The sequence below is a fragment of the Neomonachus schauinslandi genome, chromosome 11 (genome assembly GCF_002201575.2).
Source record: "Neomonachus schauinslandi chromosome 11, ASM220157v2, whole genome shotgun sequence".
NCBI lineage: Eukaryota > Metazoa > Chordata > Mammalia > Carnivora > Phocidae > Neomonachus > Neomonachus schauinslandi.
This window is the reverse complement of record NC_058413.1, coordinates 96,453,487-96,595,322: the sequence shown is the minus strand read 5'-3', so window position 1 is coordinate 96,595,322 and position 141,836 is coordinate 96,453,487. Positions and strand designations below refer to the sequence as shown.

General features: G+C 43.0%; 7 protein-coding genes across 11 annotated transcripts in view; 4 read left to right on the top strand and 3 right to left on the bottom strand.

The window, feature by feature from the left end:
- The window catches only part of MPZL3 (myelin protein zero like 3), a 23,008-nt gene extending 11,963 nt beyond the window's left edge, over positions 1–11,045 (bottom strand). For 2 of the 3 annotated variants that reach the window (XM_021696489.1, XM_021696490.1), the window contains exons 1-3: positions 10,899–11,045; positions 3,197–3,363; positions 22–232 (exon numbers count right to left, since the gene is read on the bottom strand). In XM_021696489.1, the coding sequence (XP_021552164.1) occupies positions 22–232; positions 3,197–3,363; positions 10,899–10,971 (451 nt within the window). In that variant the 5' untranslated portion in view covers positions 10,972–11,045. The remainder of the gene's footprint in view (positions 1–21; positions 233–3,196; positions 3,364–10,898) is intronic. The other variant, XM_044919594.1, reaches the window with a different exon arrangement.
- A 1,066-nt stretch (positions 11,046–12,111) lies between these two features.
- Positions 12,112–23,166, bottom strand: MPZL2 (myelin protein zero like 2). Its single transcript, XM_021696326.1, has 6 exons — positions 22,975–23,166; positions 21,811–21,977; positions 21,326–21,536; positions 18,437–18,584; positions 15,529–15,604; positions 12,112–13,992 (listed from the first exon to the last, which is right to left on the bottom strand). Exons 1-5 carry the CDS (start codon positions 23,030–23,032, stop codon positions 15,541–15,543), a joined length of 648 nt encoding a protein of 215 aa, XP_021552001.1. The 5' UTR covers positions 23,033–23,166; the 3' UTR covers positions 12,112–13,992; positions 15,529–15,540.
- A 27,419-nt stretch (positions 23,167–50,585) lies between these two features.
- CD3E (CD3e molecule) lies at positions 50,586–62,072 on the top strand. The gene is made up of 9 exons (XM_021696448.1): positions 50,586–50,664; positions 50,776–50,887; positions 53,050–53,070; positions 54,726–54,743; positions 57,741–57,770; positions 58,188–58,403; positions 59,791–59,958; positions 60,483–60,529; positions 61,416–62,072. Exons 2-9 carry the CDS (start codon positions 50,839–50,841, stop codon positions 61,470–61,472), a joined length of 606 nt encoding a protein of 201 aa, XP_021552123.1. The 5' UTR covers positions 50,586–50,664; positions 50,776–50,838; the 3' UTR covers positions 61,473–62,072.
- Positions 62,073–68,131: 6,059 nt separating this feature from the next.
- Positions 68,132–71,635, bottom strand: CD3D (CD3d molecule). 2 transcript variants are annotated; one of them, XM_021696484.2, is made up of 5 exons: positions 71,462–71,635; positions 69,401–69,619; positions 68,811–68,942; positions 68,474–68,517; positions 68,132–68,270 (listed from the first exon to the last, which is right to left on the bottom strand). In XM_021696484.2, the coding sequence occupies exons 1-5, from the start codon at positions 71,514–71,516 to the stop codon at positions 68,205–68,207; spliced, it is 516 nt and encodes a 171-aa protein (XP_021552159.1). In that variant the 5' UTR covers positions 71,517–71,635; the 3' UTR covers positions 68,132–68,204. The 2 variants fall into 2 exon arrangements, with proteins under 2 accessions (XP_021552159.1, XP_044775505.1); XM_044919570.1 differs by lacking the exon at positions 68,811–68,942 and having other exon boundaries at positions 68,180–68,270; positions 71,462–71,576.
- Positions 71,636–73,359: 1,724 nt separating this feature from the next.
- Positions 73,360–81,552, top strand: CD3G (CD3g molecule). Of its 2 annotated transcripts, none has more exons than XM_021696444.1 (7): positions 73,360–73,441; positions 77,843–77,866; positions 78,344–78,571; positions 79,168–79,299; positions 80,139–80,182; positions 80,571–80,654; positions 81,298–81,552. In XM_021696444.1, the coding sequence occupies exons 1-6, from the start codon at positions 73,387–73,389 to the stop codon at positions 80,634–80,636; spliced, it is 549 nt and encodes a 182-aa protein (XP_021552119.1). In that variant the 5' UTR covers positions 73,360–73,386; the 3' UTR covers positions 80,637–80,654; positions 81,298–81,552. The 2 variants fall into 2 exon arrangements, with proteins under 2 accessions (XP_021552119.1, XP_021552120.1); XM_021696445.2 differs by having other exon boundaries at positions 73,373–73,441; positions 80,571–80,650.
- A 4,501-nt stretch (positions 81,553–86,053) lies between these two features.
- On the top strand, positions 86,054–121,581 carry UBE4A (ubiquitination factor E4A). The gene is made up of 20 exons (XM_021696304.2): positions 86,054–86,137; positions 91,214–91,376; positions 95,669–95,842; positions 96,432–96,544; positions 97,550–97,702; positions 98,434–98,593; positions 99,253–99,455; positions 99,651–99,842; positions 100,741–101,074; positions 102,024–102,144; positions 104,365–104,669; positions 105,973–106,105; positions 107,130–107,317; positions 109,162–109,262; positions 109,377–109,490; positions 112,001–112,175; positions 115,424–115,604; positions 116,046–116,193; positions 117,668–117,825; positions 118,997–121,581. Exons 2-20 carry the CDS (start codon positions 91,256–91,258, stop codon positions 119,124–119,126), a joined length of 3,204 nt encoding a protein of 1,067 aa, XP_021551979.1. The 5' UTR covers positions 86,054–86,137; positions 91,214–91,255; the 3' UTR covers positions 119,127–121,581.
- Positions 121,582–124,157: 2,576 nt separating this feature from the next.
- On the top strand, positions 124,158–131,388 carry ATP5MG (ATP synthase membrane subunit g). The gene is made up of 3 exons (XM_021696285.1): positions 124,158–124,400; positions 129,735–129,895; positions 131,182–131,388. Exons 1-3 carry the CDS (start codon positions 124,349–124,351, stop codon positions 131,278–131,280), a joined length of 312 nt encoding a protein of 103 aa, XP_021551960.1. The 5' UTR covers positions 124,158–124,348; the 3' UTR covers positions 131,281–131,388.
- Positions 131,389–141,836: the final 10,448 nt, after the last annotated feature.

The window sequence follows — 141,836 nt, the reverse complement described above, 5'->3', positions numbered from 1 at the left end:
GGTTGGTGGCAGTTAGCTTACCCCTTTCTGTGACTGTTAGCTCCGTCACAGGAATATTATGGTGCACATCTGGGGGATTCTTCACAGCACAGCTGAATGTCCCATTGTCCTTTAGGGTAGGGCTGCTTATGCTTATAGATGCATCCCCTTTGTATACATCTCCAACCCAGGAAATTCGATCCCGAAATGTACCTGCTGTGGTTGGGTACTGGAAGGACTGATAATGAAAAATCTAAAAAAGCAACACCATAACAAACGAAAAAAAAGAAGTTAATTTGCAAAATGCAATGAAAATGTAAAACTAAGTAAGTCCAAAATAAAACACAAATGCATAATGGGTTTTCTCAGTTGGACTTTTTTTTTTTAATGTTTTGTTCACCTCCTTCCTATAGGTTAAAAGACAAGTTAATACAACTTATCAGGAAAAGGCCTGACCTAAGAGTCCTAGGATCCTAACTCTTGAAGATCTTCTAAATTCTCCCTGAAGTCCTAAAGCAGTAGTTCTCAATTGGGGGCAATGTGGGCCTCCAGGAGACATCTGGCAGTATCTGGAGACAGTTCTGGTTATCACAGTTGGGGAGAGTGGTACTGGCATCTAGCAGGTAGAGGTTAGGGATACTGATAAAAATCCTACAGTGCATAGGATAGACCCCTCACAACAAAGAATTCTCCAGCTCAAAATGTCAACAGTGCCAAAGCTGAGAAAACCTATTCTAAAGTAGCATCTGTTATTTGTGTAGTCCTTTCTGGTTTGCAAATGATTCCCACAGGTTTACTCAGTTGAGCCACATAACAACACTGAACGATACATGGGGCAGGTATGATTATTCCAAATTTATAGAAAGAGAAACAAGGCCAGAAACTAAGTGAGTTATTCAAAGGCACACAGGTAGTAAGTGGGCAGGGGAAGCTTTTGCTTAATCTCAAAATAAATAAAAGTAGGTACAATATAATCAAGCCTCTCTTGAGTTATCTATCTATCTTGGCAATTAATAAAAACCCCAAGCCAAATGCATGATCAGGACTCAGTGAATGTATGTTGAATTAAAACGGTGCTACTTCAGATTGATGATCAGACACTTTGTCACCAAAAGCACCTCATTATGTCTGGTGGTAGGCCAGGCAGGTACTACAAGACAACATGATCTTTCTCTCTTATGCAAAGTTCAAGGCTTTCTTTCCTCTTTCCTCTTTCTTTCCTTTCTTTCTTTCAAGGCTTGGTACCTCCCCATGTACAACCACTAAATTGCCCAATTTTGAAGAGCAACTTCCCAGAGAAGATGTTGAATCACTTATTAGTTCATTTGTTCGTACATTCATTCAACAAATATTTAGGGCTCACCTACTATGTGCTAGGCACTGTGTTAAGCAAAAGGACATAGTGGGAGCCAAACAGGCACAGTCCCTGCTCTCACAGATTTTACAGTCTAATGGGAAATACGGACATTAAGAAATAATAACATGTGTGATGAGTGTTCCAAAGAGGGAGGTAAGGGGTCTCTGCCTGGCTCTGTCAGTGGAGCAGCGACTCTTGATCTCAGGGTTGTGAGTTCAAGCCCCATGCTAGGTGTAGAGACTACTTAAAAATAAAATCTTTAAAAACACACACACACACACACACACACAAAGAGGGAGGTAAAGAATGCCTACCGCTGATTATCAGCATCTATATAAAAGGGTTTGAAACTCCTTACTGACCAAAAAAGGCCTGCTGTGTATCTTCAAGATGAATACAACCTGTAAGTTCCGAGTTAAATTGGTGATACCCAAATCCTTGCCAACCGATTAGCCTGACAGAATCCTGACTGACTTGACCTGGACTGTGACAATCACGTAACGTGACTTCAAAGGTCCACTGATTCCAACTTGCATGAGCTTGCTTTCTGACCAGCCTCCCAGAAAACAGCACCATACAGGAACTGCTGTTTGCAATTATGGTTTCTGACCGAAGAAGATCCCCCACTGCTTGCTCTGTCCTACTTTTGGCCAAGGAGGCAAAGTCAAATAAGGCCAGCCATAGTTTTCTGACCACTCGAAATAAAGTGAACTATTTTAAATCTAAAGAAAAGGCAACCATGAATACAGCCTAGCTGCCTTCGCTGGAGCCCCCTAGCTGGCTCCTAGCTATGTGGCATTCGATAATGGGTCCTAAAACAAAACTCAAAGCTTATATATTAAAATCAAAGAGGGCGCCTGGGTGGCTCAGTTGGTTAAGCGACTGCCTTCGGCTCAGGTCATGATCCTGGAGTCCCGGGATCGAGTCCCGCATCGGGCTCCCTGCTCGGCAGGGAGTCTGCTTCTCCCTCTGACCCTCCTCCCTCTCATGCTCTCTGTCTCTCATTCTCTCTCTCTCAAATAAATAAAATCTTTAAAAAAAAAAAATCAAAGAGAAAGTTCTCCAATGAAGGAAACAGGATAAAAGAATTAAGGATACTTTCAAAAATACAATCTTACATACAGCTACAACATTCACATTCTTGATAGCATCTATCCTGAACTAAGGATATTGCTGGAAGCATAAAGAGAAAGGGCTTTTTATAGCACTGTAATCTTCAATTAGACATCCACAATGGGATATGAACCATAAATGTGTTTTATATGTGTGTACAAAGTATACTGTTTCTAATACTGCAAGACCATCTGTCACCAACAGCATCTGTCATCCACACAAGGTGCCACCATCTCCTTCAAAAGGAACCATATAAATCAATGCAGATGTTTATACACTAGGAGACGAGGCCAAGATAAATCTACAGAGTACACATATACCAACAGATACACCCATTAAGACAACCTCATACCACAGGAAATGAGCAACTTTATGAGAAAAGATGTCTATGACTGGGACCTATAGAATTTTTCTATCCAACAGTCCTGGAGGTACTCTTTTTAGTACCTTGAATCTGAAAACACGCAGAAGGAAACAACAAAGGGGAAACAAAATTAAACCACATTTCCTCTGAGTTTCTGACAATTTTTTTCCTATAGCTTATTTACATGATTCTCATATGGAAGAATAAAAAAAAAAGCCCTACGTGACCAAATGAATGCCTTTATCTTCTTCTATTTATACAGAAGCTCATGTTTGATTCTAAGATGAGAAGGCCTGAGGTATGCCTGGGACCTGGAAAAAAAAGATTCCAGAGCTGTTGACCACTTTAGACTCAAAGACATTTCCTTAATAGGAAACACTCACTGATTCTGTACGACTGCTGCTGGGGGGTCGGTAGGTCCAGTCTATGGTGAGTTTGTCAGTGACAGATGAAGTCGACTTGAAGGTGCATTTCAACTTGATCTTCTCTCCTACATAACCCCGGACGTGGGCATCTGCTTTAATCTCCAAGGAAAGGACAACTTGAACACCTAATCAAAGCAAGCCCAAACATTTAAAAGGTATGCATTTAGGTGGGATAGATAGATGTGAGTGAGCAATACAGAGATACTATCGTTTTTCGGGCTCTCAGAGGAATAAATGAATATCTTCTCAGGCAGGCCCAGAAGGTCAAGGAGCAGGTATCTGCATGAATCAAGGGTAGTATTTTTGTCATTTTACAATATTAAATCGCAGAATGAATGCTTGGGTAAAAATCTAAAACCTGATCACACCAGCATTTTTCCAAATACAGACTTGTGGTTAAATGCAGTACAAACAAGTGGGTCCGCCCACAGCAGCTAAAAGGCGATGCTGTGCACCCCCTGACACACTGACACCCCAGGAATTATAGCAGCTGCTGTGGTCTAAGGGACTTACCCCCGAGGACAGCCTGGCTATAACCTGAAGCTACCACTTTCTCAACCACCAGCAAAATGAGAACAGGAAATAAGAAGAGGAAATTTTTTCAAAGAATTTTAGAAAACTGCCCCCAGGTTCTATCTAGTCGTGTTTTATCTTTTCCTCTCTTAAAGCTGGTTAATGAGGGCGCCTGGGTGGCTCAGTTGGTTAAGCGACTGCCTTCAGCTCAGGTCATGATCCTGGAGTCCCTGGATCGAGTCCCGCATCGGGCTCTCTGCTCGGCAGGGAGTCTGCTTCGTCCTCTGACCCTATCCCCTCTCATGTGTTCTCTCTCTCTCATTCTCTCTCTCTCAAATAAATAAATAAAATCTTAAAAAAAAAAAAAAAAAAAAAGCTGGTTAATGAATCCTGCATCCATTAAAAGTAAATCATGGGGTGGAAAACAGAACAATTTAATGCACTCTAAAATGTAAAAATATCATTTTTAAATGCTCTAGAGATTTAACTCTTGTCAAAACAGGCTCATATATCCAACTTTGGCATTCCAGCTCCCCCAAAAAGAGCTCCCACTTTCTTCTGACCAATCCCCTTTCAAAAAACACTGAGTAGAAATTTATCTTCCACAAGGGAGCCAATTTTTAGGAAAGTCACCAGCACTTTGTTTTTACTGCTTTCTTCTCCACTGCGACAAGCCCTGATTCTTTTGGCAGGCCAAAGGCACACAGAGCGGCAAGGATTTAGAAGAGGGCAAACCCACACACAGTCCACACACCCGCAGTCCCCCTAGTCGAGGCAGCAGGATGCAAATCCCAGCACTATGGCTTGCTGGCTCTGTGGTCTCAGCAAGTTAACTTTACTCTTCAGTTTCTCACTCTGGTGAGAATGATAATAACAGCACTTACCTTAGAAGGTCAGTGTGAGGAATAAATGAGTTAAAACAGGTGTAACACTGGAAAGCCTGCCTACCCCAGAGTAAGTGCTCAGTGCACTTCTTCAGTTCTGCCTACATTCTCTCAACCTTCCCCATCACAGACACAGTTATGAGTCATCAACACCTTTACCTCTGTCTGCTTTGAATCGTTTTTCTTGCTCATCTCAAGACAATCTAGTCTGTTCACATTCTTCTTATAAGGAGGAGACCAAGACTGAGCTCAAAACTCTAATAAGCATCTGACCGATCCCAAAGATGAGGCTTACCTCTGTTTCCTCCATACCATCCACTCTGACTTTGCCACGCTAAACTTGTCGTTCCTTCTATGACTTGGCAAATGCTGTTCCCCTGCCTGGAAAGCCTTCATCCTTCAGCCCCTACTACCCCCTTCAGCCCACTCCCGACCCACCCTACACACAACTCAAGCTCCAGCTCTAAAAACTGGAAGCTGGAAATGGATGGATAATCCACACTCTCCCCATACTATTCCTTTATCCTAAAATTCAAGTGCAGTGGAGAGATTTGAAAGCATGGATTTAGAATTAGATAGACCTGGACTTGCGTTATAGCCCAGCTACTTTCTAGCCGTAAGATTTTAATCACAGTCACCTAACCTGTTCAAGTTTCAATTTCCTTACTCAATAAATGGGAAGAATGACAAGACCTACTTCACTGGATCACTGTAAGGATCCAATAAGATTAAATAAGATAATACATAAAATGCTTAGCACAGCATCTGAAAGAGAACCTTTCAATAAATGTTAGCTGTTATTATTAAAATGAACACCACAAACATTCAAAAACCTTCAGTAATTCCTTCTTGGGCTATAGAATAAAATCCACATAGAGACAACCTGGCCCCAAACTTCTGCCACTCCACCCACCTACTCATCCCATCCCTTTCACCATGCCCAGAATGTCTGCCATTTCCCAAATTTAAACTTTCATGCCACTGTGCCTCTCCCTGAATATGGCTTTGTCTGGAAGGCTCTCCCCATTTCTACCAATCCTACCTGTTCCTACCATACCACAACGCCCCAATGCTCACACACCTTCAAAACCCTGTTTCAAACAGCAGCCCCTTCTGTAATGCCTTCCCAAATTCCCTGGTGCAGTTCACTGCTCTTTCTTCTCTGTTCTCATAACAGTTAGCACATAATGCCATTCAAGCACATGTACTGTTGATTGCCCTCAGTTTGTAAAGACTATTTCCCCTGTTACACACAAGCACCTAGAGGGCAAAAATTCAGAGGGAAGGGAGCAGACAGAGACTGAGAGAAAGAGGTGGACAGGGTCACCAAAAATTCTAGTATAGGAACAAAGTGTGCTCATCTGTCACCCACTCTCCTCTTTTACAGTATTTCCAACATTCTTAAGTCCTCTACACTCCTCTCTTTCCAGTGCACCCATTCAGGAAAAGCTTAACCCTAGATGACCACTCCTAGCCTGTGGCTGATATACATTGAAGGAGAAAAATCACCCAAATGTACAGATAGTTACCATAAGAAATTCATGGATTCCATCTATAGCTGAGCCCTTAAAGAGGCATGATGACCCTTTAACCAGCCTCGGTCAGCTCCTCTTTCTGATTCCTCCAACCTCTGCCATTCTCACCAACCTCCAAATCCCTCATTCTCAGAAGAAAATATCTCCTCTTACTTTTTCAAGAAATGTAAGGCTATACAAACTGCCCAGCCATGCACTCTCCTGTGTCTACACCCATCCATACTTCCAATCTGAAAGTGTGTGGTATCCCTTTTCCTATGCTAGGCCAACCCCTTATGTTCTGCCCTGGATCCCTCCCCTCCAAGCCCTGCTTCAGCAGAAAAACCCTCTCTACTATCTTCAAACTCTTCCTTTGCAGAGGGGCTCTCTTCCCCTTCAGCCTCTAAACACAAAGAAGTCTCTCCCATCCTTAAAAAAAACAAAAAACAATAAAACAAAATAATGATGATCTTTCCTTAACCCTGCAAAACTACGTGTTACCAACTACTGCCCTCTCTTTCCTTTCTAAGCCAATTTTGTGAAAGAGCAGTGTACACCTGGCATTTCCATTTCCTCCCTTCCCATTCACTTCTGGACCCCTATAGTACAATACAGACTCAACTAACATTTCTGATAAAAGGCATCATGTCTTAAAAGTACAAAATCCAAGGGATAAAAACTCCAATAGGTACTTTTCTATCCTGATTTTACTGGCTCTCTCTGATGCAGTGACTCCTTGCTCTTCTCAATCCTTCTCTATCCCAAAGCTTCCATGACAATACTCATTCATTCACTCACTCTTCAAACATATAGTTATTGAGGACCTGTTTTGTGCCACCCTCTGAGCCTGGAATTAAATGTGAGCAATATAAATACACTCCCTATTCTGGAGCTTAAAATACAGCAAAAGTTCAACACATTAATCAAATAATCATAAAGACAAATGTATAATTACAAAATCTGATAAGTACTATGAAGCAAAGACAGAGAGTGACTATGAGAACTGCACCAGTTATGGTAGAGGAGTAGGGAGTGGTTAATGAAAGCTTCCCTGAAGAAGTTACTTTTTGAGTTGAGCTCTGAAGGAAGGGTAACAAGGTGAGGAAAGGGAGAGTATTCCAGGCAGAAAATATGGCATATACAAAGGTCCTGTGACAGAAAGGAGCACAGTCAGCCATGGAACCAAAAGTAAGGCAGTATGGCTCCAACACAAAAAGCATGAGAAAAAGAAAGATGTGGCTAGGAGGTAAGCAGGAAGCAGATCATGCAGAACCTCAGAGATTTGGGTCCTTATTCTTAGAGTAATGGGAAGCCATGAAAAATACTTAAATGTGGGACTGAGGGAGAAGAGACAAGATGAAGTTTTCATTTTTTAAAAGATCACTCTAGGGAAGACACTTAGGAGGAGCTGAGTAAATATAAGGAGATTACTTAGAAGGCTACTACAATAGTCAAATGAGAAATAAAGAAGGCTTTGAATAGTCAAATAAGTTGGTGGTAGGAGACATGGAAAGAATTAAGAAGACAATACTTACACAGTAAAATCAGCAAGAATTGGTGGTAGATTGGATGTGGAATGTTAGGGAAACAGAGGTGGCAAGGATGACTCCCAGGTTTCTGACTTGGTAATACCATTCATTGACATAAGAAAGACTAAAACATACCCATCATGGCAGGGAAGAACATGAGCTTGATTTTGGATAAGTTTAATGTGCCTCTGAGATGGCCAAGAGATAATGTCAATGGATGGCTGACGTAGGGCAAAGGTCAGCAAACTATGGCCTGTGAGCCAAATCTAGCCTACAATGTCTCTTTGTAAATCAAGTTTTATTAGAATACAGCCATATTTATTCATTTATATATTGTCTCTGGCTGCTTTTAAGTAGTTGCAACAGAGACCATATGGCCCACAAAGCCTAAAATATTTATTCTCTAGCCTTTTACAAAAGTTTGCCAACCGCCAACCCTGGTTTAGAGTAAATAAGAAATACATGGGTTACAGTTATAAGTCAGAATCTCATTAATGTCCCTCCAGCTAACTCTGCACACTGATTGTCACATACACACAAACAAACTCCACATATGATTTAAGTTAACCCAATCAAAGTATACGTTTCAGAAAATTTGCTTGGAAAGTTATTTAATGTCTCTATGTCTTGTTCATGTTCCTCTCTATGTTGGAATTTTACTCATTCCCTATCTCTAACTTTTCTTTCAAGATTTAACTTTGGTGGCACATCCAGGAAGTCTTCCCTGTCTCCTCATGGCAGATTAAGGGCACCTCTTCTGTGCTCCCACATTTCTTAGTACCAGATTCTAAAATTATCTGTTGACTTGTCTGTCTTCTCCAATAGACCCTGAGCTCATCAAAACAGAAACTAGCACATTGTCGATGCTCAGTAATATTAAACTGAGCCAAACCAACAGTTTCCTTTTTATGAAACAAAAATTATTGCAAAATAAGCATAAAAACTACAAGTTCTCAGCAAAATTTGGTAAGTACACCATTAATAAATCTACCTACCAACCAACTTCTTGTTAATATGTTTGAATTCCATATTCATGAGCATGATTTTGCCACAAAGTTATCAATAAGTAAAGTCATTTTGCTTAAATCTAAACACTGGAGAAGTGGGTCTTAAATGTATAGAGAAAAGCAAGATCCATGGATGAACTAATCTACATGTCAGGATGTTGGTTCCCCTTGGGAGAGAAAGGATAATGACTGGAAGGAAGTATAAGGAAGGCTCCTGGAATACCAGTAACATTCTATATCCTGATTTCAGTGCTGGTTACCCAGGTGTGTTCAGTTTCTAAAAATGCATTAAGCGGTACAATTACCGTATGTTCATTTTCTCTCTATATATATTATACTGAAATTAAAAGTGTTTTACAATCAACAGATGTAAAATCATTTGTCTACTCCACTCAAAAAATAAAATAAGAAAAAAATTACTAATCCACTGTTACATTCATCTAGAAATTTTCAGCCTAGGCCTAATGTGCTTAGGGTTATTTATCTTTTCTCCTGAGTAAAAAAACATTCTTGCCAGGTCAAAATAGCCAACAATAGAAATACTCATAAAAATTAACAATTTGTTTAATTTGGGAGGAAAACAAGAAAATCACATTTAAATATATGTAATTTTATACACAGAAGGAATGAAAAAAATATGATAAAACAAAACTCCCAGCTTTGTACACCCAATTTTCCAAAATACAAATCTGTCAACATTTAGTTCATAAAAGTGCACACTTAAATGGAGATAAGTGTAAGAACCCTAGGCTGTCTAATCTATTGTTTCCATGTACTATGACAACTGATATAACAGGACCATGTTTATAACTTGGAGAATTCAAACAAGCTAATCACTTAATGGGTGCTATCTTTGAAGAGGAAAAGCAAATAAACACTGGTATGAAACCAAAGTCTACTGCCTAACATTAAAAAAAAAATGGGTGAACCTTGAAAACATGCCAAGTGTAAGAAACAAGTACATACGGGTCGTAAGATAAATTTTTAAGTTTGAATTAGTTGGTCTGCTGTCTTTGGTGGACGCTTTTCAATGTGAAATGACATCAAGTTTAAGAAACCACCCATCATTTCTAGAATTTTTTTTCTCAATAGGACAATATTTGAATATTTGTGAGAGGGAGAGAGAGATGAAACCGGGATTATTTGGAATGATAGGTCAGCCTAAATATTATATTGCAAAAGAATTTAGCTGAAAAACTGGACACTTGTGATGACAGAGTGCTGGGAGGGATCAGGGAGTGTGTCGGCAACATGAATATTAGTCATCAAATAAATAACTTCCTGGCCTTACCTGCTAAGATTTAGAACAACTTAAAGTTCTTTACATCAAAGGCCCCCTTCAGAAATTCCCACTTCCCCACAGGGAAATTTTATGAAGTTAACAATTCACTCTGATCCTAGCTCTATTAACACATAATTTCCTGAGAAGACACACACATACACACACACAAATCCGTAATTGCACCCTAAAATGAAGGTAATTAGGTTGGGCTGAAATTTATGCAATTTGAAAACTGCATGAAAGCAAAACTTATCCAAATCCTAAGACTATGCCATAGTGTGAATACTGTACTTATGATATTAGTTAATAGATTAAAAATTTTAAGAGTTTATATGCTCTCTTGTATTTTAAAAATGTTATTAAAATGCTACAGCAGTTGCGTTTTCCTCAACAAAATGCGTCTCTCCTGTAACGAAATCACAGCACATCCTTTCAGTGACATATAAAATAAACATTTTACTTCCAAGGCCCTGACAATCACCTACAAAAAAGTACCAACAGTCATGATTTTCTTTCCCAAAATTACTGAGACAAACTCCTGAACACTAGAACTACCCCTTCCTAATCAGGACATACAGGCCACAAAACCACAGCGGAGTTAACCGCTGGTAACTCATCACAAGATAGCACGGGGTGACCACAAAGCCAGCGCCCTCCGTGGTTCTAGCATGTTGTGCCATCACCAGAATACAAAGCAGTCACGCAAGGTGGTCGAGCTCCCCAGGGCTCAGGAAAGCACTGACAAGCTGCCAACGGCCCTCAAGTGGGTGGTGAATACAAGAAGAGAAAACGCTCCCCACACGGTCCCACTTCTTGCACGGCCAGAAGCCGTGTGGGGGCTTTCCTGAGACACCCCCCACCGGAACCGGAAAACTGACCATCTTCCGTAACCCCCCGACCGGAAGTTGGGGGACCCAGCCGGCGCTCTCACCCTGGAAGAACAAGACGCCCAGCAGTGGGAACAGAGCGCAGCCACGGCCTCCAGCAGCTCCACTCTGCTGCATCCCGACAGCTCTCCGGATGCTTGCACACCTTGTTTACGGCTCCCGGTAACTACACAGGTGATACCGGAAGTGACGTCAGGGCGGGAGGCCGCGAGAACACTTTAAAATGGCGATTTGAAGTTGCCATAGGAACGTGGCATCTTTCCAGAGCCACACCTGAACCTACTCGGACCCGCGATTTTTTTAAGTCTCGAGTGAGAATTAATTATTCTCTTTTGCTTGACAATGAAGCCACAGACTTTGGAAGAATTACAATTTATTTTTATGGAATTCTGTCGTACTAGTCTTGATCCTCCGATTCTCTTCAGAAGTCATTTTTTACTCCCTACAGATTATTTTATTTGAACTATCTCAAAATAGGTTTCTTTTTTTTTTTTTAAAGATTTTATTTATTTATTTGAGACAGAGAGAATGAGAGAGAGAGCGAGCACATGAGAGGGGGGAGGGTCAGAGGGAGAAGCAGGCTCCCTGCTGAGCAGGGAGCCCGATGCGGGACTCGATCCAGGGACTCCAGGATCATGACCTGAGCCGAAGGCAGTCGCTTAACCAACTGAGCCACCCAGGCGCCCTCAAAATAGGTTTCTATAAATTTAGAGTTAGAAGAGACCTAGGAGATTATACAGGATCAGTCAATAAATATGTATTAGGCCTTCGTGATGAATGTGTACCTCAAGTGTCTTTGGTTCCTGTTTTGTGGGTAGCTATCACAGCGCCCAGCTCAGTACCCACATAAATTGAGTATTTATTAAACTGATGTTTACAGTGGCAATGATGAAATGACTACAACATATAATACAGGGAAAAAAGGAACTCCTTTGGTGGGAAAAGAGAGCAAGTAAGCTTAATAAGCTTAATAAGCTTTCATTTTTCAATTCCCATTCCGTTACCAGACGTGAAAGCTAGTGATTTTCTCTATTGAGAAGGTAATGTAAGAGTACCGAACAGAAGAGATGATACCCTTCCTTCAGAAGCGTTCCCAAACTAAGTAGTTTGTCGTGCCCAATTCCCAGTTGTCCAAAGCAATGTGGAAATCCATATACATTTATCCAGTATAAACTAATTTTATCCATTGTTGGCTTCCAGACTCCCTCCTTCTAAGGAAACTCCTCAGTAAAGATAAAATATATAACCATCTGTTTTTTGGTACTTGCTGTGTAAAATGTTTAGATTTGTATATAAGCAAATTATATAATTGATAATTCTTTATTACTAAAGGTTATTTACAAATGTATTTAAGGCACAATAAAAAATAAATTACAATACAAAAGTTATCTTTAGGAAGAAGACACTGAACAACAGGGTCATATTAACCCCTGAATATTTAGCCAAGACACAAGCTACAAGTTTTACTGGAAAAGACTTTCCATGAGTTTTTAACCACTTGTTCATTACACTTATGGAACATCATCCAGGCCATCTGTTTGAAAAAATATTATGTTATTTTCAAAGGCTGAATTATGGAGAAAAATAGAAAATGTGAGTTAAAGGTAATATAGACCCTAAATCTAACTTTTAGTTTCAAAACTAAGTATTAAGACTACTTTTTTAGTGTAAAAGACAAAATGAGACAGGTATGGAATGAATCAGAATCAAGGTTCATATGTAAATTGTACCAACTATTTTAAAATACCCCCAAAAAAAAATCAAAGTTCAGCATCTTTAACTACAGGTAACTATTTGAAAATTCCAGTTTGTTAAAAAAAGAACATCTTTGGCCCAGTCAGTAAAAACTGAAAATATTAGACTATAAAGATGGGGGAGAGGGAACAATTAAACTTTCAGATGTTTTGTACATTTTGAACAAATGCTGCTATAGCTTAAGTTTGGAAAGACAATGGGAGATTAAACACTTTAAAAAGCACTCTTCTTTCCATAGCCCACTTATAAAGTTTGCTTTCTCTACTAGTATAAGGGAAAAAATGAATAAAGTTGGTTTCATATTATTAGTTTTGGTATTTCTTTGCCCCATACCAAATCCTCCCTCCCACAAAGTAAGCAAGTAAATTAAAGCAAAAATAAGATAAAGAAAAGGAAAAAAAATATCATCATCCAGTTCTCAGAGCTTTATATAACACTGTATAAAATTATCATCATATAGGGTTGATTTTTTTCACCAGCCCTAAATTTTTACAGTTGTAATGTACTATTTCAGAATCCTTCCATGTAACTGCTTAATGATTCCAGTCTGCAAGTGAACTTAGATTTTGTTCTGTTGTTATAGATAACTGAATAGTAAGCTAAACAGTATTCATCGCTCATGAAAAACCTGCACTTTTGGTTGTTTTTCACAACACAGAAAAAAAAGGGTGACAAGTGATTCATCCTGGGGTGGCATTTGTCAATCTATAAGCATTTATAAACTTTTCTAGCTACTCTGTGATTTAGATTTGTGCTATTATAAAACTCGGATCAACAAAACAAAAAACATTATTTAGGATACTGAAAAAAATTCAATAAAACAAGATGTGTCCCATACTTAAGGACAGCAAGGAAAAAATCAAACTGTTCTTTTAACAGTTTGAACTTAAGATTTACTGTTAATCAATCAAAAACAGCTGGGAGAATTAGCTCACTTTTAATTAAGAGTGAGAAGGAAAGAGTAAACACATTAACTTAAGTAGCAAAAGTGCTACTCTAAAGAAACTAGTATGTTAAAGGAAACGTCATGACAGACAAATTGGCTCTCATCTCATTTGATACCAATGTATGTGTGTACAATTAAGAATCCACAAGGAGTGTTTAAGGGCAAAAATGTAGCTTCTTAGTATAAAAGGCTAATAATGGGCATTTGAAAAATATTTGCACTTTGAAATTAAATAAAACCTTAGTAATAGACTGTGTGTGAGTTTGTTGGTATCTGCTCAAGAGGGCCTTTGCCAGCTCCAGAGAGATGTTGCTCATCTAGATGGTTATGTACTGCAGAGCTGCTTGGAAGACAGGTCACAACTGGAAAAGCCAAAGAAAAGCTTCCATCAACTTCAGCTTATCCTAAATTTCTTGTTCTTGGGAATCTTCAGCTTTCTGAAATACAAAAGTTTAAATGGATAATGCATTTGGGAAGAGTGCATAGAGATACCTGGAATTATGAATTACATATATATTATAAGATATGTTCGCCACTGTGAAGGAAAATATTCTTAATGTACTTGTTCTCCTAATTCAACTTTTAAAAGATGTTTCCTGATCCTTGTTACATAGTTCTCAGTGTCAATTTCCTTAATTCATAGCCTCTGCCTTGCATGGACACTTGGATGATCCATAGCTCACTGACACACATGCATGCCTTCTCTCTCTTTCTGTTTCTCTCTCTCTCTCTCTCCCCTTTTATTATAAACAAATCAAGCACACAGAAAAGTAGAAAAGACAGTGTATAGAATTCACCCATTACCTAATTTTAAAGCATTTTTTGTATTATTTGCCATATATTTATTTGGTTTTTAATTTGTTATATATAAATACATATATAAATTTATATGTAATAAATGTGTATTATATATAAATGTATATTTAAGATAGGGACATTCTCTTCTATTACCACAAAATCTTTATTATACCTAATAAAAATTAACAATAATTCCCTAATATTATCCATTTTCCAAATTTTCATATTCAAGACTCCCAACTGCCCTCCCCACCAAAATCTTCTTACAACTAGTTTGTTAAAACTAGTATCCATCCAGTGAGGACATCCAGTCACATTGCACTCGATTGTGTTAGCTCTTTAAATTTCTTTTCATTTCCATCTTTATTGTCCATGACCCTGACTTGTTAGAGAATCTGCTTGGCTTTAAAAAGACAATAGCCCTTGGTAAAAGCTCTCTCTGATACTAGATTCTTCTGGGTTTACAATAGAATCATTTCTCTCCGTATTCTATTTTATAAATCCTTGAGGGCTTTCCCTGAAGCTTTAGTTTACAAAAATGTGACTCTTTTTGCAAATAATAATAGTGGACCTGCTTCGGAGAATAGGAAAAATTCTGATCATATGAAAAATAAATCATCTTACCCTTTAAGCATAATAAACCTGAAAACTAGAAAAATAAAACTACACACTACTAAAATTAGATTCATAGTCCCAATAACTAGATGAAAGGAGTTGAAATCAATTCCAAGTAGTATAAAAGTTCCGCCAAAATGTCAGACATACCCATTGAGTTATTCTCTTGATGCCACAATTGGTTTACAATAAAATAAAACAAGCAGATATTGCTTCTTTCATTTAAAAAAATAAAGATTTATTTACATGTTGAAAGTGAATTTATTATTCTTGGTCATGGTAAACATAACCACCAAGCCTCAAATAATCTTAGAATTCTCCCATCTTCCATGGCAGTAGGGTCTCACTGCCTCATCCTTTGCACAAAACACACTCAAAGAGGAAGCTGTACATGACACTAATAGAAGACTTTTATCTCCCCGACCCAGTTCCTCTAATTTCATGTAGAAAACACCTAACATCTAATTTCATGTAGAAGTCCTAAAATCTGGGAGATCCACATTAGAGATGGGCCAGACAAGAAAACTAAGGAAAGAAATCAACTCATTTATGAGCCTCACCATCTAAGAATGTTAGTCTGTGTCTTCTAAATAAATGGAGACCTTTTTTTCTTGGTTGAGCCTTTCCTCTTCTTTTCTGTAACAAAGAAGTAGAAACCAAAATCAGGTGAAAATGACAAGAAGCAAGGGAGGTAAATCTTAGAAAGAAAGCTTTGGGCGATGTATTTTCTCCCATATTTTGGGAAGCATTAAATGCATCTGGGAATAGATCCAAGCTTACAGAGAGCTAAACCACCAGTGCCATCTATCTAATAATACACATGCCTCCACATGACCCTGGGTCTCTGAACTTCTACATGCTTCAGAATACTTTTAGATGGGGATACAATTTGGGAACCTGAAGGAGTTAAAGCAGACACCTTAGTTTATCATTAGTTCCAGCCTCTAATCCCACTCCTTATTCGGAAAAGAAAAAAGAAAAAAATCTGTGTTGACCTAGAAGCCATCTTTATTGCTTTGTAGTCAAACCCTAACGTCAGAATTGGGTTCATTGGGCTTCTTAAAATCAATTCTATTTACTTCAGTAAATATTTCTTGAGGAAAGGAAACAAATGGTGCTGGGACAACTGAAAAACTGCAATTGCAAAAGAATGAATTTGGACTCCTACTTCACTCCATATACAAAAATTAACTCAAAATCAATCAAAGACCTACTGGAAGAGTCAGAACTGTAAATCTCTTAGAAGAAAACAAGCATAAATCTTCACGACCTTGAGTTAGGCAGTGGTTTCTTAGATATGACACCAATAGCAGAAGCAACAAAAGAAAAAAATCGATGAATTGGACTTCATCAAAATTAAAAAGTTCTGTGCTTCAAAGGACATGAAGAAGAAAGTGAAAGGCAACCCACAAAAGACAACCCAACTTGTAAATGGGCAAAATATTTGAATAGATAGGTCTCCAAATAAGATATGCAAATGGCCGGGACACCTGGGTGGCTCAGTCAGTTAAGCGTCTGCCTTCAGCTCAGGTCGTGATCCCAGAGTCCTGGGATCGAGTCCCACATCAGGCTCCCTGCTCAGCAGGAAGCCTGCTTCTCTCTCTCCCACTCCCCCTGCTTGTGCTCTCTCTGACAAATAAATAAAAATATTTAAAAAAAAAGATATGCAAATGGCCAATAAACACATGGAAGGATGCTGAACATCATTAGTCATTAGGAAAAGGCAAATCAAAACCTCAGTGAGATGCCACTCCATGCCCACTAGGTGGCTATAATCAAAAGGTCAGACAACAAGTGTTGTCAAGGATATGGACAAATTAGAAGCTCATATGTTGCTGGTGGGAGTATACAATGGTGTAGCTATTTTGGAAAACAGTCTGGCAATTCCTCAAAAAGGTAAACATAGAGTAACCATATGTTCCAATAATTCCACTCCTAGGTATATACCCAGGAGAGTTGAAAACATATGTCTACACAAAAATTTATAAATAAATGTTCATAGCAGCATTAGTCATATTGGCCAAAAAGTAGAGAAAATCTAAACGTCCATCAATTGAATGGATAAACAAAATGTGGTATGTACATGCAATGGAATATTATACAGCCATAAAAAGGAATGAAGTACTACTACTATACGCTCTACATGGATGAACTTCGAAAATACTATACTAAGTCAAAGAAGCAGACATAAAAGGCCACACTGGGGCGCCTGGGTGGCTCAGTTGGTTAAGCGACTGCCTTCGCTCAGGTCATGATCCTGGAGTCCCGGGATCGAGTCCCACGTCAGGCTCCCTGCTCGGCAGGGAGTCTGCTTCTCCCTCTGACCCTCCCCTCTCTCATGCTCTCTCTCTCTGTCTCATTCTCTCTCTCAAATAAATAAAAATCTTAAAAAAAATAAAGATAAAAATAAAAGGCCACACTGTATGATTATCCATTTATATGAAATGTCCAGAATAGGTGTAGAAATGCTGGCCATACTGACTCCATCTTTGACCCACCATCTTATTGTAGTCTGCTTGATGACCTCTTCAGGGTCCCTGCTCGGCAGGGAGCCTGCTTCTCCCTCTGACCCTCCCCCCTCTCATGTGCTCGCTCTCATTCTCTCTCAAATAAATAAATAAAATCTTTAAAAAAAAAATTTTCATCTCAAAATATATACATATTTATTGAGCACCTTCTATCAGCATGGCTGACTTTCCTAGGCACTGATTGGTGGCGCCCCTGCTGACTGCCCAGTGGTCCTTACAAACGTACACTTTACATTAAAAGTAAAGGCATGTCCGGGGCGCCTGGGTGGCTTAGTTGGTTGAGCGACTGCCTTCGGCTCAGGTCATGATCCTGGAGTCCCGGGATCGAGTCCCGCATCGGGCTCCCTGCTTGGCGGGAAGTCTGCTTCTCCCTCTGACCATCCCCCCTCTCATGCTCTCTCTCTAATAAGTAAATAAAAATTTTTTTTTTTAAGATTTTATTTATTTATTAGAGAGCGAGTGAGAGAGAAACAGCACGAGAGAGGAGAGAGTCAGAGGGAGAAGCAGGCTCCCCGCCGAGCCAGGAGCCCGATGTGGGACTCGATCCCAGGACCCTGGGATCATGACCTGAGCCGAAGGCAGTCGCTTAACCGACTGAGCCACCTAGGCGCCCCATAAGTAAATAAAATTTTAAAAAATCAAAAAAATAAATAAAAGTAAAGGAATGTCCTAGAAAAGTTTTATATAAGCAGATTCTGATAATATCAAATCCTCCATAATAAAGCCTATAATGAAATCTTCTGTGAAATTAATTAAGAAAGCTTTTCTAAAGTTACTAAATCACACCCTAATTTATCCATCCTGTGAATTTGAATTCTTTCACAAGACTTACTCAGAGTGAAGAACATCTGTTCAACAATCATTTAGCCCAAGTGTAAAATACCAAGAATCATGATAAAAGAGTGTTAGAAGAAGACTTCCCAGAACTGCCCAGCCTTACGGTTTTATTTCCACCACTTTATGAGCTCTCTCAGCCCAGCGCTTCTTCCGGAAATGCTGGACAAGGACCACCACAATTACTATGATGACCATCAGTGCACAAGCAGAGCCAATGGCCAGGGCCAGGAAGTAGATCTCAGAGAAGCGGACTGTAAGGAAAAAAAATGGATCTCATGTTTCTAAAAAGAGAAGGGACGTGATGAAATCTAAAGCGAGAAGAAGGATGTATTTTCATCATTAAATGCAATCTTCCTTTCTCCTACCGTATTACCTTGTGAACTCCAGGAGCAATAAGAAAGCTACACAGACTACTTTAGTGGTTCTCAAACTACGGTCCCAGGAGTAGCAGCAACACTCTTAAGAACTCTGAAATGCAAATTATCAGGCACCTCCAGAATGGCAGGGGCCAGGCCATCTGTTTTAACCTGTCCTCCAGGTGATTCTGATGCAGGCTGAAACTTTGAGAATTACTGAGCCAGTTGAACCACCTCGTGGGGTAAGGTTATTGCTGACCTCATCAAACCCAGTGCCCAAACTGTTTCTCCTCAATTCCCTCTCACCTCTGGCATTCAGTCAGTCATTTATTCCAATTTATTAAGGGCCTACTATGTTCAGACATTGCAGTGGAAATACAAAGCCAAAAAAGATATTACCTTCAAGGAACTCATGCCCACCGGGAAGATAGGCAAGTAAATCAGTAACTATAGTCTAGTAGATAAAATGAAACAAGAGGGAACCTAGAGGGAAAGGTCCCTAAACCAGGCAGAATCTGTGAAGCCTGGGTCCCGTGTCTTTTAGTCAAATTTCTGATTTAAACTTAAGTAAACCCAGGGCTCCTGAGTGGTTCTGTCGGTTAAGCATTTGCCTTCGGCTCAGGTCATCTCAGGGGTCCTGGGATCGAGCCCCGAGTCCCTGCTCAGCGGAGAGTCTGCTTCTCCCTCTCCCTCTGTGCTCTCTCTCAAATAAATAAATAAAATCATTTTTTAAAAAAATTAAATAAAGGGACGCCTGGGTGGCTCAGTCGGTTAAGCATCTGCCTTCGGCTCAGGTCATAATCCCAGGGTCCTGGGTTCGAGTCCTGCATTGGGCTCCTTGCTTGGTGGAGAGCCTGCTTCTCCCTCTCCCTCTGCCTGCCGCTCCCCCTGCTTGTGCTCTCTCTGACAAAAAAATAAATAAAATCTTTAAAAAAAGAAAAATGAAATAAACAAACTTCAGTAAACCCTCAGAGCCAGAAAAGACTAATTAGAGAAATGTCTAGCCCAGGAGTTCCCAGCCTGGAGTCTGTGAAGGAGGACAGGGATAGAGGGGAGCCATAAGCCCACAAACTCCATGTCATTTTGTGTGTATGTGTACATTTTTGTGGGAAGCAGAGACATGGCTTTCACTAGATTCTCAGGGTAGTGATCACAGTATGTGTAAGAACCATGTGTTCTTGTCTAACCTGTTCATGCAGGTTAGCTGCAGATGAATTCAGAAACTGAGGTCCCAGGACATTCCAATACGTCTTTTCGGTACTCAAATGACTTCTCCAAGGTCACACAGCCCTATTGATGGGGCCCCCGAAGGATGATACTAGGAATGAAAGGAGGAAATCCTACCACTTTACAGGCTTATACATTTTGGGTAGTAATATTATGTGTTGGTTAAGAGCACGCACCAGAGAGAGTTAGATCAAAATATTAGCTCCACCATTTACTAGCTGTGTGATTTGGGGTAACTAATTTATTTGAGCCTCAGATTCTTCAGGGTATTAAATAGGGGTAACAATATCCATTTCTTGAGTTCTTATTTAAAAAATTCTATTCCTAGGGGCACCTGGCTGGCTCAGTCAGAAGAGCACACAACTCTTGATCTCAGGGTTGTGAGTTCGAGCCCCACATTGGGCGTAGAGATCACTAAAAATAATAAAGTAAAAAAAAAAAATTTCGTGTAAATTTTCCATGCTGTGCCAGCACATAATAAACACTTAATATGTGGTAGCTATTATAATTTTCAATGCAAACAAATATTTTTTTCAGTGCAAGTCAAGAGTTTGGGGAATTTTTACATCTATTATCTCATTTTATCTTCACCATAATCCTTGCTATATTATTCTCACTGTAAGGAGAGAAAAAAAGATTTATTGACAGTTGGTAAATGATAACAGTGGCTCAAACCCAGATTTACAACTCAGAAGTTTTATGGTCTTTGCTTTTCGTTATCTGGCAGTTTCCAGGTTTGCCTTTACAGGATTGCAAGCAATACAGTACATTCGTTTAGAGTACAGCTTTGGAGCCAAAGATGCTTGGGTTTGAGTTCTAAATGATTCCATGTATCAGCTGCATGAATTTGGACAAGTGACTTAATCTCTGTGAGCCTCGGTTTCCTCATTAGTAAAATGTGGAGCACTAAGAGCACAAGAAGCTGATGTGATATATAAAGATTAACGTATGCAAAGCCCCTGGCATGTGGGAGTACTTAATAAAGGAGAGCTGTTGCTATTGGTATCTGCCGCCTAGGGTAGTTGTGTGAGTTAAATGAGCTAGTACGGGTCAAGTGCGGGACACTGCCTGACACAGAGTAGGTACTCAATAAGTACCTGGTGAATAAATGAGTGAATGAATGGATCTATTGTTAGTCTTTTATCAGAGAATCGCTTCCTCTCTCTTTTCCAATCTCAATGCCATTTCTGTAACAGATTCCCTGGTCCGTTTGCTTAACTTCGTGTTTCTTCCCACAGCCAAACAGAGCCTTTCTCTTTTTACCCCGCCACTCTTCAGCCTCCCTCTGCGGACTGCAGATCTGAAGGGCTAGCCCTGCTCTCTACCCTCTCAGCCATCACAAAAGATTACCCCTGTCTTTTCCACAAGCTCTTACGCTTGTAGAAACCGTTTTCCCCTGCCCGACCTACCAGTGTGCACGACGCTGAGCTGAATCTCCCCTATCAGCCCATCAACGTCAGGTGGGTTCTTCACCTGGCAGGTGTATGTTCCATTGTCACTAAACTGCAGCTTCCACAGGATGATGGAGACATCGTACCGCTCAGGGTTCCCGTCCCAGACCACCCGATCCTTGAAACGCCCACTCATGGGTTTGAAGGGATCCACATGGTAGTAGAATACCTAGAAGGGAGAAGGGGCCAAAGGTCTTCAGTACGTGGGCAAGGAGGCTGAGATGGAGGGAGCCAGCCTCACTGCCCCATCTGCAGCTCTCCCCCAAGCACCTCGTGCTCTCCCGTTGATGGACCTCTCAGTTCTGTCTGTCTCTGTCCCAAGAATTGTTCCTCAGCTTTGCCCTGCACTTGTTGCTAAGAAAAGCACAGGAAGGGCAAAGAGAAACAGACTGGCCTATTCTCCCAGCCAAGGGTCTCCCGGCCAATGACAGCAATCTACTTACAAACTGCTCAGGCCCCCCATCTCGAGGCCGGAAGTTCCAGGTCACTGTCAGAGCATCACCCACAGGGGCAAAGCTGGAGAAAGTGCATTTTAGCCGAACATCTGTCCCATTGACAGCCTCTAGCACTTGGGAGGTGTAAATTTCCACTGCAGCTATCGGCTCAAGGGCTGCCGCAAAGAAAAGGAAAAGGGAAGATGTGGATTAAGACAATTTCTGCGGACACCCTGCCAAAAGAAATGTCTGAGTGCGGCACGAAACCGAATTGAGATGCCCCAGCTCTCAGCCTTACTTCATCCTGAGTCTGCATACTCCCACCTACATGCACCTGTGGCCTTCCCATGCCACAGAACTAAAAATACCACCCAGCGAGCCTTCTTAGTGCTCACTTTCGCCACGGTACCGTACCCCAGCCTCACGGTACCCACTGCAAACTGTTCTAGCAAACTACAGACGTCGGCAAATAAAATTGAAAGCAGAAACAAGCAAATCAAAACTAATCATAACATGAATTAGACATGTATTCAGATTAAGCGTTATGTATTGTGTGTATCGTGGTCCCCTCTAAGTTGTCCAGAAAGGGTCCTTGTTAGGTCATGATTTCACACTGTTCCTAGTCTTCTGCAGAAATTGAATTCGTCAACCCAGGCCAGCTTCTGCTTGCACGCCTGGAACCTCTATACCACGTGGCATTTTTTTTACCGTGATATTTACACTGAGAACTTGCACGTTGGGCCAGTTTCAAAATTATGGAGGGGGGGGGTGTGTGCTCTCTCCTGAAATTCTCAGCTTTTCCAGGGCTACTGCAAGTCCCAGACAAGACCCACACACAGAAATCCCAGTGCCAAGTCCTGCCTGCAGTGGGAGGTTGAGAGTAGCCACACGGAAAAAGAAACAAACAAAAAAGGGTTTGTAATCTGAGATTAGAAAGCCCTCTCTGTGCCCGAATCACTAGCAGCTGAAACACACCTAAACCTGTTTGTCCGAAATCAGTTCTCCAAAAACAACCCACCAACTTCAGTTTCAAAGTGAAGTCCAAACCAGAAGGGACTGTCACTGTGGCTCAGGCTCCCCAACAGAACGCTGGCGACTTGGGAGACACTTAGCTAACTCTGGGGGGGTAGGCAGGGAAGGAGCGAATGCTGAGAGAAGCCCGCCAGCCCTTACCTGTGAGCTGTATGCCAAGGAGAAGCAGCCCAGCACACGAAGGGCTCTTGCCATACATGAGGGAACCCAGCCCTGGCCCCGGAGACCAGACCGGGCAGACCGAGGGCTCCAGCTCCCAGCCAAGGCCACGCCGGTAAGGACGAGCGCCGCGTTTTCCCCCGAGAGAAGAGCCAGTCCCTCACCTATTGGGAAGCTGAGCGCCAGTGCCTGTGACTCATCCCGGCTCTGCTGGTGCACTTCGCTGGAATGAAAGGTGGGGCCAGCTGCCTACTGCCCTCCTCCCTTTCCTCCCTCCCGCCCTCTATGCTACAAGCAGTTTGCACTTAGTTCCAAGCCCTGCGGTCTGCTCTCTAGGTCCCAGTCCGTCTGACGGGGCTCTGGCCTCTGGATGGCCTCAGAGACAGCCAGAGGAGCTGGTACCAGCCTGGAACGGCCCAGCAGCTTTGGGTTTGGCCCCCCGCACACACTGTTGTTTTCTAAGCAGGCTTCTCGCTGGCCTGGGAAGTGAATGTTGAAATCTCCTCGCAGTGACTCTGCTTCCCAAAGCACCTCCCTGGGGCCACAGGAGCCTAGACCGGATTCACACGACTCCAAAACAATCCGAATGTCTCAAGACCCGCTCCGGACAAAAAGTCCTACAGCTTATACCCTCAGTTTTTAGTTAAATGTTACCCACATGCATCTCTGCGCCTTTCCTAGCTTGTAGCTTTCTCCTGACACACCCCTGAAATAAACGGACCCAAACAAATCTTGATGTTTAATGACCCCTTCACTTTGAAGAACTTTAAGAAGCAGGACATCGTCCCTGCTCATTTAGCCTACTATCTCAATCCAGTTCACCTCCCCAATATTCCCATGAAGCGTTCCCATTTTTCCAGAGAGGATACTAAGAGCCCAGAGAAGATAAGTGATTTGCCCAAGGTTGCACAGCCAACAGGTCGTAAAACTGGAACTTTTCTGACTCTTAAGTCTAATGCTCTTGCCGCAAAACTACACCCAAAGTGAACCATGGACCCAGAGGGCTCTCAAGGAAAAGGTTTTCATAATAACTTTTCTGTGCCTCAGATTTCATCTGCCATTTTTAGGGCGGCCATCTGTCCAGAAAAATCTGAAGAGCTGAGGAATTTAAATGAGAAAAGGTGCCTCCTTGTCTGGAAAGAGGGTGGCTAATTGTGCGAGATTAACAAAGCAGCGTTGAGAAGCAGCAGAAGACAAAGGAAGATTACACCTGAAGTTAAGAAGTAGGCTTGAGCAGGAGTCTAACCCTCAACAGAAACGAATTGCCCTAATCCCCAGATTAGCAACCTAGAAACTCTGGTGATTCCTGACATCTCCTCATTAAACCCTGGAATGGAGAAGTGGCCAGAAAAGGGAGGAAGGGTCAGGCTGACTGGAAAAGGTAAAACCTCATAAAGACGGAAGAAAATTCCACCAAGGGAGAGGCAGATTACAGAAGTGGAAAAGAAAAGCCAAAAAGAAAAAAGCATTAGGAGAAAGATGTCATGATCATGTGGGGAAAAGAAAAGAAAAGAGAGGAGGGAGGGAGGGAGAAAGAAAGAAAGAATGAATGAAAGAAAGAAAGAAAGAAAGAAAGAAAGAGAAGAGGAAAGAAAAGAAAAAGGGAGGAGGGAGGGAGAAAGAAAAAGAAAAAGAAGGAAGGAAAGAAAGAAAGAAAGAAAGAAAAAGAAAAGGAAGGAAGAGGAAAGAAAAGAAAAAGGGAGGAGGAGGGAGGGAGAGAGAAAGAAGGAAGGAAAGAAAGAAAGAAAGAGAAAAAGAAAAACGGTAAACAACAAAAAACAGTTGTTAGAACAGAGAAACCCAGGTGCCACCCCAAATGAAGACCAGCAGTGTCCTAGCAAGAATGTTTTCTTAAGGTGAGTGTTCCTGAAAACAGAGTGGCTCCTTTGTCAGTGTCTAGGTCAGAGATCCACCTAAACTTCAGCAGGCTGGGGGAAATCTTCAAAATGGTGACGGGATAAAATAGAGGCTCTCTGGTATGTAGGTCTGCATCGTGCAGCTGCAGGAGCCTGAAAGAAAAGGAGTGAAGGAAACTTGATCCTCTTTGCTGGCTTCCAACTTGCAGAGAAATGCAGCTCTAAAGGAAAGGGAGGAGCCTGAGGTTTTGACGTCTAGAGCAAACTGCAAAATTTGGTGAGAGGTAGAGTTACCAAAGAGGTCAAGGACACAGAAAAGCAGCAGGAGAGGAATCAGGGCAGGCAGCCTGAACAAACTGCCTGTTGTCAGGAGCAGAAGAATCTTACCCCCCCCACCCTACCCCCCAGGTAGCCAGATGCCCTGCGAGCTGGCCTCCAGCCCTGCTCTGAGGGTCAGCAGCCGCCCAGATCCCATTCTTCAGCAGAGTTCAAGTTCCTGGCTTGGTGCCCAGCAATGCCCAATTCCTTCCTTCCTGTTAACAGGAGTGGCTCCAGAGTCACCCAGTTCCCCTCCCAGCGAGGGGAGGGAGGAGACCAATGGCTAGACTCCTTAAGTTGAGAAAACACTGAATAAAAAGGATATGTGCCCCTGAGTCCCCAGGGAGCCAGTCAGCAGGACTGTGATCAAAACTGGAGGCTTCTAGGTAAGGTCTAAAGTGCACTTAGTGCCTAGGCAAATGGGAGAAAAAGAAGGAGAGTGAAGTTCTCAGAAACATCACTTTTTTTCCTAAACTTTTCCAGAGAAAAATCCTGATTATCATTAAAATGGATGGCGTACCAATAGTTTTGAAGGCACCTCATCTGTCCCAACCACCTACACGTTTCCCAAAAATATTTCTAATGGGGTACCAAGAAACTCACTGGCGAGGAGGAAACTCACCAAGAGCTCAAAAGACATAAAGGATAACTAGTCTGTATCAATATTTGTAAAAATCGTCATGTTAACATCTAAGGCAAAAGTGTGTTTTTTTTTTTTTCACAAGATGAAATCGGCATTGTACAAAGCAAGAGAAACAAATGATTTAGCTCTTGGGGTGGTTCAAATAAAGTGTTTGTTTACTCAAAACTTTTCTGTCCATATGTTTTCTTATTAGGAAAGATTATATTTAATTTTTATTCTATGCCAGGCAAGACATAAAAAGTAGAATAAGAGGGGCGCCTGGGTGGCTCAGTTGTTAGGCGTCTGCCTTCGGCTCGGGTCATGGTCCCAGGGTCCTGGGATTGAGCCCCGCATCAGGCTCCCTGCTCCGTGGGAAGCCTGCTTCTCCCTCTCCCACTCCCCCTGCTTGTGTTCCTTCTCTCGCTGTGTTTCTCTCTGTCAAATAAATAAATAAAATCTTTAAGAAAAATAAAAAGTAGAATAAGAGATTTCTGCCTGGGGAGAAAAATCGGAGTTCCAAAGAAGATTGGGAGGTGCAGTGTGTATGTTAACAAATAATTACCATATTTGTGACTTGAGAGAGAGAGAGTCAGGAGGGAGGGGCAGAGAGAATCCCAAGCAGGCTCCACACCCAGCATGGAGCCCAATGTGGGGCTCAATCTCATGACCCTGAGATCATGACCTGAGCCGAAATCAAGAGTCAGACCTTAACTGACTGAGCCACCCAGGCCCCCCTGAAATGGGTCCTTAAAGGATAAATGGGAATTCTGGAGAGAGAGGAGAAACAGAGGCACTCCTGTTGGGACAAACGGGAGGGGGTGGGCAGGAAATGTGGTCTCCATGGGACCCACAAATAATTTCTCAACCCAGTGCTCAGGGAAGAGTGGCAGGCCAGGAGGCTGGAGAGAGACTGGGCCCAGATGTCCAGGGTCCTCATTCTCCATCCTAAGGAGTATGAATTTGATCCTGACAACTACACCATTTGGAAGTAGCTAAGACATGACCTGAAAAGAGTGGAATTACTTTGGTATTTACCAGACCATTAAAAATAATGAGGAAAAGCCTTGGGACCTCAACCACCACATAATCTACCGACTTTCTCATATGCCCCCTGGCCTAGGAGCCAGATTGAAAAGTCCAAACTTAATACCCATTTTCAGAAGACTCAGAGACTCCCAGCCACCCCTACCAACAGCAGTGCCAATCGATAGCTCCTTTCTTTCCTTCCTTTTTTTTTTTTTTAACTTCTGGTGAGCTTCTCAAAGATGAGAGAGGGAGGCTAGGGTGTCAGAGTCCTAGATGAGAGGTGGGCTCTCAGCCCAAAAGAAGTGGTGTGTTCCCCTTGGTCCTCCTCTTTGCCTTGCATTCCCTAGAGATATTCCAAAGCCAAGTCTGGATCTGAGACTGAGCTCTAATAGCTTAGAAAAACCATGTGAGGGAACGCCTTCCTATCTCCCCACCTGACTGCAGCTTGGATGCCTCCCCAGTAAAGCCCTGGGCTCCTTTCTTAATTACAGAGGAGGGGCATCATGCTCTTATTAACAGGCCCACAAAAGTGACTCTGAGGTTTAACCCTTCCCTTACTCTAAAGAGCAGCTAGATGGATTTGCACAGGGCTGGAGAGATGGGTATCTTTGAAGATAACCGAAGGATCTCCCTGTCCACCATAGGTTCCACATCGAAATAATGGGTGAGAATTTATATTTATATCATGTTTATTGATGAACATAGCATCTTTTGGTTACCATGACCAATATCCATTCTTAGGAAATTAATTCATTTCCCAAGAAAAGACCCAGCCCTTCTTTTTTGACTACTACATATTGGGAGGCAGGAGGCAGAAACTGGAATCCCACCTGCTTGGATCCAAATGCACACTTGGCCACTGACTAGCTGTGAGGCCTTGGGCAGAGATTTCATTCTCTGTGCCTCGATTATGGCATATGTAAAATGAGAATAGTAATATCTGCCCCGTAGGCTGGGTGTAAGAATCTGATGAAATACTGTATTTAAATACAGCTCTATGCTTGGTGCCCATCGAAAACACTCAGTAAATTTGGTTGTTTGTGATTATATTTAATTAAGATATTGAAAACTGATCCTGTGACCACTTTGGGAGGAGATCTGAGAGTTTCTTATCAGGCCAAGTTTCATATAAAGCTAACCACCTTAGCAATTCCACTCCCAGGTATTTATCCAAGAGAAATGAAGTTATATGTCCACAAAAAGACTTGTATGAGAATATCCATAGGCGTTTTATTCATAATAGTCCTGAACTGAAAACAGCCCAGGGGTCCATCAACAGAAAAACAGGTACTTCTGTAGAATACTCATACAATGGGATACTACTCAGGGGAAAAAAGGAACAAGCTTCTGATACATTCAACCACATGGATGCATCTCAAAAATACAATGTTGAACAAAATTAGTCAGATATAAAGTAGCACATACTCTTTGGTTCCATTGATATGAAGTTCTAGAACAGGCAAAACTAATCTTTGGTGGAAAAATCCTAACAGTGTTTACCCTTGGGAAAGTGGGGACGGGCTAACAGGAGGGGCACAAGGGAAATTTCTAGAGTGATATTAATGTTCTGCATTTTGATAGGGACTTGGGTTACACAGGCTTGTGCATTTGAAAAAACTCTTTGAATGGTATACATTTAACATTTTGTGTGTTTCATTGTATGAAAATTTTATTTCAGTATTTTTTAAAAAGAATTATAAATAAATATTGGACTCGTTAATGTTGAAGTGTGTAGCAGAATGTGTCCTGATGCCTGCAATTTAATTTTTTTTAAGATTTTATTTATTTATTTATTTAGAGAGAGAGAGAGAGCACAAGCATGGGGAGGGGCAGAGGGAGAGGGACAAGCAGACTCCCACTGAGCAGGGAGCCCAAAGCAGGGTTTGATCCCAGGACCCCGAGATCATGACCTGAGCTGAAGTCAGACACCCCACTGACTGAACCACCCAGGCGCCCCTGCAATTTAATTTTAAAATGCATGAGAAAAGTAAGATGCATTGATGGATAAGTAGATAAAGGGATGGATAAGGAATGAGCAGATGCGTGACAAAACATGTATAATAAAATGTTACTTGAAGAACCTAGGTGGGGTATACAGGTGTCCAGTGTAAAATTCTTCCCACTTCTCTGCATGTTTGAAAATGTTCATAATAAGGCGTTGGCAAAATCTATTCCCTCTTTCACCAAGTTTCCTTAGCATTAAGTAAATGTTTATAAAGTGTTTGAGATTCATTATTTTACATTATGCTAGTTTAGACATCATTCCTTAGAATACTGGTAGTTTTTAACAAAGAAAAATTACCACTAATGGGGCGCCTGGGTGGCTCTGTCAGTTAAGCGTCTGCCTTCAGGTCCTGATCCCAGAGTCCTGGGATTGAGCCTCGGCAGGGAGCCTGCTTCTCCATCTGCCTGCCGGTCCCCCTGCTTGTGCTCTCTCCCTTTCTCTCTCTCTGACAAATAAATAAATAAAATCTTTAAAAAAAAAAAATTAAGGCTAGGTTGTAACAGTATATATCTGGTGTGACCATGATTCTCTTTACTTTTATATTATACACATACACATAATATATCTAAATATATGGAATGGTTGCCTCAGAGGAGTGAGACCTGGGGAATTAGAATGGGCAACTTTTACTTTCTGTACTATTTCACTTTATTTCCATGAGTTGATACTATTATAAATTTTTTAAAGAGTTAATTCAGGGATGCCTGGGTGGCTCAGTTGGTTAAGCATCTGCCTTTGGCTCAGGTCATGATCCCAGGGTCCTGGGATGGAGCCCCACATCAGGCTCCCTGTTCAGTGGAGAGCCTGCTTCTCCCTCTCCCTCTGCCTCTCCTCCCACCCTCCCACCCCCGCTCGTATTCTCTGACTCTCTCTCTCTCTCAAATAAACAAATAAAATATTTAAAAAGAGGGGCGCCTGGGTGGCTCAGTCGTTGAGCGTCTGCCTTCGGCTCGGGTTCCTGGGATCGAGCCCCGCATCGGGCTCCCTGCTCGGCGGGAAGCCTGCTTCTCCCTCTCCCACTCCCCCTGCTTGTGTTCCCTCTCTCGCTGTGTCTCTCTGTCAAATAAATAAAATAAAATCTTAAAAAAAAAAAATTTAAAAAGAATATTTCCATTTATCAAGTGCCTACCTGGAGTGTCTGGCTGGCTCAGTCGGTGGAGTGTGCATCTCTTGATCTCGGGGTTGCAAGTTCAAGCCCCACTTTGGGTGTAGAGATTATTTAAAAATAAAAACTTAAAAAAAAAAAGGTGCCTACTATGTAACCAGCACTGTGGTAGGCATGTTACATATATTATTTCTGATTTCCATAACTGCAAGATAAGCAGATGTCTCCATTTTATAGATGAGGAAATTGAGGCTCAGAGAGATTTGTTCATTCTTGTATCTACTGAGCCCTATTGTAGGTACAGAGAAAAGGGTAAAAAGAATGATTAACCAGAGGTGAGGCTGAAAATCTAATCAGAGGCCAGACCCTAACAGTTCTTGATAAGGGTTAAGGTGGTTTGGACTTTATCTTGAAGACGGTAGAAAGACTGAAAACTTCTAAGCAAAAAGTGACCTGATCCGATTTGTGTATTAAAAAGAATCACTGGGGCGGCTGGGTGGCTCAGTCATTAAGCGTCTGCATTCGGCGCGGGTCATGATCCCAGGGTCCTGGGATCGGGTCCCACATCGGGCTCCCTGCTCCTAGGGAAACCTCCCTCTCCCCCTCCCACTCCCCCTGCTTGTGTTTCCTCTCACTGTGTCTCTCTCTGTCAAATAAATAAAATCTTTAAAAAAAAAATCACTCAGTGGGCGCCTGGGTGGCTCTGTCCATTAAGCATCCGACTCTATTTTGGCTCAAGTCATGGTCTCAGGGTCGTGAGACTGAGCCCTGCACCGGGCTCCACAATGAGTGGGAAGTCTGCCTGAGATTCTCTCCCTCTCCCTCTGCCCCTCTCGCCCCACTCCTGCTCTCTCTCTCTCTTTCTTTCTCAGATAAATAAAATCTTTCTAAAAATTTAAAAAATTTTTAAAAAGAATGTTCTGGTTGTTCAGGAGTGTCCTGGTTTATACCTGCTATCCTGCTGTAATGATTAATAGCACCCCTTTTATATTCTGGTGTTATGGTTTGGAAGATAATTTCTACGGTCAGCCTAGATATAAGGGGAACCCCAGAATGAGCCCAGATAAGGCTAACTTTGAAGGTAAAAGGGTCGGGAACAAAAACTGAAGTAGTTTTCCTCTGTGTCTGTGTGTGTGTGTGTGTAAAGTTCTCTCTCCTCTTGAGGGAGTTCTCCCCTAATGGCTTCTCCTTTATGTGTTTCCTAGGAAAGACAGGTCACTCCCCCAGAGTGAGACAGGAGATAGGGGAGCAGACGTCTGAAAGAGAAAGGAAGAGGTCTGCCATAGTTGGTGACAGGAATGAGAGAGGAAATTTGCCCAAGTCTGAGACTTAGAGGTCAGGCACACACCCAAGGTTTCCCACCTAGTGACATGACCAGAATCCAGAACCAGGTCTGGCCAACTTCCAGGCCATCGCCAGAGCCAAACTACTAAGCGTCAGGTGCTGTTCTTAGGAATTCAAAGGTTAAAGAAAAGATACGATCTTAGCCCTCAAGGAGTGATCAGGCTTTTAACAAGTAGTCACAATATGGAGTGCATCGCAATGATGAAGGACACGCCAGGTGCAAGTGATAGCACAAGAATTAGGACGACTCTGCCTGGGAGCACTAGGGAAGCTGCTTGAGAAGGTTAAACAATACCTGGCATCCACTTGACAAAAAGGCAGGGCTGGGCCAAAGTCTTGGCGTTAGGACTGAAACAGCATGGAACTCTACATCGGAAACTAATGATGTACTGTAAGTTGCCTAATTGAATTTAAATTAAAAAAGGGGGGAACAGGGCGCCTGGGTGGCTCAGTTGGTTAAGCGACTGCCTTCGGCTCAGGTCATGATCCTGGAGTCCCGGGATCGAGTCCCACATCGGGCTCCCTGCTCAGCGGGGAGTCTGCTTCTCCCTCTGATCTTCCTCCTTCTCATGCTCTCTGTCTCTCATTCTCTCTCTCTCAAATAAATAAATAAAATCTTTAAAAAAAAAAGGGGGGGAACACCTGGGTGGCTCAGGCATTAAGCATCTGCCTTTGGCTCAGGTCATGATCCCAGGGTCCTAGGATCGAGCCCCGCATCGGGCTCCCTGCTCCACGGGAAGCCTGCTTCTCCCTCTCCCTCCCCCTGCTTGTGTTCCCTCTCTCATGTTCTTTCTCTGTCAAATAAATAAAATATTTTTAAAAATTTTTTAAAAAGGATTGAAACAGGATGGCCTATGTAGGAACTTCAAGTAGGAGCTGGAGCATGGTAATAGTAAGAACCATCACTTGTCACATAGCTTACTTTTCATATCTTTACATCTCACACTTAGAAAATACTTGATTAATATTTCTATTTCTTTTTTCTTTTTTTTAACTAGGATCCATGTCCAACATGGAGCCCAATGCAGAGCTTGAACTCACAACCCTGAGATCAAGACCTGAGCTGAGATCAAGAGTCAGACGCTTGATCGACTGAGCCACCCAGGTCCCCTTAATATCCCCATTTCACAGCTGAGGAAATGAGCCTGGAAGATTTAGTAACTTGCCCAAGACCACGTAGCTGGGAGACAGCGTAGCTGGGTTTTTTTTTTTCCTTTTAAGATTTACTCATTTATTTGAGAGAGAGCGCGCAAGCTCACACATCCAAGTGGGGGGAGGGGCAGAGGGAGAGAGAGAATCCTGAGCAGACTCCCCGCTGAGCTCAGAGCCTTGAGAGCATAACCGGAGCCGAAACCAGGAGTCAAATGCTTGACCAATTTAAACCACTCAGGCGCCCCAGGTGCAACTGGGTTTTAATTCCAAACCCTCTGGTCCTTCTACAAAGCAAGCTTAGGACAAGAGCAGAACAGCAAGACAGGAGCTATGGAAGGTGAAATTCTTTTCTCTCCATTGTGTTACAAGGGTTCTCAGTTAAATTCTGAAAATGTAGGGGGAATTCTAAGAAGTCATGGAAATTTGATGTGATTTTTTTTAAGATTTTCTTTTTAAGCAATCCCTACACCCAACGTGGGGCTCGAACTCACATCCCTGAGATCAAGAGTCACACGCTCCACCGACTGAGCCAGCCAGGTGCCCCAGTAATGGAAATTTTAAATACGAGTAAAAGAGAAAGGCAATAAAGACTCCTCAGTAACACTAAGGAGGCTTTACTTTTCCTAAAGGTAATAGACATTATTAATGGGTTTTACACCCACTTGAAGATTTAAGGACAGATAATCAAAAGTGGTTGCATCAAGCACCCACTGAGTTACAACAGTAAGAGGGTGGAAAATAATCTGTTGGTTAATTAAAAGACGGAGTCTCCACGTGAGCCACACCGTGCCAGGCAGAGTGGGAAAAAGCTTCACCTTTTCCAACATCTTCAAATATTTTGCTCCATAAACATCACAGAGACAGCATGCTTTACCTTTGAAAACAGACCTAATCTTCGCAGAAGAAAGCTGAACTTGCAATTAGCCTGCTTACGGAATAACTGCGAGTGGAGACTTCCCAAACAAGCTTGCCGCCAAGTCTTGACTTGAAATGTGACTCAGCAATTCTGGTCTTCCCGGACCTCAGCCTAAGCACTGTTCTGCCCTGGGTCCTGCCCAGAGGTCCCCACCTCTCATTCTTTACTATCTTCAGCAATCGTCTCGGGGGGGGAAAGGGAGTTGAAGACACACTGGATTTAAGATGACACCCAGGCGTCACCATTCTGTATATATTAGGCTAGATCTAGGGGAGCCTGGGTGGCTCAGTCGGTTAAGCATCTGCCTTCAGCTCAGGTCATGATCTCAGGGTCCTGGGATCGAGCCCCACATTGGGCTCCCTGCTCAGCAGGGAGTCTACTTCTCCCTCTCCCTCTGCCCCTCCACTCATGCTCTCACTTTCTCAAATAAATTAAAAAAAAAAAAAAGCGAGCGGGGACTGGGGCAAACCAGAAAAAACACATGCCCATCCACAAGCACAGCTGCTCCCCAGCTCCAGCCACTTGTTGCCATGAGAAAGGCAGGCTTAGCACTGTCACATTGTTCTTTTAAAATTATTCTTAATCTGAGTATTATGTAAGACTGATGAATCACAGACCTGTTAATTGAATTTAAATTTTAAAATGTTTAAAAAAATAAATAAAATAAAATAAAATAATTTTTAATATGTTTTTTTTTTAAAGACTTTATTTTGACAGAGAGAGAGAGCACAAGCAGGGGGAGCGGCAGGCAGAGGGAGAGGGAGAAGCAGGCTCCCCGCCAAGGAGGGAGCCCAATGCGGGGCTTGATCCCAGAACCCTGGGATCATGACCTGAGCCGAAGGCAGACGGTTAACTGTCTGAGCCACCCAGGCGCCCCCTTAATATGTTTTTTAATTAAACTTTTTATGCTGAGATGCTCATAGACTCACATCAGCTGTAAGAAATAAAGACAGTGTGACTCAGTTTCCTCTAATGGTAACATACTGCAAAACTCTAGAACAACGTCACAACTAGGACCTTGACATCGGTTCAGTCAAAATGCAGAACATTTCCATCACCACAAGGATCCTGTCACATTTAAAAAAAAAATCTGAGGGGTGCCTGGGTGGCTCCCTGCCCGGCAGGGGGCCTGCTTCTCCCTCTCCCACTCCCCCTACTTGTGTTCCCTCTCTCACTGTGTGTCTCTCTCTGTCAAATAAATAAATAAAATCTTCACAAAAAAAATCTGGGTTTGGGGCTAAATAACCCACTCTGTAAAAATGGACAATGAACGTACATGTTTTTTAAAACCCTATGAATATTCTCTATATGATTTCATTTATATTGAGTTCAACAACTGGCAAAATTAATCTATGGGGGTAAAAGGTAGGATGGGGGTTAGCCTTGGTATGAGGACAGTGACCGGAAGGGAGCATGAGTATAGCTCCTGAGGTCCTTGACCTACCGTTTCTCCATCCTGGTGCTCATTCTGTGGATATAGCCACTCTGTGAAAATTCATCAGGCTGCACACTTCTGGTTATATACTTTTCTACAGCTATGTCAATAAAATCTGACTTTAAAAAAAATTCTCTACACCAATGACCTTACATTTTAATGAAGGTACAATAGAACAAAGAGAATTCTAAGCCATAAGACAGATGTGACATTCTTTTTTTTTCAACAATTTTTTTTTAAGATTTTATTTATTTATTTGACAGAGAGAGACACAGCGAGAGAGGGAACACAAGCAGGGGGAGTGGGAGAGGGAGAAGCAGGCTTCCCGTGGAGCAGGGAGCCCAATGCGGGGCTCGATCCCAGGACCCTGGGATCATGACCTAAGCCGAAGGCAGACGCTCAACCGACTGAGCCACCCAGATGCCCCCAGATGTGACATTCTTATAGAATATCTGTAATCTTCATTGCAACACACGGTCATTAAAAGTTTACCAGCTTCCTGAAAAGAAGTGCTCCATCTCAGTGATCCAACACAGCACGTTCACGCAGGGTAGGCATTCCCTACGCATTGGTGAGCAAACTGATCTTGCCTTAAGCTGAAGCGAGTTCTTTTAAGGATAATGGCGGAAGCATAAGTTTTGAGTAAAAATTCTTTCTTCCTGAACAGAAACAAAGCCACGTTGTTTTTTTTACCAAAAAAGCCACTCCCAGGGGCGCCTGGGTGGCTCAGATGGTTAAGCATCTGCCTTCGGCTCGGGTCATGATCCCAGGGTCCTGGGATGGAGCCCCATGTCCAGCTCCTGGCTCAGCGGGGAGCCTGCTTCTCCCTCTGCCTCTCCCCCTGCTCGTGCTCTCTCTCTCTCTCTCTGTATCTCTGTGTCTCCAATGAATAAATAAAATCTTTAAAAAACAAAACAAAACAAAACAAAAAAGCCACTCCCATTTTGAGTTTTTTGCCTAGTTTGTTTCTTTGGTATTCCTATATGAAAGATTTGTAGCAATTTGCTTGTAACAGCCAAATTCAACCATAGTCCTAGTAATAAGAAACTCCAAATTAGCTAAAAAAAAAAAAAATTTAAGATTTATTTATTTATTTTAGAGAGAGCTAGCTCGAGGGAGAGCGTGAGCAGGGGGAGGGGCAGAGGGAGAGGAAGAGAATCTCAAGCAGACTCCCTGCTGAGCACAGAGCCCCAGGAGCTTGCCTGGGGCCTCAACATGGTTGGGGGGCCTCAACACCGGGCTTGATCCTACCACCCTGAGATCATGACCTGAGCTGAAGTCAGATGCTTTAACCGACTGAGCCACACCTAGGCACCCCAAATTAGCTAAAATTTTTAAATTTATATTTATTATTTTTAAAAGATGTTATTTATTTATTTTAGAGAAAGAGAAAGAGTGAGCAGGGGGAGGGGTAGAGGGAAAGGGGCAGAGGGAGAAGCAGACTCTCCATGGAGCAGGGAGCCCTAGGTGGGACCCTGAGATCATGACCTTAACCAGCTGAGCCACGGAGGCGCCCTTATATTTATTATTATCTCTTTTACCTGAGAAGCAACATCTCATGAAAAAAAATGTAATTTAGCAACGGAAACAATGAAAAAGAGATCAGACATGCTAAATTCATTCTTACTTTCATCCCTACCCCCCTTTTTTTAAAAGATTTTATTTATTTAGAGAGAGCACGCCCGCACCCCCCAGCACAAGTGGGGGAGGGGCAGAGGGAGAAGCAGGCTCCCCACTGAGCAGGGAGCCCCATGTGGGAATCGATCCCAGGAACCCAGGATCATGACCTGAGCCAAAGGCAGACACTTAACCATCTGAGCCACCCAGATGCCCAACCCCCCCCCTTTTTTTTAAAGTAAAGTCTATGCCCAACACAGAGATTGAACTCAGGACCCTGAGACCAAGAGTCGGGGTCCACTGACAGAGCCAGCCACATGCACCTCCATCCCTTTTTCATACTGTCTCTTTCTAACCTTTCTTCCTCTGCTCCCCACCTATTCATAGCCTTTCTTTTCTTTTAAGTCAGGGTGTGTGGGTGGCCACATAATTTATCGTCCAAACTAGGACACTTCTGAGAGTACAAGTGGCATTACTGTTACTTACGTGGGAAAACCGGCAGACAGCAGGACGGGGGCAGGGACACTGGGAGGTAGGGTCACCCTATTTTAAACACTTGGGTCCACAGTTGCCACATTTATAAGATGAGGGGAGTAACCAGGTGACTTCCAAGAACCTTCCAGCCCCTTCCATTCGAAGAGTCTACTGTTCTGATTTAAAGTGCTTCAGCCTTCGAGCTCAGTCGTACTCAGAAACAAAATTAAAGTCAGGTTGCGAACCATGAGAGACGATGGACTCTGAAAAACAAACTGAGGGTTCTAGAGGGGAGGGGGGTGGGAGGATGGGTTAGCCTGGTGGTGGGTATTGAGGAGGGCACGTTCTGCATGGAGCACTGGGTGTTATGCACAAACAATGAATCATGGAACACTACATCTAAAACTAATGATGTAATGTATGGGGATTAACATAAGAATAAAAAAAAAAGAAAAGAAAAAACAAAATTAAAGTCAGGTTGTTCTTTCACTGATAAGCTGCCCCAGGCCTCAGGACCACTGTTTTCTATCACGGACCTGTTGAATGCAGAGAAGCAGCAAAGGTGCTGAGTTAGCTAAGGCATTTTAGCCTCTGCCCTCCCCTCCTCTTCCCACTGAGGCCTGATGCCTTGAAGGGAAGAAACAGGTTGGACTTGTCGGTTCAGGATGTTTCTGGGTGGAAAGGGCAGCCAGCCACTTGCCCTGGCAAACAGGATGTGAGTCTTCTCAGGTGAGTCAGAGAGAGAGACGGAGAGCACTCCTGCCCCTCTCGTTGGGGGTCTGCCCCCAGCTTCAGAACAGGGAAGGCTGAGGGAAAAGTCTGTTCCAGTGTGCTAGACCCCAGTATCAGCTAGTAAGTAACCAGAGGAAGGGTATTTCTTTTAAAGAAAGAGCAAAAATTTTCATTTAAAGCTGTCACCTTGACATTGGGTATCAGCTATACTTGAATTAAAAAAACTAAATAGGGGTGCCTGGATGGCTCAGTCGTTAAGCGTCTGCCTTCGGCTCAGGTCATGGTCCCAGGGTCCTGGGATCGAACCCCCGCATTGGGCTCCCTGCTCGGCAGAGAGCCTGCTTCTCCCTCTCCCACTCCCCCTGCTTATGTTCCTGCTCTCGATATCTCTCTGTCAAATAAATAAAATCTTTTTTAAAAACTAACTAAATAAATAAAATAAAGTAATAAAACATTTGAAACAAATGTAACATCATATATCAACTATACTTCAATTTTCAAAATAAAATTCATTCATTCATTAAAGCTGTCACCTTCAGTGCAAGCTTTTATTCTAATGATGCTGATATCATCCCAAACATTTCTAGAATGACTCTTCTGGAATTGTCTTAGAAGGTTGAACCACAGTTTTTTTTGAGATCCTTAAATCATGGCAAATCTTCGTGCTTTTGAGAGCGAGTTTGATGTTTGGACACATTTAAGTCACACAGATCAAATCTTAAGAAAGGACGGGAAAGTGAGTGACCAAATGGGGCATTGATTATAAAATCATGAGAATGATGATCTTGTGAAGTTTATAAATGGTCCCTGAGAACCCTTAAGAAACAAAAATCTAGGGGCGCCTGGCTGGCTCAGTAGGAGGAGCATGGGACTCTTTTTTTTTCTTTTTAAGATTTTATTTATTTATTTGAGGGATGGAGAGAGAGAGAGAGAGAGAGAGCACAAGCAGGGGGAGGGGCAGAGGGAGAAGCGGACTCCCCACTGAGCAGGGAGTGTGGGGCTCGATCCCAGGACCCTGGGATCATGACCTGAGCCGAAGGCAGACGCCCAATGACTGAGCCACCCAGGTGCCCCAGAGCATGCGACTCTTGATCCTGAGGTCATAAGTTTGAGCCCCACGTTGGGTGTAGAGATTACTTAAAAATAATTTTAAAATTTTGAATAAACAATTATTTTGTGCATTAAGTATGATAAGGGTGTAATCTCTCATACAGCTTAAGATCTCTCATACAGTTATTGAGTTGATGTGCACATTAAGTGGCTCTTCTCTGTTCATGGATTAAAACCTTTGATGAGGGGCGCCTGGGTGGCTCAGTCGTTAAGCGTCTGCCTTCGGCTCAGGTCATGATCCCAGGGTCCTGGGATCGAGCCCCGCATCGGGCTCCCTGCTGGGCAGGAAGCCTGCTTCTCCCTCTCCCACTCCCCCTGCTTGTGTTCCCTCTCTCGCTGTGTCTCTCTCTGTCAAATAAATAAATAAAATCTTTAAAAAAATAAAACCTTTGATGTCTGGCCCCCACCAACCATCCAGCCCCACTTCCCCTTTTTCCAGTCTCCTTGAACCTTATTCTTAGCCATGCCAAACTAATCCCATGCTTGTTCTTACCTCCGCATGTGTATCCATCCATTCTGTGCCCACCTGATGAGCCCTGATTTGCCTTTCAAAATTCAGCTCACATTCTATGAAGACTTCCCTGCCCCCTGCAGTCAGAGTTAATAGTTCTCTTGACACCTTGTGACACTTTTATTATAACCCTTGCTACACTTGGCCATGATTACTTGTTTATACATCTGCCTCTGCTTTTTTTTGAAGATTTTTTTGAGAGAGAATGAGCTCACGAGTTGGGGGAGGAGCAGAGGGAGAGGGAGAATCCTCAAGCAGACTCCTCACTGAGCACAGAGCCCAACATCCCAGGACCCTGAGATCACGACCTGAGCCAAAAATCAAGAGCCAGACGCTTAACCGACTGAGCCACCCAGGCGTCCCCTGTCTCTACTTCCTTGAGGGCAGAGTCCAGGTCTTACTCACCTGGGCAACCCCAGCACCTAAAACTGCTATAGGCACGCAGTAGGCAATACTAAACAGTCTCATCTGAAGCTAAGCGGTATGGAGCGCCCTCTGGTGGAACCCAAGGAACCTGCAAGAGTAAAAACCTAATCTCAGTCCCAGCTTAAACTTTGCTTATTTTTCTGAAGATCATCGCCAAGACAGAAAAATCTACACTGCACAAGAACTTCCCATCTCCCACTGTTTTCAGCCTAGGAGCCATCATGAAATAAGAAGAGCAAATATAATCTATAATACATATAGTAGATTTTATTTGAATGTGTGTAATGTAACATTAATTAAAAGTCAGAAGGTGTCTCCTACTTTCATTCATCCATTAAAAATCTTAATTATTGAATGAGTGATCAAAAATTATTAAATAAATAAATAAATAAAAATTATTAAATAAATAAATAATTAAATAAATTAATAAATTATTAAATAAATAAAATATAAATAAATAAATAAGTGATCAGACACTTAACCGACTAAGTCACCCAGGAGCCCCAAGTCTTTTTTAATATATAGATTCCCCTTCATCTGTTTTCATTTCCATACAATTTAAATGTAAAGGGGTCTGAAACCTAGAATTTGGAATGGACCTATATATTCATTCATTTAATAATGATTTAATTGAATAAGAATACTGAAGCTAAACACTTAGAAAGCACCTGTTACATGATGAACAGTGCTGAAAAAAAAAAAATGGTAGACGATGCCATAGCTTCAAAGAACTCAGTCAGTGAATACTAGAACCTTCCCAAAGCTCTTTGCAAAGCATTTGAACACACTGTACCATGTAATTCTCACTACTCTATTTTACAAATAAAGAAAATGAGGATAACAGACAGGAAAGGATTCACCCAGCTGCCCAGCCCACTCTTGCTACAAAATAAATGGTAGAACTAGGGCTCATTCTGGGGATTCTGTATCTAAATCCAAAGTTCTTCCCACGGGTTCACACAAAGACTGACAAAGTCAAAGGCAATTCTTTCCTTAAGTTTTTACGATGTAAATTTTCAAACATATACAAATTTAGACAAAATAGTATAATGAACCCTAGGTACCTATCACCTGGGCCCACTTATCATCAACCCATGGTCAACCTTTTTCCATGTATACCTTCCCCCACCCAGCCAATATTATTTTGAACAAATTGAAGGCATCATTTCACCCATAAATATAACTTCAATACCATCATCAGGCCTGAAAAGAATTAACATTTCCTAAATATCAAATATCCAGTGTTAAAATTTTGAATTATCTCATAAATGTTATTTAAAAACTTACAGTTTGGGGGTGCCTGGGTGGCTCACTTGGTTAAGCATCTGCCTTCGGCTCAGGTCATGATCCCAGGGTCCTGGGATTGAGCCCCACATAGGGCTCCCTTCTCTGGGGGGAGCCTGCTTCTCCCTCTCCCTCTGCCTTCCTCCTCTCTCTCTCTCTCTGTCGAATAAATAAAATCTTTTTTAAAAAATTTACAGTTTATTTGAATTAGGGTCCAAATCAGGTCCAAAATTTGCCATTGGTTCACATGTTCCCCAAGTCTCTCTCTTTTTTTTTAAGATTTTATTTATTTATTTGACAGAGAGAGAGAGCGCGTACAAACAGGGGGAGCGGCAGGCAGAGGGAGAAGCCGGCTCCCCACCGAGCAGGGAGCCCAATGTGGGGCTTCATCCCAGGACCCCAGAATCATGACCTGAGCCGAAGTCAGACACTTAACCGACTAAGTCACCCAGGAGCCCCCAAGTCTTTTTTAATATATAGATTCCCCTTCATCTGTTTTCATTTCCATACAGTTTAAATGTAAAGGAACTGGGTCATTTGTCTGATAGAGTTTTCCACAGTCTGGATTTTTTTGCCCCTATCAGCATGATGTTGTGTGATATGTTCCTTTGTATTTCCTATAAATCAGTATTGTATTTAAAGCAGTGATTCTCAGTCCTTCCCAAGAGTATCAGAGTCATCTGAATGGCTTGTTAAAACAGATTGTTGGGCCCCACCTTCAGTTTCTGATTTTGGTCTGGGGCAGTCCTGAAAATTTGCATTTCAGGTGATGTTGACCACACCCAAGAACCGATGATGTAAACTACACTGGGGCTCATTCAGATTCAGAGTTAACTTTTTCTCTGGGAGACTACCTCACCTGGCACTGTGTTCTTCCATCAAGGGGTACATAATGCCTTGGGTGTTATAGACAACTGATGAATCACTGAACTCTACCTCTGAAGCTAATAATACATTATATGTTAATTAATTTTCAATTTTAAAAAAGAGGTACATAATGTGTAGTTGCCTTTTTTTGTGATATTAACAGTCTTTGATGCTCAGCGCGTGGATCTATTCATTCATTTGGTATTGCAAAATGGTGATATTCAATCATTCCTGTTTCATTTACTAGCTAGACTACTTCCAGGAAGAGAAACTTCCTCATCTACTAGTTACCCAGTGGGATAGTTCATATAGGAAAGACCCATTTTGAGCATAATGAGTTGGTTCACTAGCATCAGCTACAGATTTGTTTTTGTTTGTGTTTATCTGTAGGGTCATTATAAACTCATGTCATTATACGTGTTTGATGCATTTCAAACATTATAATTATTATCCTTATTGATTCTTAAATTATCCCATCTTTGACCAGTGGGACCCTCTTCAAATTGGCTTCTGAATCCTTGTGTTGAAGGAGCTGAAGGCAAGCTGAGGAGTACCTGGGTGACTGTCGGTTAAGCGTCTGCCTTCAGCTCAGGTCATGATCTCAGGGTCCTGGGATCGAGTCCCACATGGGGCTCCCTGCTCAGTGGGGAGCCTGCTTCTCCCTCTGCCCCTCCCCCAACGTGTGTGTGCGCGCACGTGCACCCTCTCTCTCTCTCAAAAATAAATAAATAAAATTAAAAAAAAAAAAGGCAAGCTGAGGGCAAAGCACAGGCTGACACCCCGCAAACCCCCGCCCCCCAGGTGGGATATGGGTGACATTCCTCAGGCACTCCCGGCTGCCCTAAAGCTAAGGGAAGGAAAAACAAATGGCTAACTTACAGAGATTAGAGTCCTGCAGGACAGGAGTCTCCCTCAGTTTACAAATGTCTTAGTGATTTACAAGAAAAAAGCATTCTTCTGAATAACCTGACTTCCAAAAGGAAACTGCCAACTGTCTTAATGTTAATGCTAGAAAGAAAACCACCTTAACATGACACTGACAAGGCCTCCAATATCTTGTATGTCCTCTTTAGCATAGGAAAGTTCTTTTGAAAACCTCCCTTTCTCCTTACCTCCTTCAACTCCCAAGTATAAAATCAGTCACGCCTCACAGCCCCAGTGCAGCTACTCTTCCTGCCCACGGGTCCTGTCCCTGTGCTTTAATAAAAACATCTTTTTGCACCAAAGACATCTCAAGAATTCCTTCTTGGCTGTCGGCTCCAGACCCCACCAACATTCAAAAACTACATCACTTGTAATATGTGTTTGCCGTTATTACTTAAGAATGTTGAGAATATTCAAGTCTGTTATAGAAAATAAGAGAATGAGACAAATAAAGAGGGTAGGTGACATTAAGTGGAGAAGCAGATAGCTTCTGAAACAAGTTAGACCTTGATGAGTAGAACAGGTGTCTGCTGATATGGGAAGAGATGGACAAACGAGGTCAGCACTGAATATTCACGAGGCACACGAAACACCAAATATTTATGAGACACTCAATATTTATAAGTGCTCCTCTTCTGGCACTCTGCATCCTCTGCCTAAGATTTACAGCTAAAACCCATAGCTGCCCATCATGGTAATTTGCAAGCTCCAGCTATCGCCTGGAATTCTCACCCTTGTGCACCTACAAGAGAGTGTAGGTGAGGGAATGCTTCCCCCGACCCTCTCAGAGTCCCTAGCTGAGTCTGAAAATTAAACTGGCAAAAACAGATCAACAGGAGAAAATCCTACAGATTTATGTAATGTAAGTTTTATGTGACATAGGAGCCTTCACAAGGAAATGAAAACTCAAAGAAACAGACCTGAGTATTTTATGCAACATTTGATGAAGAGTGGGCAGTTGTGGGGGAATAAGTTGAGGAGTCTGAGGTCACTGTAGTGAACTGGGGGAATCCAGCAAGGACTCTTGGTTCAGATTCTTCTTTGGGCTTAGATAAGGATGCTCCTTTCCTCCAGGCATAGGGAGAGCACCCCTTCCATGAGGATTTTATGACCTATTTCAGGGGAAAAGGGCAGAGAAAGATCAGAGTGACCGTCTTGCTTTTGCCATTTTCTCAAATTCCTTCAGCTTGAAGTATTCAAAATGCCAAGGTGTCGTAGCTGGGGTAGTGTGTCCCGAACCCCATCAAGAGCAAGAGCATTTAGGGCCCAGCCATCATCAATCTGCCGAGTCCCCTGGCTCACCCACAACTCCCTCCTTGTAAGAGGCTGGTGCAGCAGAAAGATGGGATTGATGAACATTACATAACACAGGTTCACATGGGCTGGTTCTTCCACAAATTGGCAGCCTGTCCTGAGGGGGTTGACCTTCCCATTCTCTTTTCCACTGCTTTTCACTGCATGTTTTTCATTGGTTTAATAAACCAAATAATTCACAGATCTTAATTTTGCCTGTGAGCCATTCTGTTCTGTGATCTGTGGGATTGCTTGTTCTATAGTACATTAAGAGGCTGCCATAGCATCAAGGTAATTTCTCACATGATAATCCTTTTGACACATGACAAAATGTTCCAGGCTCATCTTGTACACTTCTTGCCCTAGACCTGAAATCATCCACAATTCTTCAGTGATTCCAGACTACTTTTAGTGGGAAATAGTATTTGAGGCTACAGTCTGGATACTGGGGGTGCTCACTGCTCCTGGGTTGGCAAAGTATCTTTTTTTCAAAGATTTTATTTATTTATTTGACAGAGAGTGAGCGCACAAGCAGGGAGAGCAGAAGGCAGAGGGAGAAGCAGGCTCCCCACTGGGCAAGGAGCCCGATGCGGGGCTCGATCCCAGGACCCTGGGATTATGACCTGAGCCGAACCAACCAACTGAGCCACCCAGGTGTCCCAGGAAAGTATCTTTTGAATTATATATTGTTATATGGGCTTTTCAGGTCTTCCATTAAAATGAATAATTTAAAGTTAAATATGTAGGGGGCGCCTGGGTAGCTCAGTCGGTTAAGCATCCAGACTCTTGATTTCAGCTCAGGTCATGATCTCAGGGTCATGAGATCAAGGCCAGTGTCGGGCTCCGAGGGGAGTCTGCTTGAGATTCTCTCTCTCCCTCTCCCTCTGCCCCTCATCATCTCCCACCCTCTCTAAATAAATAAATAAAGTTAAATATACAGGCTCAGACCTGAACCTACTCCTTAATATAATCAACCCTCAATTAGTCAGACTGTACAGATAAATGCATAAATGAGAGAGGAAATAGAGATACCAGATTTGAGGTTAAACGTGACAAACTGAACAAACATTTATCTCCAACTTCTAAAGCCCACTAAAATGGCATATACCCGTAAAAGACAAGGAAAACAAGAGGATAACAGCAGATAGTAAATGCAACAAAACTTTAGGAGCCGAAAAACAAGTGAATGATTGCTAAACAAATTCACATGCTAAAAAAAGCTAAATTCTCCTAGAACGTTGAAGAAATAAAATACTATTCAACTCATTCACTGAGACCAGCATAACCTGATATATAAGATGAAGACACTATAACACAGAAATATCAAGCTTATTTCACTCATGAAACAGGAGGCAAAAATCGTACACAAAATATTAGCAAATTGAATCCAACCAGGTGAAAGAAAGGAAGAAAGAAAGAAAGAAACCCCACCGCTACAAAGTAGGATTTATCCAGTTATGCAACAATGTTTAATATTTAAAAATGTATAAATGTAATTGACCACATAAACAGATTAAGAGAAAAACCATAGGAACATCTCAATAGAAACAGAAAAAGCCTTGGATAAAGTCCCATGCTGATTAAGGATAAAAAACTCTTTGTAAATTGGAACTAGAGGGTGTTCCTTAACCTAATAAACAGTAACTATTAAAATCTTACAGCAAATATTATCCTAAATGGGAAAATAGCAGATTCACTCCCAAATTAAGAATTGAGAAAAATGCTTGATGTCCTCAATTTACTTGGTGTTGTGTGGGAGGACCTAAATAGATCTGTACAACAAGAATAATAAATTAGGGGCTCCCGGGTGGCTCAGTTGTTAAGCGTCTGCCTTCGGTTCGGGTCATGGTCCCAGGGTCCTGGGATCGAGCCCCATACTGGGCTCCCTGCTCTATAGGAAGCCTGCTTCTCCCTCTCCCACTCCCCCTGCTTGTGCTCCCTCACGCTCTCTCTCTGTGTCAAATAAATTTTAAAAATATTAAAAAAAAAAGAATAATAAATTAGAGGCTTACAGAACAAAAAGAGGAAATAAAGCTATAATTGTTTGCAGATAACATGATTTTTTTTACATTACCAAACAAAAAATTAAGAATAATAGAATTTAACAATGAAAGTGGATATAAAATTAATACATATCTATACCAAAAAACAACCAACTAAAAACATAGCTAAAACAAAAAAATATACCACTTAGTATAGTATGAAGGTATATCCAACAAAAATCTAACAAAAAATATATGTGACCTAGATGGAGGAAATAATAAAACATTTGTAAGAGACATTTTTAATTACCTAAGTAAATGAAGAGCCATACCATGTTCATGTAGTCGAAGACTTAACATCATAAAGATATCAATTCTCCCCAAATTGATCTATAAGTCTATTCCATTTTCTATCAAAATGTCAACAAAAACAGAGGGTTTTTTTTGTTTTTGTTTGTTTTGTTTATTTTGGAGAGAGAGCACACTCTCGCATGCGAGCAACACAGAGAAAGGGCAGAGGGAGAGAGAGAATCTCAAAATCTCAAGCAGGCTCCACACTCAGCATGGAACCAGACCCTGGGCTCGATCTCATGACCCTGAAATCATGACCTGAGCAGAAATCAAGAGTCAGACACTCAACCAAGGCATCCAGGCACCCCTCAGCAGAGTTTTTAATGAAACTGTTAAGATGATTCTAAAATATATATGGAGAAGTAAGAACAAGAATAGCCATGACACTTCCAGAAAGATCAGGGCAGAGAACTTACTCTACCAAATACCAGAATTTGTTATAAAGCTATAAAAATTAAGATGGTATGGTACTGATGTAGGGATGGAAAAATTAACTGACAAAATAATGCATAGTCCATTAGCTTTACATATATAAAACTCTGGTATATAATACCGATGTCAAAATAATAATAATTAATAGTAATAATAATAATACAGGTGGCCTGTCAAAAGAGTGGGGAAAGGAAAGATGAAATATGGAGGTTGGAAAAACACCACATGGAAAAAAATGAAACTGAATTTCTAGTTTACACCATATACAAAAATCAACTCCAAATGGTTTAAGAAGTGGTGGAAGAGGCAGGCAGGAGATTATTGGTTTTCATTATAAGCCTGGCAGTACTAATTTAACTGTTGTGTTATTTAGATTAAAATATAGATTCATTTTTAAAATATAAATAAAATTTTTAAGAGAGAAAAAGTCCAAGCATTAACAAAGATATAATGAAAAATAACATTCATACACTTTTTGGGAGGGCAATTTGAAAATATCTGTCAAAATCTAGCTGCACATAGTCTTTGATCCAGCAATCTCTCTTCTTGGAGCCTATCCTACAGTTATACTTGCTGAGAGATATATGTACATGAATTTTGTTGCAGCATTATTTGAAATAACAACAATAAAAGGTATATACAACCTAAATGACCATCAGTAGAGGATTGGTCAAATAAATAACGGTACCTCTAGTCAACGAAATATTTTGCTAACAGTACAAAGAAAAAAATAAAAAGCTCAAATTTTGAGATTTCAGATGTGGAGAAATCCCAGGTGAAGACAAACTCAAAAGTGTGTCTTGGGGAGTATGTAAGATGGGGTGGAGATAGAGGCCATCGAAGCTAAAGAAGTCAATAATGTGCAAAGCCAGAGTGGTAAGGATGGCTCCTTGGGCATTACTCAAATGTTGAGGGCAGAGAGAAAAGGTGCAAACCAGGAGCATAAGTCACTAGTGAATGTGAAGGAATGCTGGAGAAGTAAGTTGACAAAATCTCAAAAGAGGAGGGGGAGAAAGCCAGAGGCAGGACTTAAGAACTGGCAGTTTATTACGGAATTGATCCAATCAAGTCAAAATGAGGCTGCAGGGAGAGGAAGACAAGAAAGGAGACAGCAGATGAAGAGTGTTTCTGTAAGCTAATTACTACTCCGGGTACCTGCGGGGCAAGTCTCTTAGGAGACCCCCTGAGGAACCATGTATTTCAGAAATGAATCAATCTTCTAACTGATAGAAGACTGGGGCATGATCCACTACCTCCTCTCCCATTAGTTCAGGGCTGCCTCTGAGGGCAGTAAGTCCCGACCCTCTCCTGCCCATTCAGAATTGTGCCTGCCTGCACAGGCTTTCGGGATGGGACATCAGTGTGCATCAGAAGTGACCACAGAGCTGCAGCTGAAGTCATAGGTGGGCTAAGGGGACGTGGCATAGGACACCAACAGCATCTCCACAAGGGTTTTGTGTTTGTACAGGAGAGGAAATAGAATGCACTGGAAGAGACAATGAAGAACAAGGAGCCAAACTTTGGATTATTGTCCTCTAGGAGATAAGGGCATTTGGAGAAAGAGCAAGAAAAGAAGTGTCTTGAGGAGGGAAGGAGAAGAGGAGGCAAGCTTTCTGCAAGATAGGAGGTATGGGGAAAAGCATTGTGTGAAGAGGTTGAGGATTTCAGGCACTCTCTTTACTGTGGAATTCTAATGGCACAAGGGAAACAGCTAAAAGAGGAACAGTGGGGTAGGGCAGATGTCAGCTCCGTATGGGGATGTAAGCCCACATCAATTGTTGCAGCCCTGAATGCCTACTCAGAAGTGGCCTTGAGAGACAGTAGTAAGGGGAAATCCTCCCCCAAAGCAGAACATCTGGCACTGTACATGGTCATCCACATCAGTGGAAAGAGAAGTGGCCTGGTGTTAAAATATATAGAGATTCATGAACAGCGGTGAATGGCTTATTTATTGGTCAGGGGCCTTGAATGAGTAAGATTAGAAGCTTGGGGGCAGGGAAGTATGGAGAAGAGGTGTGTGTATACGGACCTATGGGAATCATAAAACGTGAAGGTCTTTGTGTCATAGAACACCCACCAGAGAACATCCATCATGGAAGAGGCACTGTAACACAAAGTGGAGGACAATGACTAAGCCAGCCAGGGCCAACTAGCCTCCATCCTTGGCCATCCCCAAACAGGGACAACGAGGTTCTAAATGTGTGGTGGAGGCTATATCTGGCCACAACAGTGTGGGCTCCCACCCACCAACGCTGATCAGCTATGGTTGCTGCCCAAACAGTCCAGTGCTGAGGCTCTAATTTGGGACCATCCCTAGAGGAAACCAATCAGCCACATCTTGGCAAGTTAATTACAACTGGGTCCTCTCCAAACCAAATCTGGAAAGGGCTTAATTCATTTCGTAGGAATTGATACATATTCTGGGTGTGGGTTTGACTTTCTTGCCAGCAAAGCCTACTATCCAAGAGTTCACATACTGTCTGATCCATTGGCATTGGATCTTGCATGGCATCACTAGGGACCATGGAACCCACTTTATAAAAAAAGCATATGGACATGTGACCATGGGATCCACTGGTACTATCATATACCACACCATCCTGAAGGCGCCAGCTGATGGATCAATGGAAAAGCCTTTTGAAGACATAGCTAAGCTTTCAACTCAGAGATGACACCCTGCGGCCTAGGGCAATGCTTCTACATTTTAAGTCAATAACTAGCGTATGGTACTGTGTCCCCAAGAGGTAGAACACATGCATCCAGGAACTAAAGGTTGGAAATAGGAGTATCCATGCTTACCATTACTCCCAGTGAACTATTCAGGAAATTCGTGCTTCCTGTCCCCGTAACTCTAGACTCCGAGTTTCTAGAGGTCATGGTTTCCAGATGCAGAATGTTTCCACCACAGTACACAGCAAGAGTTCTATTTTTTTTTTTAAGATTTTATTTATTTATTTATTGGAGAGCGAGCGAGAGAGAAACAGCATGAGAGAGCAGAGAGTCAGAGGGAGAAGCAGGCTCCCCGCTGAGCCGGGAGCCTGATGTGGGACTCGATTCCAGGACCCTGGGATCATGACCTGAGCCAAAGGCAGTCGCTTAACCAACTGAGCCACCCAGGTGCCCCACAGCAAGAGTTCTATTAAACTAAGCTACACTTGCTCCTCACCATGGAGACCTGAAGACAAAAGAAAAAAATGATTCACTTCAGGGCACCTGACTGGCTCAGTCTGTAGAGCATGTGACTCTTGATCTCTGGGTTGTGGTTGTGAGTCCAAGCCCCATGTTGGGTGTAGAGCTTACTTTAAAAAAGGAGGGGGGGGTGTGCCTGGGTGGTTCAGTCGGTTAAGCATCTGCTTTCGGCTCAGGTCATGATCTGACGTCCTGGTTTAGAGCCCAGAGGTGGGCTCCCTGCTCAGCGAGGAGTCTGCTTCTCCCTCTCCCTCTGCCCCTTTCCCCTGCCATGCTCTCCCTCTCACGCTCTCTCACTCTCTCAAATAAATAAATAAAGCCTCTAAAAATAAATAAATAAAATAAAATCTTATTTAAAAAAAAGCAAATATTCAGTGCTCCCCTCCTTGTCACAGCTTATTTGGGGGGACGGGGTATTTGAGAAGGGAGTCCCAACCATGGCATTATTACCGTGCAAGGCCCCGCGCAGTGAAATTGCAGGTATTTCTCATCTTCCCTTCAGGTTTTGCCACAGCCCTGTTGCTTGTGCTATGGGAAGATAGGGGGCCCATCTCTCCCCAGCCAACCCAGGTGGCTGCCTCTGCCTCCAACGTTTCCAAGTGACGTAGAACCCTACAGGCCCAGAGGCCCCTCCACACTTCCTGTGTGGGGTTCAGAAACTCGCCTCCCCTCCCAGCCTTAGGTGCCTGCTTCGGAAAATGGTGAGTCTCCCTCTCACGGGTCCCCTTTTTCATCCCGGCATTGGGAACAATGACCTCAGGGTCCTCACCTTCAGCAGGGGTTTTGGGAAAGTCCTCTGGTTTCTTTTTCAGAAGTAATAAGCCACCGGCCTCCGCCATCTTAGGTAGAATAAGGGTCCATCCAGTGAGAGAAGGATGCAGTCGGGGAACCTCTGGAGAATTCTGGGACTCTGTCTCTTATCAGGTAAGTAGGATGAAATGAGAAAGGGTGGTATTTCTCCAGACTATGGGAAGGCTCCCAGCCTACCTTGGTGCTGCCCAGTGGTCCCAAGGAGCCTCATTTACCAGAAGATGGAAGGAATGTTTTGTGCTACATTAAGGTAGGGATCTAAGACTGCAAGCTAGTGGGAAAGAATACGCTCCATGCATGGGAGAATTTTCAGGGAACAGCCAAAGAAAAGCATTTGGGATCATTGCTTTTGAAAGCAGAGAACTTTCTCTGCCTCCAAGAACAAAAGCTGGTTCATCAGTAAACTACCCAGCCTCGAAGAAGAACGAACACGAAAGAGATTAGAACTAATCTCCACCCCTCCTCCAGCCAGGAATCTCAAAATTAATCCCCAAGACAATACACGCTGATGACCAAGAGCTTTCAATTAATTTAGTCCTTTTTGAAGCAAGGGAGAATATAAATTGATAAATAACCAAAAGCAATTCCACATCCCAAAGGAGATAAGATAAAAAAAATAAAATAAAGGTTGCCGTTTAAGTGCCAGACACTGTATAAAGAAAAAATTCTTTACACGTGTTACCTAATTTAATTCCTACCTCCATTTTGGAAGGTAAACGTTACATCCTCTATTTTACAGACAAAGAAACTGATACGCAAAGGTAGTAAATAACTTGTTTAAAGCCACGCAGCTAGTAAGTGCAAAAGCAGACCTGGGGAACGCGACTGTCTGCCTACAAGGCCTATGCACTTAGTGGCTACATGGTGTAAAATGGCTCTGGATGGCTTTATTTCAGCGGCCTAGAAAAGGCTGGGGCTCCTCAGAGCCAGAGCAATGATGTCTCCACTTCCTGCTTCGCTGTGAGGGTCTCAGGCTTTTTTTTTAAGATTTTATTTATTTATTTGACAGAGAGAGACACAGCGAGAGAGGGAACACAAGCAGGGGGAGTGGGAGAGGGAGAAGCAGGCTTCCCGCCGAGCAGGGAGCCAGATGCGGGGTTCGATGGGGGCTCGATGCAGGCTCCATGCGGGGCTCCATGGGAGGCTCCATGGGGTGCTCGATGGGGGCTGGGTGCGGGGCTCGATCCCAGAACCCTGGGCTCATGACCTGAGCCGAAGGCAGACGCTTAACGACTGAGCCCCCCAGGCGCCCCAGAGTTTCTCAGGCTTGAAGGCTCACACAAATCACCTGGTATTCTGCAGCTTCTGCTTCGGCGGGACTGGAGTAGCGATTGCCATTCTGCATTGCTAATAAGCTCTTGGGCTTTTAAATCTGCGACTGGTCCAAGGAAAACATTTTGAGGTTGTCAAGGGGCAGGGTGTGACTCCTGCAAGGAGGGATCAGGCATTTTCTTAGAGGCTTATAATATCAACTATGTTTTCCCAGGGCGGAGGGGGCAGGGGGGATGGAGAGAGAGAGAGAGAGACTGGATATCAATGTCCCAAGCACCCCTCAAGATTTGACATCATGAGACTGTGCCCCATCTGCTCTGGAAATGGATGGGCGGTGGGCAGGTGGAGGGGGTCTCACTCCATGTAGAGGCTGTTGGTAAAAGAGAGGTCCAGGTATACGGAAAACTTTCAGGCAACATCAGGGAAACTGGTCATCCATAATGAGTCCAAGTTAGTGCTAAGTGAGGAGCCCATTGGAAATGTGACCAGGCTGGTCAGCACACCGGCTCTACGTGATGAGTAAGGGGAGTGTCAAATATCTCCATCTCAAGCAGAAAACAAATGGAAAAACTGAACAGACAAGCCAGAGCCAGAGACAGAACAAGATTCTCAACATTTGTACCTAACCGAGAGCTTGCTTTTCTTCCACAGTCTGATTTTCAAAATGGAGGCTTGGTGGCAAAATTCTTTTGCTATTTCTCCAGTGGCCCAAAAAGTTGCCTGAACTTTTTCTACCTCCTGTTTGTCAAATACTGAGTGTTCATGTTCAATGCTAGACGCTTCTTTGCTTTGTTTCATCCAAACTGATTAGGAACCCCTGGTCCATACCCAGCAATACACATCACTTACCTGGGGTACAGCAATGAGTATGACCCAGGGGTGGTTGGGAAAGACTTTAGATGTTCAGAAATGGTCAGACCAGACCACATTACTTTCTCGGCTTGGAATTTCAGGGACTCACAACATTTACTAACTCTTTTTTTTTTTATTATTTTATTTTCTAGTTGGCGCTTGGGGGCAGGAAGGTAAGATATGCTTTCTTTCCTTGTTATGAAATCAACCTGGCATTCTTTGTTTTTGTGAATGGAGCTTTCTCTAGACTCCCCCCCCCCCCACCCCCACCAACAGAGCTTCCCCAGAGACCCATAAAAGAGGTTTCTACCACCTTCTCCTTTGCCTTTTCCTGGTCAGTCTAGAGATAGTTCCAGCCCAGAAGAGGAAAAGCAATGGACATCATAGGAAATACAAGTCTTAACCATTCAAAAGAAAAAAATTGAGACTGTTGAGTTGAATGTGCCAAAAGTTTTCATTTGTTTGCATTTCATATTTGGTGTGGGATTTTGTAGAAGGTATGAATGTATGCACAGGGATGTGGTGAATAAGCCTCTGGAGCATCATGTGGGTGCACCTTAGAGTCACATGTCCAAATACTCTGAATGTGTGTGCATTGCATTCATGTGTGCACACGAATGTGAGTACACCTGGCCTGGACTTACTTCCCGATCACAGTGGCAGAGTCAGGAGTGTCCCTGTATTGGAAGGCTTTCTATTCAATCAGCTTCTCTGTGCTGAGTGACCCATTTTGTGTTTTAAGGCGGCCACTGGGCCCATCTACATTCTGTGACACTGCCCCCTTTGCAATGTTTTTAGAATCCTTTCTTTTTTTTTTCTTTTTTACCCTGCAGCATGCTTTAATATTACCTTATTGACAGATGGAATATGTCGAAAGCACTCATGTGCTTCAGGGTAACTAATCTCTTCTGCAAGCTACTGCCAGTTAGAGTTGATTTTTCTTCATCGTTGATTTATGTGCAATACCTATCTTCTTTTTTCCCCAGCTTTATTGAGATATAATTAATGTATAACACAATGTAAGTTTAAGGTGTATAATGTGGTAATTGATATTGCAAAATCACTACTTAGGATCCATGTTTGTAAATTGCCATCAGGTGTTAATGTAGGATGTAGGGCCCCAAACAGCTTTTCCTATACAGTCATGAGGAATTTGAAGATCCATTGTTGTCTTCTTTTTAATTTAGAAAATTATATTTTATTTTTTTAAGATTTAAAAAAAATCTCCACACCCAATGTGGGGCTCAAACTTACAACTCCAAGGTCAAGAGTCGCACATTCTATCAACCGAGCCAGCCAGGCGCCCCAGAAAATCACATTTTAATACTGTAGAGAAGTGGAAAGATAAATATAAACTTGTCCATAATTATTTCACCAGTCATAAACATTGCTGACAGGCTGATGCAATTCCATGATGCAGTCTTTTTTTTCCTTTTCTTTTTCTTTTTTTCTTGGAATTGAGTTGACATACAATGTTACATTAGTTTCAGAAGGTCCTGACCCAGGGGAGCAGGGTCTGTTCTGAGTAGCTGATAGAAGTATAGCTAATAGGGGCGCCTGGGTGGCTCAGTCGTTAAGCGTCTGCCTTCGGCTCAGGTGGTGATCCCAGGGTCCTGGGATCGAGCCCCGCATCGAGCCCCGCATCGGGCTCCCCGCATCGGGCTCCCCGCATCGGGCTCCCCGCTCGGCAGGAAGCCTGCTTCTCCCTCTCCCACTCCCCCTGCTTGTGTTCCCTCTCTCGCTGGGTCTCTCTCTTCAAATAAATAAATAAAATCTTTAAAAAAAAAAAGAAGTATAGCTAATAGTTGCTTTATCATTTCCTTTTCAGAGACTGAGGAACCTACGGGTAAGAGGATTTTCACTCTATGTGGAACAAAATGGTATTAAGGACAATCGTAGTAATAAACACTGAGAACCAGAACTACCAGAGGAAAAATATAATGGTCCATCGGTAGGATTTGTAAGAAATGCGCCTACGTCTGTGGCTGACATGTATCCCTGAGCATGCGTTCAGGGAAGCATACACATGTGGGTGTGGGTGGGAGCCACCACTGAATTTTTATGTAAATCACAAGTTCTTTGAAGGCACAGATGGCGTCTTATTCACCTGGCCCAGTGCCTGGCACATAGTAGGTGCCCAGCAAATATTTTTTAAATGAGTAAATGATCACTAATTCCCTTTCTCCAAGAAGCTGATGGTTTTCTGTAAAAGATAAATAACTGATAGTACAGTGTGTTGTGTGCTGTGATATGGGTAAGTACCAGCTAAAATGAACTATAAAAACAGTAGTGGTCAACTCTACAGAAGATAGTGGGGAAGCTTCCCCAGAGGTGATTCTTGAGCTGAGTTTTAAAGGATGAGCTTTGGGACGCTGGGATGGTTCAGTCAGTTAAATGTCTGACTCGTGATTTTGGCTCAGGTCATGATTTCAGGGTCATGAGATCGAGCCCTGTATCAGGGTTTGTGCTGAGCATGGAGCCTGCTTAAGATTCTGTCTCTCTCTTTCTCTCTCTGCCCCTCCCGCTCACATGCACTCTCTCTCTCTCTTTTAAAAAAAAAAAAGTAATAAAATAAAAGATGACTTTGTATTTTTTTTTTTAGATTTTATTTATTTATTTGACAGAGAGAGACACAGGGAGAGAGGGAACACAAGCAGAGGGAGTGAGAGAGGGAGAAACAGGCTTCCCGCGGAGCAGGGAGCCCGATGCAGGGCTGGTTCCCAGGACCCTGAGATCATGACCTGAGCCAAAGGAAGACACTTAACGACTGAGCCACTCAGGCGCCCCAATGACCTTGTATTTTAGGAAGAAGAATATTTTAGTCAGAGGAGTTAAGGCTGTGTAGTGTGAGGTTAAGAAGCTTAGAGTGCCATATTTGAACCCTGGATCAACTTCTTATTCGTTGAGTGTCTGAATAATTTACTTCACTCTTCTATGCTATAGCATCATCGTGTATAAAATGGAAATAATAATGATACCTAGCTTGTAAGTTTGTTTTAAGGATGGAATAAGTGATTCACTTAGAACATTATCTGACATATAGAAGCAATGGGTGAATTTTAGTTATTATTCTATGGGAAACATGCAGACTAGATAATAAGCATTAGAGTTTATTGAGCATGCGTATTCTAGGTATTGCCCTAAATATTTTACCTGAATTTCTCATTTAATTCTTCTAATCTCCCTATTCTACAGATAAGGAAACCAAGGTTTAGAAAATAAATAGCCCAAACACTGAGATAAATAGAAATGCAGATTTAGTTGATACTGATGCTCATTTTCTTAACCATCATGAAACACTGTCTCTGGATGGATGTGTATTAAATCTTTGTGAGCATTCTAACTATTTCTAGGCACAGACGTCCAGGCCCTTGTATGAGCATGTATGTCTAAGCTCTGCTACCAAATCTGCGCTGATAAAACTCCTGAGCAATTTTCTTTACATTCTTTACATTTCTTTTCAAACAAACACACCACACAGAGTGAAGTGTCTATTTACTTTTAAATGGTTTTATTTATGATTTCTAGCTTATTTAACATTGCTAAGAAATAGCAGTATTGAAAAATTATTTCTAAGTCAAAATAACATCAACTACCTACATCATTATACTCAACCCCCAATTATTAGCAGATAGATAAATCTGGAGAATGACTTGTTTACCATTCCGTATGATCTCAGCCAGAGAGGTGCCTGAGCAACTGGGTCAGAACTCAGTTCTGTTCTCCATTGTAGCAGGACTCCAAGAAGGAAAGGAAGAAAGTAACTAATATTTTTCTTTAAGCATCCGCTATGTACCATTCATTTTAACCAGCACAATCCATTTAATACTCACAAATACCCTGTGAGGTGGGTGTTTCATCTCCATTTCCCAGATGAGTAAACTGAGGCTCAGAGAAATTCAATGATTTGTCCTCAAGCACACAGCCTAAGGCAGATCTGGGATCCAAACACAGGGCTGATGCAGTCCAGTGCTCTTTCCCCAACAGCATACTGTAGCAAAAAGCCCCCAACAGGGAGAGGGCTGTCTCTGAGCACCACCACCTCTCCTGTATTCCAGCTGCCACATCCAGGCTTGAGCATAACCTAGTGCCGCCCTGTGTCCCAGCCACAAGTCTTCCAAAAAGCAAGGATGCACCCCAGCCGCACCTCCCAGGATAACATTGCCTGCTGTGGGGAATGTGCCTGGGCCCCTAAATTATCTTAGCGGATTTCAGTTGTCCACACCAAGAGTGCCTCCCTCTAACAAAAATTATTGAGAGTTGATTATATTCAGGAGATGGTTCAACATAAAGCCACTTTTTATTGGAAGAACCATTCCTTTAAAATGAGTACAGTCCTTTACATAATTTAAGGGCAATGAAAGAAAAGTGGTATGAAATAAGGAGAAGGACGCTTGATCTCTACTATGAGGGATTCTGTTCATTATAAGAGAGAACTTCTGAATGGGGAAAAATAGGTAAGACCAAGAATCAGTGGCTCAAAGATCTTGTGAAGATGAGTGCAGGTCTTTATCTCTGAGAAGACCCTTTCATGTCTATCCAGAATACAGTTCGTGCTAATGTAGGAGGCTGAGCTTGAAGACTTCTAGAATTTTTCAGGTTTAGGGTTTTAAGACTTTCTGAGCTTCAGTGGATCTGGATCTAGGGGCACATGCTGGTATAGTCTCAATGTGATGCATCTGAGCTGCATCAACAAGCATACCTCACCTTCCAGGCTTGGGGCTCCCTAAAGGATGGGCCTTCTTTGGAGGTTCTTGTCTAGTCCCACTTGAAAATTTTTGTCTACAATTTAAACTTAATCCAAGGTTATTTTCTTACAGTGCTTTCCTTTTCTCATGTTCAGGTGAATCAACAGGTTCACCTCCAGAGAAAGGTAAGTTTCTCTGTCTTTCATGGATGCCTTGAGGATGCAGGTGGGTGGTTAGAGGAGAGGGAATTGGTTGGGAGAGATTATCCCCAAGAACTGAAGTCATTCCAACTCCTGTTTTGGAAATATTCCCAAAGGGACTTTTCTAGGCTTTCCTTTACTTCCCTCCTCCCCTTCCCAAGCCCCCATGTCCATGCCTAAACTCTGAAGTCATGCTCAAAACGTTCTCCAGTTCCCCTTCTCCATCAGATCCTCTCTTTCATGCCCTCTAGCCAGTAGAGCTCCCCTTTGATGAGAAAATCCAAGACCTGGATGACGGGTGACCTTCTGCATCTGGTTGGTTCTTCTATTCCTAATTTACCTTTGCCAAAATCTTAATGGTTTCTCCCTCCAATTTCTCTTCTCTTCTCTCCCGTTTCCCAGGGTATAAAGTTTCCATCTCTGGAACCACGGTAGTGCTGACATGCCCTGAGGAAGTTGAAGGTGAAAATCTACAATGGGAAATGAATGGTGAAAAAATACCAGAGGCTAATGAAAAGCAGCTATCTCTGGCTGAGTTTTCAGAAGTGGAGAACAGTGGTTATTATGCCTGCTATGGAGACGCCTCGAAGAAGAACTCTCTCTACCTGAAGGCAAGAGGTAATACAGGTCCCCAGAGCAGACACCATGGGACACCTTAGAAAGGGCCATTCCAAGAGCGCATTTTCAATCATTTCTTCTAACGCACCTCACGGTCCCCCGGTATCTTTGTGCTTCTCTTCTACTCAATCCTGAGACTCTCAGGGGCCACACAGCATCAGTGTTTTCTGAAATATGGATTAAACACCAATATGGGGTTATCTGGGAAAGCTCAGTCAGCACTTAGATCTAAAATAACAACTTTCCAAGAGACAGGATCACGTCATTTGCGTTATATCGAATCTGGAATTATGGCACATAGATAGGGGTTTATCTGGTGCTTTATCCAGAGATCAATTCTTCAGAAGAATTTGCAAAGCTGCTATAATAAAGTGTCATAAACTAAGGCATAATAATGATAGCTAACATTAGTTTCAAGCACTTGCATGGATTTTTTTTCATATAATCCTCTCAACAACCATGAGTTAAGTACTATTTAGTTCCCATTTTTTATTTTTATTTATTTTTTTAAAGATTTTTTACTTATTTATTTGACAGAGAGACAGACAGCGAGAGAGGGAACACAAGCAGGGGGAGTGGGAGAGGGAGAATCAGACTTCCTGCTGAGGAGGGAGCCCGATGCGGGGCTGGATCCCAGGACCCTGGGATCATGACCAGAACAGAAGGCAGGTGCTCAACCATCTGAGCCACCCAGGTGCCCCTTAGTTCCCATTTTTAAAAAAGATTTTATTTATCGGGCGCCTGGGTGGCTCAGTTGGTTAAGCGACTGCCTTCGGCTCAGGTCATGATCCTGGAGTCCCGGGATCGAGTCCCACGTCGGGCTCCCTGCTCGGCGGGGAGTCTGCTTCTCCCTCTGACCCTCCCCCCTCTCATGTGCTCTCTCTCTCCTCTCATCCTCTCTCTCAAATAAATAAATAAAATCTTTAAAAAAAAAAAAAGATTTTATTTATTTATTTATTTATTTGAGAGAGAGAGAGCACAAGCACAGGGCAGGGAGAGGGGGAAGCAGGCTCGATCGCAGGACCCCGGGATCATGCCCTGAGCCAAAGGCAGATGCTTAACCACCCAGGCACCCCTGTTTTATTCCCATTTTATACAAGGGGAAACAGGGACTTTGTGAGTTGAAAACACTTCTCACAATTCTCACAGCTAGTGAGTAAAGGAGCTGGGACTTGAACCCAGGACTCTCTGACTCCAGAGCCTCTACCCATAACCTTCACTCTTTGCTTGCTGTTACATACATTGAAAGGTCTGGCTCTGGCCATGGCAAGCATGTGAGTAGTAAAGGGAGAATCGCCTTTATTTGTTCCTTGGTGGTCTCTACTGTCCTTGTGTCTTCTTTTCTTGGTAATTTCTCTTCCCCTCCCCATATCTCTGTCCCCCACAGTGTGTAGGAACTGCATGGAGGTGGATGTGATGGCAGTGGTTGCAATCATCATAGTTGACATCTGCATCACTCTGGGCTTGCTGCTGCTGGTGTATTACTACAGCAAGAACAAAAAGGCCAATGCCATGCCTGTGATGAGAGCAAGAGGTACCGGCGGCAAGACTAGGGGTAAGACCATGGAGTTACATTGGAAGAGAGTCCCACCAAGGGGGGGGATGTCCAGCCTGGGCCAGGATGGGTGGCAAGTCCACAGCCAGCTCAAGACAGCTTCTATAGAACATTCCCCGTGTGGCCAACATCTGGACAGAGGGTATCACGTCTCAGATTGCTTCTCTCTGTCCTGCCCTAGAGAAATACAAAAAGTATATTAACAGGATGGCTGTGGAGTATTCTGGAGTAACCAGATTCCACACCTCCTCCCTCCAATCTGTGGGATCTTCGTTCCTGCCTTTTCCCTTCCCTTACCCACAGAAAAGGAGACATGGAAGGACTTTGAGCTGAGGAAAATCATAAAGTGATACGAAGAGTATGGAGGTCATTAGGGATGGGATTAAAGGAAACAGGAGACAGATTGGCCAAGATGGAGAAAGGGAGGCCTAGAGGAGAAAAAGAAGGGGTTTGCCGTTCCTCCCGGATCTCGGTCTCATGGCCTCCTCGTGGGAGCTAACCCTTTCCCCCTCCCTCCTCTGCAGGACAAAACAAGGAGAGGCCACCACCTGTTCCCAATCCGGACTACGAGGTACCAAGGGATGGAGTGGGGGAGGGGAGCTTTCTAGGGGAGAAGGGGACAGGTGGGACTGTCCATCCGGCCTGCCAGACACTTTGAAGCCCCTCACTCAGGCTTGCCAGACAGCCCGCCTTGTGCCGGCCTCTGCCGAGCTGGGCTGTTTCCAAGGCTGCATGGCTTCTACAACCATGGCGTGGGGTGGGGGGGTGGGGGGGAGGTGACACCCTCTTTCGGTGGCTTATTCACTAGCTGGGATACAGCATGGGGAATACCATATCCACACACGCCCACATGACAAATTCAGCACTGAGGTTCCACCTGCATGCACTGTGCAGCCACATCGGCTGTTGAAATATTAAAGTACTTCATTGGTAAATAGCCGCCAGCTTCCTGCCCCGCTCTCCCAGCGCACACACTGCCAGACATCACAGCCTCTCCCCCCACTAGACTGCCTCTCGATTTGACAACTGAAGAGGTAATGCCTGGCATGGCAGAGAACCGCCAGGATTGTTTCGATTGCTTGGTGTGCGTGTCCTACCAGTTGTTCAGTATCGGGAATATCACACCTGAACAAGGGCCACAGGTATTTCTCGAGCACCAGGCGAGCAGGTGGTATTCACTTCCATGTAAGTGACTCCATTTAATCCTGACAAATGCCCTGAGAGGTGGGTCTTTAGATTCCCATTTTGGAGATGGGAAGGCTGAGGCTCCCAGAAGGTGACAGGTTCAAATCTGTTACCAGTGGGCACCAGGTTAGGATTGGAGCCTGTCTCCTGGTTCCTAGTGCAAGGTTCTTTCCGTGGCACTAAAGCTAGATCTTCAGGGGCCCTTCTTTGTTAGGAACTACTTCCTCCCATCCTGCCAACCACAACCTCTCTATTCACCCCCCGCCCCCCAGCCCATCCGGAAAGGCCAGCAGGACCTGTATTCTGGCCTGAATCAGAGAGGCATCTGACGGCTCCTGAGGACGCTGCCTCCTCCAGGCCCAGCTCTGGCTTCTCCAAGGCCTGCTACTCCCTGTACCCTGGGTAAATCCTGGACTCCAGAAGAGAATTGTTCCTCTGCCTGCTGGAGAACTCACACCCTGCAGCCTTGTCCCCAGCTCCCTCCATTCTGCCTTCTCTGCTGGCCCTCAGCCCTAGACTATCTCTGCCTCATTATCTTGTGAAACATCACAGCTCCTCACGCCCTCACGCCCTCACGCCCGGGCTGCCCTCTGGTCAGGCTATTTATTTCTGTTATTCACCCCCACCATCACCAGTTCCTTCCTACCCTGCAGGAGATGTCCCTGCTCCCTTCCCTTCCCCCCTTTCCTGGGAAGAACTTGCCCCCATCCCTAACTATTGCATCTGTCTACCTTTCTTTTCTTCCAGCTCTCTCTTTGGCAACGCTTTGTGGGGATGGACTGGGTAACTCCAGCAGGGGGCCTGCCCCATGCACAGACCCTGGCCCAGAGCCAGCCCGTTACTCCCTACCCCAGGTCTTCCCTGCAGGCCCCTCCATGAATATGCTAGGCTCCCTGACAGCTGAGAGAGAAAGAAATAAAGTGTATTTGGCCGAAAGAATTGCTGTCCCTCTTTTCTGGGAGGCCCTCAGAGGCTGCCTTGTTTCCTCATGTCCTCCCTACCTTTGCCTCAATGCCGCCCCCCCCCACTATGATCCCCAAAACAGGTGCTGCCGCTGTCTTTGGAGAGGGTGTTAGGGAATAAATAAAAAAGAGACAGAGAAAGAAGTAAACAAATAGTCCTCTGACTCACTTCTCTTGGAGAAAAGCACCAAGGATGTCAGAGAGTGACTGATGGGTCCCCGGTGGAGTGGTCAGTTGAGAAAACAGAGGCACAGAAGCAGAAGCCTTCAAAGGCAGGTGGGGGCGGCGGATGGGGAGCTTGGACGCTTCGGGGCGGGGCCCAGATTTCCACAAGCTGCTGGGAGAGGAAGCCAGGGCTGAGCCCCCGGCGGGGCCGTGGAGAAGGAGGTGCTGCCGAGCAGCACCCTCCCGCCCCCTGCGAGGCAGCCAGAAGGTGGCTGAGGTTTGGCAGGCCCGGATGTGGGCTGCGGGGGCCGGTAGGAGGGCCTGGCCCCCACCCGGCTCCCTGTGCTCCTCCAGCACAGAGCGGAGGCCGGAGCTGTGAGAAGCCCCAGCAGGCCCCCTTCACCCTCACTGCACCCAGAAACCTCCCCGGCTGACCACAGGGCTATTTATGCGTGTGGCCACCACGAAAAGGCCATTCGTGGTTAGCAGCCTGCCACGTGCCATGCACACTCAGCCTCAGGCTTGCGGCTACAGGTTTGTTGGCCCCTGTCGGTGCTTCTTGCCCTCTGTGCACAACACCGGAGGCTCACTCACTAGCTGCTGACCAGCAGGCTGGCGCTCTTGTCCCAGGTGCACCTGATCATGTTCCAGGAAGGGGACGTATGGCTCAGGGTGAGAAAAGCAGTAACAGCTAAGGGCTAGTGAGAACTGACTAGGCTCTAGAAATCACCCTCAGCACTTTCCATGCCTTATCTCATTTAATCCTTAGCGCAACAAAGCAGACAAGATGGATGGTGTCCTCCTTTTACAGATGAGGCTACAGAGACTCAGAGAGGTTAAGTTATTTGCCCAAGTTGCACAGCTAGTGAGTGAGGGAGCAGGAATGAACAGGCAGGACTGTCCAACTCCAACGCTCTGAACAGCTACCCAGTGCCGGTGCTGACAGTGATCATAAAGAATGCCCTCGGGTTTCCTGGCTTTCAAGTTCTGTATTTAATCACTTAGGCACTCCTGCAGCGAGTGCTTTTCTCATCACTCATGTCGCAGACCAGCACTGTGCTAAGTGCTCAGGGGAGACAAAAATAAAATAAAATAAAACTCTCTCTCTCTCTCCTCTCTTCCCTCCCTTCCTTCTCTCTCTTCCATCTCCTACATACACATTGTGTTGGTTCTGTTTCTCTAGAGAACCCTAATGACAAACCCTGATGTCAAAACCAGGCAAAAACAGGGGTGCCTGGATGGCTCAGTTGTTAAGCGTCTGCCTTCAGCTCAGGTCATGATCCCAGGGTCCTGGGATCGAGCCCCGCATCAGGCTCCCTGCTCCGCGGGGAAACCTGCTTCTCCCCCTCCCACTCTCCCTGCTTGTGTTCCCTCTCTTGCTGTGTCTCTCTCTGTCAAATAAATAAAATTTAAAAAGTAAAATAAAACAGGCAAAAACATTACAAGAAAAAAAAAACTGCAGACAAATATTCCTTATGAATAGATGCAAAAATTCTTCACTAAATTTTAACTAATTTAATCTAATAATATATAAAAAGAAAAAAAAAGAATAGGGCCACCCGGCTGGCTCGGTCAGTGGAGCATGCAACTCTTGATCTTGGGGTCGTGAGTTCCAGCCCCACGTTGGGGGTAGACTTTACTTAAGAAAGGGGGTGGTGCGCCTGGGTGGCTCAGTCATTAAGCCTTTGCCTTCGACTCAGGTCCTGGGATCGAGCCCCGCATCAGGCTCCCTGCTCAGCAGGTAGCCTGCTTCTCCGTCTCCCACTCCCCCTCCTTGTGTTCCCTCTCTCGTTCTCTCTCTCTGTCAAATAAATAAATAAATCTTTTAAAATATATATATATATATATATATATATATATATATAATAAAGAATAATACATAATGACCAAGAACAGTTTATTTCAGGAATGTAGGTTCGGTGCAACAAATCATGCCCCCAATGTAATTTATCATATTAACCGACTAAAGAAGTAAAACCATATAATCATCTCAGCGGATGCAGAAAAAGCATTTGACAATACTCAACTATTTTTACTAAAAATCCCCAGCAAACTAGAAAGAGAACGGAATATCCTCAATCTGTTAAAGAGCATCTAAGAAAAACCTATGGCGAATATCATCCTTAATGATGAAAGACAATGTTTCCCCCTAAGATCACAAATAAGGCAAAAACATCCTCACTTCTCTTCTATTCAACATTGTACTGGAGGTTTCTAGCCACTGCAATAAGCCAAGGAACAGAAGTAAAATACATCCAGACTGGAAATGGAAAAGTTAAACTGTCTTTATTCACAAGCAACATGATCATTATGTAGAAATTCTGATGGGCTTTACAAAAAAAAAAAAGTGGTACTATAATTAATATGTGAATTTAGGAAGTTTTCAGGGTACAGGATCAATATACAAAACAACTATATTTCTATACTATCAATGAACAATTGGAGATTGAAAGTTTAGAAATACCATATAAAAGAGCATAAAAAAATATAAAATACTTAAGGGATAAATCTGACAAAAGATGTGTTTGTGGATTGGCAGAGTCAATATCATTAAGATGTTGAGTCTCCCCAAGCAGATCTATAAATTCAACACAGTCCTGATCAAAATCCCAGCAGGCATTTTGTAGTAACTGAGAAGCTAATTCACATGGAATTACAAAAGACCTAGAATAGCCAAACTGCTTTCTTTTGAAGTTGCATCTCAGCCTATCCACTCCTGAGTATTTATCCAACAGAAATAAAAATATATGTCCACACAATAACTTATATGTGAATGTTCATGACAGCTTTATTTGTAATAGCCCAAACCAGGAAATAATCCAAAAGAATATCAACAAGTGAATAGATAAATATCCTGTGGTATATCCATACAATGGAGTACTACTGGACAGTATAAAGGAATAAAATATTGTAGATGTACCAAGATGTATGAATCTCAAAATAATTATGCTGAGGTGTAAGAAGCCAGACCAAAAAAGGGTACATGTTACATTAGTATACTTATGTAAATAAAAATCTAGAAAAACAAAAACTAATCTATAATGACAGAGCAGATCAGTGGTTGCCTGGAGGGTAGAGGGATAAGGGAGGGATTGCAGGCAAAGGGGCACAAGGAAACTGTTCAGGGTGTTGGATATCTTCACTACCTTTATTGTGGTGATGTCTCACGAGTGTATACATATGACAAAACATCACATTTTATTTTATTTTTTTTTTAAGATTTTATTTATTTATTTGACAGAGAGAGAATGAGAGAGAGAACACATGAGAGGGGATAGGGTCAGAAGACAAAGCAGACTCCCCGCCGAGCAGGGAGTCCAACGCGGGACTCGATCCGGGGACTCCGGGATCATGACCCTAGCCGAAGGCAGTCGCCCAACCAACTGAGCCACCCAGGCGCCCCAAAACATCACATTTTATACTTTAAATATATGTAGTTTATTCCTGTCAATTTACCTCAGTAAAGCTATTTTTTTTTAAGATTGATTTATTTATTTGAGAGAGAGAGTGTGTGTGTAGGGAGAGAGGCAGAGGGAGAGGAAGAGAGAGAATCTCAAGCAGACTCCCCACTGAGTGCAGAGCCCAACACGGGTCTCGATCTCACAACCCTGAGATCATGACCTGAGCCAAAATTAAGAGTCGCACACTCAAATGTCAGAGCCACCCATGCGCCCCAGTAAAGCTGTTTATTAAAAGCACAGAAAAAGAGGGACACCCGGGTGGCTCAGTCAGTTAAGCGTCTGCCTTCGGCTCAGGTCATCATTGCAGGGTCCTGGGATCGAGTCCCTCATTGGGCTCCTTGCTCAGCGGGGAGCCTGCTTCTTCCTTTGCCACTCCCCCTGCTTGTGCTCTCTTGCTCTCTCTTTCTCTCTCTGATAAAGAAATAAATAAATAACTTTAAAAACAAAAAAAGAGAACCAAAGGACACAAGTTTCCAGAAGGGCTCAGGTGGAGGGCAGTTTTCTCAACCTTGGCTTCACCATGGAATCACCTTAAGCCATTTCGAAAGTCCTGATGCCTTTGCCCAAGATAATCAGAAGCTCTGGAGATTCCCAAGTGCATGCAATGTTGAGAACTAGTGAGAGGTATGGGGGGATATAAGAACCTACAAGGACTACAAGGTGAAGGGAAGTGTGCAGGGTGTTGGAAGGAGACAAGTACTGGGTGCAGCAGAAGTCACCGGAAAGTTCCCCAAGGCGGAGGGATCCAATGTGGAAAGCGGGAGGCAGGCTGCAAAGGACTCCAGTCCTAGGGATGTAAAGGGTGAAAAGCCATAACCACGAATGAAGCCTGTGTACATTGGAAGTTCATTCTGTCTCTAACAAAATCAGCATCTGTGTATAGCTCAGGAAAATAGTGGGCAGAATCATCCAGATCTCTGGCTGTGTGGTTGTTCATTCTTTCTTTCCCACTTTGGGAACCTTGGTCTTGGAAACTCCCACTCTTATTAAACTGTCCCGAAGGGCGCCTGGGTGGCTCAGTCGTTAAGCGTCTGCCTTCGGCTCAGGTCATGATCCCAGGGTCCTGGGATCGAGCCCCGCATCGGGCTCCCTGCTCGGCGGGAAGCCTGCTTCTCCCTCTCCCACTCCCCCTGCTTATGTTCCCTCTCTCGCTCTCTCTCTCTGTCAAATAAATAAATAAAATCTTTAAAAAAAATAATAAATTAAAAAAAAAAAAAACTGTCCCAAAGTTCTTTCAGTTACCATAACTCAGAGAACAAAAGGAGGGGTTGGTAGACAAGAACGAGCATAAAGGACACGAAAGCTTTAATGGCCTCAGTTCTTCCTCTAAACCAGAGACTCTCTATATTGGGGCTGCTTCAGAATCACCTGGGGGCTACATGCCTAGAGTGGAGCCCAAGTGTCTATGTTTTTAATAAATCCTTCAGGCTCCCAAGGTTTCAGAACCACCACCAACCCACTAGCTGAAGATGACATCCATTGAAAATATCCCAAGCCCCTGTCCACTCCCCAATTCCAGTTTTCCAAGCGGGTGAGGAAGGGTAATGAAGAGTTTCTGGTGTTAGTTTACCATGCAGAGGACAGGGGCGGGACAGGGCAGATTCCGAGGAGAGGAAGGTGAATGGTACCTTCTCTACAGGAGTAAAGGTTCCTGAACGGGCCTCTACATTGAAACCTCCTCACAGCTAGTGGCTACCACTCCATGGGGGTCATAAAGCCAAGGCCAGCCCCTTAGCAGAAGTGGGACTTTGTCGCACATGCTCTCCAAGTCTTGATAAGAAGTGACCTCCTGGGGGGCGCCTGGGTGTCTCAGTCGTTAAGCGTCTGCCTTCAGCTCAGGTCATGATCCCAGGGTCCTGGGATCGAGCCCCACATCGGGCTCCCCACTCAGCGGGAAGCCTGCTTCTCCCTCTCCCACTCCCCCTGCTTGTGTTCCTTCTCTCGCTGTGTCTCTCTCCGTCAAATAAATAAAATAAATAAATAAAATCTTTAAAAAAAAAAAAAAAGGAGTGATCTCCTGGGCCCTTGATGTTTTCACCTCCTCTGCTCATGATGTCATGGAAACTTCTGTGTGGCTGGGTCTGTAAACATAGCAGCCCGCCCTCAACTGTGGTAAGGAAACCAAAGCCCTTCAGGGGCTGTAATAGGGGGCTGGAGGCAACAAGTATCTGAGGGAGTGTGGTGGAGCAGACCCCATCCCCAGGGAGCCCACCGGGCCAGAAACACCAGTGGGCCAGAATGGCGTGAGAGACTGCCCATCACACTGTCCATCTGGGGCAGAGGAATGGAAGCAGTGAAGGAAGGACAGAGGTGGACAGGGAAGGCAAGGGTCCAGCCAAGGCAGAACAACTCCCATGCCTTGCCCGAGAGCCTTGAAAAGTCCAGGCACCTGCTGAGTGGAAGAAGACATCTTTATTGGCTGAGCAAGGGAAGAAGGTACAGTCGATACTCCCATAAACCACCGGTCTCGGGTTCACTTCTTCCGAGGCCAGTTTTCACCAAGATGACTGTACTGAGCATCATTCCGATCTCGAAGGGGCTAGGAGGTGAGAGGGAACAGTGAGGCAGGGTCAGTTTCTCCAGGGAAGACCCCAGTAGGCCCCAGAGATGAGAGCCCATGCCTGAGTTTTCCAGCCCCGCCAGTGATGAGTTCCCCACTAGGACCTTTCATCCTTACACATAACACCTAGCGTCAGGCTCTTCACCCCCTCCCATTCATGTCTCTTTCCCTTTAGGGCTCACCTGATAGAGCTGGTCATTTTCCAACAGAACTTGAGAGTCAGCGGCTAGAAGAAACAGGGGGAAAGAGTCATCAAGGGCCTAGGAGGATGGGACATTGAGACCCCATGACCACGGCAGGAGGACTACAGCCTGCTGTACCCTCAGAAGTCTGCATGGGCAATATGGGCACAAGTCTTCCAATAACCAGTTTTAGGAGTCCTTAGGAGATGCGAGAGTGACTCCCACATGAGACACAACCCACTGCCAGCCCCGGTCTTAGCAGGTGCACACTCATACCCACACCCACAACATACATGTGCATGCATACACGCACACACACTCTGTCCCATCCACTTACCCTTAGAGAGCCTTCCAGTCTCATGTCCAACAAAGCAATAAACTCCCAAAGCAAGGAGCAGAGTGGCGATTATGTCAGTGATGACGATACCAGCCAGGGTGGCTGAGTCCAGCTCCACACAGTTCTGACACACTGAGGGGAAGAGGGGCCAGAGGAGAGCTGGAGAGCCTTCAAGACCAGCAACCATCTCTGCCTCCTAGGGCAACCCAGGACCTCACACCAAGACCTAAACTGCAGTAAGATACCTGGAGAAAGGCCTGCTGATGCCCTGGCTACATCCCCCTCTGCCCTTAATCCCAAGGAATCCCTGAGAAGAGTCAAGAAGCAGTATCAGCTTTGTAAGAATGTAGACAAGGCAGCAAGGCAGCAAGGCCAAGCCACTCTCCCAACCAAGGCTCTACTGCTTGAGTCATAAGGCCCCTGCTGTTTTTTCCATTAGTTAAGCTCCAAAGTCTGGCTCCTCCCATTACAAGAGTGACCCCCACTTTGTTTAGAGAACAGGTTGGTCCACCACAGTCCCCTCTGGCTATAAGGTTCTCATATCCAGAGGTCCCATTCATTTCAACCCAAAGGGTCCAGAAGGCACATACTTCGATAATATACTTGCATATAAGGTGTTTTGTCATCTTGTTCATCTGTCCCCTTGCACCGATACATTCCTCGTGGGTCCAGGATGCGTTTTCCCAAGTTCCACATTTTATCATGTGGGAATGGTGTTCCCCTCATTCCCTCTACCAGAATGATACTGGTATTGCAATTCAGGAACACCTTGTCCTCAAGTTCCTCCACGATTACGTTGTAGGGGCTCACTACAGGGCAAACAACAACAACAACAACAAAACCCAACCATGATTGCAGCCAGCTGTTTGGTCTGCAGCAGATGCCTTATGCTGCTGAGGTTTATACTTAAAAAGGACCACTTTCTAAGTCTAGGACAATTTATGGTTTAGTGAGAGAGACAGAAGTCACAAGAAAAAGGCTTTGGGAGGCTCCCCATGAACTGCCGGGGCCAGGAAGGATGCAAGGATTCAGTCCGAGCAGAGCACAGACCCTGATGGACATGGAGCAAAAGAGGAAATCGTAGAGCTGGGCGGATCCAAGAACCTTCCTGGAAATGAGTTCAGACCACTGATTAGAAGTAGAAGGGGAGTGTAGACTGCTGAAGCACCCAAGAGATATGGAAAGGCAGAAGAACGTTCCTTGATTGGAGATGGCCACATTTGTTCTCCAACAAAACTATTTTTTTTTAAGATTTTATTTATTTATTTGAGACAGAGAGAAAAGGAGCAGGGGGGGAGGGGGAGGGGCAGAGGGAGAAGCAGCCTCCCTGCTGAGCAGGGAGCCCAAGGAGGGGCTCGACGAGGGGTTCCACGAGGAGCTCAATCCCTTTACCCTGAGATCATGACCTGAGCCGAAGGCAGACGTTGAACTGACTAAGCCACCCAGGTGCCCCTCCAACAAAACTTCTAATTCTACTTCCCAGCCATCTACAATCCTCCCACTTCAACTTCTCATCCTTTTCCCTCCCTCTTTGCCCCTGCCCCAACTACCAAGAGAATGGGACTCTCACTACTAAAGTCTTTCCCGGGACCGGTGATGGTTGGAGTAGGAGAGAAGCTGGTATGAATTATTCCAGAAGGAGACCCAGGGCAAATCTCATGTAAAGATTTTTAGTTGTTCTACCCTTGCTTAAGGGGAGGGAGGTAGAAAAAATTTTTTTATCAAATTCATTCCTGGGGCTCCATACAAGTCAAGACTTATAGGGAGCTTAAGGGCTGGAGGTATGCACAGCACCTCTCTAGATCCACTGGATTTTTTTGACTGAGAGCATCTCCATAGCCCACAGAGGGGATCTGTGTCTCCAATCCCAGGGAAAAGTGGAATCCAGATTTTCCCTGAATTCATATTCAGTTACCAATTTGAATACAAGAACATCCTCTGGAAAATCCCCAAAAGAGCTATTTCTCATGTGTCTCAAGCAGGCCAAGATTATATGAGTGTATCTCAGGAAGATACATGTACATCAGATGCTTCACATCCTACAGCCACGCCTTCCATGGGGATCTCTTTCCATTGGAAATCCTGAATATCCCAAAGCATTTATCCCAGTTTGCCTGAGATTGAGGGGTTTCTGGGACAAAGCACTATCAGTTTTAACACCAGGCAAACCAAGATGAGTTGATCATCCTACCACTCCAGATCTACCCTCCTTCCTTCTCCACCTAAAGGTAACTTTCTCTTAAAACATCCCCCTGAGTACTGGGCCATGGCTCCTGGTGGTGACAAATGATGGCCAAATGACTAAGAGTCCTAGATCCCAGAGACTCTCCGTCTTAGAAGGAATAGTGCTCCCTTACCAGCCCTAGGCTCAGGCCCCCGCAGACTGCACATTTCCTGCAGATCTCTGGCCTAAGGCCTTTAGAGAGACATTCAAGGCCAACATGTTCACCTAGCTGGACTCAGTCAAAGCCAAGAGCCTGTTTCCCAAGCCCAAACCCTGTGCTACATCCCAACCCTGCCCTCCTTGACAACTCTGCCTGGTGAAGTAAAGCTAGCATTGAGAAGGACTTTCAAGTGGGGCTCAGTCCAGGTGCTAATGTCCCTCTCAGGTCCCTTCTCCAAGATGCCCCCACCACCTGGAGAAGCCTTACCTTGGGAGAGAAGGACAGCCAGTATCACGCCAGCCAGAAACCTACAGTGTTCCATTTTCCAGCAGAATTCCTTCAGTAGGTAGACCCAGGTCACAGAACTATCAGCCAGGGTGAGAGATGCCCTCCCCCAACTGACTCACGGGTACCCGGAAAAAGTAAAGGGGCGGGGAGGAACCAGAAGACGCCTATTTCTCTGCTCTCTGCCGTTGATCATGGGAGACTGTCAGGGTAGGGGTAGACTGGGGGTGGGGTAGGAAGGAAGCAGGTGCAAATTGCTCTTTCTCCGAGCACTGAGCTTGGGGATGAGGTGGAAGAGAGAGCAGAGAATGTGGAAAAGATTGCCTAGACCTCTAGGAAGTAAAAGAAGATTTAGGATGTTCTTTCCCGAGTCACGGATGAAAACCAGTAATTTCAGAGTTTTTGTCAACAGTGTAACTACATTTAGTCACCCCCTGAAAACTGCCAGCTCTCAAAACCCTTGAGGTAAAGTGTGAGCCCCATCCCATAAGCCATACCAGCAAGGTTCCTCCCATTTCTGGTCTTTCTTGGGACCCTGCCCAAGGTCCTCCTTGGGCAGCCTGGACACCAGACTAAGTAGCTTCTTACCAGTGAGAGGTTGGGCTTTGGAGCCTCACAAACCAGACATTTGAATCCCAGCTCCAATACTGCCTACCCACTGGCCCTGGGCCAGTTATGGAATTTTTCAGAGCCTGATTTCCTCAGTATCCCAATAAGGATTCGGACAAAAAGTTTGCCTAGTGCGTGAGATATATCACATTTGCTCAATAAGAGATAGGTTGTTTTTGTTTTTGTTTTTAAAGATTTTATTTATTTATTTGAGAGAGAAAGACACAGTGAGAGAGGGAACACGAGCAGGGGGAGTGGGAGAGGGAGAAGCAGGCTTCCTGCGGAGCAGGGAGCCCGATGCGGGGCTCGATCCCAGGACGCTGGGATCATGACCTGAGCCGAAGGCAGACGCTTAACGACTGAGCCACCCAGGCGCCCCAAGAGATAGTTATTAATAACAGTATGATTGACTCACAGGCAGAGTATGATTGAGCCTCCCCAGGAGACAAGTGGACTTTTCTCCCCTGTGGCCTATGGGGATCCAAACTCTGTACACCCCTGGAGTTGGACTGTAATTTACCTGAGGGCAGAGATAGCATATGTCTTGCTGCCTTCTGTAGCTCCACCACCTGGCTTGTGCCTGGCACGTAACGAGAGGTCTGCAGATTTTTGTTGACTCACTGATGGACCGGCTGAGGAAGACAGGGGCCTAAGATCCTGGAAACTCAGCTCAGGCTCTGGCCCCTAGAAATGTAGGGCTTATCTCATTGCAATTGTCCTGCCTATTCTTGTCCAGGCAGGCACCTTTTTGATGATCTTGTCTCAAAAGAGCAGTGAAAAATTCCTGAACAAGGGCCTGGACTGTGGTGGTTTTCTGCTCAGAGCTCCAGCCTTGCACACATGAGTGTTCTCACTTAAATTCATTAGTTCTAGCAAGAAGCAACAACCAGCTGACATCCTAGCAACCAGCGGTGGCAGAGATGTTTACCCCTCTCATGAGGAAATGGGCCCAAGCCATCTCCTACCCAGAACCCAAGGGGTTTTTCTGTGCAAGCTGTCTCTGAGATGGGGATCCATCACTCTCTGCCAAGTCCTTTGATTTCATTTCTTAAGAGACAAGGACCCCAGCTCTTCCATTCTCTACTCCTTCACAGAAAGCAAGATACATATGCACCTGCAGTCTTGCTGAGGCCCCTCGCTGCCCACATTTGAAGTAGAGGGTGGTGGCTCCGGATTCGTGCCTTCTCTCAGGGGCCCCAGCCTGAATGATGCTGGGCGGGGCCAGACTAGCTGCTCTAAGGCAGGCTGGCTGCTGGGAGTTGCTTAGTGCTTCTTCGGGAGGAAAGGCAGAGACTGACATGGAGCTGGGGAAGTATCTGACTGGCCTCATCTTGGCTGTCACTCTTCTTCAAGGTACGGGGTTCTGGCAGTCCGGAGAAAGGCTCAGGGGAAGAGATCATTACAGGGAGAGGAAGGGTATTGGGATCTCTAACCTCAAGCCTACCTCAGCTGTCGCACTAGAATTCTGAGAAGGAAGGGCAAAAATGAAGCCTCTTATTGTTCTCTCTTAGAGAGAAGCAGTGTACCATGGGAGAGCTGGGGTCCTTGTCTCTTAAGAAATGAAATCAAAGGACTTTACTGGCTAGAGGGAGGACCCAGATGCCGCCATCTTAGGTTGCTTGTAGCCCAAAGGGACACAGGCCAGGAACCTGAAAAGAGAAAATATGTGTTCCTTAACTCAGAGCTGGAGTTAGGAGGAGACCTATAAGGCATTCACTCACTCAGTTGGCCAGTTGGTCAACTGATCAACAAATATGAGTGAGATCCTATTACATGATAGGCTAGGAAGATATAAGGATGAATAAAAAGCTTCTGCCCTAGCGAGCTTATAGTCTAATTGGAGAAATAAGCTTCAGTGTCACCAGACTGAGTAAAAGGTGCAATATAGGACGCCTATATGAATATTCTGTTGGAAATAAGCAAGAGGAAGTGGATGAACCGGGTCGATGCCCGGAATCTGGACTAGAAATGGTTCTCCACACACTGGGGGAAGCTAAAACCACAAAAGTTGTTGAAATCATACAAGTACTACGTGAGATGTGAGGAAGAGGGGCTGAGGATGGAACTGAGAGGATATTAACCTTTAAAGGGTAGTTAGAGGAAAACATCTCAGAAAAGAGATAAGAGGACGATCAAAGAGCTGGGATAATCAGATGAGTGCAATACCATAGAAACCAAGGGAGTAGAGAGCTTCCAGAAGGAAAGAATCACCAATAATGAAATATTATAGAGACGTCCTGCTGATAGAAGAATATGTTTAAAAGTTTAAGCCCGTGGGATTTGGCAAAATAAAGGCCATGGATGATTTATAACACTTTCAATGGGGTAGTATGAGTGGAAACCGAATAGAAATGTGTAGAAGGTGAGGGCGGGTGATTAATACTTGGTACACCAAGTACAGACTATTTTTAAAGACGTTTGGATGAGAAGAGAAGAGAGTTTGAGGGTAAGTAGAAAAGGAAATGGGATCTAAGATGAAATATTTTTGAGTGTGAGAGAAATGTGAGCACATTTCTAGGCTAAAGGAAAACATAGAGAGTAAGTTCCGGGAGTTGATGTTGAAAGGATGGAGTCAAGAGTGGGATTGAGGACACAGAGGAGAGGGCAAACTTACCCTCTGAGATGAGGAGAAATTAAGTGCAAATGGCTTTGGCCATGGGTAGGCGTGTATATGGGCAGGAAGCTGGAGAGGATCATTACAGCATCTACGTTCTCAACGACCTAAGTGGCAGACGATGTCGCTTGCTGAAACTGAGCTGGGTGATCGCTGAGTGGGGGACTTGAGGAGGATAGTGAGAGTTTAGAATGATTTCTGCAGGAAATGGGAAAAGAGCCACTAAAGATCACACAGGTAGAGGGGCAGGGCTGAAAGCCTGTGTGAGGCAGATAGATATAGCAGAAAGAGCAACAGAAACCTGAGCTCTGGGTCCAGCTCAGCCACCTATGAGCTGTGTGAACTTGGAGGATGCCTCCTTCCTATGGGCTCTGTCCTCTTACACGTCAACCTAGGAAATTTGGATACAAGAGCTCTCAAATCCTAAAAAGAAAGAAGACTCAGAGAAACAAAATTAAAGGATGTCAGCAATCAGTTGGACCCTCTCTCCTATAGAATCGGAGTTAGAACGAGGGGCCTCTTTGTTCCTCCATGATGATCAGGTGGTCAGGGAGAACCGCTGGTGAGAAATCTGCATAACTGTTTGCCTTGCCTTTTTTTTCTTTTATTCACTCATTCATTCATTCATGCACTCATTCAGCAAATATAAAGCTCCTACCATGTTCCAAACACTATGCTAGGTACTATTAATAATCAGTTCAGTCCTGCAAGAGGTTCTAAAACAACTGACTCCTTCCAACTGTTTCCATCATACTTTTTTTCCCTTCGTACTCTGATTCATGCTTCATCTGTCCCCATCACACACTCCACCTCTAGACACACTACCTCTCTGTCCTTTTCCAACCTGTGTCTTTGCTCAGCTATTCTTTCTCCCCAGGATGCCTTTCTCTGTCCGGTGAATACCTAATCATTCAAGGCCCAACCAAATGTCACCTTCTCTGTTAAGTTTTCCCTGTCCCTGACACTGGGGCAAAATCAATAGCTTCTAGCCCCTTTCAAATGCATTCACATGAGTACTAAAGATAATTTCTAAGTTCTATTATATTAATTACATGTGTATTTATTTTTCCTACTTCATTGTAAACTCTTTGGAAGCAGCGAGTTAGTTCTTTGTATCACCACATTTGTCTTTTCACATTGCTTAATCATGCCAGGTACATCATAGTGCATGGTAAATGTTTGCATTCGATCCAATTGAACTGAATTCCGGTGCTAGTTCTCTGTAGTACATCTACCAGTGCAACTCTACTACTCTGAGTTTTGACACAGATCTGAGGGCTATTGAATAGCTACCTCCCCTAGGATGTCCAAGGTTCCTACAAAAAATGGATCACCAAGGCTGAGGATTTTAGAAGTCTTTAGTTAGTGTAACCCCACTTTTTGCCAGAGCTTTAGCTGCTAAAAAAAACAGAGCATGCTAGACTGTAACAGGCAATACCTTTATGTATATTGCAGTATAGTTCTAATGCTAACCATCCGGAGTTAACATCAGACCCCACAGGTCAAGGGCACTGTGCCCAACAAGAATGCCCTCACTTTAAGTTCCAGGTACAAGTTCAGGGCTTCCTATACCACCTACACTTCTGACAAACTGGGTACAAATCTGGAGGGTTCCCAGATTTGACAATTTGTTAGAACAACTCACAAAACTCGGGAAAGCACCATATTTACTATTACAGTTCAGATTTTTTTTAAAGATTTATTTATTTATTTATTTATTTGAGAGAGAGCGAGAGAGCACGAGCAGGGTGAGGGGCAGAAGGAGAGGCAAGCTCTTTGCTGAGCAGGGAGCCCAATGCGGGGCTCAATCCCAGAACTTCAGGACCACGACCTGAGCTGAAGGCAGATGCTTAATGACTGAGCCATCCAGGCACCCCTTTATTATTACAGTTTAATTATAAAAAATAAAATCAGGATTTTCCAAATGAAGAGACACATAAGGTGAGGTCTGAGAGGGCCCTGAACACAGAGCTCCTGTGCTCTCTCCCTGTGGAATCAGAATATATCACCCTCCTGGTACATTGATGCATTCACCAACCAGGAAGCTCCACTGAGGTGTTTTGTTTGTTTTTTTTTAAGAGAAAGAGGGAGCAGGGGGAGGGGCAGAGAGAGAGGGTGAGAATCTCAAGCAGCCTCTGCGCCCAGCACAAAGTCCAACACGGGGCTTGATCTCACCACCCAGAGATCATGACCTGAGCCAAAACCAAGAGTTAGATATTCAACCAACTGAGCCACCCAGGGACCCCTCCACTGAGTTTTGTTTTGTTTTGTTTTTTTAAGATTTTATTTATTTATTTGACAGAGAGAGAGAGAGAACGAGCAGGGGGAGTGGCAGGCAGAGGGAGAGGGAGAAGCAGATTCCCCACTGAGAAGGGGGCCCAATGCAGGGCTTGATCCCAGGACCCTGGGATCATGACCTGAGTTGAAGGCAGACACTTAACCAACTGAGCCACCCAGGTGCCCCTCCACTGAGTTTTTATTGGGGTTTCATGACATAGGTATAATTGAATTATTGGCCATGTGACTGGACTCGATCTCCAGCTCCCTTCCCCTCCCAGGGCTCAAATTCCCAGATTACACAGGTCTTGACCAGCCCCATCCTGAGTCATCTCGTAAAACAAATTCATGTATGGTCCAAAAGCCCACCAAGGGGCATCTGAGTGACTCAGTCCATTGAGCGTCCAACTTTTGATTTTGGCTCGTATCATGATCTCAGGGTGAGTGGGGCTCCGTACTCAGCAGGGAGTCTGCTTCTCTCTCTCTCCCTCTCCCTCAAGCCCTCTCCCCCTCATGTGCTCTCTCGTGCTTTCTCTCAAATAAATAAACAAATCTTAAAAAAAAAAATAAAAGCCCGCCAAGAATAAAAAAGACACCCCTATCACTCATGAAATTCCAAGGGTTTAGAAACTCCCTCCTAGGAATCCATGACAAAGACCAGACAAATTCTTTATTATACAACACCCTGAATTCAATTTGGTGATGTAGGCTACAACCCAGGGAAGTAAGTCTAGATACTACCCATTCTCCGAGATTAGGATATCTAATCTATCTTGGCCTCGAATGACCAAGGAAATGATACCTCAGGGCATCTGGACAACTCTATGCCCAGCTGATCCTCTGTCTCTCTTCTGTCTCTACAGGTACTATAGCCCAGAAGAAACAAGGTAGGCTGAATGGCTGCTTTACATCCTCAAACGCTGAGAAAATTCACAGAAATATGGTTCCTATGCTAATAGTCCTATAGGACTGAGTGACAGAGGGGATGGGATGATAAGGGATAATAGCAAACCTCTCATTGTCAACCAAATGAGTGGCCAGTCATGACCTTTCTGGGCACCTTTCCTGTAGCCAAACAATTAACTCTCTAGTTCTTCAAGTAGAAACAGGACCCCAGCAGCTAGGCATTATTCAAAGTGGGACCCATGAACCAACACCATTGGCATCATGTTAGAAATGCCCCATTTCATCTCCTTCCCAGAACTACTAAATAGAATCTGAAATTCTCACCAGATTTCCCATGTGGTCCATGTGCACATTAAAGTTTGAGAACCACCACTACAAATGGTCTTGTTGTGATATCTTGGGGCAGGGAAAATTTCAGAGGAAAGATCCTTAACGGACAGTGGCTTTTCCCTTTTCAGAAGTTCCTGTGGTAAAAGTAGATGACAATCGAGAAGATGGTTTGGTATTTCTGATTTGTGACTCACAAGACACAAATGTCACATGGTTTAAAGACGGGAAGGCAACAACTTCGTCGCATAAAAATAAAAACAAGTTTGATCTGGGAAGCAGTATCAAGGACCCTCAAGGGATATATCAGTGTCAAGGATCAAAGAACATTTCAAAACCACTCCAAGTATATTACAGAAGTATGTAATCCCCTTCGGTTTGTTTGTTGTCCAATTAAGCAGTACTGCTGTTCTGGTGGGCTTCCTATCCCTGGTGAGTGTGGGAAGAGACACTCAGTGGTTCTCGTTCTCTTAATCTCAGCGTGCCTCTTTTTGAATATAACAAGACAGTTCCCCCATCTTCTTGGAAAAGCATAACCAGTCCTGTAAAGCCTGGTTTAATTTTGGATAGGCCTTCATGGATTGGAGCAGTCAGCTATTTATATAAACTGAGTTGGGGTAGCCCAGGGAGACAGAGGGGATTATAAGGTGAGCAGCAACGAAATGTAGAAGGCAGTTGACCACGGAGAAAGGGATCTGATCTTCCTTCTATTTCACATAGTTCCTGGTGGTCAGACTATATAGGCTTCCCTAGGATGCCTGGGGGACAGAGGGATATCAAGTGTATTGCATTCTTAGTCCAGAGATCTTCCCAGGCAATTCCCTTACCATACCTTGCACAGAGAGAGGAATCTGCTACCCCAAATGGAGGCATTAGCACGTGTAGGCAAGAGTAAAAGATTCAGAAGAACCACTTTCACACCCTGACGGAGTATTGTCCCTCCCTTTCCCCACAGTGTGTCAGAACTGCATTGACCTGAATGCAGGCACTGTATCTGGCTTTGTCTTCGCTGAAATCATCAGCATTTCCTTCCTTGCTGTCGGGGTTTACTTCATTGCTGGACAGGATGGAGTTCGCCAGTCAAGAGGTAAAAGAATGTTCCTCAGTAAGGGATGAGACCACCTGGGACCCTGAGTTTCCTTCCTACCAAATAGACCCAATAGAAGAGATGAGGTGGGCATGTATTGCCATCTAGCCCAATTGGGTGTAAAGGACACTGGTGTGTCCACAGCATAATTACCTGTCTCGAGATCCACCTCCCTCTGATTTTCCTCCGATTCCTCTGATTTTTTAAAAAAACTCTTTAACTGGGGCGCCTGGGTGGCTCAGTTGGTTAAGCGACTGCCTTCGGCTCAGGTCATGATCCTGGAGTCCCTGGATGGAGTCCCGCATCGGGCTCCCTGCTCGGCGGGGAGCCTGCTTCTCCCTCTCCCACTCCCTCCTGCTTGTGTTCCCTCTCGCTGTGTCTTTCTCTGTCAAATAAATAAATAAAATCTTTAAAAAAAAAAAAAAACTCTTTAACTGAACCAAAACCTACAGAGAGAAACATGCATGAATGACAAGCATACAGCTAAACAAGCAAACACACCCATGAATCCAACACCCAGTTTAAGAAAGAGAATATTACCCACACCCTAGACGTCCCCCTTGTGGTCAGTTCCAGCCTGTACCTATCCCCCAAAGCGAGTACTAGCCTGACTTCTAAGAACGTTGATTAATTTTGCCTGTTTTCACTCCTTATGTCAGTGGACTCCAGAAGTGCTCTTGTGTGTGTGCCTCTGTTACTCAAAAAAACATGCCTGTGAGATCTTTCCGCCTTGTTGTATGTAGATGTATTTCACTCTTACTGCTATTTAGTGCTGTGAATATAACCCAATTTCTTCACCATTCTACCTTGCGTATCTTATTTTATTTTATTTTTTGTAGCTTCAGACAAGCAGACTCTGTTGTCCAATGACCAGCTTTACCAGGTAAGGGAAGGGAGAATGAAAGAGACATTGCTACAGTTAGAAGTACAATTGGGGGATGGGGGACAAGTTATTCAGAGGATACTATACAGATAAGGAACTGCTTAAGGCATACCAGATGATTACATAGTTACACTTTGGGTAGAATGGATGAAAAGAAGAGAAAGGTTGAGAGAGATTGAGGTCAAGATCAAAGCTGAAGAACACAGAGAGAGGGACACACAAAGAAACTGTATACAGAGCCTCCACCCTCCTTGTCCTCTTTCCACCCCCAGGACAGTGAAGCACCCACTCCAAAGCCTTGCACATGAAAAGCATTCAATAAATATGCATCAAATTAATTCACAGAGGAGGAGGGAAAATGAGTTTATGACCGTGCTGTCCTTTCTAGCCCCTCAGAGATCGGGAAAATGACCAATACGGCCACCTTGAAGGAAAGCGATTGAGGAAAAACTGAACTCAGGACTCAAAGTAGGTGTGTCCTTCTACACCAGTTCTAAGAAATTACCTTTCCTGGGGCGCCTGGGTGGCTCAGTAGGGTAAGTGTCTGATTCTTGATTTCAGCTCAGGTCATGATCTCAGGGTTGTGAGCTCGAGCCCCGCACCGAGCTCTGTGCTCAGCACGGAACCTGCTTAAGATTCTCTCTCACCCTCTCCCTCTCCCCCTCCCCCACAGTGCTCGCTCACTCTCTCTCACTCTCTAGAAGAAAAAAAAACCAAACACCTTTCCTTTACCTGCCTTCCCATCTGTTGCCAAGTCTATCTCCTTTTTCCAAACAGCTATAAGCTTAGGAGAGGGTGGGTGACTGATAGTCCCTTGTCATGAGGGGACTGTCCTGTGCATTGTAGGGTTTTTAGCAGCATCCCCGGCCTCAGTCCACCAAATCCCAGTAGTATCCCCAGTTGTAACAATCAAAAATATCTCCAGATATTTCAAGTGTATCCTCTGGGGCAAAATCAGCATTCGTTACGAACCACTGACCTATATTAACCTTTTGATCAACCAGTCAATCAATCAGAAGTTCTGATTCAATCAATCAAGTTTCAACCAGGAAAACAGGACCCAAGCATTATTTGGTTTTCTGAACCAATTCCAATTTTTTCTTTTTTCAATCCAGGTGTTCTCCCTTTGAACAGTTCTCAGAAACATGGCAATACGTTTTGGAGCACTCCTAGCAAAGAGACGGTCAGCCCTAAATCTAGATTCAAGTCTCCCAAAGGTGACAAATGGAGAAGAAAAGCCCATCAGGGCAAATTTGGATTTTTCTCAAAATAAATAAACTAAAAGTAAAGTAAAAATATGTATGGTGTTGCAGGAGCGCCACCTATTGGGAGGTAATTTTTCTGTAAAAGAAAACTGAAATGGTCAAATAACCCCCTCTATTTGAATGTTACTTTTTTAAAGTTCTAATTTTGATTTACCTTCTGTATAAGTCATAATTTACATGGTTCAAATATACAATGAAGGTCTCCCTCCACCTCCATCCCCAGCCATTCAGCTGTCCTTTCCAGAGACAAACAATATACTAGTTTCTTATATATCTTTATTAGGTCTATAAGGTATTATAAATCAGAGGTATTCTAGGCATAAGTAAGCAAACTCTCTTTTTTTTTTTTCCATAAGCAAATTCTTAGGTACACATTATTCTTCCCTTCCCTATTTTTCACACAAATGGTACCATACTATACATCTTGCACTTTTCACCTAATAAAATTTAAGATTATTTCATACCAGCAAGTAAAGGAGCGCCTTTTTTTTTTTTAATGCAACCACATTGCACAGACTCACTATGATTTATTTAATCAGTCCTCTATTAATGGACAAAATATTACTGCCAATATTTTGCTCTTAAAATACTGTAGTGACTAACACTGCATAAATGTCATTTTAAAAATAATTGTATTGAGGTATAAATTATATGCTATAAAATTCACTCATTTTAAGCAATTTCTCCTGTTCTCAGTAAGTTTTACAAAATTTACCCAGCTGTGCAATCAACACAATCATTAGAACATTTCCATTACCCTCTTAAGATTTCTTCTGCTGTTTGCAGTCATTCCCTGTTCCCACTCTCAGCCCCAGGCAACCACTAATCTCTTTTCTGTCAGAGTTGCCTTTTCTACACATTTCATATAAATGGAATTATACAATATGCTGTTAATTATAAAATGTGCTGGACAATCTCATGTCAAAGATCACACTAATCTTTGTGTGCACCCCATGTCTACATTTCTCTGGGATTGACACCTGGGAGTGAAGAATTGCTGTGTTGTATGGCAAATTTATGTTTAACTTTTTAAGAAATTCCCTGTACCATTTTACGTTCCCACTAGCAATGGATGAGGGTTTCTGTTTCTCCATTATCCTCACCAATATCTGTTACTTTGTTTTTTTCGTATAGCCGATTCTTCTAGGTATAAAATGGTATCTTATTGTACCTTTAATTTGCATTTCCCTAATGATTAATGTTGTTGAACATCTTTTCATGTGCTTGTCCGCCATTCTTATATCTTTAGTGAAACGTCTATTTCAAATCTTTTTTTTTAATTTGGGTTGTTTCTTTGTCTTACTGTTGAATTGAAAGAGTTCTTCTATATTTTGAATACAAGTCCTTTATTACATATATGATTTACAAATACATCGACCAGTCTGTGGCTTGTCTTTTCATTCTCTTCATGGTGACTTTTGAAGCACAAAAATTTTTAATTTTGATGAAGTCCATTTTACCCTTTTTTTTTTTTATGGATTGTGCTTTTGATGTCATGCCTAAGAAATCTTTGACAAACTCAAGGTCATGATGATTTCTCCTATGTCTTCTTTTTGTAGTTTTTAAAGTTCCATAGGTTTACTTCTGAAAATGTCATTTTGAACATACTTACGACAATTCATAACAAATACAAATAAATGAGATTTGGAAGCCATAATGTATTTGCACTTGTAATTTTATTAAATATTGCCAAATTGCACTTCATGGAGGTTGGACCAGTGTTTACTCCCAGTAACAATAATTGAGAGTGCCTTTTACTCCCTACTTTTTGAACTTTGCCAATCTGATAAGTTAAAAATGACATCTCAGTGTAGTTTTAATTTACATTTTCCTTATTAAAAATGGAAGTGAACCATGTGTTTTTCCTTCTCATGATATATAGGCTCATATCCTTTTATCTTTTTCTTATTGACTTGCAACAGCCCTTTACATATGTGGGAAATTAGATCTTTTGTTTGTGATATTAGTTGCAGATATTATTCCAATTTTGGTATTTGTTCTTTGACTTGATGATGATTGGTTTTCTATGTACATTTTATTTATCTGCATATAGTAGAATTCACTGGTCTTTTATGGCTTCTAGGTTGTTTCCTATTTAGAAAGGTCTTCCCCAATTTAAGATTATTTTCTTTTAGGGGCGCCTGGGTGGCTCAGTCAGTTAAGCATCTCTCTTTGGCTCAGGTCATGATCCCAGAGTCCTGGGATTGAGCCCCACAATGGGCTCCCTGCTCAGTGGGGAGTGCCACTCCTGACTGCTTGTTCTCTCTCTCAAATAAAGAAATAAAATCTTTTTTAAAAAAGATTATTCTTTTAAAAAAGTTTTCCTATGGGGGCACCTGGGTGGCTCAGTCGTTGAGCATCTGCCTTCGGCTCAGGTCATGATCCCAGGGTCTTGGGATCGAGCCCCACATCGGGCTCCCTGCTCGGCGGGAAGCCTGCTTCTCCCTCTCCCACTCCCCCTGCTTGTGTTCCCTCTCTTGCTGTGTCTCTCTGTGCAGTAAATAAATAAAATCTTTAAAAAAAAAAAAAGAAAGTTTTCCTATGAATTCCTCTGACATTTTTATGGTGTCATATTATACACTTAAATGAATGATCCATCTTGAATTAATTTTAATGTAAAGGCCTAACATATTGACTAACTTTCACACCACATAGCTACCCAACCATTCCAGAACTATTTTTTGAATGATCCATTTTGTTCCCATTGATTTTAAATGGTGTTACACGGTCACCAGACTGTAAGCTCCAGGAAGGAAAAGACTTGTGTATTTTTTACTAGTGTATCTTCAGAAACTAGTATAATGCTGGAACAAGACAGGCACTCAAAGATTGCACAGAGCTCTGTGTGTGTATATGTGTGTGTGGTGAAGTATACATAACATGAAATTTACCATTTTAAACATTTTAAGTGTACTATTCAGTGGCATTAAGTACATTCACAATGCTGTGCAACCATCACCACCAACTATTTCAAGAACTTTTTTCATCACCTTAACCTCTGTACTCGTTAAACAATAATTCCCCATTCTTCCCTTCCCCCAGCCCCTGGTAACCTCTATTCTACTTTTCTATCCCTATGAATTTGCCTATTCTAGGTACCACATATAAGTGGAATCATACAGTATTTGTCCTTTTGTGTCTGGCTTTTTTCACATAACATAATGTTTTCAAGGTTTATCCATGTTGTAGCATGTATTAGCATTTCAGCCTCTTTAAGGCTAAATAATAGTCAATTGTATGTATATACCACATTTTGTTTATCCATTCATTTGTCAGTGCACATTTTGGGTTGTTTCCCCTTTTTGGCTATTATGAATAATATTGTTATGAACATTGGTGTACAAGTATCTGTTTGAGTCCCTGCCTTCAATTCTTTGTGGTGTATACCCAGAAGCAGAATTGCTGTATCACATGGTAATTCTATGTTTAACTATATGAGGAACCACCAAAATTTTCCCCAAGTGCTGCACTATTTTACAATCCCATCAGCAATGCCCAAGGGTTCCTTATCTCTCCTCCTCGCCAACACTTATTTTCCATTTTTTTTGATAATAGACTTCCTAAAGGATGTGAGGTATTATTTCATTGCAGTTTCGATTTGCATTTCTGTAATGATTAGTGTCATTGAGCATCTTTTCATGTGCTTATTGGCCATTTGTATATCTTCCTTGGAGGAATATCTATTCAAGTCCATTGCCCATTTTTGAATCACTGTGTGTTTTTGTTGTTGTTGTTGTGTTACAGTTCTTTATATATTTTGGACATTAATCCTTTATCAGACATATGACTTACAAATATTTTGTCTCATTCTATGAATTGTCTTTTCACTTGCACTTTTTTTTTTTAAAGATTATATTTATCTATTTGACAGAGAGACACAGCGAGAGAGGGAACCCAAAGGGCTCCACGCGGGACTCCACGCGGGGCTCGATCCCAGGACCCTGGGATCATGACCTGAGGCGAGGGCAGACGCTTAACGACTGAGCCACCCAGGCGCCCCTTCACTTGCACTCTGGAAAAGTATGCTGCTTTCACTGCCTTTGTATACCTCAAAGTAACCTTGTAGCACGCATGTTGTCACCACTTTACAGATAAAACTGAAATCCAACATTAGCATATCTTAGCACACTGCCTGACACCTAATAAGAGCTCAAAACTTTGTTATCGTTATGCTGTTATTGCTCTTGTTGTTGCCTCATATAATAATCTATGAAGAGTAACAGAAGCTGCTTCAAAAAGGCATGACACTGGCGGGAAAAATAGAAAGCAAAAGCCCACAGAGGTTGCCAGCGGCGCCAAGGATCACCAAGTCATAGCCTCCGGCTATACACCAGATTTCAAAACCCGCCTCGTTTTTCACCAAGCTCCAAACCAACCACCCCCATGGTCCCGCCCCACCAACCCTCGCGGGGCCCGCCCCGGACCCGCCCCGGACCCGCCCCGGCCGGAGCCCAAGGCCATTTCCGGCCGCTTCCGCCCCGCCCAGCTGGCTAGCGCGTGCGCCGTGGAGCTGTTTGCGCGCCAGTTTCCCGCGCAGAGCGGCACACCCTGTTTCCGGCGCCGGGATAAGATTCCACAAGGCCCGGCGCCTGGTCATGATGTAAGTTCCGGTTGCTGTGCTGAGTCGGAAGTGGAAATCCTTCGGCCACTAAGACTTGTCGTGTCGTCGCTGCTGGCCCTTCAGGCTCTGGTAAGAGAGGAAATAGCTTGACGGGAGGGGATCGTTGAGTCTGCGATGGGATTTTCTTCTCCTAGTTGAATGCCACTCCAGGTCTCTGCACTCTTGCCTCCAAATTTCTTCTCCTGTGTTTTCCTGACCCTTGACCCTCTCCTTCGTGAACTTCGACCCTGTCTGATTTGGGACCCCTTTACAGTGCCCAAGCTTCTGGCACCTCTACCCTTTTTTGCCATTCCCCTCCAGGAAAAGGCCAGAATACTGCCTTGCATTATCTTTGACTTCCTTTCTCTGAAAGGGGCGTCGAGTGGGTGGGTCTCCCTCCTCGCGGCGAATCCCTTACGGAACCTGGAGAGATGAAATGCAAAGCGTAGACAACAAATAGCCAGATGCCAAAGAAGGGGAAATTAAGCACGAGTCGCAGCAGTCAAACCAGTTGAATACATATGGCAAGATAATTGACATTTCTTAAGGCAGGTGATCAGTTCACTACTCAAAACTCTCCTGGCGCTCTGCTTCGTGCTCCCTCACGAATATAGGGCGTAGAAGACACTAATAAGATTGAATAACCGCAGTTCTGGAGCTTATATTTGATGGGTCTTCTCTTTGGGATCAGTTTTTCGCTCCCAGAGTAAGGACTCGATTAGTCTATGGGAACTATGGGAACCCTCCTGAGATAAAATGGGACCCAGGAAAGAATGCTGTTGGCTTTTTTTTTTTTTTTTTAAAGATTTTATTTATTTATTCATGAGAGACAGAGAGAGAGGCAGAGGGAGAAGCAGGCTCCCAAGGAGCAGGGAGCCCGATGCGGGACTTGATCCCAGGACCCTGGAATCATGACCTGAGCCGAAGGCAGACGCTCAACCATCTGAGCCACCCAGGCGCCCTGCTGTTGGCTTTTTGACTTGAGGAGATCCTTCTAGCTTGTCGATGTTGCCACTTTAGCGGGACTTGAAAGAATTTTGGGGTGGAACATATAACAATGAAAACATTTTAATTCATTTTTAGTTTAATGTCTCACCAGGACAGAGACCTTAAAAAGTATGGTTTAACAGAGCTTGATTTTTGCCAGTCCAATTTTACGAAGTATTCTACATATTTTCCTAAAAGCAATAACAAGTCTGATGTTAAAACATTTGCGTGCTCACCTCTTTAAGGGCTGACAGTGGTCCTTAGGGATTAACAGTACTGTTCATAAACAAAAGATTGAATGGGGTGGGGAGGGTGATTGTAGTACTGGAAGTAAATAGCTGTTGTAGATGTAGACCCTTGCAGCGAGTAAGTAGGACATATTAAAATGGAATCAAATCTGGGTTGCCTGGGTGGCTTAGTTGGTTAGGCATCAGACGGGCTCAGGTCATGATCTCTGGGTCCTGGAATCGAGCCCCAATTCGGGCTCCCTGCTCAGGGGAGTCTGCTTCTCCCTCTCCCTATGCCCCACCCCCCGCTCCTGCTCATGTGCAATCTCTCTCTCTCAAATAAATAAAATCTTTTTTAAAAAAGTAATCAAATCCAAAAGCTCCTAAGGATTGATGGTGGCACCATCCCAAAAGCTGACAACAGGATGGTGCTGTATCTCTGTATGGCAGTTGAAAATAGGAGATTGTAAGTAATTGGTGACATTGAATATTAAAACAAAATATCAGGGTTCTTATTTTACCAGACCTGCTGGGAGTAGGTAATATCTAGGTACTGTTATATTTGTGAGACCATTGAATGTATCTATACTGACATCTCCGCAAAGGTTCCCATCAAGTGATCATTCTTCCCGTTTCCCGTGAAACTTTTTAAAAGTGGTTACACAATATTGGACTATGAAAGTAGTTTGTGCACAGATTTGAAGTTCATATGAGAAAGATGAACTTAGTGAGGTAGGCAGAAACTTTTTTGTTTTTCAAAAAGACGTATAGCAGAGATGACAAGAGATTTATTTCCGTTCTCTATTCTACACATCCTGAGATACCAAAGAGCCACAAGTGTCTGGCCCAGAAGCTTGACCTGCTACTGCAACCCAAGACACATAGTAAAGCCCTTACCTTGAAGGAAGATCATGGGTGCTTACAAGGAGGTCAGGAGTAATGACATGTAAGATTGAATCATTCAATAAATATTTATTTGGGATTCTGTGATTGTAATGTACAATGCTGGACACAGAAGAAAAACTAATCAGATATGAAATTGTACTCAGATTGCTTACTGTCTAGCAAGGTAGAAGGTCTGCATTAGGAATACAACGTAGAAAGTTATACATCCTATTAATATAGATAAAATGTAATGGGAAGCTAGCTTCTTTTTTTTTTTTTTAAGATTTATTTATTTAGGGGCACCTGGGTGGCTCAGTCATTAAGTGTTACCTTCGGCTCAGGTCGTGATTCTGAGGTCCTGGGATCGAGCCCCACATCAGACTCCCTGCTCTGCGGGAAGCCTGCTTCTCCCTCTCCCACTCCCCCTGCTTGTGTTCCCTCTCTAGCTGTGTCTCTCTGTCAAATAAATAAAATCTTTAAAAAGAAAAAAGAAAAGAAATATTTTTAAAAAAAGATTTATTTATTTATCTTAATGCACGCACACGCGGCAGGGAGGGGCAGAGGGGGAGTCTTAAGCAGACTACAGTTGATCCCAGGACCCTGGGATCATGACCTGAGCCAAAGGCAGACGCTTAACTGACTGAGCCACCCAGGTGTCCCCCTCTCCTTTGTATTAATTTAAACTCTTTTCAGTTGTGTTTTTTAAGATTTTTTTTTAATTTTTTAAAGATTATTTATTTATTTGTCAGAGAGAGAGCACAAGCAGGGGGAGCAGCAAGCACAGGGTATGCAGGCCCCCCGCTAAGCAGGGAGCCGGATGCGGGGCTCCATCCCAGGACCCTGGGATCATGACCTGAGGTGAAGGCAGTCACTTAACTGACTGAGCCACCCAGGCGTCCCTAAGATTTTATTTTCAAGTATTCTCTACACCCAACATGGAGCTCAAACTTAGAACCCTGACATCAAGAGTTGCATGCTGTACTGACTGAGCCAGCCAGGCGCCCCCTGTTGTGTTTTTAAAAGCTGATTCAAACTGGCTTACACAATATAGGGAAATCTATTGGCTTTTTTATAACGGAAAGACTCTTTCCATCTCTCAACTCTGTTTTCCTATATCTTGACTTAGTTTGGGGGTAGGCCTCTTCTAGATGATGGAAAGATGGCAATTCCAGGTTTATTTCTTATCCTGCTAACAACCCAAGCAGGAAGAAGGAGTTCCCTTTTCTGCAGATTCAGCCAAAGGCCTGAAGCTGGGTGTTCATTGATTCTGATAGGCCTTGTTAGGGTCTTGTGCCTACTCCTCAATCAGTCACTTTGGCCAGAGTATGCTGCATTCTTTTTGGGCAAGCCAGATTCATATGCTCATTCCTGGAGCTAGTGGGTGAGGCCATCCTCTTCTGAACACATGGACTGAGAATGGGATGGATCCCCAAAGGAAAAATGTAGGGTGTCATGTTGAAAAAAGAGGATGGTGTTTCAAAGACAGAAAATGACAAGAGCTCACTATACTTTTTGCATGCCTCTGGACTTGAGGGTACCTTAGGATAGAGGTAGGGTGGTGGTCAGCTAACAATGAGACAATTGTTAGTGTCTCTACATGAATTAGGAGCAACAATTAAGCTTATGCAGTGGTTAAATGAGGGGGAAGTCCTCTCAAGGATCATGAATTCCAGCACTAAATGTGCTATCTTTATTTTTGGATTATTAAGCTTAACTAAACTATACATTGCAAAAAATAAATTTATAGAGCAACATCTACATTTCCTTGAGCAGTAAAGCCCAGAACCATGCTGAGACTAGACTGTGTGCCTAAGTCATTACAGATAATTAGCCATTAGCTCTTATGCAGAAAACACTTGACAGAGAGGGTGAAGCAATTGGTGGAGATGTCTCAGAATTGTCAAGAAGTGTTAGAGTCTCTCCGCCTCCAGAAAATAAGGGTAACTTTTCCGACTTATATTAGTTTTTGTTAATATGTTTCTGTAAGGAGTCTTACCTCAGGAGATTAAAGGTAGACCCCCCCAAAATTTTTTTCTCCTTCCCTCATACCCCGTCCCCACTCTTTTTAAGTAAGGCCTCTGTCCTTTTAGCAGCTCAGTATCTTTGAGAGCTGAATATTCATACCCTTTGTCTCTTCCCCACCCTTTTCAGGGTTGTACTTCTGTGCTGTGGCCTTAAAATTTCAGGAAGGGAAGAAAGCCTTTCAGGGCGCTCCGCTCATCCCATTGTGCCTCTGAGTCCCCTTGGTGCTTGAATGAGGAAATGTAATCAGAAGAGTGCAAATGCAGACTCAGTTAGCTCCACTAAATACCTTTGAGGTATATATCTATGATGTCATGTTCCACATTAGGAATTGGTGTGTGTTGGCAGTATTATAAAAAATCAAATAAGTAGTGGAAATTAAATATAGAATTAAGCAAAGACCATTTAGTTTTTAGTGGAAGAAATCTCAATTGTTTTAAGCCTCGGAGTAGAGATAAATTGCCTAATACATATTTGAAACCCACAACACGCTGTTGGTCAGGTTCCTGTCCTTATTTGCCATTCCATGTCCGATACAGGCTTACAGTTAGTTTATATGTAGCTGAGGAATTCCCGGCTGCAGCTTTAAGTCCTGGAAGGCTGAGCAAGCGCCATCTTATGTTCATGGTGAATGAGAACCAGATTTATGGAAAATGTGTAGCTGTTGTCATATTTTTCAGTCAGTGCCACATTGTTATTACAATGAGTAGATGACTTTCCTCATCAGTAATTCTTTCTGCTTAACCTATTTTTTAAAGGTATGGCAAATAGAAACGTGTCAACAGATAAATGCATTCCAGCTTGAATATTTTTAAAGCTTCTTGGTTTTAGCCGCCCCCAAATCAAGCCAACTTACCCAGTTGGTGGGTTCATAACCATTTTGCCAAAAATGCCTTGAATCTTGGAACAGGAATTGGAAGGTCTTACCCAAAGCCTTTTTACATGTATTGTGTTCGAGAAATGGGAAAGGAACCGACGACTGTGGGTCTAATCCCAGCTGTTGTGTTATCTGCCCCTCCGTGTCTGATACCTGTCCTCTCTGCAGCCCCTCCCCCCCAGGTCTGGATGGAGGATACTTTAAAGTGAAATGACAGACCAGGAGAATAACAACAACATCTCAAGTAACCCCTTTGCTGCTCTTTTTGGCTCCCTGGCTGATGCCAAGCAGTTTGCAGCAATCCAAAAAGAGCAGCTGAAGCAGCAGTCTGGTAAGTAGGGGACCCAGTAGCAGCGGAGGAGATGACCTAGAATGGGGTCTTCCCAAGTGAAGTCTTCTTAGGGTCCATAATTGCAGTTGGAATCGACCTGGGGGTCGATTTTGTTGTTCATTTAGGGCATAAATTGGGGTTTTTGTTCATTTTCCTTCGTTTTGTTTTCGGGTCCTCTCCTCCCTGCTGCATAAAGAGAGACCAGATAGCAGGTGGTTCCGTAGTAACAGATGTTAGTCGTGATCCCAGTGCTGTCGAGCTGTTTATTTTAAAAATCACCCAGCAAAAGATACTTAAATAAATCTTTTTAACATAGGAAACTGAGATTGCAGACATAGGTGGAGAAAGCAGGTTACGTGCAGCTGTAGAAAGCAGATATGTAAAAGGAAGAATTATAAAAGTTTTTTGGCTTTTTGATAGACAAATAAATGAAATTTGTTCTTAAGCCTGGTGCTTCAGAGTCAATCCCAAGCAAAATACTTCTTCCATTCCATAGAGTGGCCTCTTTCATAGCATAATGCTGTTAGAACAGACTTGTAAGAAAATCTGATCCTTTGCCTTAATGTGAAAAAAAAATCAGAATATCTCACTAATCAGAAAAATGGTTTTCCTCATCTAGGACCAAAATTAAGATCGGGTCTAACTTCCTCCTTTGAGAAGACATATAGCCTAGGAGAATTAGGATGATGTTTCTCAAATTTATTAGTCTTCTGAGGGTAGTCACAATCTTTCAAGCCAGAAATCACTCCCTTTCTCCCTGCAAAGAGAATAATAGTATTTTTCGGAAAGGGGAAATGTTTATATTTTACCTTTTTGTTTATTTCAAAAGTGTCGGTATACATAGCTGAGTTGTAGCCTTGCTCTCTGTTCAGGACTGAATAAAAAGGAGGTAAGGGCAAGACAGATGAGTAGTGGACAGTGTGATGATGAAGCAAGGGGGGAGTATATGTAACACTGACTTTCTACCATGATCGAAGGAGGCGGCTCTGGGTCTCAGTCTCTGAAATCTCTTCCAGATTCTTGCATTAGGAGATTGTAGGAGGAAAGGGAGAGTGAGGAATAGGAATATAAGAAAATGGGGAAACATGATTTATGAGTATGTGGTTGGGGGAAATTTTGCCACATAGGTTCTTAGCTCCTGTCGCTCTCAGGGTTCAGAGGAGAACTTAACCTTATACGAGTAGAGTGACAGATGTTTGTCCTTCTGGCTGTCAGCAGACCTCAGCCTGGCTAGAGTTGGGAGCATTGCAGGCACCAAGCCGTGGGACAAATCAGGTACATGCGCTCCTGTTACTATTTTGGCTTCTCCTCGTTTTAGTTTGTTTACGCTGAGTTTAGCATGCCACCAGGTCTAACCTGTTTTCCACCAGCAGTTAGAACTCTGCCAAAACTTTCGGCCTCCTATGTTGAGCTTCACATTGACTAAACTCACCACACTAAAGCAACTCTTAACTTCCGAGAGTTTTGCCTGGCCTTTCAGAATAATCACTGTAGATAGAGAGAAGCAGATGCAGACTCATGTGGCTTCTAGTGAACACCACGCTTGTACTCCTTCAGCCTGAATTCCATTCGGAGAGGCAGCTCTGTCTGCTGACAGCCAGAAGGACAAGCATCTGTCACTCTACTCCTATATGGTTAAGTTCTCCTCTGAACCCCAAGAGCGATAGGAGCTAAGAACCTATGTAGCAAAATTTCCCCCAACCACATACTCATAAATCGTATTTTCCCATTTCCTTATAATTCCTATTCCTCACTCCCCTTTTCCTCCTACAATCTCCTAAGGCAAGGTTGCTTTTTTAAAAAGTAAAGGGATTCAATCAATAAAAAAAATAGTAACAAATTAGAGGGAAAAAGATGCAGATGAACAATTTATATACAATAATCAAATGATTTTAAAAATCTTGTCTCAATAATAGTTGGAGCACTGCCCATTAAAACAATTAGATTTTTACTTAAAAATTTGTGATGATTTAAACAGGTACTCTCTCATAGACTGCTGAGTGGCTTGTAAATGAGAGCAGTCTTTCTGAGGATAATTTGGTAATATATGTTAACTTTTAAATGTGCAAGCTCTTTAACTCAGCAATTCTGCTTCTACAAATTTACCTTACAGAAATCTCGTACAGGTGTACAAAAAGAGTACTATTCGGTGCAGTAGTGTTTGAAATCATGAAAAATTGGAAACAGCCCAAATGTTCATCAATTGAGAAGTAGCTACACAAGTCAGAGTGTGTGCATACAAATGCAGTACAGTGCAGCTATTACAAAGAATGAGGTAGGCCTACAAATGACCTAACAGAGAAGGATGTTGGTGCTGATTAAGTTTAAAAAGCAAGCTGAAAAGCAGTATATATACTATGATCCCTCTCCCTCTCTCTTTTTTTTTTTTTTAACTTAAAATCCTAGCAATAAACATTCGTACCACAATAGGGAAAAAAAATCTGCAACAGTTTGCTAGCTGACATGGTTGTCCATAAGGAATTGGTTCAGAGGAGACTTTTCACATAATGTTTTCCTATACAGTTTGGGATTATTCAAATATATGTATTCTTTAAAATCAGGAAAAAGCCATATATTTAAAATAATTAAAGGCATATTGATCTATTGTAGGTAATTCTCTGTTCACTAAGATTCTATAGGGAACATAATGTTGCTATTTCCTGTACTTAAGATGTTGCCTAATACAATTCAATAGCAAAAAAAACACAAATTATCCAGTTTAGAAATGGGCAAAGGATCTACATAGACGTTTCTCCAAAGAAGACATACAGATGACTAACGGGTACACTAAAAGGTGCTCAGTATCACTCATCATCAAAGAAATGCAAATCAAGGGGCGCCTGGGTGGCTCAGTCGTTAAGAGTCTGCCTTCGGCCCAGGTCATGATCCCGGGGTCCTGGGATCGAGTCCCACATCGGGCTCCCTCCTCCGCGGGAAGCCTGCTTCTCCCTCTCCCACTCCCCCTGCTTGTATTCCCTCTCTCGCTGTGTCTCTCTGTCAAATAAATAAAATCTTTAAAAAAAAAAAAAAAGAAAAGAAATGCAAATCAAAACCACGATGAGATATCACCTCATACCTGTTAGAATGGCTACTATCAAAAAGACAAGAAATAACAAGTGTTGGCAAGGATGTGGAAAAAAGGGAACCCTGGTGCACTGTTGGTGAGAATATAAATTGGTGCAGCCACTATGGAAAACATTATAGAGGTTCTTCAAAAATTTAAAAATAGAACTACCATATAATCCAGCAATTCCACTTCTGGGTATTTATACAAAGAAAACAAAAACACTAACTTGAAAAGATCTATGCACCCCTGTGTTTGTTGTAGCATTGTTTATAATAGCCAAGACATGGAAACAACCTGTGTCCGTTGATGGATGAATGGATGAAGAAAATATGATATACACACATACACACACACACACACACACACACAATGGAATATTATTGCCATTTGCAACAACAGGGACTGACCTGTGTGAAATGAAATAGGTCAGACAGAAAAAGACAAATACAAACAAATGTTCTCAGTTATAGGTGATACCTGAAAAAGAAAGAAAGCTCATAGATACAGAGAACAGATTGGTGGTTGCCCGGAGTGGGGTAGGTACAGGGGATCACAAGGATCAAACTTGAGTTATAAAATAAATAAGCCATAGGGATATAATGAATAGCATGGTGACTGTAGTTAATAATACCGTATTGCATATTTGAAAGTTACTAAGAGAGTAGATCTTAAAAGTTCTCTTCACAAGAGAAAATATTTATAACTGTATGGTGACAGATGTTAAGCAGAATTATTGTGTTGACCATTTTGCAATATATATAAATATCAAATCATTATGTTGTATACCTGGAACTAATATGATGTTATACGTCATTTTTTAAATGTTATACCTCAATTTTTACCTCAATTTAAGAAAAAAAGATGTTGCCTGACTTGAGATGTTCACTAATTAGATGATTAACTTGTTTCCCTTCCAGAATTATCTTTCTCTTGATAACATTTATCTTTTTTTTTTTTTTAAAGATTTTATTTATTTGACAGAGAGAGAGACAGCGAGAGAGGGAACACAAGCAGGGGGAGTGGGAGAGGGAGGAGCAGGCTTCCTGCTGAGCAGGGAGCCCAATGCGGGGCTCGATCCCAGGACCCTGGGATCATGACCTGAGCCGAAGGCAGACGCTTAACAACTGAGCCACCCAGGCGCCCCACATTTATCATTTTTGATAGTATACTTGGTTTTCTCTTAAAGAGAGGAGTTTAACTGTTAATGGCTTACATTTTCTGGCAGATGAACTCCCAGCTAGCCCAGATGACTCGGATAATAGTGTGTCTGAAAGCCTGGATGAATTTGATTACTCTGTGGCTGAGATTAGCCGCTCCTTCCGTTCACAGCAGGAAATATGTGAACAACTCAACATCAATCACATGATCCAAAGGATTTTCCTCATTACTCTGGACAACAGTGAGTTACAAACTTGGAACCAGTGTATTCATTACTCTTCCCTTCCTGCTTGGGCTAGGAACTTGTTCTTAGAAACTTATTATATCTAATGGTTAAACAAACCCACTGTCCTCCCTAGAACACAGGTTTGATAGTTTAGTGAAGCTTTTGATGCGACCTAAAAATAATATTTAGACAAGGTGCAGCTTTCATTATCATTTTGGTACACACTGGACCATATAGCTCCTTGCCTTTACCACCTTAAAAGGGAAATGTGAGTGGTAGCCAAATCCTTTTTCTTCTCAGAGGTGACCTAAACATTTAGACAGAAGCCGCATGAGGTGTCAGTGTTTTCCCTCTGTGTCCTGTCTGTAGTTAAAAAAAATAGATGCTGGTGCCTGGGATTCATGATGTTATGTTTATAACAAAACCTGACATGCTTTTGGACTCTTTGAAAAGATTTAAGTCTTTAGATACTGCTTTGTATGTCAAGATTATCCTGATACTACCTGAGTCAGACTTGGAGTTCAAGAGAAATGCTGTCAAGATCCGTTGTCTATATAAGACAGAAGCATTATCCTTAACCTACCAGATTAAAACCATTTCCCAGGTGACCCCAGCTTGAAAAGTGGGAATGGCATCCCCAGTCGTTGTGTGTATTTGGAAGAAATGGCAGTAGACCTGGAAGATCAAGACTGGCTTGATATGAACAATGTTGAGCAGGTACCATTTCTGATGTTCCTTTCAGGTGCCTTCAGCACAAACTAGCCTTGCAGCTGAACTCTTCTCACGTTTCTCCAACCATGACTTTGCTTATGTAATTCCATCTCTTAACATTGTCTTTGGTGTTCCTCCTTGGAGATCTTCTCATTTACCATGGCCACATATCTGAATTCCTGGAGTGATCTATCTGTGCCTCTCGGATGGCAGTTGTCACCTTCTGTCACATGTACTGGCTTTTTTTTATACCTGTCCTATCTCCCCTATCAGACCCTTAAGTTCTGCAAGGCCATGTCTTTGTATCTTTCCCCAAAATCAAAACAGTGTGTTTTACCTTATAAGTGCCTAATTAACATTAAAGGAATAAAACTTTGGTAGGACAGACACTTGACAACTTGTAGTTTAACTTTATATGTGTAAATTCTATAAGTCTGAGTAAGGCCAGCAGTCACACAGAGGAGTAAATTTCATGTGTAAGTTCAATCGCTGATTCTCCACACCATTCAATAAATACTGTTTTAATGCTTACTCTATGCTAGGGCTATACCAGAGGCTTGAGCTCTATTTGGGATAACTATACAGGTGACCCTTGAACAATTTGGGGGTTAGGGGCAGTTGAAAATCCACACATACCTTATGACTCTCCAAAAACTTAACTAATAGCCTACTGTTGACAGGAAGCCTTATGGATAACAATAAAGTCAGCTAGGGTAAAGAAAATGTTATAAAGAAAATTAGAAGCAAGAGAAAATACATTTACAGTGCTGTTCTGTATTTACTGAAAAAAATCCACGTCAAACCCATATTGTTCAAGAATCAACACATATACAGTTATATTTATGTACCTAATATTTTCTAAAGTAGTAAGGGGGGGGGTCTTATATTACCCCTTCACTCTACATCCTGTGACTCTCGCAGTAACCTGTGTCAAAATGACCTTCTACATCTTGATATCCTAAGATTAACTTTGCAGTGGTTTAGTGTTTTGTTTGTTTGCTTTTCTTAAAGGCTGTCTTCGCTCGCTTACTACTTCAGGACCCAGGCAACCACTTGATTAACATGACTTCTTCTTCAACGTTGAATCTCTCTGCTGATCGAGATGCAGGGGAGAGGCACATTTTTTGTTACCTTTATTCCTGCTTCCAAAGAGCTAAGGAAGAGGTAAAGGACTAATCCCCATTGAGAACTGTGTAGTACTCTTGGGTTTGACTTTAACATGTAAGCCAGAGAGTTGGATGAGTGTCTTTTAAATCAGTTTATATACATCATAATACATCAGAAACTAGATATGAGAGGCACTATGAGTTGTCAGAAATTTTCGTCTGTTCTTTCTGTGGCTTGGGGTCTATTCCTTTCCCCATTTAACCAGGGCCTCCTGTTCTACAAACCTTAAAAAGTCATACTCTTGGGCGCCTGGGTGGCTCAGTTGGTTAAGCGACTGCCTTCGGCTCAGGTCATGATCCTGGAGTCCCTGGATCGAGTCCCGCATCGGGCTCCCTGCTCGGCAGAGAGCCTGCTTCTCCCTCTGACCCTCCCCCCTCTCATGTGCTCTGTCTCTCTCATTCTCTCTGTCTCAAATAAATAAATAAAATCTTTAAAAAAAAAAAGTCATACTCTTAGAAAAGGTCAGGGGAGGGGAAAAAAAAGTGTGATAAACTCATTTCCACTGAAGTATAAGTAGGAGTGAGCTAAGCTTGGTCACTTCCAGGATTAGAATTCTAGCAGGTGGGTGACTCCTTACACCAAAGAATGAACTCTTACGAATTTTTAAGCATCCACAGGACAGCAGTACTGTTTTGGGGTACATTGTCTTTTTCATTCTATTTGCTGTGTTCACCCTTGTTCAGGTCATAGAGCTAGGCTCTCTCCTCTCTTCTTCATTCTGTTCCCAGATTACCAAAGTTCCAGAGAACCTGCTCCCCTTTGCGGTTCAATGCAGGAACCTCACTGTGTCCAATACCCGAACAGTACTCCTCACGCCAGAGATCTATATTGACCAGAACATCCATGAGCAACTGGTAGATTTGATGTTGGAAGCCATCCAAGGAGCCCGTGAGTACATAAGCAAGATCTCTGAGTTTCTACATTTTGATTTCTAAATATAAAATTCCTTTAATTGCAATAGAAACCTCAGAGCCACTATGGTTCCAGAAGTATAAATTAAGGAAGAGAGCGGGGCGCCTGGGTGGCTCAGTCGTTAAGCGTCTGCCTTCAGCTCAGGTCATGATCCCGAGGTCCTGCGATCGAGCCCCACATCGGGCTCCCTGCTCCGCGGGAAGCCTGCTTCTCCCTCTCCCACTCCCCCTGCTTGTGTTTCCTCTCTCGCTGTGTCTCTGTCAAATAAATAACATCTTTAAAAATAAAAATTAAGGAAGAGAGCTCATATCTTGACCTTTGGGGTTGAATACCAGTAGAATTATCAGAATGTGAGAAGAGTAGCCTGTATGTAAAAGCATATAAAAATTGCTATGGGCGGGGCTCCTGGGTGGCTCAGTCATTAAGCGTCTGCCTTCGGCTCAGGTCATGATCCCAGGTCCTGGGATCGAGCCTCACATCGGGCTCCCTGCTCCACGGGAAGCCTGCTTCTCCCTCTCCCACTCTCCCTGCTTGTGTTCCCTCTCTCACTGTGTCTCTCTCTGTCAAATTAAAAAAAAAAAGATTAAAAAAAAAATTGCTGTGGGCTTCTTTTCCTCTCATTTGTCATTTGTTAGATTTTGAAGATGTAACTGAGTTTCTGGAAGAGGTCATTGAAGCCTTGATATTGGATGAGGAAGTTCGCACATTTCCAGAAGTCATGATTCCAGTGTTTGATATTTTATTGGGCCGAATAAAAGATCTAGAACTCTGTCAGATCCTGTTTTATGCATATCTGGATATTGTTCTCTATTTCACTAGGCAGAAGGATATGGCAAAGGTAGGTTTGAAAGGTGGTACGTATTCATTTGAGCTGGTGATTTAATATCCTATCCTGAGGGTGCTCTAATATTACCTGTTGAGTAAAAGAAAGATACATTAGTTGTTGTATAGACTTAACTCTTTGAGATCCTTTCACCCCACCACCTTTCCCTCCTCATACAGACGAGTAAGTAGGACTTGTTTTCTCCTATAGGTTTTTGTAGAGTACATTCAGCCCAAGGACCCTAGCAATGGGCAGATGTACCAGAAGACCTTGCTGGGAGTAATCCTGAATATCTCCTGCTTATTAAAGACTCCAGGTGTAGTAGAAAATCATGGCTACTTCCTGAATCCATCTCGTTCCAGTCCCCAGGAGATCAAAGTGCAAGAGGCCAACATCCATCAGGTGGAACTGTCTCCCAGCCCCCTAATCTTAGATGAAGTCGCGTTTCCTCGGGAAGCAGATGCAGATAAGGCTGCTTGAGCCTCTTTGGGGAAGCATATCGATCTGCTTGGCTTTCTACCATAATCACGTAAAGAAATTGTCCTCTTTTCAGCACAGGCTCAGGGCAGAGGAGAAGCTGGTGCACGGTTTCAGAGTAAGCTGCTGCTCCTCTCTGCCCTGTACTCTGGCCCAGCCACTTCCCCTCAGTCCTCACTGTCGTCACCAAGCCGTTTCTTATAACCTGGGCTCCTAAAATCTTCCAGCTGAACTCCAGCTGATAAACCGAATTTTTTTTCCTTTCCTTCCTTCCACCAACGTCCCCTCCATTTGGGCTTCTTAGTGTAAATTCTAGCAGAGGTCTGGCCAGCACGTGAGGCAGTAAGTGGTTGAATTGGGGACGGTCTAAATCTCCTACCATCACAACTCTAAGGCAGGGATTGGCAAATTACTGCAGTGGCCAGATCCGGCCTGCCCCCTATTTTGGTAAATAGTTCTATTGAACACAGCCATGCCCATTCATACACATGTTGTTTTTGGCTTGGTTTCATGCCGCGGTGGTAGAGTTGAATAGTTGCCACAGTCAGCGTATAGCTTGCAAAGCTGAAAATATTTATCGTCTGGCCGTTTGCAGACAGTTTATTGACCCCTGCTCTAAAGCTATGTAAATGCTATCTGTAGTTTGGCAGCTCATCAGGGAATCTCTCATAAGTGCCCAGAAATTTTTTTTTTTTATTCAGAACTGGGGTATAAAATTAGGATGAGAATATTTTTGGAAATTGCCAGTGGCTAAGGTTTGGGAGTAACAAATATGAGGATTTGAAACTGGAATGTTCTGTGGTTGTGTTTTCTGGTTAAACAGTTCATGGCTCAGTTCCATGAAAAGATCTACCAGATGCTGAAGAACTTACTCCAGCTCTCTCCAGAAACCAAACACTGTATCTTGTCCTGGCTTGGAAACTGTTTGCATGCAAACGCAGGCCGCACCAAGATTTGGGCCAATCAGATGCCAGAAATCTTCTTCCAAATGTATGCCTCGGATGCCTTCTTTCTGAATCTGGGTGCTGCTCTCCTGAAGCTATGCCAGCCGTTTTGCAAACCCAGATCCTCTCGGCTCCTCACCTTTAACCCCACTTACTGTGCCCTGAAGGAGTTGAATGATGAAGAACGAAAAATTAAAAATGTACACATGAGAGGTAGGGGGGAACTGGCCTTCTCAAGATGGTATGTGTGTGCGCACGCTTGCATGTGTGTGTGTAACATCAGAGGCGTTCACTTTTATCCTTTTTCACAAAGGTGCCTCTTTGTCAAAAGAAGACGAGGCAAAAAGAAAAGCTAGTATAAATTTTAAAAAGACGTCTAAAAAAAACTGGTAGCTTTTAGATGTGCTTTCGTGAGATCATCTTTCCGAATTTAGCAGCCTTTAGGTATTGATTGATTCATTCTTTCTAAAAATAAAGCACAGTCCCTGCTTTGTCTTTTAACTCAAAGCCTCCAGAAGAAAGCAGATATGTTAACAGAGAATCATAATATGGTATAGGGCTAAACTATGGAAGCACAGAGGAGAGAGTGAACAATAAATTCTACAGAAGTTGGAAGTCTTTGCGGCCGAGTCTTGAGAGATGAGTTGGGTTTAAAGTATAAAGGTATAAAGCTGTGGAAGGCTTGATTGGAGAACAGTGGGAAATTGAGGGGGAGAGCTAGGTGGGAAAGGGGTATGGGAATTGGCAGGAAATGAGTCTAGAGAGGAAGAATATTGGGGCCAGTTTGGAGAAAACTCAAACAATGCAGAGAAGTGAAAAGAAGAAAATAAGTCATTCAAAATGAATCACTCTTTAAAAAAAAAAAATGAATCTCTCTTAATTTTGGTGTATTTCCTCTCCGTTTTATGACTCTTTAATCCTAAAAGCAATACATGGTCAAAAGGAAGTAAATCTGGAAAAGCACGAATAGATACAGATGATCCACTGTCTATCACTTGGCAACATCCACAGTGTTTCTACATTTGTTTTTAAAAGGAAATTACTAAAAAAAAAAAAAACTCACTGGTAGCAGTATGGAAGTGAAGCTAGAGTAAGGGGACACTGGAGACCCAGGACAGAAGTCTATAGTGAGTCATTTACTGTTCCTTTTACTTTCTTTGAGGTTTGGACAAAGAGACTTGTTTGATCCCAGCTGTGCAGGAGCCAAAGTTCCCCCAGAACTACAACCTTGTGACGGAGAACCTTGTCCTGACCGAGTATACCTTATACTTGGGATTTCACAGGTAACTGCTCTGATGTCATTCAAAAAGAACTGTTTTGGGGGCACCTGGGTGGCTCAGTTGGTTAGGCAACTGCCTTCGGCTCAGGTCATGATCCTGGAGTCCCGGGATCGAGTCCCGCATCGGGCTCCCTGCTCGGCAGGGAGTCTGCTTCTCCCTCTGATCCTCCCCCTCTCATGCTCGCTCTGTCTCATTCTCTCTCTCAAATAAATGAATAAAAATCTTTAAAAAAAAAAAAAAAGAACTGTTTTGTGGGGTTAAGAACCAGAAGGTTGAAAGTGAGTCTCACTTTATTCTGAAGGCTCCCATTAGGATCTAATGGGAATGGAGTTTTGTATGCACTTAATCATGTTTACGTGAATTGCCTTTGTACAGATAACTGAATTTACTTTTCATTTTTGACCTGCTACACTTCTTAAAATTAAACACACTAGTATTGTTCTCTAAACACACAGATTTTTTTGAAGATTTCTTTATTTTAGAGAGAGAGCACGCACACGTGCAGGGGGAGGGGGAGAGAGAGAGAATCCTCAAGCAGACTCCCCTCTGAGCACAGAGCCTGACTCGGGACTCGATCCCACAGCCATGCATGACTGGAGCCAAAATCAAGAGTCAGACTCTTAACCAACTGAGCCACCCAGGCACCCCTAAACTTGCAAAAAAAAAAATTTTTTTTTGAAGATTTTATTTATTTACTTGACAGAGGGAGAGAGAGCACAAGCGGGGCAGTGGGAGAGGGAGAGGCAGGCTCCCCACTGAGTAGGGAGCCTGATGAGGGGCTCAATCCCAGGACCCTGGGATTATGACCTGAGCCAAAGGCAGACACTTAACCAACTAAGCTAGCCAGGCACCCCTACACTTGAAAATTTTTAAATCACTATCTTCCTGTTGTGATCTGTGAAAGGGGAATTGTTTTAACTTTTCACTTTCCGCTCTTGAATTTTCATTACTTACTACTCCTGATGAAAAAAAGATGACCCTCTACTTTATGGTATAGAGACAAAATTAAAGAAATGTTTGGGGCTCGAGACACACGTGCGCGCACTCTCTCTCTCTTTAAAGAATAAATTTAAAAAAAAGAAGAAAAGAAGTGTTTATCAGGGATTCCGATAAGATCAGTAGGACCAAAGGACTCTGGAAGTGTGAAAATTTAAGAACTAGAGTGTATAACTTTCAAAAGCGGTTCTGGTTCTGCCTGGTCACACACCATTCTGTGATTTTTCCCTCCTCTGGTTTAGTTGATTATGACTGCATGTATAAATAAAGTCGTTACAGTCCTTAGGAAGAGGTACTGAGGATAGCAGTTTTTAATGTCTTCTCAGGATACTTACACTGGCACAGAGCATTTTTTAAAACTCGGCAAATTTCTAGAAAAATGAAATTATATCTTTATTAGAGAGTTTTTCTATCCCGGTCATTGACATTTTAAATGAGACAATAGATAATGCAGCATATGTTTAACCTGTTCAACCACTGACATTCAGACATAGAAATGAATGTCATCTATTCTCCCCATACTGGCTAGCTAACCCTAGACATTGTCTACAGGGCCAAAGAAGATGACTTTGGACTGTATCCATAGAGACAACTATCCATAACATTGAATTACAGGGCTTCCTTTCATTAGAGAACATTTGGCTGGCCCTTTGTGAAGAATAATGTAATTTTTATATTGAACAACAGAGGACTGGAAGCTGTTTCTTAGGTTGTGGCCCAGGTGGCTACCAGTTTATATGTGGTCGTTACTGATCTAGAGTCCTTTTTCTCCAGTTTTTGTTCTTAACTAACCGTAGAAAGACTGTCTATATAACCACATCCAAGTACAAACATTGCAGCTGTGCAGTGTCAAACTATCCTGCTGGGCTCTTTTTGTAATTTGTCTAATCGTTATTTATTTTACATGGTAACAGCCCAGTCTACACCCTGCTTAACCAAGCTACTGTTCTTTGGATGGTGCGTTTCAGCTGAAGGCTGCTATTTGTAGTTAGCGTCATTTATGTCAAATACTTGGTAACATTTGCCCGGTGCTCTGACCCCTGCCCCAGTCCTGTCCATAAGTTGTGTGAGTGCCTTCTGTGTCACCACAATAGCAATAGCAGCCCCCTATATCCTAAAAGAGAATACTAGAATAAATAAATGAAGATTTGTTTTTCCGGAACGATCTGTACTCAACTGCCCTATATGAGCCTCCTGACCCAGTCTCTTGTGCTTTCTTGGGGGCAGGTTGCATGATCAGATGGTCAAAATCAACCAAAATCTGCATCGGCTGCAGGTTGCCTGGCGGGATGCTCAGCAAAGCTCTAGCCCTGCTGCTGACAACCTCCGGGAGCAGTTTGAACGACTGATGACCATCTATCTTTCCACCAAGACTGCCATGACGGAGCCCCAGATGCTACAGAACTGTCTCAACTTGCAGGTGTCCATGGCTGTTCTACTCGTTCAGCTGGCCTTAGGCAATGAGGGCTCACAGCCAATTGAGCTAACTTTTCCTCTGCCAGACGGCTACAGCTCTTTGGCTTACGTGCCAGGTAAGCAGGCTCTTCCTTGGGAACTGCCTATTTATAGCTATCTAAGTTTAACTGGGTCACTTTGGAAGTTTAATCCTCAGAGTACCCTTCCTTAAGTTATCATTCAACTGTTTTTGGAGAAACAACTCAAATTTATAGATAGTATCTACCGCTCAGAGTATGGGGGAACCAACAGCTTTTTCCTCAGCCTTGTGTCCCCACTTCTGTGTGTATCAGAAAATAGTCTTCAGAGGAGTAAGTGCAGCCAGGGTTTTCAGAGCTGTTAGTTTTCCTTTAATGTTGTCTTCATTGTTCATCTTCTAAATTTATCTGTCCAACTCTCCGTGTGCTATTCTTTAGGGAGAAAAAAATTATCCCCTGTTGGTTGAGGAGGTCGTGTATGTAGGTTTGGCAGTGAGGAGTTGGCAGATACTGTCCATCAAAATCAGATTATATGTTCTTGATCACTGTATTGGTCATCTATTGTTAAGTAACAGATCATCCTAAAACGTAGCACCTTAAAACAAACGTCATCTCACACGGTTTCTGTGGGTCAGGAATCCAGGAGTGGCTTGGCTACATGGTTCTGCCTCTGGGTCTTTCATGCAGTTGCAGGCGAGCTGTCAGTCAGGGCCACAGGAATCTGAGGACTTGACCAAAACTGGAGGATCTGCTTACAAGCCAGGTCATGTGGTTGTTGGCCGACCTCAGTTGCTTACTGGCCTCTTTCCCAGGCCACGCAAGGTCTCACCTTAGTACTATTCATGGTATGGCATCTGGCTTCCTTGAGAGCAAGCAACCAAAATGGAAGCTATAGGCTTCTATAACTTCACCATGGAAATGATATACCATTGCTTCTGTATGCCTCTATGCTGGAAGAGTGCAGGAAGGGACACACAAGGGCATGAATACCAGGAAGCAAAGACAATTGGAGGACCATCCTGGAGACTGATGACCAGAGTCATCTAACGTATTCATCTTTGTTGAAGATTCTTTTTCCATCTAAAGGGTTATTTAATGCATAGTTAACCTTGAGTGTGAAAAGAATGTGTATCAGTGTACCTTCTTAAGTTGCACTAGTGTGTGAACAGTATTTTATGTCTCTGCTATTTTCATATTGACTTGGATAGAAATAAAAATTGACTTACCTTTAAAGGAGAGTCTACATTTATGAACTTGTCACCATTCCTAGTACCTACAAGACATTTCGGATTTTTTAATCTTTATTAGGTAGAGCAAAAGGGAGGAATTTCAATATTGCTTAGTACAGAAAGTCAGATGTTTCACTAATTGCAGTGAATGGGTTTGTTTGTTTGTCTTCCAGAATTTTTTGCAGATAACTTGGGTGATTTCCTCATTTTTCTCCGCCGCTTTGCCGATGACATCTTGGAGACATCAGCAGACTCCCTAGAACATGTTCTTCACTTTATCACAATTTTCACTGGAAGCATAGAAAGGTGAGGTGTTGAAAGCTTGGCTCTGACACCATTTAGAGGTGCAGAGCATTCAGAAGACTTCTAAACCAAGCCTGACTCATAAGGGCTTGCCTTCAGAAGTTGTGTTAACACTAATGAATCACCTGACCACCCTTAAGGATAGCCAGAAATCCCCCTCTTCAGAGGCATAATAAGCCAAGGACTTTGCCCACAAACAATCTGAACCTGCGTAAGAGACCCGATGGGAATTCCACTGCTAGGGGCTGGTTAAAATAGTTACCTTAATGCCAGAAGCCTTACCAGTGGCAGCCAGTTCTGATGATCTAACAGTTGTAGGGTCACAAAGTTTACCCTTAACGTTCTGAGTTGCATGAGCAGTAAACGCAGGTAAATGCTTTCTAATCTCATCTTTTCATTCATAGCTTCTACTCCCCTTTCTCAGAGAAAGACGCCCACTGACCTTTGGAGTTGCTTCTCTGGTGTTTTTGGTGTCTAGGCCAAAGGAAACCATGTGTGCATGAGTGAAGATTTGCTGCACAAAGAGAATGATGTACAATTCCCTGAGCCATGTCAGTGAGAAGTAGGTAGAAGCCAATCCTTCACTGAGCTAAGCAGACCCAGTGGGAAATCATGAGTCAACTGGTATTTATTAGGCACACGTGGTGTGCAGCGTAAGTAACGTGGAAGAACTGCGTCCTGACCCTGGCCCTCAGGAAGCTTAGAAAGGCAAGTTTATCCTCAATGAAACGGTCAGGGAATGTAAGCAATAAACAATGGATTATTGTAGAGAAGTAAACAGAGTGGCTAAGCATTAAATAGAAACTTGAGTATTCATCCTCATACTTGGTAGCCTGTGATCTCAAAAGTTGAATGAGGTTGTACCCTGCATCATCCCCCAGAAATTGACAGCCTTGACACTACAGAATCCTGTTTTCTCCTCCCAACAGTGGTATAGGGTGTTTTGGCTCCTCATGTGGAGAAAATAGTCATGAATTTGAGAGTTGAGTTTTCTACCTGCTCAGCTTGCTTTCTGCACTTTTTGCAGGATGAAGAATCCCCACCTAAGGGCCAAACTGGCTGAGGTGTTGGAAGCAGTGATGCCCCACCTGGACCAGACTCCAAATCCCTTAGTATCCAGTGTGTTCCACCGGAAACGTGTGTTCTGCAACTTTCCCCATGCACCCCACCTTGCAGAAGCTCTAATCAAGGTCTTTGTGGACATTGAGTTTACAGGTAAAGCAGTCCAGAACTGAGAAGCAGATACTAGTGGAGTCTCCTAGCTTGATCAGTATTTAATGTCAGAAAAATACCAGCAGCCATCATTTATTGAGTATCTGCTATGTGCCAGCCTTGATGCCAAGTGCTTTTCTAACATTGTTTCATTAATTTGTCACCATCTGGCAAGTTTTACTGTATTATCCCTGTCGTACATATAAGGACATGAATGCTCGAAAAGATAATTTGTCTGTGTCATACAGCTAAGTGGTAGAATCAGGTCAATTCTATCTCACCTCAAAAAGAAAAACAAGGGGGTGCGCCTGGGTGGCTCATTTGGTTAAGCGGCTGACTTTGGCTCAGGGTCCTGGGATGGAGGCCCATGTCAGCTTCTCCCTCTCCTTCTGCCCCTCCCTCCACTCGTGCGCTCTCTTTCTCTCTCTCCCTCTCCCAGATAAATAAATAAAATCTTAAAAAAAAAAAAAAAACACATATTCTTATTATATGCTTGATTTAATTAAGCTCCAGCTAAGTAGCCTGTTCGATTACAACCCCGGGTTTTTTTTTTTTTTTTTGGGGGGGGGGGGAAGGGGCAGGGGAAGAGGTAGAGGGTGAATCATAAGGAGGCTCCATGCCCAGTGTGGAGCCCAATGCAGAGCTCAGTCTCACAACCCTGAGATCGTGACCTGAGCCGATATCAAGAGTCGGATGCTTAACCAACTGAGTCACGCAGCCGCCCCAACCCCAGGTATTTATTTTTATCTGCAGAATAGTGGGACAGTTCTTTTTTCTTTTCTTCTTTTTTTTTTTTAAGTAAACTCTATCCCCAACATGGGGCTCAAACTCACCACCCTGAGATCAAAACTGTACCCCATCTCAACCAGTAAACAATATATGTTAGGCACTTATTTAAGACCCCTTTTAAAAGAGATGTTCTAAATAAATAAAATAAAAGTTGTCCTACCATCCAGTGATAAATACAGTTAACATTCAAAGAGACATTTAACATTGTACTGAGTGCCTTTCCCATTTGGATTTTGGTTTTGTCACATACCTCTGAGCCTTAGTGTCCTCATCTATAAAATGGGTTGAAGTGACGACTAATGAGATAGTGCATGTACATCTTCATAATACATACATAGTCACACAATAAGTCACTGCAGTTATCTCATTATATGACCATTTCAACCCTTTACATGCAGCGGTAGAGGATGTATTATAATTCCTGTTTTATTTCTGAGGAAGTAGAAGTTAAAAAATGTTAAGAGACTTGAATTAGGTGGAGCCAAAAGGAAAACCTAGATCTTCTGACTCCAGATCCCATGATCTTCTTTCATTATATGACCCAAGCTGCAGAGATGTTGTGGTTCGTTCCTTTGATGGGTCAAAACAGTATAAGCCTCAGGTTTTTAGACCCTGACCTGATTTTTCAGAGTAACTAAGAACCAGTTCGTTTCGCAGCGGAGATGTTATCTATGAAGAATATGGAGGTTACTTAGTATCCCGTTCAGCACACGGCTGTCACTGCCACAATGGCCAGTTCAGAGGCCTCATTCAAAGTCTCATAAGTACTCTACGTTTGGATATGGAAGCATTTGTCTCCCCTGGCTTTTAGGGTACAACTTGGTCCTTGTCCTTTTCTGCATGCAGTATCTTTCATGTCTGTCTCCCTCTTGTTCTGTCTGTAAGAAAATAAGTAAACACTCGGCTGTCACTCTGGGCCTTTGTAAACTCCCAGGGCAGATCTTGCCAGTAGTCTTGACAACATTCAGAATCCAAGAAAATGGCTCCACAGGCAGAAGCTCTTACTCTTCCTCTAGTAGCACCACCTTTGCTGGGTTTTTGCTCTTACCCTATTCCAGGAGACCCGCATCAATTTGAACAGAAGTTTAATTACCGACGTCCCATGTATCCCATCCTAAGGTACATGTGGGGAACAGATACCTATCGAGAGAGCATTAAGGTGAGAGAGTTTTTGGTGAAGCCAAAGCTGAATTCTCTGAGTTTTACTTCAGATAAGCCCCAGTGAGTTGTGGTTCAGGACTAAAATGGTTTTGTCTTGGGCTGGGACTTACAGGATTTGGCTGACTATGCCTCTAAGAATTTAGAAGCCATGAATCCCCCACTTTTCCTCCGCTTTCTTAACCTGCTAATGAACGATGCCATCTTCCTCCTGGATGAAGCCATACAGGTAAGAATAAATATATAAAAATTTGGGGGGGACGCCTGGGTGGTTCAGTTGGTTAAGCGTCTGCCTTCAGCTCAGGTCATGATCCCAGGGTCCTGGGATCGGGTCCTGGGATCAAGTCCTACGTTGGGCTCCCTGCTCAGCAAGGAGCCTGCTTTTTCCCTCTGCCTGCCAGTCCCCCTGCTTGTGCGCGCGCTCTCTCTCTCTCTCTCACAAAAATCTTTAAATAAAAATTTTTTAGAACAGATTTAACTGGGGCTCCTGGGTGGCTCAGTCGTTAAGCGTCAGCCTTTGGCTCAGGTCATGATCCCAGGGTCCTGGGATCGAGCCCCGCATCGGGCTCCCTGCTCAGCGGGAGGCCTGCTTCTCCCTGTCCCACTCCCCCTGCTTGTGTTCCTGCTCTCACTGTATTTCTCTCTGTCAAATAAATAAATAAAATCTTTAAAAAAAAAAAAAAGAACAGATTTAACTGCCCTTATCAAATAATGATAAGTACATACTTTTTACCTTCAAATTACAATAGAGCAATCTTTATGCCCATAGTACCAATTGGGACACCAAAAATTTATGAGTAGTAGTATACCATGAGCCTTGCCATTACAGAGCTTAATAGGTATTATTCCATTAGAGACCAAGATAAGGGTCATTGAAGCCTCATAAACTAGGATGATATTTTGGCAGAGAGTGGTAAAGAAAGGGTGATGAAGCTAAACTAAGATACACTGGCAGGATTAATCAGGCCAGCAGCACAGAAAGAAATCCGAGGACCTCGCGTTTGGTCAGTGACTTTCAACCATTTTCCATCCCAATGCATCAATAACAGTGACTCACTAAGGCAATGATTCTCATCCCCTTCCTGAAAGAGTCTGATTTTTGCACCACTCCTTGAAAAAAAAAAATCTCTGGTTTGGGTTATTTTTTCATATAAACACTGCAAGTTACCAGTACTCGCCACCCATCCGCAGCCTCCCAAATCTTTACATTTGAAACACGAGTGTCCCAAAGTCTACACCGGGTGCTTGTCAGCAACTTCAGTGTATCGTCATGTCCTTACTCATCCTTCATGGAGCTGCTTCTTGCTCCTATTAAAAACTTCCCTTATCGGGGCGCCTGGGTGGCTCAGTCGTTAAGCGTCTGCCTTCGGCACAGGTCAGGGTCCCAGAGTCCTGGGATTGAGCCCCACATCGGGCTCCCTGCTCAGCGGGAAGCCTGCTTCTCCCTCTCGCTCTCCCCTTGCTTGTGTTCCCTCTCTCGCTGTGTGTCTCTGTCAAATAAAGAAATAAAATCTTAAAAAAAAAAAAAAAAACCCTTCCCTTATCTGTGACAAGTGTAAGAAAGCTAAGGCTGGGGCCCAAGGGGAGATGAGGCAGGTAAGTCGTGAAGGCGGCCTGTTAGACAGCCACACGCTCCTCATATTGATTAGCAGTCCCCCAGTAACTTGTATTTAATCTGTGAGGAGAGTTCCTGCTTTTTTCATAATCCCGTACTTTTAGATTTTAGATAGGTTTTCGTAGAAAACAAGAACAAGTCCTGTAATAAACAGACCCTTCTATGCAAGAGCTCTGTGATACAAAGAATGATACCAGATGGCATTGTCATAGGACTGCAAGAATGATGAGAAGTAGACGGTTTTTAATATTTATGCTTCTCCTTCCAGACATCTTGCATATTTGATAGAGCTTTGTTTTTTGATAGGCAGTTTTGGGTTTGGTTTTGTTTTTTGTTTTTGGGGGTTTTGTTTTTGTTTTTGTTTCGTTTTCATTTTTTAAGAAGGATTTGTCCCTTTTTTCACTTTAGCCTATTTATTTTTGCCTAGGTTTCAAACATGATGCTACTTATTCTCCTTTCTATTTCAGAGACTATAATACACATATGGGAACTACCCACAAGTCCTCCCAGGCTAAAACAAATCTATGGAGCTTCAGCCCTATGCTGAGAAATAAAGGCTCACGTTTCTTACATAGTCCCTGGTTTTCCCGGGTTACTAAACTAGATTTTAGGGACGCTTGGGTGGCTCAGTTGGTGTAGCATCTGCCTTCAGCTCAAGTCATGATCCCAGGGTCCTGGGATGGAGTCCCACATCGGGCTCCTTGCTCAGCAGGGAGCTTGCCTCTCCCTCTGCCTGCCGCTCCCCTGTTTGTGCACGCTTGCGTGCGCTCTCTCTCTCTCTGACAAATAAAATCTTTTTTAGAAAAATAAAATAAAAACAAACTAGATTTTAAATAGAACCGCTTAAGGGGCACCTAGGTGACTTAGTTGGTTGAGCATCCGACTCTTGATTTCGTCTCAGGTCGTGATCTCAAGGTGGTGGGATCAAGCCCCGCGTCAGGCTCTGCATTCAGCACAGAATCTGCTTGAGATCCTTTCTCCCTCTGCCTCTGTCCCTCCACCTGTTCTCACGCTCTCTCAAATAAATAAATTTTAAAAATAAAAAATAAATAGAACCGCTTAATTATCATCTTCCCTTCAACTGCACTTTCTTCTCTGATACATTTCACCTCTGGTTTCTGTAGTATTTGAGCAAGATAAAGATTCAACAGATTGAGAAAGACCGAGGTGAATGGGATAGTCTGACTCCAGAAGCCCGCCGAGAGAAGGAGGCTGGCCTACAGATGTTTGGACAGCTAGCACGTTTCCATAACATCATGTCCAATGAAACAATTGGTACCCTTGCCTTTCTGACATCAGGTAAGGACACAAAGCACTGTATTCCAAAAAAATCCAGTGGTCAAGATCTGCTTCATTTGAGGGATCAGCCCAGCTGAAACTAAGAACTCAGACTCTGGCAGTAGTACCCTACACAGTCTGAGAGGGAAATGAATCACTAGAGAAGCTTCAAGAAGGCTGATGCCCAGGGCGCCTAGGTGGCTCAGTCAGTTAGGCGTCCAACTCTTGATCACACAGCTCGGGTCTTGATCTCAGGGTCGGGAGTTCAAGCCCCGCGTTAGATGCCACGTTGGGCTCCACACTGGGCATGGAACCTCCTTAAAAAAAAAGAAGATGATGCCTATTGTTGACGTGGGAAACATTCACCCTCACACAGCTGCCAGAAAATGTAAGTTGGTATAATTTTTCTGGAGAACAAGTTAGCCATATAAATGTATCTGGGGAGTTTGTGTATATGTTAACCTGAAAACCATTCTTGAACTCTGGTTAAATGTGGTAGATCAAAGACACTTAGCTCCACTCCCTCTCAAGCTAAGTGTCCAATTCAGTAGCCATTTGCCACATAATAGCTATCAGGCATTTTAAATGTGACTAGTCTGAATTGAGATGTGCTAGAACTATACACATCTCAAAACTTAGAATTTTTTTTAAAGTAAAATATTTTATTAATAATTTTATATTGATTACATGTGAAACGATAACCAAGGATCACCAAACATTTGAGGAAATTCTCCAACATGAAACAGAGATATTGGATGAAAACTTTTAAAAAAATCTTTATAATCTCAGAGGAATAAGAGAAGATAGCATCCATAAAACAAGAACAAAGAGGCAATAAGTATTATTCAAAGAACAAGAAAGAGCACTTGGATATTGAAAATACAAGTAATTTTTACTTGTCAGAAGGGTTAGAAGATCACATTAAGGAGCTCTTCCATGAAAGTAGAACAGAAAGAAAAAGAGATGGAAATTAGAATGAAAAGGATAAGAAAACAAAGGATCAATCCAAAAAGTCTCAAAAGAGAAAAATGGAGTAGAGGAAATTATCAAAGAAATAATACCAAAAATTCTCAAAGACTAAAAGCTTCTAACTTGAAAGGGCCACAATGTGCCCAGCACAAGGACCTTTTAAATACTCACACTAAGGTGACATTGTGACATTTCAGGAAATCAAGGTAAAGAGAAGACCCTCAAAGGTCCCAGAGAAAAGTCAGGTGATCTACAATGGTTTAAGTATAAAATGTCTTTGATTTTCACAACAGTGACATTGGAAGCTGGAGCACACTCCTCGTGGAAAATAGTTTTTCAGCCCAGAATGCTATATAGCCAGCCACACTGTCATTTCTGTTTGAGAGTGAAGGTATCAGATTTACTTCCAGTGTACCGTTTCTTGAGAAGCTACAAAAAGATATACTCCATCAAAGTGAAAGAGTAAATCCAGAGGAGGAAGGTGGAATCCCATAAGAGGGAGACAAAGGAAGTGTCCAGGATTGTGGTAAAAGGAGCTTGTGTGACCACCACGCAGCAGGCTTATAGAGCAAGGAATCCAGATTGGAGTGACAGATGGGAGCTTCCAGAAGGAGCATTTCCAAAAAATACAGAACTGCTAGAAATGATCCTATTGAGAGTTTTACATTTCTGGTGGAGAGTTTAGAAAGATTTAGTGATTGGTACTCTGAAAATAAGCAAACTAATTTTTACAAAGTTATATTAAAAACTATATATATCACTGGGACACCTGGGTGGCTCAATCGGTTGAGTGTCCAACTCTGGTTTCGGCTCAAGTCATGATCTCAGGGTTGTGGGATCGAGCCCCACATTGGGTTCAGTGCTCAGTGGGGAGCCGGCTTGAAGAGTCTCTGCCTCTGCCCCTCCCCCCACTCACGCACCCGCTCTCTCTCTCTCTCTCTCTCTCACAAATAGATATATCTTTTTTTAAGTATATATATTACTTTATGTATGTAATCATTAGGACACTATATGGCTCTGCTGTGAATGATTTTTACAATCTTCATGACATAAACTAACAAAGATTTGATTATATACTGGGATTTGTATTTGGAAGAGAAGGATAGGAAGTAAGAGCTAAACTCTCATCAGTCGTGGAGTCAATAGACTGACTAAAAATATAACTTACTAAAACCCGGCATGTGTTAATGTATTTTTTTTAATTTTTGGAGTTTATGTCCTGTGCCCTAGCAATTCCTTATAAATTCATTGTAAGGAAGTAGTAAGTCTACAAACTATGTACACAATGAAGTTAATAAGTGAAATGGTGGGGCACCTGGCTGGCTCAGTCAGTGAAACATGCAATTCTTGGCCTCAGGGTTGTGAGTTTTGTTTTTTTTTTTAAAGATTTTATTTATTTATTTGACAGAGAGAGACACAGCGAGAGAGGGAACACAAGCACGGGGAGTGGGAGAGGGAGAAGCAGGCTCCCCGCAGAGCAGGGAGCCCGATGCGGGACTCGATCCCAGGACCCCGGGATCATGACCTGAGCTGAAGGCAGTCGCTTAACCAACTGAGCCACCCAGGCGCCCAGGGTTGTGAGTTTGAGCCCCATGCTGGGTGTGGAGATTACTTAAAGTAACTTTTTTTTTAAATAGATAGATACGAAATGTTTGTAATAGAATGTCTAGCAGTAAAAATAATGTCTAGCAATAAGGATAAATAAATAACTTCAGGTACAATCACACACTGGAAAATTATGTGGCCATTAAAAAGAGTGCAAATCATCACTCTCCTACAGAACTTTCTCTGATGGAAATGCTCTATAAATCTGGACTCATACTGTAGATACTAGCCACGTGTGGCTATTGAACACTTGAGATGTGATGTCAGTGTGACTGAGGAACTGAATTTTTAAACTAATTTAAATAGACACATCAGGCCAGCCAGTGGCTACCATGTTGGACAACACAGGGACATATATTTACCAAAATGGTGAGATACTTATGATATAGTTACTGAAAAAGTAAGTTACAGAATAGGTACACATGATCATCATTTTGTTTTAAAAATGTGTATGTTTGTAAATATGGACAGAAGCTAGAAGGATGTATTTCAAAATGTTAACAGTGTTTATTTCTGGGTGGTAGTTTTATATTTTGTTTTGCTTACCAGTGTTTTCTAACATTCCTGCAATGAAAATGTATTACTTATTTAATTTTTAAAATACTCCCCAGAGGTCTCCCAAGTGAAACTCTTAAGACATAATAAGTAAAAGATGGCTTATGGGTTGAGTTTTCACAGACTGCCTTTTTTTCTAGAGATCAAATCACTCTTTGTGCATCCTTTCCTGGCTGAGCGCATCATCTCCATGTTGAACTACTTCCTGCAGCACCTGGTTGGCCCCAAGATGGGGGCCTTAAAAGTCAAGGACTTCAGTGAATTTGACTTCAAACCCCAGCAACTCGTATCAGATATCTGCACAATCTACTTAAATCTTGGGTACCTGAGATTTAATTGGGCAAGCCAGAGGGAATGCTGATGTTTTAATTTGGGGTTTTGATAATGGAATAACTGGTAATTACGTGGAAATAGAAAAGAAATGGTTCATTTCTAGTTGGTTGATGAAGGAATTTTACGTAGTTTTAATCATGAAATTTTGTCCGACCTTCGGGACACTGTTTAAAATTTTCAACATTCTGCCTTTATCTGTGCAAAGATAAACTTTACTAGTTGTAACCAATGTTTAGAAAAGCAGTATTCTTTTTAAGGTTACAGGATACTTGATAGATCTTCTTCCTAAAAATTAGAAGAACTCTTTCTATATCAAAAGAACATTGATGGCATGTAAGTGATGGGGAACCTTGTTCCTCAGCCCAGCTGTTCTCTCCCTCACTGACCTGCCCTCTGGTGCTCAGTTTCTTTCTGATGCTGACCTTCCAGGGATGAGGAGAACTTCTGTGCCACGGTGCCGAAGGATGGACGTTCCTATTCCCCAACTCTCTTTGCACAGACAGTCCGAGTCCTGAAGAAAATAAATAAGCCCGGGAATATGATTGTGGCTTTCAGCAACTTAGCAGAGAGAATCAAGGTGAGGGGGAGGAGGACTTGTTTATTAACATATTCAATAGAAGTCACTGTGTTGACTCAACTGTTCTGCTGGTTACCCTAATTTCAAGGGTATTGCCTTGAGAAAATATAAACAGATGATTCTTCCTGGTCAGTGAATAACTAGAACTGCCTTTTTTGGGTGTTTTTGTTTTTAAGTTTTTATTTTTATTCCAATTAGTTAACATACAGTGTTAGTTTCAGGTATACAATACAGTAAAGAATTCCATACAGCACCATATCATATCATCTTATCATCACTACCATATCCTTAATTCTCTTTTCAACATAAGAGGGAAGAACAGAAAATTGATTTAAGAAGCTTCTACTAGGGGTGCCTGGGTGGCTCCATCGTTAAGCATCTGCCTTCGGCTCAGGTCATGATCCCAGGGTCCTGGGATCTAGCCCTGCATCAGGCTCCCTGCTCTGTGGGAAGCCTGCTTCTCCCTCTCCCACTCCCTCTGCTTGTGTTCCCTCTCTCGCTGTGTCTCTCTCTGTCAAAGAAAGAAGGAAGGAAGGAAGGAAGGAAGGAAGGAAGGAAGAAGCTTCTACTAGAAGAGAAGAATGCACAGACTTCTGTAGACTGTTTCTATGAAATCTTTTCTGCACAGTGTTACCAATAGACTTGAAAACCTACATTGTTAACACAGAACTTTTTCAAATAGGATTCAAGATCAGTTGTTTTTAGTCATTTGATTTGTATAGATTTTCTCTGTTCATTATATTTGTAGTTAGTAGTTGGCTTATATGGGCATAGTCCTACATTTGTAGATGAAAATACTATCTTATATTTAGCTAATCCCTTTGGTTGGAGTTTGACAGAGCTCCATTAGTTACAAAGAAGGAAAAATTATGGCACAGACTCTAATAGAAAACCTTCCTTATTTAAAAAAAAAAAAAAGAAAACCTTCCTTGTTGACATGCATGTTCCCTTCATTGAACTACTTTTTTTATTGAGTTGGGCTCCATCTTGCCTAGAGCTTAGCCAGATAGGTTCCTGAGGAACTAGAGTCATAGTTAGGGATCAAATGTTGAAGCTACTTTTAAACTCCTCCTATACCTGTTTGTACATAAAATCAGAAACTGCTTTTCATACACTGACTACATGAGTGACTCTGCAAATAACTCTCCTACCACCGTCCCCTTTTCAGTGATGACATTTACAGTAGGACTGCTGCCAGGAGGATCTTGTATGTGATGCATTTCTTTTTTTGTTAACACTGAAACCCATCTTTAGTCATGACTGCCGGCAGCTGAGCCACACTGAAGTTTGGGAGTTGGGGTTGAATGCTAAACTCACTTTTATAAGATCCTTCTTGGCTCATTTAGAAAATAAAGCTGAGATTGTCACTGTCGCTCTAAAGGGTCCTCAGTGACCTTTTAAGATTATAGTCACTGAATATTTGGGATTCAGCTGCTCTGTGAATTCACCTTAACAACCAGGTGTTTGTGCTTAGTCTCTAGCAGACCTCCAACAACAGGAGGAAGAGACCTATGCAGATGCCTGTGATGAGTTCCTGGATCCCATCATGAGCACACTCATGTCTGACCCTGTGGTGCTGCCATCCTCCAGAGTCACTGTGGATAGATCCACCATTGCCAGACATTTGCTCAGGTATGCTAGCCCCAAAGAGCAGCCAAGCAACAGATGTGTGTGTGTTTGCTATCCTTTTCCCCCAGTTTCCTAATACAGTACTATGCACCCAGTAGGTGCTCTATATTGTTGGTTTATGAATAAGTTGGGGAGGCATTTCAAGAGAGGTATATCACTTGATTGTTAAGGATTTAAACATCCAAAACAAAACACTCTGTTGAGAAATGCTGGCTCTAACCCCTTACCTGTTCCTTCCTTGAGGAAATCATTTCTATCAGATGTTATAATGTCAACCTGAAGACGTGTTCTAATTGTATTAAGTTGTAAAAATATAAATGACAAGTTTGTTTTGTTTTGTTTAAGTCTGGTTTGACGCTGTAGCCATCGCATATAGGTTAAGCCACCTTCTGCTCCTGCTGTCGTACTCAGCCACGGTGGCCACGGGTCCCGCCGAACCTGCAGGCAGGACCTGCTGCATTAGGTAGAAATGGGTACTGAGTAACTCTTCCTGTTTAAAATGAAGTTCTATAAGTTGACCCAGATTTAAGGGAATACTATTTATTAAACACTGCAAAAGGGGATTTTCTACTTCGTGGTATCTGGTATTAAGCATTCACTATACACATAATGCTGTAGTAGGCAGTCTGTCTTTTCCAAAGTGTCAGTGAAAATTTATATTTTATTGTGGCCTCAGGATACAGACAAAAGGTATATCAGCCCTTAAAGTATATTACAAACCTTCTTACCTGTCAGGAATCCATAATCTGCGTTTACTTATGTAGCACACAGCTAACTAAATCAGGTGTCAATCCACAAGGCTTTATCCCCTAACACCTTAGACTATTTCGAGAGCCTGTCACTAAAACAACCAGCAGCTCTGTATGCTGACGTGAGTGTGCAGGCTATCTGCCTTAGGAAAATCAAATCAAGTATCATCTGAATAGAAATGTGGAAATAAGGTTTATTAAGGAGCAGAGAGACCAAGTAGCTAAATAATCTGCAGAAAACCCAGAAACCTCCTGAATCACTCTTTCTCTCATCTCCTCCTTTCTAACCTCACGTCAGCGCCTGACTCAGACTTACAGTGTGACTGGCTTCACTCTCAGAGGGAGATGGGCCCGCTTTTCTAGCTTGGGCTTTGGCTGTTAGAACTTACAGAAATAACCACTTTCCCTTTCTCTCTTTGTCCCAGTGACCAAACCGATCCCTTTAACCGTAGTCCCCTCACCATGGACCAGATCCGGCCAAACACAGAACTAAAAGAAAAAATCCAACGGTGGCTCGCAGAGAGGAAACAACAACAAAAGGAGCAACTTGAATAAATACTGTGAACTAAACAAACCAAAAACAACCAACTCCAGAATGTAGATAAACAATTGTTTGTGGTTTCTCTTTTTGGTTCTGTTCCTCTTTCTCTTTCTTTCTTTCTTTCACTAAATTAGAGAACTATTCTTGCTGAAATTATGACAATTTAGATTTATTCCTAAGAATTTTACAATGCTCTCTTGGCTTGCAGGAAATTATGCTTATTATAGCAGCACCAAGTTTAGAAATGATCACTCATTTGTACCCTTTGTTCTCTTTTCCTACACTTCATCCTTTTCCTACCTTAAGTTATATTAACTTCAACTACTAAAACTTCCTGCCACCTTACTGTTGCTCTGTCAAGAACTGCTCAAATACCTTTGGTGAGCCCAGCTTTTAAGTATATGATGTCACATATTTCAGTGACAGCTGACACCATCAGAAAGTCCTGTGTCATTGAGGTATTTACTGGTCTTCGTGACGCAGATGTCAGCCCTTTTCTTGTTACAGTTCTGCTATACTACAGAATAACCTTTCACACAAAAACAGATACCTTGATGTTTGAGTGGGCTTTTGAATAGAATAGATGAGATTTTCAAAAAGGAATCTTGTGCAGTTTCTGTTGGTAGTTCTTAATTTTGCATTATCTCGTCACTCAGAGATCTGATGGAGGACACCCTCCCCTGGGGCTATCATCACCACAAAAAACAGCCTCATAATATTTTGTTAGGAGGATTGGTAGGACAAACGTGAATTTTTAAACTTTATTTAGAAAATTCTGAGGTGAAAGAAAAAAGGAGGCTGTTAGGCCCTCTTTATCTTATGGAAATCTGTTGCTACAAGGACTAGGCTTGAGAGGAAAAGTTAGGGAACAAATATTATAACCATGAAAGATGTCATTTTAAGACACTATTATCAACAGTATATTTCAGTATATATAGACACCATGTGCATTTTTATATTGGTCTAGTGTAAACTGAGTCCACTTTATATCGTCTCTTCCACGGTAAGATGTATGCAGTGTGTGGCCATGTTTACTGACACTCTAGACAAAATTCTGAGACTGTAACATGTATATAGTTAATGTTTGTTTGGGCTTGTGACCTAACTTCCAAGAGCTGCTTCTAATTCAGCCTTAGGTCATCAATTAACAGAGTAGGAATTTGAGCACAACCTTGTCCACAGCCATTTTAAATATCCACATAGCCCCATGTAGTTAGTAGGCGGATGGGCCCCACTTTTGCAAGTTGAGCTTGTGCTCCCTACTCAGTTGCGCAGCTTAACATGCTGAGTGAGGTACATTCTCCTATGGACTATGTCACTATCCCTGTGAGCCTGAAGATACCGTAAGTGACAAGTGATATGATCTAGAAACAGGGGTTGCTGTTTCATTTTTAACCATGGCCTCTTTCAAGTAAGATGGTAGTTTTAGGGTATTCCAACACGAGTTGCTATAAGCAGTCCTTAATGTGCTTTTGATGACATCACTTGGAAAACCTCACATCAGAGGGCATCCCACACTAGGTATAAAGTAGATGTTGCCTACTGCTGTGCTTATAAATAAAAAAAGGAGTCTAGGACTCTTAGAAATGCCAGAATGTAAGATATTAATTCAGTGTGCAACCTGGGCCTTTAAGGCTTGGGTTAACAGGATTTGTTTATTTTCTTAAAATGAACTTCATTTCATATTTATTATCCTCCTTTACTTCTCTGAGAATGAACTGTGTATAAAATACGCTTCTATCTACTCGCAGTTATCTTCCAAACCCAATCTAATGGGATGTTTTCATTTTTTTAAAAAGTGGGGAAAAGACCAGAGTTTTATAGGAGAAAATTGGAGGAAAAATGGGCACAAAACCTCAGAAGGCAGCTGTTCCCAGCAGCTTTCTAGTTAACAACCTCTATGCTGCCTCTTGTATCTGTGTCTGTATTCTACTTCTGTGGTCTTCAGATTGTAAGCCTCTTCTGGCAAGCTTTTTTTTTTTTTTCTTTTCCTGAAACTTTTTATGAACGGCTACGGCACCATTAATGCTGCTGAGTATCTTTAAACTCATCACAAAGGCAAGTGTATAGCTTAAGGCCACTGTTGGTAAGGAAACCAAGTGTCCTCTGTGCCTTTTTTTCTTTCCTTGAAGTAATTTAATAACATCCCAAAAATGAGACTAAAAAATTATCATCTTGGTGTACACCATGGTGTGTATATGTGCTTGGAAGCTTAAAGAGGTGTTTTGTTATCTGGAACTCAGAAACAGCTCTAAATCTATTAGAGCAGACTTTCTGATATACCTAGTTTTGTGTGTTGGCTTTGCTGGAGTATGATAGGAAAATGAAGACTCTTTATCAGCTCTAGTATTGCTTACCAAGAGGGTAATAACTAAACTTGGAAAATTATTTAAGTAGGGTTTATCAAGCAATCTTGGTTTGATGTTTTTTTTTTTTTAATATAGTTTGTAATGGATATGTAAAAACAAAGAAACATTAAAGGTTTTTTAATGGTGCAGGTGAAGGTGCCAGTTGCTATTTGGTATCAGTCTACAAAAGCTTCATTACTTTATTTGATGCTGGTTGCTAAGCAGCCGATGCCCAGAGCATAAGTCTACTGGGTGCCTTTACAAGCCAGAGAGGCTGATGCTGCACTCTTGATGTCATGTGAGGAAATAATGCACATGCTCTAACTGCTACACAGGAAAACCTAGACAAAGTAAATAAATAAAAAGTAAAAAATAAAACAACAGGGGTGCCTGGGTGGCTCAGTTGGTTAAGCGACTGCCTTCAGCTCAGGTCATGATCCTGGAGTCCCGGGATCGAGTCCCGCATCGGGCTCCCTGCTCAGCGGGGAGTCTGCTTCTCCCTCTGACCCTCCCCCCTCTCATGTGCTCTCTCCCATTCTCTCTCTCTCTCAAATAAATAAATAAAATCTTTAAAAAAAAAAAAAAACAACAAAAAGATTGACTGAAATAAAATTTGATCTACATAACTATTTTGAAACATTCCAGGAAGGTTACTTCTTGTCAAACTTGCCTGGGGGTGTTTGTTCAAAGTTTGTATTTAATAAATGAACACCTGAGTTACAACCTTTGTTGTCACTTCCTTCATTACAGTATGAAAAGCTAGTGGCAGTTTCAGAAATCCCTCTGAAATCTTAGAGGACTCTGACCTTCACTTCTCTTTAAGATGGTATCAGATGTGGGTCACCTGGCTAAGCTAACCCCCTTACCAGACTTCTGGACCCTGGAGTCATCCAGAGGAGTCTTAGGGCATGTTTTTTCCTCATCAGTTCACTTCCGACTTCACTTTTCTTTATCTGGCCTAAACCCCAGATCTTTCATTTTAATCATTCACTGTCACATTCCTGTCTTGCCCCTAGTTTCTATACCCCTGCCCTGTAAGACCTCAGTGTAGACTGACCCAGTCATTCCTCTCTGTTCCAGTATCCAAGCTACAGACCACTGCTGGAGAAAAATGACACAAACTTTAGAGTGCTGTGACCACAAATCAGTGGTTGCTAACAGTGCCCAACAACCTTTCTGTGTGTCCAGAAATTCAACACCAATCCAAACTTTATCCTTTTTCCACCAATCTTTCTGACCCTCCCACTTAACCTTCACTGAAGATCTTGCCTTCCGCTTTACTGGAAAGATAATAGAGACTTCAGAATTTCCACTTTGAAACTTCTCTCCCATCATCCCATCCGTGAAAAGGCCCCAAGGTTCCAAGGCTAATCCCCCCAATCTTCTTTCCTGTCTCTTCAGATATTTTATCAATCCCCCTTCTCTATCTTCAGTGTCTACCTTAAGTTCCACACCCTTATTTGGTTTTATTTTATGGGGGGCGGGGGGGGGGGCGCGCAGAGGGAGAAGGAAAGAATCTTAAGCAGGCTCCACCCAGGTGGAGCCCAATGCTGGGCTCATTTCACAACCCTGAGATCATAACCTGGGGTGAAATCAAGTCAAATGCCTAAGGACTGAGCCACACGAGCGCCCCCTTATTTGGTTTTCTGACACATTCCTTTATAGACATACTCACTCTGGCTTCTATCCTAATTTTCTGAAACTGCTGTAGCTAATATTTCCATATTGGTAAGTTAACTTTCCCAGCCTTAATTTGACTTCTCTGGAGTACTTGGCAGCTGAATCATTCCACTGAAATGATGCTCTTGGATCTTTGATATCACCCCTAATTTTTCTTTCCACCTGACTATCCCATCAGATTTGCTCAGGCTTCTCCAGGGTACATTACTTGTAATTATGTTTTTCACATCAAATGCCACTTCCCTCGATAAATCTTTTCTTCCAGTCATATTAAAGTTTCAACCCTGTAGTACAGAGGTGTTCTGTTACACATCTTCTCTAGAAATCTTTCCAGATCACGACCACTCCTAATCCCATAGGCCCCTTCCCTGTTTACACTGCAACATCTTCAGATCCCAACTCTGCCACTCACTAGCTATGAGACCATTTATCAATCCCATTCTTAAATGGGGGACACTGCCTAACACAGGCTTTCTTTAAATTCCAAAATGCCTGGCATACTGGAGGCCCTCAGTAAATTTTTTGTTGCTCCCATCTGCGTAATTCCTTGCGACTCACAGGGAATTAGGGGAACTGGACTCCGATCCCGATACAAGATGCGGGGGGAGATCGGAATTAGAAAAGATCAGCTACAGAGAGGCAAAGGACTGGATCACATGACAGGTTATGTGGCGCCTGCTCTGCCCATAACTTTACATGTTTAGCCTAGAACCCTGTCTGCCTTTATAAGACGATCGTCCTGGCCTAATGTTAAGTATCTATAGAGTATGTCTATAACACCTTAGAGATGCCTTCCAGTCCTAACTTTCCACGTTCTCTCAGAAAATCGCCAACACCTGTCGCAGAACAGAGCGGGTCCGCGCCACTGCAAGCACGGGAGGCCCAGAGCGCATGCGCCCATCCACCGCTCGTCGGCCTTCCGGACCTCCGTGAGCGGCTGCCCCAAGAGATGCCTGTTCCTCCGCCGAAGCCCACCGCTCTCCACGTGTTCTCTGACCTCACCTTTTCATCTCCACTTTCTCCTCTGCGACTGAAGAGAATAATTCGGCCTGCTAGATTCCGGAAAGATAACAGGACACCTAAATACCTTGGACCGGCGCGGAAAGAGGAGGCCTGACCTTGGAAGGGGAACGGGGTCCTGCGGCGGGTCCTTCCGGGGGGTGACATTCAGCGGCCGTCCGGGGCGGCGGACCTTGCAGCTTGGAACCATGGCCCAGTTTGTCCGTAACCTCGCGGAGAAGGCCCCGGCGCTGGTGAACGGTGAGTGCGGCGGCGGACTGCCGGGGCGGGAGGGCCTGAGAGGAGGACGCGGGCGGTGGCACCGCGAGGGCCCCGCGGGAGCCGGGGCGGGACGGCCGGTGGGGGGTTAGGGGGGAGGAGGGGCCGGTCTGCGACTGTTCGCTAGCCTTTCCGCCCGCCTGGCCTGCAGCTTGGCTTCTCTGTACACCCTAGAAGTTCGGAATTCTGATCGCGACAGCGAAGGAAGGAAGGGATGTGCGGGAAGGCTGCGGTCGCCCGCCATGACGCCCCCTCAGATGTCGAGGAGTGGGAATATGGAGGGTATGGCCTTGCGGCCGAGCGAGGGAAAGGGAGGGCAGAGGCAAGTGAAAGTACCGTCAATTCGGCCGCATCAGGTTGTCTGGGTCGCAAATGGGGTATCTGGAAGTCTACATACATTTTTAGGGGTGGGTGTGCTTTTGAACGTTGACTTTGCCTTCTGGCCTGGCCAGATTATCTAATGGAAATTTTAGGTGGAATTGGACCTTTTTTTTTTTTTAAGATTTATTTATTTATTTATTAGAGAGAGCATGAGAGGGGGGAAGGGCAGAGGGAGAAGCAGACTCCCCGCCGAGCAGGGAGCCCGATGTGGGACCCGATCCCGGGACTCCAGGATCATGACCTGAGCCGAAGGCAGTCGCTTAACCAACTGAGCCACCCAGGCGCCCGGTGGAATTGGACTTTGTGGACGAGTATGCCTGCTCCCACAAACATAGAAAGGGATGTATGTAAACTGATCTTTATCATTCTAGCTTAATATTCATGGAGCTTTTCAGTTTGAAAAAACCGAAGTCTTACTGGCAGACCGCTGTACCTCAGAACAACCCTGAATAGTCACAGCCCTGAGTAGTGGCCTCTTCTGTCAGGAAATATTGCAATTGTCTGCTAGGTAGCAAGCTATTCCATTTTGTTTCCAGAGTGAGATGAAATAAAATGAGGGAAGCGGCTTCACTGGATGTGCTATATTCTAGTGAGCGGTTGAAGCACAGATCTCTAGATAGCTTTCACCCAGGTTTGATTCTGAAATGGGGATGCAAAGAATTTGCTAAGTATGTGTAATATTTTTGAACCTATTTTACTGTGATTGGTTTATTCATCTCCTTCCTTTGCTCCCATCAGCAGCCAGTGAGTTACAATAAATACAGTAATGCTTGAGTCTCTCCTATACAACCCCACAGTCAACTAATTTACACATTTTCCCAAAGAGCTTAAGTTTGCAGTGTTAGTAAGAGCATCATGGTACCTGTTGTGGTAAAGCTCTACAATTTTACATAAATAAAAAGAGACGGAATCGTGGCTTCATCCTTTGGACTTTGTGGGTGACTCAAAGCAACTTTCTAAGTTAGAGGTGGATTTTTTTTTGCCCTGAGCATGGCTTTCACATCTTTCAGGTGGTGGGATTGCAAACTAATTTTAGTAATAAAATCCAAAAAGAAGAGTAATACCAAAAGAAAATTTTATTAAGAAACAAACTCTTTCCAATATTATTTTGAGTTATTAAAACATAACAGTTGTTATTCTTCCAAAACTACTCAAAAAAGATCTCAGCTAGGGCCAGACTGTTAAATGTGAAATATATTTTGCTTTGTAACATAATTCAGTGTATTAAATGTGAATGTTAAGTATCTAATAAAAATTGGGACACCTGGCTAGCTCAGTCAATGGAACATGCAACTCTTGATCTTGGGTTGTGGGTTTAAGCCCCACATTGGGTGTAGAGATTACTTAAAAATAAATTCTTTTTTAAAAAATTACTTATGGGGCACCTGGGTGGCTCAGTCAGTTAAGCATTTGCCTTCGGCTCAGGTCATGATCTCAGGGTCCTGGGATCGATGAGGCCCGTATCGGGCTCCCTGCTCCGTGGGAAGCTGGCTTCTCCCTCTCCCTGCTGCTCCCCCTGCCTGTGTGCTCGTGTGCTCTCTCTCTCTCTCTCTCTCTCTCTCTCTCTCTCTCTCTCTCTGTGTCAAATAAATAAATCTCTTAAAAACTGGCTATAGGAGCACCTGGCTGGCTCAGTGTGTAGAGCATGACTCTTGATCTCTGGGTCGTGATTTCGAGCCCCATGTTCGGCATAGAGGTTTTTTGTTTTGTTTTTTTTTAATATAGAGTTTACTTTAAACAAAAATTACTGTGGCTGTTAATTCCCCTGGGGGCACAAAGAAGGTTAAAGAAATAAGTAACTTTATCATTAGACTTCCCCAGAGAAGTCACAGGGTCTAATTTTTTTCCTGTTTACTAAACTTGAGACATTATTGGGATTTTACCAGTCTTTCCATTAATCTCTTTCTGTTCCAGGAGCCCATCCAGGTTCCACATTGTATTGAGTTGTTAATCTCCCTAGTTTCCTCTGATGTGTAACACTTCAGTGGCAGTTTTTCTTACTTTCCACGACTTTGTCAGTTTTTAAGGTATCTATGTAGGTACCTCTCTAGGTATCCTATAAAGATGTTCTCCAGTCTGGATTTGTCTGGTGTTTTTCTCAAGATTAGTCTGGAGCTATGGGATTTGAGAAAGAATACCACAAAAGTGAAGTGCTATAATTACATATCAGGATGTACATGATACCCATATAACATCACTGGTGAAATTAGCTTTCATCATTTGGTTATGGTAGTGTTGGTAGGTTGCTCACTGTAAAGTTACTGTTTGTCCCTTCCCATCATCTGTTCTCCAGACACAAGTACCTAAGTCTAGTCTGCTGTGTGTGTTGAGGGGGCGGGGAGCAGCTGCCGACAGCAGGGATTCCATCTCCTGTAGGAAGGAGTATTTACATATAATTAAATGGGATTCTATGAGAAAGATTTGTTCTTCCCTGTTTGTTTATTCAGTCATGTATTGTATGGATTCATGTACATTTATTTCCTACTTCTTACCTCCAATAGTATGTTACTTATTTTGTTCAGATCGTTGCAGCCTTGGCCATTGAGAACTCTTTCAGGTTGGCGCCTCTGTCCATTGACCTACCCCCTTTCTTGTACTACAAAATCTTCAAACTCATGTTACATTTTCCCTGCCCCAGCCTTAGAATCAGCCATTTCTCCAAGGAGCCCTAGTTTCTTTTGGTGGACAGTGGTACTTTGAAACTAAGATCTAGGCACTGAATATCTTTCCTGCTACTAGACTGCTAGAATATCATTGCTTCTAGGCTCTCTTAAGGGTGTGTGGGGGCACCTGGGTGGCTCAGTTGGTTGGGCATTTGCCCTCGGCTCAGGTCATGATCCCAGGGTCTGGAGGTCGAGCCCCGCATCGGGCTCCCTGCTCAGCAGTGGAGTCTGCTTCTCCCTCTCCCTCTGCCCCTGCTCCTGTACTCTCTCTCCCTCACTTTGTCTCTGAAGTAAATAAATAAAATCTTTTTTAAAAAAGGGTGTGCATGTTGGGGTGCCTGGGTGGCTCAGTTGGTTAAGCGACTGCCTTCGGCTCAGGTCATGATCCTGGAGTCCCGGGATCGAGTCCCACATCGGGCTCCCTGCTCCGCGGGGAGTCTGCTTCTCCCTCTGACCCTCCCCCCCTCTCATGTGCTCTCTCTCTCTCTCTCAAATAAATAAATAAAATCTTTAAAAAAAAAAGGGGGGGGCGTGTGTATATAGTAACCCATGTGTATATGTGCATATACATGGTGGGTTTTTTATCCATCTGTATATATATTAAACTACACATGAGTTCATATGAATGTCTCCAACTCTAATCCAGTACCATGGGATTTATTCTTGCTTCTTTTCTTGCCTGTTTGTAACTTTCCTCTCCTACAGTGAGAAACCTGGCTCCCATCATCCACCATTCATTTACTTATGTTTTATTCATCCCTTGTATATATGTAAAGCAGTTTCAAACTTTTTAGCCTGTACTCCCTAGAAAACAAATTTGCCAACTAAAGTATAGTGTTTGTGTACAGTGTACTGATTTTTTTTTAAAAAAAGGATGAAATATCTGTGTTGAAGATAATTGTAAAGACAGTTACACAAGATTTTGTACTCTGTGATAGCTCCATCTTACAGGCACTGTCAGTTCTATGTAGAACTATCTGTGAAAGCCTTGTGTCTGCTTAAAGATTTACCCATGGCCCTAAGCACAAAGGATGATGCAGATAGTAATTCTAAGAGTAGTCAGAGAGAGAGAGCGGGCACAAGCGTGAGCAGGGGGGAGGGGCAGAGGGAGAAGCAGACTCCCCGCTGAGCAGGGAGCCCAATGCAGGATCCCAGAACCACCTGAGCCGGAGGCAGACGCTTAGCCGCATGAGCCACCCAGGTACACCCCATCTTCGAATAGTAGGCGGTTTATGGATGTTCATGCAAGTGTGCTGTTTTTATTATGTTTGTCTTGTAGCTTTTTTTATAAAATGCCTTTCTCAGGATGCCTGGGTGGCTCAGTCGGTTAAGCCATCTGCCTTCAGCTCAGGTCATGATCCCAGGGTCCTGGGATCAAGTCCCACATCTGGCTCCTTGCTCAGCGGGGAATCTGCTTCTCCCTCTCCCTCTGCTGCTCCCCCTGCTTGTGCTCTCTTGCTGTCTGTCAAATAAATAAATAAAATCTTTTTTAAAAATTAAAAAAAATAAAATGCCTTTCTCTTGCTGAAATCACTACCATAATCTTACATCAACCCTGGTTATTAAGAATTTTTTTTTCTCTGAAATAGTAACTACCTTGAGGAATTTCAGCATAGGAATAGATTTGAGTTTGGCTGCTCTGAACAATACATGTAGGTTTTGTTATTATTTGTGTTGTTTTGAAGGAGGAGCAGCTGGGCTTTTGTTAAAGAAAGATTTAATTCACATATTGATGAGGATACCAAAAATGGGCCCTTAATTGGTATAATTCCATCTGGATTTGTAGCCAACAATGTGACAAGTTTTAATCTTATTCTTAAGGATGCCTTTCTATGTAGCTCCTTCCCTCCCCTTCTGCACTCTTTGCCTCCAAATTTTCTGCTCTCTCTACCAAGAAAATTTGGTTACATTGCTGCTGTTTTCTTGCTTCTGAATCCAACTTCTCGCAACTTTAGCAGTTAACTAGATTTGCCATTCATAAATGAAGTAACAGTACTAGCTGGCCACTAGTGAAGTCCTGACATAATTGAATGTGCTTATAGCTTCCTGCCTGATTGAACCTCCCTGTGACACAGGTGTTCTGCATCTTTAAAAGCCTCTTGTTACCAGGGAGCAGCTTTGACTTTTCACACCGGGTGCACATTTGGTACAAGCAGTGAATGAATGTGATGCATGAATAAATATTTGTGTCCAGCCCACACATCTGCTTCTTTCGGTCTCTAGTGAGTTCATCCTGGTTTTTTGTTTTGTTTTGTTTTGTTTTGTTTTCCAGCTGCTGTGACTTACTCAAAGCCTCGACTGGCCACATTTTGGCACTATGCCAAGGTTGAGCTGGTTCCGCCAACCCCTGCTGAGATCCCTACAGCTATTCAGAGCTTGAAAAAAATAGTCAAGAGTGCTCAAACTGGTAGCTTCAAACAGCTCACAGTTAAGGTAACTATGGGCTAAATGAAAACGTATGTGCATAACAGAAAATGTCTTCCCTTGGGATTTTTCTGATTGTTTTGATTAATATATGTATTTTCCAGTGAGGCTGAAACCTACATAATGAGAGATAATCTCTTTCTTGACTGCTGAGAAAGATATTTACCTTTCTAATTTTGTCATCGAGGTTGAAATAATTCAGCTATTTTATGTCTTCTTTTCCTATTAGTCTTATAACAAAGAAAGGAGCATTTTTACTGGGCAGCTTTTTTTTTTTTCCCCTCTCCTATTTTGGTTAGTATACTAAAAGAGGATGGCTTACTTTGCTGATTCTATACTTTTTTTCATCTGTAGGCCTGGAAATACTCCCAGTTTAGCCAAAAGATCTCTTGGACTATCAGCCGGCTAACACATGAAGATAAAAGTACCAAAATCTAGCAAGCATATCATGTAATATGAAGGGTTACTGAATCGCATTAAGATAAAATCTAAAGACTGTAAGAATTGGAACTTGGATTTTATGTTTGCTTGCTTGAGTCAAACACAGGATACAAAAAGCCTAAATAAACTAAATTGTTGCTGACTTTAAAATCTACACCCTGGAAAATATAGTTATTCTAGTTTAAAGGGGAAAATTAAAATTCACATCCAGGTGCTAAAAGGAAAAGGCCCAGTTTTGTTGTAGAGGGGTACTGTTTTCAACTAGAGTTTCAAGATCCATAGTTGCACTTGGATGCAACATTGCTTTTTTGGAACCAATCATGTGCTTTTTCTCTCAGGGCAATAAAATATTGATCTGTGAAACTGAGTCATTATTGAATACTTGGAAAGAGTTAAACCACATAATAAATGAATAAAGGGGAAGACAGAGCTCTTCATCTCTCAACAAATTCTCTTCGGTCAGACAGAAATGTCTATTCAGAGACTTACCTTCCTATAGCTATCCTTTCACATGAATGCCCTGTCCAAATGTATCAGCTCTTTCCAGGATGTGGGTTGTTTTCGGGCTCCTAAAGTGTCTCATAAACTAATAATGAAAGGGTTAAGTCAGTTCAGGTCTTTAAAGAATGCTTTGAAAGAATTTATAAGCTCTGGACTACTTAGCTTACATAATTGAAAGTTCAAGTGTTCTCAGCAGTTGAACAAAGTTAACATCAGTAAATCTTGACTTTGGCTAAAACTGCTCTCTAAATGAATTGCATCCTTATATTCTCTGTTACTTAATCCTGGAGAAGAATACTTTTAAATATGTAAGAAAAAAAAATGTACATTAAAATTTGTGCTGCTTTTTTCAGGAAGCTCTGCTGAATGGTTTGGTGGCCACCGAGGTGTGGATGTGGTTTTATGTCGGCGAGATCATAGGCAAGCGTGGCCTCATTGGCTATAATGTTTGAAGACCAATCTTTAACATCTGTTTATATGTGACTTATTATTTGAGTGTTCTTGGACCATGTGTGATCAGACTGGTATTTGAATAAAAGAAGATAATGTATCAAAATCAATGTTTTCTCTATGAGACACTACATGGATCACAGTTTCTCTTGATAATAAGATGGGTTGTCTTCCTTTAATACATTAATAAAGCTCTAAGGGCATGTCTTTTGCTTAGCCTAAAACTGGAAAGGATATATGTGAATATACCAACCTGGCAAATACATTTATGAGGATAACATTCTCATTTGAAGATTTGAAATACATGATAAATTTATTTGATTTCCAGAATAGTCAGGGGAAAGGTCTTAGGAAAACTAGGATTTGCTACAGTAGGAAAAATAGTAATACCACATGCCAAAGTGATACAGTTAAGTCATGTCCGTAATATAAAGAATAAATGGTTTCTCTTTGCTAGAATCAGAGATAGACTTTGGTAACACCTGCATTTACAAATGTTAGAGTACTTGGTGGTATTCTAAGTAAATATCTTTATACTATCTTTAACACCAGGACAGAGCTACTGAGAGCCACCACCTCCTTTTTAAATATAATTTTGATGTGTGTTATATTATTAATCTATTCAGTTTATGATTTTTAGAGCCTATCTTTACAAAAATAAAATACCCTATGGATATTTAAATAGTTATAAATTTAGTATCCTCTGTGGTTCTAAATAGTATCATTATGTCCTGAAATAAACAGAAATGCTTGTGATCAGTCTGTCTTCTTGAGCTGTTTTATTGAGGATGTAGGAGAGACTTAATCATTCGTTGGCTTTTCTGGGGATTTTACCATCTTTGAATGGTTTATTGGTATATTTCTAAATACATTGTAGCTCCTGCAGCCATTGCAAAACATGCATTACCAGCTGATGATAACCAGAAGCTAACTGCATATTGGAAAAGCGTCATGGCTCACAGTAGAGTATTAATCCTTCAGTAGAACTGAATATTTATCCGGTCAGTCCCAAATTTATCCACTGCACTTGGAAAACCACTGCTTTAGCTTAGTCAAGGGCAGTTTTCCTACGCGATCAGCAGGAAAGTCTCCACAGAGACTGCTGCTCTTCTGAAATGAAGTCATGCCTAACTTACTGCTTCTCGCAGTAATCACAGGTGGTCAAAACTGAAACTACCCCTTCAAAAGGCATTCGGTAACTTAAAATACGCATAGCAAAAGACTGAAAATTACTGACTAGTACAGTAATGGTGATCTTTGGGAGTTTTTCCATTTCATACAGTGAGTATTAAAATTAAATTTAGGGGCGCCTGGGTGGCTCAGTCATTAAGTGTCTGCCTTCGGTTCAGGTCATGATCCCGGGGTCCTGGGATCGAGCCCCACATCGGGCCCTCTGCTCGGCGGGAAGCCTGCTTCTCCCTCTCCCACTCCCCCTGCTTGTATTCCCTCTCTCTGTCTCTCTGTCAAAATAAATAAAATCTTTAAAAAAAAAAAAAAATAACAAATTTAAAGGTATGAGATCAGCTAGCACTAATAACCTACGGGGCCTAGTTGATTCATGACATGTAAATTTTTTTTTTGTAACCATCTGGTCACCCCCAGAAGGTCCTCAAAATAAACATTTACTACTCACTTCACTGCAACTTCCTTCTCGGCCATCCAGCACACCTCCAATGTGTGGTGCCTAATAGTGCACGTACAGTATTTTCTTAGGTTAAAAGAGCAGTGGGCTTCTTGAAGTGGCAACTGGCTCACTAGCCAGTTACCTTTTGCCCTCCTGACCCCCAAATGTCTCCTAGTGAAGAACTGTTGAGACTGGCTTTCACTGAATTTGTGGGTACCAAGTGTCTGCCAGTGACAACTTCAGCATCCCTCAGATACTCTGCGTGCCTCCTAAAACCAGGCACTAGGCTAAATATTAGACACACTCGTGAACAGACTGAACGTTACCTGTTCCGGGGTTTGGTCTGGTGAGACACATAATTAAGCATGCAGTTACAACACCGTGAGAAGTGTTACAATGAGGGAAGTGGAAGGTATGCTTGAAAGAGTTGAACCCAGACTTGAGAAGGGGGTTCAAGGGGGGAGGCTGTCAGAGGAACCAATATCCAAAGTAAACCAGAAGAGTAAGAGGTAGCCAAGAATGGGACATGGTACACTGGGCAGGTAGAACAGCCTGTGTAAAGGCTGTTACTAGGGCACCTGAGTGGCTCAGTCGGTTAAGCGTCTGCCTTCGGCTCAGGTCATGAGCCCAGGATCCTCGGATCGAGCCCCACGTCAGGCTCCCTGCTCAGCGGGGAGCCTGCTTCTCCCTCTGCCTCTGCCGATCCCCCTGGTTGAGCTCGCTCTTTCTCCCTCAAATAAATAAAATCTTTTTTAAAATAAACATTCAGAGTTTTTATGAGGCTTTCATTTTAAGATCACATTGAATGTGAAACTGTCCACATTGTACACTTAATTATTCCATACACCACACACTCTCCTTGGATAACAGTTTCTCCTTTCTTTTCCACTCCTTTCTTACCTAAGTAAGTTTCTTCTGCCCTGATTTCTAAGGATAGCTCAATGCAATTTACTTTCTTCATATTTCATATTTGTACGGCACTTCACATCTTCAAAGCACTTGCACTGACTATCTCATTTTGCCCTCGACTCCCCTGAGGTATGTGGTGTAAATGATAGACCCATTTAACAGGAATTAAGCAGCAAGAAACATTAAATGATTTGGCGAGGATCCCATGAGTAATAAGTGGCACCCCAAATTGGGCCCAGGTAATGACCCCATGTTGTAGTCTGTGCCCTGACTGTATGCTAGATCCGCTATTGCATTTTCATAGTTTCTATATTAATGTTCTGTCTATTCTCACGCCTATTTTGCCCTACTACCAAGCTACTAAAGCTTTATCGTCGCATCCGATGTCATCCCACCTAATCTTTCGTAAAGTGATATCTAGTTCTGTGAGACTTAGTGTTTCCTAAGTAGTGTAGTTTTTACTTCTACCAGAAATGAATGGGCCCAGTTGTGATCACCCAAGATAACCACAGTGCAGTTCCACCAGAGATTCCTGTAGCAGGGAACTCACACTGACCCTCGTAGCTACTACTACGAAAATATTGCCATGGAAGACCCTTGACGATCTGCCTGCAGCCTTGCCTTCACCTCATGCTGCTCCACCTCATGCCTTTGCTCCAGACACACAATTTCCAACCAGTCCCCATAAAAGCCAGCTTTAAACTCATCGCATTATTACCCACTATCCCTGATTGTTGCAGTTCATCAGTCACCAAACCATTCTTTATTTCGTTTTTTTTTAAGATTTTATTTATTTGAGGGGCGCCTGGGTGGCTCAGTCATTGAGCGTCTGCCTTCGGCTCAGGTCATGGTCCGGGGGTCCTGGGATCGAGCCCCGCATCGGGCTCTCTGCTCAGCGGGAAGCCTGCTTCTCCCTCTCCCACTCCCCCTGCTTGTGTTCCCTCTCTCGCTGTATCTCTCTCTGTCAAATAAATAACTAAAATCTTTAAAACAAAAAAAGATTTATTTGAGCGAGCTCACATAAGCGGTGGGGGAGGGGGCACGGCAGAGGGAGGGAATCTTCAAGCAGACTCCCCGCTGAGAGCAGAGCCCAACTCCCTGTCAGGGCTCAATCTCAGGACCCCTGAAACCATGACCTGAGCCAAGAACAAGAGTTGGATACTTTATCAAACTGAGCCACCCAGGCGTCCCAACCATTCTTTCTTTCTTTTTTTAAGATTTTATTTATTCATTTGACAGAGAGGGAACACAAGCAGGGGGAGTGGGAGAGGGAGAAGCAGGCTCCCCACTGAGCAGGGATCCCGATGCGGGGCTTGATCCCAGGACCCTGGGATCGTGACTCGAGCCGAAGGCAAGATGCTTAACCGATTGAGCCACCCAGGCATCACCATTCTTTTATTTCTTGACAATTTTTTTCTCCCAGCTCACTGTCACTCTACAAAACTACTTACATCTTAATAATTGGCAATTTCAACATACACATGGATCAGTGGTTTTCCAAGTGTAGTTCCTGGACCACAGCAGCAGCATCACTAGGAAACTTAGAAATGAAAATTCTCAGACTCAGAGCTACAAACTCTGGAGGTAGGATCCGGCAATCTGTGTTTTAACTGGCTCTCCATGTGATTCTGACACATGCTAAAGTTTGAAAACCACTGACACAAATGATCCAACAAATGAACCTCTTGGTTCCTGTTAAAGTCCATTGATTAGATCTTTCACCTTCCTTGGGCACTCATTCCCATTCATTACCAGTCTTTTCAACCACTCCATAGATTGAATTTCATGCCTCCCTCTCTCTGACTGCCTATATCTTGCCCACCCATTTCCTCTAATACATTAATTTGGAGTCACTGTGACCATCAATAAATGGACTCTACCATCTCCCTCACCACCCTGATGTCCTCCCTTCCTTCCTTACCCGACTTACTTATATTCCATGTTCAGTCATTCACTCTTGTGAATATAGCCCCAACATCCTTGCCTCTCACTCACTTTGTTGTGCTCATTTGCCAAACCACATCCTTGGCTAAGTCTACGTGCTCTGCACTTGGACCCGTGTAGTTGGAGAGAATAAGTTGGTTAGTCTCACTGCAATAATAGAAATTCCTGATCAGAACCTTAAGAAAGCATTTAATGCTACCTGACAAGCATATTTTTATTTCTTCGAGCCATGATTATTTCTGTCAACAGATGACCTTTCCTCCTACTTTTGGAGAACTTCCATTGACTCCCACAACATCATCTACTCACCACTATCTGCACCCACGTGTATACTCCATCTTGCCAATACTGGGTTGTTCATTGCTCCTTTTTATTTATTTATTTATTTAAATATTTTCTTTTCAAGTAATCTCTACACTTTAAAGATTTTATTTTCAAGTTATCTCTACACCCCACATGGAGCTCGAACTCACAACTCCAAGATCATGACTTGCATCCTCCGTGGACTGAGCCAGCCAGTCACCCCGTTCATTCTCCTTTTTAAAGCCATTCTCTCCACTCAGTGTCTTTGTGCCATGATTTCTCCCCTTTCCTACACCATTACTTTTCTTCCCTACTCTATTGTTCCTATGAGTGTATGCACCTGCTATTACCTAGCCCATCTTTTACTAAACCAGTTCCCTTTTGCAGCAAAACACCTCAAAAGTTACCAATACTCGGGACACCTGGGTGGTGGTTTTGGCTCAGGTTGTGATCTCAGGGTTCTGAGATGGAGCCCCAAGTTGGGCTCCCCACTCAGCACAGTCTGCTTCGGATTCTCTCCCTTTCCCTCTCCCTCCCCCTCTGCCCCTCTCTTCTCTCTTAGATAAGTAAATAAAATCTTAAAAAATAATAATAGTAAATTTTAAAAATGTTTTAAAAGACTCTCCCTCTGCCCCTCCCCCACTTGTGTGCACACGCACTCTCTCTCAAATAAATAAATAAAAATCTTTTTAAAAACTAATAAAATAAAATTTTAAGAAGTTACCAATACTCACTGTCTCCAATTCCTGTTCTCTCTTGAACCCACTCGAGTCAGGTGCTCATTCCTACTACTTCACTGGAACTGCTCTCCTTGCACATGAAATGCAAGAGTCCATTCTCAATCCTCATTTTGTGTGAACTTTTCAGCAGTATCTGACTTCCCTGAATATCTCTTCCTGCTTGATGCGCTTTATGATACACTTGACTTCCAGAGCTTTCCTGTGGCCTTCCTTCTTCCTTAGTTTTTTTCACTTCTCAGATTCCTGTTCTGGTTCCTCCTTTCTCTGGCTTCCTATCTTTGGAATATCAGAGATAAGGCTCAGTCCTTCCTCTATCTGTATTCATTCCATGGGTGATCTCATCCAGCCTCGTGGTTTTAAATAACATCGATGCACTGATGACTCTCAAATTTATCTCCAGTTCCTACCTCACCCCTGAACTCTAAACATATATGCAACTTCCCCTTTGATATCTCCACAACCTGCACTTCTTTTTTTTTTTTTAAGATTTTATTTATTTATTCATGAGAGACAGAGAGAGAGAGAGACAGAGGCAGAGGGAGAAGCAGGCTCCCCGCGGAGCAGGGACCCCGCGGAGCAGGGAGCCCGATGCGGGGCTCGATCCCAGGACCCTGGGATCACGACCTGAGCCGAAGGCAGACGCTTAACTGACTGAGCCACCCAGGCATCCCTTCTTTTTTTTTTTTTTTTTAAGATTTTATTTATTTATTTGAGAGAGAGCTAGAGATCATGAGCAGGGGGGAAGGGCAGAGGGAGAAGCAGACTCCCGGCTGAGCAGGGAGCCCGATGCGGGGCTCGATCCCAGGACCCTGGTATTGAGACCTGAGCCAAAGGCAGTCACTTCACTGACTGGGCCACCCAGGCGCCCCTCCTGCACTTCTTTAATAGACATCTCAGACTTAACACGTCCAAGATCGAACTCTTGATTTTCTTCCACAACCCCACCAGAAACCCATTCCACAGTTTTCTCCCTCTCAGCTGTTGGCAACTCCATCCTTCCAATTGCTCAAGCTAAAAACCTTTGGAGTCATCCTTGACTCCTAGTCTCCTATATCAATCCATCAAGAAGTCCTGTTGGTTCTACCTTCAAAATATATCCAGAATCTGACCCCTTTTTTTTTTTTTTATCACCTCCCCTAACACCAAGGCACTACCATCTCTCACCGGGATTGCTGGAATGATCTCTTAAATGGCCTCCTGCTTACAAGCTTGCCTGTCGGGGCGCCTGGGTGGCTCAGTCGTTAAGCGTCTGCCTTCAGCTCAGGTCATGATCCCAGGGTCCTGGGATCGAGCCCCACATCGGGCTCCCTGTTTGGCTGGAAGCCTGCTTCTCCTTCTCCCACTCCCCCTGCTTGTGTTCCCTCTCTCACTGTCTCTCTCTCTCTCTGGTCAAATAAATAAATAAAATCTTAAAAAAAAAAAAAACAAGCTTGCCTGTCTACAGTCATTCAGAGCGATCCCATCAAAATGTAAGTCAGACCATGTCAGTCCTCTGCTCAGAAGCCTTCAGTGGCTCTCACCTTACTCAAATTCAAAGCTAAAATCTTTACAGTGGACTACAAGGCCCAACAAGATCTAGCTTTTTATTTTGTGTGTGACATCACCTTCCCACACTCTTCCCCTCCCTTTCTCCTCCTGCTTCATGGTTCCCCTTACTCTTCTTCAAACCCTCCTGCCTCAGCACTGGCTGATCCCTAGGCTTGAAATGCTCTTCCCTGCCACATCCCCGGGGCTGGTGCCTCCCTTCATTCAGGGTTTTCACTGTGGGCTTCCCCAACCACCCTAACTGCAATTCCAAGAAACCTCTCTCCAAATACTCTTTTTTTTTTCTGCTTTTCCCCCCAAATTTCCCAAAATCAACTTCTAACATTCTATATGATTTACTGATTATGTTTATTGTTTAATCGTTTTACCTTACTAAAATAAACGCAACGCCCCCAAAGGCAGAAATGTCTAAAAATCTGTTTTGTGGGATGCCTGGGTGGCTCAGTCGGTTAAGCGACTCCCTTCGGCTCAGGTCATGATCCCAGGGTCCTGGGATCGAGTCCTGCATCAGGCTCCTTGTTCAGCGGGGAGCCTGCTTCTCCCTCTCCCTCTGCCTGCCGCCCTCCTGCACGTGCTCTCTCTCTCTCTGACAAATAAATAAATAAAATAGTTTTTAAAAAATTTGTTTTGTTCCCTGATATATTCCAAGCTCCAAGCACCTAGAAGTCACTCAGTACAGATATGATGAATAAACTGCCCTTTAATGATTTCATACCTTTATAAACTGCTGTTCCCTCTGCCTTCATCCTGGCTAGCTGCATCTACCTGGCACACCCCTGTTCCTTTGGAGAAGACTCTTGAGATTTTCCTAAACTGCTTTCTTTTGCCCTTCTGTTGGGCCTCTTCTAACACCTCTCATTGTACTCTAATGATACATTTACATTTGTTTCTTTCCCTTACTAACCTGTAAGCTTTTTTTTTTTTTTTTAAAGATTTTATTTATTTTTTGACAGAGAGACAGCGAGAGAGGGAACACAAGCAGGGGGAGTGGGAGAGGGAGAAGCAGGCTTCCCACCGAGCAGGGAGCCTGATGCGGGGCTTGATCCCAGGACCCTGGGATCCTGACCTGAGCCGAAGGCAGACGCTTAACGACTGAGCCACCCAGGTGCCCCACCTGTAAGCTTTTTAAGGAAGGGACAATACCTAACTCACCTTGGCAATCCTAGCCTATCACATAATCTATCCAGCTTGTATATAGTAGGTTTTCAAACAATGAAACAACCAACTGCCCTTACTGTGTTTGGTACGGGGTTGGTACACAGCAGAGTCTGGTGGCAGTTTGCCACAGAGGGAGATGCAGACCTGGGGGACTCATTTCCTGGAGGCCTGCAGGCTGGGACTGCTCCAGAGCTCATGGCAGCTGAGTCACTCCGACAGCTCAGCCTGTAACTCTGAAATAGAGATTGGGATCCCTGATTAACAGCCCTTTCCTGTACAAAGTGAGTGTGGGGCTCCCGCTGCATAAGGCCTGGGAGGGAAGAATGAGCTGGTGGGCAGCAGACGAGCTTTTGTAGAAGACCTCGCTTGAAATCTGAAAACCCCAGAAATTCTTAGGAACTGACCATCTTAACTCCCTCTTCCTTTGCCAAGCCTGCATTTCAGGATTTATATCTGTAGTAGAACTGAAAGAAGCACATCATATGCAGGTTTATAACCCCACACTTTTCCTCCTTGGATTTACACATGCGACCTATGGATGGGTTTTTGTAAGAATTATATGTTGGATGCTTACACAAAGTAGGAAAGGTGATCTTTAGAGGCTCTCAGTTTTAATGCATTCCAGTGTTGTCAAATCCAAAAGCAATTAAAACGCTGTTGTGTGGTTTTGAATTATAGCCTACTTGTTAAAATAGCTATTGTTTCCCCTAAGGACAGCCTGCATTTTTACCTTGATGTCATCTCACTCTGGGTCTCAAGGGGGTAGGGAACTTAATAGAACAAGTGAATAAATATAGTTCTGAGATAACAGTGAATTCTAAGGTGATGATAGGAAATTAGTTACCAATTTTAGTGACCTTCCAGTGGAGTAACGGAATGAAAGCCACGTAAGCCCAGGATGGGTTAAACAAACAAACAAGTCATATCAGCCAAATACATATTAAGTCAGAAGTGGTGTTTTGGTCATCACTGCTTGACCTTGGACCCTGTGAGGGTTTTGTCTGCCTTGACTATGCCAGTAGAAAGAAGCATGCTTTATTACGGACGCCCGCGTTACTACTACGTGGGGGAAACTACTATCCACTTCACCCAAGGCTCCAGATTTCACCCCCACTGCACTGAGGCTACATACCGAAGCCAAATGGCCCTTGATTTGGGACTTTGTTTGCTCTACCATCACCATCTGACACTCCATCCCAGAAGAAAGCTGCCAATAAAGACTCAGTAATAACCTCGCAAAGTTATCGGTGCAAAGAACACAAATCGGCGACAAAACCCATCTCTTATCTCTCTTAAGACGATATCTATCAGGGGCCCCTGGGTGGCTCAGTGGGTTAAGCATCTGCCTTCAGCTCAGGTCATGATCCCGGAGTTCCAGGATCGAGCCCCACATCGGGCTCCCTGCTCAGTGGGGAGTCTGCTTCTCCCTCTGCCCCTCACCCTGCTCGTGCTCTCTCTCTCGCTCGCTCACTCTCTCTGTCTCTCTCTCAAATAAATAAATTAAATTTTTTAAAAAAGACGGTATCTGTCACTGCACATTTTCCTTATTTATCCATCTCTGAGACAGCAAAGACCTCCTGCAGGTTAACAGAAGCCACCCGTCCTAGAAGATTTGAAACAAAATGTTACTCTCCTCACTTTCCACCCCGCAAAATGAGATGAAGTAGAACCATTTGCCTGAGGTGAGTGAGTCAGGAGCAGAGGACTGGAATGCAGGACTTGATTTCTGGTTTCCTAACCCTAACTACATCCTCCCTACACTGGGATATTTAAGTTGCTTTTTGGACTGTGAGGGGCAGGGGTGGGAAGGGGATGGTTTGCTTTTTATGTTTTTATTTAGAAACTTACTGACATCTGACCTCTAACCCACATGTAAGACACACTCTAGCAGGAGTCAGTGATGATTCCTAATGTATAATTTGCGTCGGACAGGACGATTTTTCCTGTGTCTTAAGCAATAGAATTGGCTAGGTGTGAATAAGGCTCAAAATAGAGAAGAATAAGGTTAAAGAGGAGAGGCTAAAACCTAATCCTAAACACCTTAAAAGTTAAATTAACCAGTGATCAAAATTAATCACCCAGTCTCCACCCATAATGTTTCAAAATAAGTTCTCAGTTTTTAAACTTGATATCAGAAGCTCAGATGACTTCAAATATGAGAGACCTTAATAAATGTAGCTTGTAGGGGTGCCTGGGTGGCTCAGTCAGTTGAGCATCCAACTCTTGATTTCGGCTGGGGTCATGGGATCAAGCCCCGGGTAGGGCTCCACGCTCAGTGAGGAGTCCACTTGAGATTCCCTCTCCCTCCCTCTCTGTCCCTCCCCCAGCTCGTGAT

Coding starts and splice junctions, on each gene's coding strand:
- CD3D (XM_021696484.2), bottom strand. CDS start 71,516: ATGGAACACTGTAGGTTTCTGGCTGGCGTGATACTGGCTGTCCTTCTC. Junction 69,620..71,461: donor GGCTGTCCTTCTCTCCCAAG/GTAAGGCTTCTC, acceptor TTTGCCCTGTAG/TGAGCCCCTACAACGTAATC. Junction 68,943..69,400: donor TATGCAAGTATATTATCGAA/GTATGTGCCTTC, acceptor TCTTCCCCTCAG/TGTGTCAGAACTGTGTGGAG.
- ATP5MG (XM_021696285.1), top strand. CDS start 124,349: ATGGCCCAGTTTGTCCGTAACCTCGCGGAGAAGGCCCCGGCGCTGGTG. Junction 124,401..129,734: donor GGCCCCGGCGCTGGTGAACG/GTGAGTGCGGCG, acceptor TTTGTTTTCCAG/CTGCTGTGACTTACTCAAAG. Junction 129,896..131,181: donor TCAAACAGCTCACAGTTAAG/GTAACTATGGGC, acceptor TGCTTTTTTCAG/GAAGCTCTGCTGAATGGTTT.
- UBE4A (XM_021696304.2), top strand. CDS start 91,256: ATGACAGACCAGGAGAATAACAACAACATCTCAAGTAACCCCTTTGCT. Junction 91,377..95,668: donor GCAGCTGAAGCAGCAGTCTG/GTAAGTAGGGGA, acceptor ATTTTCTGGCAG/ATGAACTCCCAGCTAGCCCA. Junction 109,491..112,000: donor TCCTGGATGAAGCCATACAG/GTAAGAATAAAT, acceptor TGGTTTCTGTAG/TATTTGAGCAAGATAAAGAT.
- CD3E (XM_021696448.1), top strand. CDS start 50,839: ATGCAGTCGGGGAACCTCTGGAGAATTCTGGGACTCTGTCTCTTATCA. Junction 50,888..53,049: donor GGGACTCTGTCTCTTATCAG/GTAAGTAGGATG, acceptor TTTATTTTCTAG/TTGGCGCTTGGGGGCAGGAA. Junction 60,530..61,415: donor TTCCCAATCCGGACTACGAG/GTACCAAGGGAT, acceptor CCCGCCCCCCAG/CCCATCCGGAAAGGCCAGCA.
- MPZL2 (XM_021696326.1), bottom strand. CDS start 23,032: ATGTATGGCAAGAGCCCTTCGTGTGCTGGGCTGCTTCTCCTTGGCATA. Junction 21,978..22,974: donor CCTTGGCATACAGCTCACAG/GTAAGGGCTGGC, acceptor TCTTTGCGGCAG/CCCTTGAGCCGATAGCTGCA. Junction 21,537..21,810: donor ATGGGGGGCCTGAGCAGTTT/GTAAGTAGATTG, acceptor TCTCCCTTCTAG/GTATTCTACTACCATGTGGA.
- CD3G (XM_021696444.1), top strand. CDS start 73,387: ATGGAGCTGGGGAAGTATCTGACTGGCCTCATCTTGGCTGTCACTCTT. Junction 73,442..77,842: donor GGCTGTCACTCTTCTTCAAG/GTACGGGGTTCT, acceptor CTGTCTCTACAG/GTACTATAGCCCAGAAGAAA. Junction 79,300..80,138: donor TGGAGTTCGCCAGTCAAGAG/GTAAAAGAATGT, acceptor TATTTTTTGTAG/CTTCAGACAAGCAGACTCTG.